Raw genomic sequence first — 143563 nt, 5'->3', positions numbered from 1 at the left:
ACTGCGCTAGTATTTTGGTTATTAGCATGTTTTTTGCAATCACACGTGCCTTATCTTCCTTTATTCAGGTTTACTTGTACACTCGGTGGGAAAAGAAGAAGCTAAATTCAGTCAGCTTGCTGCAGAAACATTTTAAAAATGTGTTAATGCTAGTTTAAGTTAAGAACGAAATTCCACCAAGAAAAGAAACCAGTATTCATGTAGAAAATCTGTATTAATGAATCTTAATTTACAAAGTCGGTAGATTATTTATGAAACAGCCTAGAATAGCAGCAAGATTCACTGACTTCTACACTTTTTTTCTCAGCTCTGACACATGTTTTTCTTCAACAGTTTACATGGGGTCATGGTTTGATCATCTTAATGAGTATTCCGCAGCACGGAACCAACTGAACATCCATTTTGTGCAGTATGAGAACCTGTTGAAGGTTGGTGACATTCTTTTATCTATTGCAACAACTAATAGTCAACAAAGCAGCATTTAATAAGTTTATAAAAGTCCTAACCATGCACGTGTTTGTCAGAAAGATTTTGACAGATTTACAGCTCTTGAATGTGTCCTTCAGATTTTGGATTCAGGTCATTCTGCGTTATAAATGCAGCAAAATAATGACATGAAATTATTCTCAAACATCTGCAACTGACAGGACCTCAGAGGGGAAGTTGTGAAGCTTTGTGCTTTACTTGGACAAGACTTGACAGACGAAGCAATCGATCGTGTTGTGGAGATGTCCACCTTCAAAAACATGAAGACCAACCCCAATGCAAACTATATGGAATTAATTGAAAGAGAACGCTACAAGAAGGAAACCATGCGCAAAGGTTTGTTTCCAAAGTGATGTTGCATTGGTTAAACACTTTATTTACATTATATACACAGAGAAAACATGTATTCTTATTGTTTTCTGTGTTTATGAACAGGGGTGGCAGGTGACTGGAAGAATCACTTCACAGTGGCCCAGAATCAGCGTTTTGACAAAGTCTTCAAAGAAAAGATGAAGAACTTTCCTCTGACCTGCATCTGGGAGATGAGTCAGTAGCTGCTCTCCAATTCAGCTCAGCTCTTTACTGCAGAGATTGATTTTCTCCCTCAGTGATCCACACTGCAACTGCTTTTCACCAGCACCAGCACTTCCACTTCTGCTGTCACAGAAAAGTTCAAGTTTATCTTTCAAAATCGTTCCGCGAACATAACCATTATATACACATGGTCTTTGTGGTGATTTTATTCCTCTTGTCTAGCCAGGGCTTTGATGAGCTGTCAATAAATCCACCGGAAACAAGAGTTGTTGTGACTTGTTTCTTCAATTGCACGGTCAACCATGAAGTTCAGCTCTGGGACAGTCTTGTGCCTCACTGGGCCAGTATTGTCAATTTCTTGACTGCGTGAAGACATACAGCCCACATAACTTATTTTTTTAACAGCAAGGCCCTTTGAGAGCGTCCGTGGCTGAACCATATTTAACCTTTCTGTGTCAGACCACCCGCCAGTGGCTGGGCCCCTAGCGGCCCATTCACCACCTCAGTTGCACCGACAAGCTAGCTGAATATGATATAGAGCCGGGCCACAGACAAACCACTCGATTTATTCCCCACGAAACCCAAACATCTTTTGAAGATGCGTTGTGCACTGCTTGACAAAGGCTCTGTTGGCCACAATGTCACAGCAGCAGTATAAATAACCTTCAGTTTGAGATGGTGGGTTTTATGTAGAGAACATGCACTCACTGCTCTTCCCATGATAAAAAAAAAGCACTTTTCCCAGGTTATGTCACACACAGGGGGTCTGGCTGAGTGAACCGGGGGAAGCAGAAGCTCTATCAATGATTTTATATAATATCTGATGGTTAAAATGGGAGAGTCAGAGTCACACAATAAGCATTTAGAGAAAGACTTGGAGAAGATATATTAACAAGAGAGAACCTACAGGACTCATGGTGGAGTAAGTAAAATCACAGGAATGTTATAATATCAAAGTCTTTATTATTGCAGTGCTGCATCGCACCTACAGATGAAGAAGTCAAGTCAGATTTATTTATATAGCACATTAAAAACAACAGGAGCTGAACTGAAGTGCCTTTTAATCACGATAAAGGAAAAACAAGTTGCAAACAGTGCTAGAGAAAAATGCTGGAAAAGGTACAGAAAATAAAATAAACCAAAATAATGACATTATTATTATTATTATTATTATTATTATTCTTTATACAGCACCTTTGAAAACACAGCTACAAAATTAAAAAAGAAAAATTCAAACGCAAACAAAAAGACACAATTTGAAGCTCACACAGTATTAGAGCACAGATACAGAAATAAAAACATAAAAAGTAAAAACAAGATTAAATAAAACATGATAACTCATTGAAATGAGCTGTGAGATCAACAATTGAAATTCCAAAACCTTTTGGGTAAAGCTGGCTCTCTATGACACAGGGAAGCTTTTAAAACAAATAATTGCATTTTAATCTAAAGCGATGAAGATGACAGAATTTACTTTTAATTTTTTTCTCTCATATCTATTGACCGTCAGTACTGAGAGCTTCAGAACATGTTCAGCTCCATGAGGCTCCAGCAAAAACACACAGGCTAAAGTTCTGCTGCATTACAACATCATGCAAAATGTCAAATGCATATAAGTGCACCCTCCTCATGGATTACTTTGCAGAGTGAAAATCTGTGAGCGGTGCTAAACCTTTAAACACATTAATCTATTACTAACTGGATTTCATGGTCCCACCGGTGCCTTCAACAACACACCCCCAGCAGTGCAGCCACCTGTGCAGCTTTAATGCAGGACTGTTTTTTAAGCTGCTGACCTCACAGTGAAACACTCTGGTTCTGCCACCATTAGCATCACAGCTAAGAAGGCACAAAAGTTAAATATTGCAACTTTGCATTGGTGGAGCCAGAGCACCATGTGGCAGTCAGCTCTTTCGACAGATGTGTTAAGTTAAGTTGGTCGGTGTATGCAGATTCAAACGTTGGTAAACCCACTGCTAGAGGAGCTTGCCTTTCTGGTTTTCCCTCTGTTGTCACAAATGCCCCAGAAACTGAGGCGCTCTCTCTCCTTGCCGTCTTGCCAGATTTGCACGTTCACCATATCATGTTTAAATAACTGCTGATAAAAACATGCAGCTTTGACCCGGAGTGAATGCTGATTGAATCAAATTGCAGACAAAAGCTGTGTGTTTAGTTTTGGTGTTAGTGGGTAATTTGAGTGGAAAAGAGATTTAATTTGCTGCTGATTAATGCATCAAGCTGCAGAGGAAGAAGCTCTTGTTAAAAATAATCAGCTCATTGTTGATTTTACCCTTTTTTGGTGCAACAATAAGAAAAAATAGAATATATTGGCAGACCTCTCCTTTAAATGTTTGCACAGAGAAAAGAAGTGTGTCATCAGTGATCCACGGCTCTTGTGGTCCAATTTTCCAGTTTGGTCTTAATTCATCAGTCGCCTCTGCCTCTGTCTGTTTTCACACTCTGAATCCTTCTTCTTCACTGTGTTGCCTTGTCATGACCTTTGACCCTCAGCGCTCTGAGATGAGCAGGGGTCTGCTGGACAATCCCAGTGGGTTAATAATTACTCTGAGTTCACACTGAAGGAAGCCTGACCCCAAGCACGGCACAGCAAGGCGTGAGCGGCCCACGGTACGGCTGATAAATGAACGACAGATACCGCAGCTTCCCCCCTGTTTGTGTGTGTTTAAATAGAAGAGCATGGAGAGCGGGCAACATACCTTCAAAGTGTTCCCGTCAGTGGGAATGTCGTTTGAAGAGAAGGCACTTTGTGAAGTACTTTAAAGGTATTACCTCTGTGCAGCTATACGTGTTCTATCTGTGTCCCAAAGAACAAGACCAACATACTGGTCTTCAGAGGTAAAATGCTACTTGATTAATCACCAGAGTGCATGTAAAGCCTCTTTTTTCACCGGTCACAAAACCCACTAACAACCACTAACTTGCTCTATTCTGCAATTTGAATGGATACAATTGGCATTCACGCAAACGATTCTGCAGTAGACAGGTTTTTACAGGCTATGGCTCAGAAGGAAGGCGCTTCTTATTTTTCTTTATTTTGGAAGTCTAGATGCTGACGCTGCATTTTTTCTAATGCAATGTGTTTGACGTGCATTGAACATCCTGGTGTTGCCATGGAAATAGCCATGAACGTTTGGGTAATTGCATCTTGGGAACAACATGCAACTGAGATTGTTTTTCTGTGTATTGTACAAAATGAAACACTGCAATGGCAAGACAGCGAACACCAATCATGACGCCCCAGAATAAAAACACAAAAAACTTCTCTACAGGGAATGGAAGGTTACATGTGTTTAAAAAACTTGTGTAAGAGATATGAGGTAAAGTTGTGGCGTGTTTAAAAGACACTCTTAATGACCACATGATAATTGTTAAACAGAATTGTGTGAAGAATATTGCTTCAAAGAGGTTTTTATGCAGCATTCATTAGAAATGAATGATTTCATAATTTTATTTACTTATTGTGTCGAGAAAATTCAGCTGCTTAAAAAACATCCATTCTGAGGAAAAGCTGCAGCACTGGCAGAGGTCAAGCTCATCTAATAGTTCAGACTGTGTAAACATATTTAAACTTTCAATTCCAGCAGGAGTGGTGGATGCAGCTCAATCTGTCCAAGTTTAATAGGGTGGCTTTGTAATGTTTCTGTTTGCAAATGCATCAGAAATAAAAAATTAACTATCACAACTGTGAATAATGAATGAACGGATGTTCTGCTTCCTTCTCATCTTTAGTAGCAGCAGCTACCAGAATTACTGAGGTGGAATGTTTCCTCGTGTGTTACTCAGTGCATAAGACAACACTCACCATTTCATTTCTTTTTATTTCCTCTCGTGCATGACAATGTGATCTTTGAGAAAAATATTATGATTTTCAAACAGGAACAGATTTATCCTAAGTGCTTTTTCAATCATGGCTCAGGGAAAACAAGTTTAGATATAAAGAAAAGACAGAAAATTAAGGCTAAAAGCAAGATTAAAAAGGTTTAAATTAAATAAAAGATAAGCGATAGTGGGGCAAGACCTGTTGTGTAATATGAGACTGTATCAATGGGGGAATGTGGCTCTGGATTTTTTCTGACAGAACTGACCCTGGTGAAATTGGGCCGATGATTTAAATTTCCTTTGGTGCTTTGTGTTATAAGGCAGAGACGATACAGCAGAGACATAAAGAGATAAAGTACAACAGAGACAAGCGAGAAAGTCCAGCAGAGAGAAAATGACAGAGCGATGCAGAAGCAGCGAGACAGAGGCCGTGGCTTTTCTCAGAGATGAACATTAATAATACGAGCCGCCACAATAGAAGCACTGAGATCAGAGAGATCACCTCCATTGTGCCGCCATCTCCTACTGACACCAAACGCTCTGGTGAAGGAAGAATAAGAAGAATAGAGGAGCATAACCTGGCCGCTCACCATGCCCCTCTTTTTAAAATACATAATGGCCTATGGTCCTCTGCTATGGCTTTTAAGTGCATGTTGTGTTGAGACGTGATGTGCAGAGACGCAGAGGTAAATGTGTCAGCTGGAAGTCTGTGCTGACTTATGGTGGGATTCCGCTCGAGTTCTTGTGCTGTTGCAGAGTTGAAACACATCGTCAAGAATTCCCTGCAGCTCCAGGGAGTTTATTTTAACTGGTGGATTGACTTTTGTTGACACCTCCATCAAGAAATTCATGTTTGGCATTTTCCCCCTTTTTTACCACAAATTTTTGTGAGAAAATTTGAAAAAAATTCGAGGGATCTTTCTCTGTGAGTAGCATTTCAATGTGTTGTGTTGTGGATAATTAAAATGCATGTTCAACCTAACTGTAAATGACAATACAAACAATAAGACCTAGAATGGCACTCAGTAGAGCACATACCTCCACCGAGGTATCGAACATCCCCTGAAATTCAGTGAAACTGCTCCAAATTTTCATACTCTCATATTAATTAGTTCCATAAATTTTGTTTTAATCAAGATCCATGAATTATTCCCTGTAAAAACTGTGAAAATGAAGAAAGTGATTAAAAAAACTGTGCTTCCTGATCCAGATCTGCACCACAATTGAACGATTCTTTCTTGAACAATGTTCCACCCTTCCAGTGTTGTGGTGATCCAGCCAGTCGTTTTGTTTAGTCTTCAGTTCAATTTCAATTCCATTTTATTTGTGTACCGCCAAATCACAACATACATTATCTCAAGGCACTTTACATAGAAGGCGAAGACCTTAATCTTATTCACAAAGAACATACAAACCAACAAACAAAAGAAACTTGACTTGAAACTCTTTAAATTTGAAGGACTCAAATGTTTTATTTGTCTTGTACAGAACATAATCTGCTAAATAAACATAATTACTGTAGCTGTAGCGAAGCAGAGATTCAAATTTAGATACTCAAATAAAGCGCAAGTATGTAAATAACAGTTAATAAGTACAGTGATTGAGTAAATATACCAAATGAATGTACAGATAAGCATTGGCCAAAACCCTCGGTACCACTAACTAAATGTGACACATAAATCAACAAAGTAGTGCAAACTGATTAACACTAATATCTGTACATGTTTGCTTTTCACACTGTCTGAGGAGACATACAGTTCAAGAGGCTCTGTGAGGCCCTGAGGGCAGCAGAATATCAGGAGTGAGAGGTGGACCAGCGTCGATAGAGCAGAGGTTCAGTGAGTGACCAGGGGAATCTCTCTGGTCATTAATCATAGGACTGGACAGCCGCAGACATGTCACTCCGAGGTGGACAGGTCTGGGCCACTGGACCGCAGCATGTCCTTGACCTTATCTTTGATTTTATCCACTTTATTTCAGCTATGCCTTTGTTTACTCATCTCTGTTTCTTGATTATTTCTCATTGTTTCACATGATTCATGCATGAAACATAATGAGTGTAAGTTTGGATTGATTGATTGATTAAGTGCTGAAAGATGACAGCTCTTTCTTTCGCTGATACGACCCCGTGTAGCAGAGGCCAGTGTCCCAATTTAGCTTTTCAGTTGTTACTTGCCCCGAAATCAGTGTGAGCCCCAAAGCAATGTTGTTCTGAGATTGGGTCATGACCTGAAAGTGGGTCAGGTGGGAAGATTATTATGGATTATTTTAGAGGAGTTGCTATAGAAAGCCGCAATATTGCATTGTTTTTATTGTCAAAAGATATACAGATGTTGGAAAAGAACCAAAAAAAAGATAAAGCAAAGAACCCAATACTGACCAGGGAGATTGGGGTTTAAAAATTGCAGGAACTTTTTGTCCCATTTCCAATTTCTGTATTTCTGCATATTTTTTCCATCTGTGTTTCCTCTTCTGTTGCTTCCTAACTTTCAGGAGCGTTTATTCAAAGCCTGATGGACCTACAGGCCGCCACACTCCAAGTGTTAAACTCAGCCTTCCGCCACTTTGGCAAATAAAGAAGATGAATGTGTACAAATCTGAAAGCAAACAGCCGAGATTGTCAGCACCACGGGAACGTGATAGGGGCCAAATGAATGATGATGTCGCTTAGCTGGCTGACAGATCACTTAGCGGGCTGGAGGAGGCTGCCTTCACATTTTTCCTCCCGTCTCCTCTTCCTCTTCCTCTTCCTCTCCTGGGACGGAGGTTTCATCCAGAGCCATTTTTCAGCCAATTTATTTTTTGATGTGGTCTAACCTGGGGCATCTCCCACTGGGGGAGGCTTTATGTGGTGATTAATGACGGGTATTTAGCCCAGGTACCTGGGGGAGCTGTAGCCCATCTGCACAACACTGACAGGTACAGCACTGCACTCCAGGAGCAGACAGGACAGGACAGGCCTGCAGCAGACTGGAGAGTGGCAGACAGGTGTGATCAGTGTCACTGTGCCACCACCAACCACTGCTGCATTTACTTTATTTCTGTTGCCAAGTGGTCGCTGCCTTGTTTAACCATCTTCAAATAAAACTTTACAGATTCGAGGTTTCGGAATCTGTTTCCTCTGATGTGTTTTAGATATTTGAGAGTTTCCTCTTCATACTTCCAGACCATCACAGAGGAAGAGAACACGCTGGCTGAGGCCGGATGATTTAGACATCTATTATACGCTTGAACAGCCCTGTCTTCTTCACTCCATCATAGACCATCCCTCAGCAGAACCGGCCCAGATGCCAGAAGGACCCTAATGAGATTAGGCTGCGGACAGGTTGGTGGCCAGTAGCTGTCACAACTGTTCTGTGTATGTGTGGAGAGATTTATGTGTGTGTGTGAGTGTGTGTGTGTGTGTGTGTTTGCATGGAAGGGACAGTTGTGTGAGTTTGCGTTGGTGAATGTATTGTATGTGTTACACAAGTCTGTGTGAGTGAGTGTGCACACGCTGCCACAGTGATGGTGATTAATGAGCGAGATAATCCATAGTCTCGTTCTGTCAGTGATAGACACATCAGCAGACCCCCAGAGCCTGATGAACAGACTGTGCAGCTCCATCAGTCACAACACACACACACACACACACACACACACACACACACACACACACACACACACACACACACACACACACACACACACACACAGAGGGAAACACAAATAAGGAAGAGCAACTGCTGTCGACTTTGTGACAGACTCCTGGTTATATTCCAGTTTATCACAGGATCAGATAAAATTTGATTATTCCGAGATAATTGATGATTCGTTTTCGACGGCCAGATTTACTTTTCCTCTAAATCATTAATTGTCCTCGGTAGACGTACACCTCAACACTAAGGGCTAAGACCATGGTAATACAATGCTAACGATCGGCCGTCCATAAAGAAGCAGTCTGCCTGCACAATGCTCGAAACCCTGTGGCCCCAGACTCCTTTGAAGCACACTGAGATCAAAAAGCAATGCTCCATGGAGCACAGACTAGGTGAGGAGTATGGGCAGAACAAGAGACGAATGGTTGGAAGCGAGGAGGGAGGGACGAGGGACAATGCCTGCAGGACAGGGCCGCTGACTTCCGAAGATAAAATCATATTTCGAGGGCAGGCGTCCAAAACACCCCGTCTGCCTCCGTCTCCCCTCCTGCCTCCCCTCCTTTCTTCTCTGAATATGGACAATGACTGTTTGCATTTACAGAACCATAAATCAGAGGTGCCCATTGCCACAGAGCAGCTGGCACGTTTGCCAATAATTATAATTATTAATCATGCTGATTTCACGGTCTTCAGCAGGACGGCGGGAGACTGCGAGGGACAGGGTGCGGCTGGCGCCTCCGGGACCGCAAGGCAGGCTGGGAAGGAAAGGGTGGCCTGCCGAGGAGAGGGGGAGAAGGAGGGAGGAGGAAGAGTAGCAGGAATGGACAATCGGTAGAGAGCAGGAGCAAAAAGTTGGACTGAACTCAAACTATATGGTGTTAGATGAAAACAACAGAATCATATGTTCAGCAAAATGCCTCAAAGCGACAGATGTTAACATTCACATGACAAAGGCCTCTAACGGAGGAATTGTGATTTGGAGGAATTAAGGTGACATGAAAGTGACAACGTTTCAAGACGGATTTGGATGTATGAGTTTAAAATGGAATTCCTGTATTTTTCAACATGGGGCCTGTATTTATAAATGTGTGTGTGTAAATAAACAATCTTATTTATCTTTTGGAATCGGTCAATCTAGTCAATCACCTCCGTTGGCAGCCGAGACACGACAGCAGTGGCTACAGTGTTATCTAATGGGGCAACTGCGACGATCCATGGGATGTGTAGTAAAAGTACTTTTATTCCCCAACAAAAGACTAAGACTGTTATTTCTGGGTCTTTGTCATTGTTCACATCAGAAATAGATTTATTAAATAAAATGTATTTATGGAAAAAAATCACTTCTAGTCGACATTTCACAGACTTGTCGCTGTTGCCCCGATTCCAAAAGTCTTTGTAGGAACTATTAATTTCCACAAAAATACTGGAACTACCCTTTAACATGGGACATTGCTGTTGATTCACTTTTTCTAATTAATCGTCAATATGTCGTTTCGATGCAATCGTTGCCTCATGTAGTTGAGGTTATTACTGTAAAAATAAAAAACCTTTACAAGTCGCTTATTATAACACAAGTAACGTTTCCCAAAAACATGTCGAAGTATTTTTTATGCCCACATGTCACCAGGACTTAAATGTAGAGTTTGTCATCATAAAATATTGCCAGTGATGGATTGTGGTTTTGGATCATGATCGTGGTGGCAGCTGATCAGGGATTATGATTACAACAAGACTGCTTGTTGTTTTTTCTAGAGGATGTCACACCTTGTTAAGCCAAATGAGAAAAATTGTGATTCGCGAATGGGATTTACGAATACAATTTGATTGATTGATGATTGATTTATTAAACCGAACAGGTGATCTGTAAAAGTTTGACAGGGATAAATGATGGTCGCTGTCACATGTGGAGTTGCTTCTACGCAGGAAGTTAAATTAAATGACAAAAATCCCTATTTGCACCATTTTGAATGGCAATGGAATAACTGGATTTTAGGGAACTTGTGGATAAACTACTTCTGTAGTTGTCATTGGACTCAGTCCTCATATCAATGTGTGGTCCGACAGTAACGGAGGACGCATTAATCTAATTTCATTTGGAGGACTCTGTGTTTTAGAAACAGTTTTGTTTCTCCCACAACTCTCGTCTTCCTTTTATTTTCTTCATCGTGCAGGAATATAAAGCTTCAGGTGATCATCTCAAACGTTGGGCCCCTGGAGGACTTGTTGTTTAACTACTCACATTCACTCCCAACAGCTGTTGCTGGCTCCCTCCTACTCAGGCCCTCTGCTAACCAGCTGCCTCACAGAGCCCAGTAAAGCACAGTGAGGAACTGCCAGCTTGTGTCATCTGCCTTTCACTTCTACAATTCTGTAAATACGAGGACAACTGTATAATTAGAAATTTAACTAGTGGAATATCCTGTTTTCCTTGTTAAAATGTGTGTTTCTTGGGAAGCTGGCCACATGTGTGTGTTTCTGAACTTACGAACATATGCTCTCCGGTGGGTCTTTGTCTGCATGTGTTTATTGTGTTACTGTATGTATTCTTACATGTACAGAACATGTTATCACGCTGGACAGATGGGAGCTGCATGGGTGTGATTATCAGAGACTTGCTCCCTTGTCGCCCTGGATGCCAGCTCATACCCAACAAATACCTTGAGACCTGCAGGGTCCAGCTCTGGTCAACACATGTCTGTGCTGGCACCAACACACACTGAACAGATGTGTTATTCAAATCCGGGGACCAATCACAGCTCAGACAAATGCAGAGGAGTCGCTGCTGTCTGGGTAAACTCCTCAGGGCACATGTTAAGTCTGTGGAAACCAAACACATTTAAATCCTCTTCACTTCTGTGTAAGTAAATATGAACAGTTAAGAACTCATGCTGATGGGACTTGAGCTGTCACCTTACAGTGGAGGGATGTCATGTTTACTTTGTTACAGTACCTAAGTACATTTTTCACAAATCTGTACTAAGTAGATTTATTTATTTTGAGTAGATTTATTTTACAAGACATTCTCTATATTTAAACAAATCCTCATCAAATGGGTCACTGTAATTTACAGACAGATGCATGTATTCATACATGGAAGTATATGAGTATTATTATTGTCATCAAAATTTCTCTCTTTTCTTAAAACCATTTTTTGTTATGACACATTAACTCCATTATAATAAGATTGGGCGAATGGTTAACACCGTCCAACATTAAAAGACCCCTCATGACCATTAGTTACTAATTAGCAGAGCAATATCATGGTACAGTAAGAGACGTGTGTTTGGATTTTATTTGGTAAAAACTCGATCTCACATCTACCATTTGATTTCAATCCTTCTCTTTATGAATCGCCGACAAATTCTGTTTTACTTGCGGCTTCACTGACGATAAAGATGCTCTATCGCTGTTTCACGGTGACTTTGAGACATCTGTGCTTTTCAGTCGGGGGGTTCCACTTTATGTGAGGGAGCTAGTTAGCCTATCGTGTTGTCCTCCACTGTATCAACATTGTGATCAGGTTTTCAAGAGTTTCATGTTTAATGTAAAGGAACAAATGTCTCAAATCGCTAATGTTGAAGATGTGGCCTTCATTTTAGCTGCTTAAAGCTGGTTAGATGTGACGATTTTATATAATTTTACATTATATTTTTATATAATGATTTAGTTTATACGTTTATAAAGTTCTTTTTGAGCTCAGTATGCAAAAAGATAAATGTTAATATCAGTTTGAGTCTAAATTGTTTTGGTCTGATTGTATGTCGACAGTATTTAATCTCCTTCTCCACAGGAGGTGGCAAAATTGACAGCAGGTTTGACGGATGACCTCCAGTCGACTCTCCTTCTCCATCACCTCCCCTCTCCATCCTTCCTTCTCCTCCTCTCTCCGTCCCTCTCCTCCAGCGCTCCTTATCCCCTCCACGCATAACATAGCATCCCCTGGGCAGGCCCGGACAGGGGGCCGGTCTGGGAGGCCAGATCCAAAAACAAAGCTCTCTCTGCCATTCGAATGTGCTCCCCCCTGGGGCTGCCGTCCTCCAGGGAGAGTGCTCTCTGCTGGGCCGGGGCTGTTAATAAGCTGCTAATGAGGAAACAGACCCCTATTCTCTGCTAACATCAAGACAGATGGACACACACGACATGTTTGTTTTAAACTTTCAACTGATGTGACAGATTAGAGGGAAGACAGGCTCTGATTGGTCTGGTTGGCTAGATTTGGAGACATGTGCCATTATCTTTCATAAAGGTAAGATAAGAAATAGAAGAGGTATAATTGCACAGTTGGTAAATGCGAGCAGGTCTCTCTGCATTTTCTCTCCTTTATTTCATTGCCTTACGTTACACAATACAGTTCCAGGGTGAGAATTTGTCCTTAAGATTTCCTCAGCATCGTGTTTTAACTCATCACACAATGAACGACGGCCTGGAAAAACTAGAAAAGCCAATATTATGTATAATTAGTGTTCTGACTTGGAAATAGTTTTATATGTGAAATTGTGTGCTGTCATACTCATGTATTTTTGTTGGCAAAGATCATAAATTCTGATTAAAATCTCTAGAGCTAAACTAAAGAAATAGAAATAAACTAGGACGGCACATACATCCGCCAAGGCCCATTAGTCCCTTTGGGAAACTACATTTAAATCTGCTGTAGGTCCAAGTTTTTATGTTGTTCCGCACCAAATTGCTCATAAATCCCTAAACATTCGTGTTTTCTTTCTCAACACTTGTACAGTGTATTTTGTACAGGGGAATGGGTGAAAATGTTAAAAACAATCTTGCAAAGTCAAAGAAAGTGAGTGGAAGTTTTTGCATAATCCTGCAAACAAGCAAACAGCAGGAGTGAAAGTAATCATGTAATTTTGCAAGAAATGAGAAGTTCATTTAAAAGGATTTCAGGATGTATTTACAGTCATCTGTAGGGTCTGTCGCTGTTGCTTATGAAAACCGTAGCAGGCATCAACAAAGGTTAACAGCAAAAGTAAAGGAGTGAGTGTATAGAGGGAGATAGAAGGTGGTTACAGTCTCAGTAAACCAGTAATGAGTCCATTGATAATTGTTTGTTTCCACATATGTCACTTTCTCCTCTCCTCTGCAGCCCCCTCTCTCTCAGCTTGTCGGAGGAAGTGGCATGCTGTAAACTCTGCAGGCCAGATGTGATCCAAAGACTCAACTGATGGTATTAAGGACAGCAACAGGACGAGGAAGTGTGCCTTTTCAAACCCTGCATTGTCTGCTCAGGTCCATCCGTGCAACAGGAGGACTGACAGGAGGTCCACACTCAAGTGCCACACTCGCACTGAAAGCCCATCCTCGCTGTGTCTCGACGGGAGGCCCATGCAGTGCTGACTGTGCCAGGCAGGCAGCCTGGCTGTGTCGAGCGGCGGGAGGCATGACAGTCAGGTATTGATATGGATTTCTCTCCAGTGGGCCCCAGCAGAGAGCCAGGGGACCGGTAATGGGCCCCTAACGGGATGACCAGCCCGTGGACGGCCCCCTCTCCGACCCCCCAGCACTTGTGGAGAAGGGGAGATGATAACAGATGGAGGGGAGAAAATGCGCTCTTCCTGTTTGACGGACAGACAGAGAAAGGTGGGGATACTCCACAGAGGGTGGGTAGGAGTGAGTGACAGCTCTTGGTGGGGCATCAGAAAGTGACATTGCTCTTGATGTATTTGCTCCATCTCTCTCTCTCATACCTCTTTCACACAAACAAACCCGATAAAACCAACTAAAAAAAGGTGAAGAGTGCTTTCATATTGCCAGGAGACGAGTTTTCCTTTGCTATTGTTTGTTTCCGTGTTGGACGTCATGGATGCACTGAAAGCTCTCTCACCTCGCTGTCAAATTGTCAAATTAGAGTGAGTTCTTCCAGAATCTCGTTCCCATCACTGATGATTGGAGCCGGAGCCTAAAACACACGGCAACTGCAGAGTTACCTGGGAGTAAATGCCGATTGGATCCATTCCCAATGCAGAGAGAGGCCAGATGTTAGCGGATGCTAGTGGATGTTTTGAGTGGAAAAGGAGCTTCAGTGGCTCTCTAGACTCTCTTTTTTGCAGCTGTTTAGATGGTTTAAAATTGGTCATGGAAATGTTTCACAAGTTAGAGTTAATATTTATCATACAGTTTGGAGTTTGTATTTTTAATTGCACGTGTTCACATCCAGACTCTCTGAATCCAGATATCCAAAATGAAGTAAGCCTTCCAGACCTCTTCTCTGGAGGCTTCCGTCTTCTTTGTTCAACACACCTGAATCTCAGTTTTGACAACAATAAGAACGTATCACTAAAAAGATCAAGAAGTCTTTTAAACGATCTGAATCTTCCTCTGCATACTGGGACAAACTAACTTTCTCTTTGGCTTCGGAAATCCCCCTCTTGCACACTATTTCTCGGTACAAATTGTGGCTCATGTCACTGGAACTCTTGGAGAAACTGTGATGAAGTGTGGTGTGCTATGCCCGACTGCAACAGGGTGGTGGATAACTTGGCATTTCTCCCTGGTGGAAGTTAGTGTCATGGTTACCAGCTGCTAGGTTGTGGTGCAGCATCCAGTGGCTATTAGCACAACATCTGCTGCTGCTGACATTTCCAATACAGCAAATCAGAGCGCTGCTGCTTTTATGACATCATGTAGCTCAGAGAAAGATGGCTGCACAAAGAGTCCTTCACTCTTTCTCTAACAGTGAAGAAATGTGTGTGTCTTTAAGTGGTGACACACACGTAGAAGACAGAGGAATATTGTCAAGAGAGTTTGTGGTGATAAGAGCTGACGCCGGTGTCTGTGTGTTGAAAAGAAAATCATCTCTGCAGCGGAGTTAATATGTCATTTCCTGCCTCTGCCTGCTGCACCCGGCTGCTCGGCTATAGAGACAAATGTTCAACGTGATTGTTTTTTTTATTTCTTTATATATTGTATTTTCTCTACTGTTTATTTTCTTTATTATTTATTCTGCTGATTAACAAATTCATTGCTGCATTGCTGTCACTCTTCATCAGTCAACTTCTTCAGTTTTTTCGGAATTTGTCGCAACAACTGATTCTGGATTCTTGAGGGAGTACTCACACTGAAATATTTGAAGTAACATCACCATAGTGTACATGAGCCTAGTTAGTTTTCTCAGATTTCTATACGCCTGTGACAGGAGTCCGACTGGTACTGGATGTCTAATGACCAGATTTGTAAATGTCTTTGTGTCCTGTCTTGTTTGAGTTGATGATTTTATTGTAGAGAACTTTGCTGTGATAAAAATCCTTTGAACTATCCTGTAGTCAAGCATGAAATGACTCAGTGGTAGCAGAAGGGTTCCTCTCTCTCTCACACACACACACAAACACACACACACACACAGACGCAATTTTAATGGCTTCAATTTTTGTTGCTGAAAATCAAACTAAACTGAACCATAAATATAAGGTTTAGGAACATGTATGATTTTCAGGATCATTTTTATCCTATGTGTACCACACACACACACACACACACACACACACACACACACACACACACAAACACATCCCCCCCGGCATATCACTGTGTCCTGTCTGATTGGGTGAGGTCTCAGGGGAGTCATTCAATACAAAGCGTTAACATCTGCCAGACATTACTGAGCCAGAGCAGTTGTGATTTGTCCATATGATGACTCTGGCCCATACAGACATTGTTTGTGATGGTGTGTGTGTGTGTGTGTGTGTGTGTGTGTGTGTGTGTGTGTGTGTGTGTGTGTGTGTGTGTGTGTGTGTGCTGGGCTGCCCACTGCTGCTGTCACTTCTGGTTTCACACCCATGATAATGCCTGTTTATAATTAGAACTGTGCTTTCCTTGTGTAATTCCGTCTCATGCCGCTGAGACGTGAAAGCGCTGCTGCTGGTGTGCACTGACCATCATGGTGAGATCAGATATTTGAGAGGAAACAGTCTGTGATTCAGCTTCAGGGTTCTGTGCTTCTGCCGATCTTTACTTTCCGTGGCTCAATCACTGCAGGTCACTTTTACAGTTTCACAAAGAAAACTGCAGCCAGTATCACTACTATCAGTCCTCACAGGCAGGTTCAGAGCGGACACTGCACCAGTTCCTTTAAATCCACTTCATCAAACAGATTTTCTTGATTTACTGAAGTCAACTTCCAAAAAGTCCCAAGTTAAATACTTTGTTTTGTTGATATATTTCTTAACTTATAAAAATCAACATGCTGGAGAGATGCTAACTGAGGGAATATTGGAAACTCAAACGTTATCATCAGGTTTTTGTGTTAGGTCTGTATTGTTTGTTGTTTGTGTGTGTTAGCTTATTTGTATTTTATGCATTCATGTATAATATTAAACGTCTCCCGGTGTGTTTTTATTGGATACTAAAATGTGAAGCTTCCCTCAGAGAGACAATAACATGAAGTGACATAAAGTAAAGTGAGACTGTTTTTATTAAGATTATGGAGATACATGTAACACACACACACACAAACACACACACACACACAGTTCTCTGAGGTGATATAAATGTGTGTCTCTGTCTTTGCTCTCTCCACCATTAACCACCCCGTCCAGAGCGTCGGAACATGTCGACGCATTATTACATGTTTGTTTGTTCTCCAACAAGCTGTCTGGGTGTTGTTAACGTGGATATTGATCAAAATCACCAACTGTGACGGAGTCCGCCTGGCAGCGCCATCAATGAGGTCCGATCGTGCCAGCTGAATCCAGGCCAGAGGGAGGAGGCTAATGTCTGCTTTAACATCACCGCCAGCTCACAGGAAGGGTTAGGTAGCGGACTAACGCCTGGTTCAAGAGCGCTGCCAGATCACATGCTCAGAGACAAACCTGAGGAAATGTAATGAAAAGGTTTGAATCCACAGAGGGAGCTGAAAGGTGACTGAGTTTCTTTGTCAGAGATGTTTCCGTCGGATCAATCTGGCCAGTCGAAGAGAAGTGACATCTGGACAGAGTGAGGGAGAGCGAAGAGGTGTAATATATACGTTACTTCTGCTGCCAACTGATGGATGATAAAGGTTAGACTAGCTGCAGGGTGTATCTGTGGGCTCATGCCAAGCCACGTACCTCAAGTTGGAGGGGTGTAATGTCTGTGTTTTCACTGCTGCTAACAGAGCTGTTGGTGATATTCCCCAGGGCCTGTTTTAATCCATCGTTTCCAGTTACAAAAGAAAAGAAAGCTCAGGAAAAACATTTACTTTTAAAGTCTCCTTTTGGTTTGTATGCAAGACTATTTGCAATTGAAAGGAATTATGTAGTTATAACTGTCACATATATTTCAGTTTGACTGTCGCTAGTGGTGGAGAACACAAATCTGCTCCTGTTCAAAATCAGTTCTATTTAAAATCCATCCATCAAATCCTTAATACCACAAATAAACACATGTATCTGTTGTTAAGTGTTTATAACACTAACAAAATAAAGCCTCCATCAACAGTGCAGCTTCACTCTTCATACATATTATTTATTTATATGAGATCAATCAATTAATCTTTGAGTCCAGGTCCAAATTGGAAGAAAATCCATAAAGACAGACTTGCATATGATTTTCAAGATGACAAAAACATGTTTCGAGAGGCCACTGTGACCTTTGACCTTTGACCACCCAATCCCTATCATTTAATCTGTAAATCGAACTGAAGAGTTTTGCCAAATTTGAAAAAAACCCTCTTGATGAGATAAGTCATAACATATCTCAGCCTCTTTTCTCAACGTACCGTGGTGGTTGGTTTTATGATGCTAATACACTGCAGGATGACCTGATATAAAAAATAAGCCTCCTTCCTTCTGTTATTTGAGGGCACATCAACATATATCATCAGTTTATCCTCTGTTTGAATGTATCCACAGTGAAAGAGTATTCACCGCAGACAAAAGGAAAGTGAAGTCTGTCTGCTGTCATGACAAACAACGACTAAAATCATTTAAAGGACGTCATGTTGCCATCAAAGCTAAAAAAAACTTGGTCCTCATTCAAACTCCCTTTTTTTCCACAACTTTTTTTCTTGTTTTTGTTTCCACACAAGAAATACTATCAAACATATTTCACTTTTGGATCGGACCGTACAAAGACGTGGTCTGATCTCTCTATTTAGTGTTGTCTGTTCTTGGCTTCAGTCGCGGCTCGCTCTCCTCGCGACCATGTTTCACTTTGTCGCCCGACTCCTCCTGCTGAGAGGGGACTGTGACCCAGCACTGTGCCAGGCCCGAGGCTGGCACGCTCACAGAATCCACTCGCCATCTCTTATATTTAAGAAAACTTCATCGTCTTTCTGCTCTGTTTTCCCTCCGTCGCCACGCTGAGGGATCTGTTCCTCATGGGCAGATTTAAAGCATGTGGCAGCCAGAGATTTAGAGAGATATATTTCTCCTTTTAACATCTGCTCCCCTGGCCTGCTCGACTCTCTCCAGAAGGCCACTGCACACACAGCCACGCAAACACACATATACGTATATATATATATATCAACAGGCACACACACACACACACACTCTGGTTCATCCATGGTTGACAATGAAGGACAGTTGGTTTTGAGCAGTGTCAGGACAGTTAGACTCTCACGGGGAGTCTCCAAACTGCAGGCGACTGGCACACAGACAAACACTCAGAGAGCACATTTATGGCCAAACACTGAACGCCATCTGTCAGTCACTGTAGGACACACACACACACACACACACACTGGGGCACACTGTCTGGCTGAATCTGTCTTTATAGCACAAAATTCACACCAAAATTGGCTTGTGTGTGTATGATTCAAAGCGAGTGTGTGTGTACGATTCAAAGTGAGAGTGTGTGTGTGTGTGTTTGCACATGTATGTCGTCTTGTGCATGTTTTGAATGTGTGTACACACAGCATGTCTACTTTTCTGTTTGTCTTTTCTTTATGTTTCAGGCTCATAATTAATAACACTGACAATGGTCAAATCACTGAAGGAAGATATTATTAAATATATAATTAAGATATCATGAACAAACACTATTAAGTATCAAATGTGAAAGTACTACTCATGAACCACATAATAATATTACATCTAAAATACTTTGAATTGCCTGAGCCCGAGGAGAGGTTTTCAAATGTCTTGTTTTGTTCGACCACGAGTCAAAATCCCAAAGTTACAATCATGAAAAAAAGTACAAACATTTACATTTTTATTTTTCACTTTTCCTATTTTTCACATGTTAAGAAATGTATGTGTGAAGAACAGCTACTTTCTGGTGTTTTTGCAGATGAGAGCTCGATCTGAATCTTGGGTTGTGGATAACAGCAGATTAAATTAACTTCGTCCATTTCCACTGCCTCATAATAACAGATGATACAAGCAGCCTGAAACAATAACGCACATGGATGTCGTTCTACAGCCCCATCCTCTCACTTCCCGCGACCCGACGTGGACAAAGGAAAGTGTCAACACCACCTCTCTAACTGCACAATTAACATGCAAATGAGCCCAGTGGCTAATGGCGATGGCAGAGCGCTCTTATGATGGAAATATGCTTTCTGTTTTGGCAGTATGGGTTAAACATTAGTCTGTGGAATCAGCTGAGGACGGGAGGGCAGAGGGCCCCGAGGCTTCCCTGAGGGCGCACACACACAGAGAGAGAGCGGTAAAGAGAGGTAGACTCCGAGAGGGAATGGCCCCTGCACCTGCTTCACTGACTATGACTATTACACACACACACACACACACACAGAGCATGACCAGGCGGTTATAATCAGCCTCGTTCAGGCTGTCAGCCCGGTCAATAACTTATCCCCTCAACTGCTTTTGTTCTAGCAGCAGCTCGACTGATGCGGCCGCTGCCCCTTATTCAACTGAAATTTATTTTCAATTGCTGCCCTCAGGCACCGGCCCGCAGCAGCTCGCTGACCGAGCGAGTAAACAAACCAGCAGACCACTTCACACACACACACACACACACATGACTCTTCTCACTGAATGCACAACATCTGCGATTGCCAAATGACATGTTTATTCAAACTCTGGAGTTATAAAAGGCTTCAATGCTACGACTGTTTGTACATATCAGACTAAAGAGCCTTGTATTTGCAGCTTTGTGAAGCTTCATGTCAGTGATGGAGCTGGCGGGCGTCTGTTATTGTGTTTTAATTAAAACAACTTTATTGCAGATTTTGGTGGATGTGTTCCGGAAAAGGCCGCTAAGTCACAGAGGCCACAGAACGAGGCTGACAGCTTTTGTTGGCTTGTTAGCATCAGTGCGTGAGACTGAAAGAAGGGTCTGTTAGTGTGTGTGTGTGTGAAGGGGGTTGACAAAGTGGTGTCAAACTTCGAGTGGCTCCCAGTAACAGGTGTGTGCTCTGTAAAGGACCAGTCGTTCGTCAAGCTTCATGAAAAGAGGAGCCGATGGCCACGAGTCCATTCAACCATCACTGAGCAGCCTGCAAAACAAAATGGGATTGAAAACAAGATTTGAACGCAGGATTTACGGATTCACATATTTCTGTTGTCAATGTTGTTGTGAGCATTTTTCAGTTTAGGTCTAGTTTGTTCTTTTTCACCTAGTTTGCATTGCCTCATTTTTTTGGCCTTGGTTGACAGTAGAGTCAGCGGGAGATGAACTAAATCCACCACATGTTTGTTTTATACTGAGCCTCCTTTTCTCTATGGCAGTATTCACAGGATGCAAGGTTGAGTTGGAAAGATAGATTGACAACAACTCTGTAAGAGGACATTTGGACTTTGTTGGAGACAGATAGCGAAGACACAATATGTGAAGACCAATGGTATGTGGCCATTGCAACTTGGTGATTGGAGCCAATATTTAGTGATGCTAATGCAACTGTAAACTTGTACTTATATAATAACTTGGATAAATACTTAAGACATCATCCATCATCATAAAAAAAATTTCACTCACATGTTTCATTTATATTTGATGAGAACACAACTCTCTATTAAACTCGAATAGTTTTTAAATCCTTCCTGTTGAACCATGAGATAGAAATTTGATGTTGTGGCATATCATCTCATTTTGTGAGGAGGTCCCACACACTAAAGGGAAAACAATATGGAAAACTTTAGTTACAAAACAAACAAAAGAAGTGACAATAGTATAATATAAACAAGAGGAAAATAATTTGACAAATAAATAAAGAATGAAGGAAATACAGGAGCTCATGAACATCGTGGCATCAATAGACTTCTGAAAACAAGCAATTTGTTTTCAGATGAAGAAATGAAACATTTTCGAATAAACTAAATAATGGCAGATATTTAAAGGTATTCCAATCAGAGGTGCTCACAAGTTTGTATTGGCTCATTTCTTCATCAGTTAACTCATGATTTATTATATTTTGAGGTTTTGCTGCTTGTTGCTGGTGTTTACAGAGCAGAATATGTGGGAGGATTCACTTGTTATAACACAAAAATCATATATTTCTGCATCTCTAGGTGTTCACAGCTCTGCCTCTTTTTGTTTTCTTCATTCAATAATTTCATCTTCAGCATATTCTGTTTTTGATACATCACTATCATGTCCTCCTTACAACTTTTTGACTTTCCCGGCTTTAATGAAAAGGAAGAATTTGGACCTCAGTCAGTGGGAAAGTCATGTATATAATGAAGATACATTTAAATCATTGCAATTATGAAAATAAACTCAAAAATCTCTTTATTGTTTGCAAGTAGAACTTTCTCATATTTCCTGCAGGCCTAGGTTTCCTCATCCCCAGCTCGAAGATGTACACATCCAGCATTGGGCAGCGATTTACATTCATCTCTTTAACGTGCAACTTGCCACGATTTGCATTTGTCTTGTTTGTGCTATTTACATGTGCATGACTGTTTTTTTTTTTTTTTTTGTGGCTTACTCACAAATGATCTCCCTCCATGAATGTAACAGAGCCTGATGCCAGCAGCAGCAGCAGCAGCAGCAGCAGTTGTCTCTGCTTTGCTCGGCTCCTAATTAGCTAGAATTAAGAAGTATTTCTCGGCCCATTGAAGAGTCCATTTCCTTTGAAACCAGAGCATAATAAACCTTAAGTAATTACCCCAACTCATGACTATTAACTCGCAAACCGCCAGCTTCCCTTGACAACATCCTCCTCAGTGTTGTGTGGTTAAAAGGCCATTGCATCTACCCAGCTATTTACATCCCATCTGGCAGCCTGCGAGGGACAGACAGGCCACGCTCATTCCCAAAGACAAAAAGAAAAAGAAGAAATGTAAAATGCACTCTTTCACTCTTTCTAAACTTTACCACAGAACTTGTGTTTTCCTCCCTCAGAATAAGTTACAAAAGAGGCTTCTCCTGCTTTTCTCTTTCTGTCTTTTCTCTATTTGATTTTAATCCATGCACTCATTTGCATGTGGCGAGGCCTGGGAGGGGAGGGTGGGGTGGGGGGTGGGGGGTTCTGAATGTATAATCTTCTGCATTTAGGAGTCTGTAATCCCGACGCCTCTCTGTGATGTGATTTTCTCCTCTCGGTCCCCCATGAACAATTAACTTGTAATCTGCACAAACATACATTCTGTCGCTGCAGAGATGAGACGGGGAAACACCCGAGGGACGCGGCGGACAAACTGTTCTGCGCGCCCCCAAAGCGGATCACTTTCTTTTCCAGGGAACAATTCAACTGGGCTTCGTTAAATCTGCTGCAGCCTCTCATTCCATCCTCATTTCTGCCTGTTTTCTCAACGCGAGGCTCTGCCATGCTCGGAAATGTTGAATAAATGTTTGTCTCACCATGTAACTCATCAGATCCGGTCATGTACTGTGCAACACCAAACACGTTGGTGCGTAAAACAAAGAGAAAAATCAAATGTTCAGCTTATATAATAAATATTATAATACCCGTTTGAAAGTGTCTTAAAGTGGTAGATTGCTTTGCAGTTGCAGAAAATCTGCTTTTCTCAATTCTTCATTTATATTATATTCATTTCAATCACTGAAGTGCTGCTACACTTACATATTCTAATATTGTCTATATACACACGTAATAATAATGTATTATATGAGTATATATGTAATATGTTATAGGAAATTGACCTGCAGCTTCATGCTTTTTTAAATCTTTTTCAAAGTTGTATTTACATTGTTAATTTCAATCACTAAAATGCTGCTTTACTCATATATACCCATATAGTCTATATACAAACACGAAAAGGTAATAACTGTATGAGACTGTATGAGTACAGCTGCATGCTTCAGGCTATTCTCAATTATTTTAGATTTGGGTTTAAATTATTTTTTATTTCCTCACAGTGCTGCTGTTTACTCTAATATACTCATAATAGTCAATATCACAGAAGTAATAATAATCAGTCCAAGGAATTAAACAAAAAGGAAATCAAAATTTTTTTCTATGATCAGAATATTTTACTAATTTCATATTTCATATAAATTTCCTCTGTTGTTTTATTTTTTTGGTCTTCGTTTATTTCTAATACGAAAAAAGGCAAATCAGTGACCAGAGGAAACATATGAAGTCTGTTACCACACCAAGGCCGTGCTTGAGTTTGAATTATTACTCAACAAATATATTTAAATATATATATTTAAATATATATATTTAAATATATATAGAAAATATAAAGAGAGAGAAATATGTACGTGCTAAAAAGAGATTAAGAGGGATGACTTTACGTTAATCTGAAAATCAACTTAGTTTTTATTGTGGGAATATGAACAATTAATGTACACCCATGTAAAAATAGTTAAATAAATAGTAGCCTGTAATGATAAATAGTCTTAGTAAAATTCTAAACTAGACTTCAAGAAGTGTAAAGCAGATTTAATAAAGTTTTTAATGAACCGAGAGCAAAGAAGGGACAGTGGATATGATCGATAATTTCAGTTTTATTGAAATTTCATCCAGGGACGCTGGGCGATAATAAATATTTCATCAGTTCATCATCAACAATGTACAAAAATAAAGACACGGGGTCTCTGGGCATGACAAATTCAGTTCAGCAAAAAACAACCATGCTGTGACGAGCATGCAAAAATAAAAAAGATCAAATGAAAAACTGTGAATCACAAAGGACAGAAACAATAACAACTGAATCTAAAAATTAGATTTTAAAACAAATTGTGGCAGAATCACTGAGCCAGACACACAGATGTCGTTATTTTTCATGTAGAACTCAAGTTTAAAATCCTTGGTACAAGGCACAGAGAGTTTTCTTCGTTTTCACAAAATGACGCCTGATACAAAGAAATATAAAACAAATCAACTTGCTCATGCAGCCTCCGTCACTTTCACATTGTGCTGTGAGACAAACACAGGAGGGTCGTGGCATCTCGTTGCATGACACAGAACTTTTTCTTTTTACCTTAAACTGGCAAAACCATCAGTCTTTATAAGGGTCCTTGTTACAAGGTAGAAAATAACATTCTTTCTCATACGCCAAACAAGAAAACAGACTTTACACAACAGCATGCAGCAGTGAGGCCAAACCCCATCATGCCCTGATTCTCTATTTACAAACACCATCAGTCTGTGCGTCACACACCCCCGCATCATTTCATCCCATCCTTTCCCTCCCCCGTGAGTCTCGTGAGGCCGGTGGAGGTGATGGGGATGTGTGTGGGAGGGGGCACCTGGCAGATGGTGCAGGGACACGGCAGCCCGGCCCAGTGCTGGAAGCCGGGGCCCAGCTGCAGGGCCGGGGGCGCAGCCGGGGAGCCCTTCATCAGGGCGTGTGGCGCACGGATGGACGCGAGCCCCGGGAGCCCGCCCGACAGAGAGGAAGACGTGGAGGAAGACAGCGCGCTTCCGAGGAGAGGGTGCACATGGTGCGCGGCGGCTGCGGCGGCAGCGGCGGCGGCTGCAGCGGCCGGGCCCCCGGAGTGTCCACCGGCGCCGGTGCCGCAGTGGAAGGCCGAGTGCTGGCCGCCGTAAATCTCCCCCACCAGCCGCTTCATCTCGTCCAGGGAGCTGTTGAGCATCAGGATGTAGTTCCTGGCGAGAAGCAGCGTGGCGATCTTGGACAACTTCCTCACCGAGGGCCCGTGCGCGTAGGGCATCACCTCTCGCAGGCCGTCCATGGCCAGGTTGAGGTCGTGCATGCGCTTGCGCTCCCGGCCGTTGATCTTGAGCCGCAGTTCGAACATCTCCTCCTCGGTGACTTGTTTCTTCAGCTTGTACTTGTTGCTGCTGCTACTGCTGCTGCTGCTGCTGCTGCTGCTGCTCTCCACGGACACTAACTTGGCGTCTCCGGAGCGCAGGTGCTCGGACAGCTTCTGCGTGGAGGAGGACACAGAGGAGCCGACGTGGTGGTGGTGGTGGTGGTGGTGGAGCGGGTGGAGGTCTCGGAGAAACATGCCGTCCATGTCGGGGGAAGAGGCTCTGCTGCTGGGGCTGGAGTCTGAATTCATTTTATGGGTTCTCTTCCGAGGTTGTTGGGTAGGAGGTCGCTGCTGGCTTCCTCCCTCTCTCTCTCTCTCTCTCTCCCTCCCTCTCTTTCACTTTCACTCTCTTCTTTAACTCTCTCTTTCTGGAGTCCTCTGGTCACCTGGTGTTGTCTGTGTCCCGTCTGTGCCACGCTTCTGTCCTTGTTATCACAGGAGAGACAACTTCTCTGCGTCTCTCTCCCTCGGTGTGTCTGTATCTCTGCGGTGAGGAGGATACTGATAGAGGCTATTTATACATGCGGCCAGACAAAAGCCCCTTTCCTATTCATAACGCCTAGTTAGGAGGATGACGTGCCCGCTGGAAAGGGGGCGGTGTGCTTTGACTGTCCCGGTGACTGCGGTGCGCAACCATTCACTGCCATTGTCAGGACTCTGTTGGGGGGGCACAGCTTCTCATCTTCTCTTCTCTCCTCTTCTCTCATCTTCTCTCCTCTCTTCTCCTCTTCTCGTCTCTCCTCTTCTCTTCGCTTCTCTTCTCTTCTCTCCTCTTCTTGCTCTTTTTGGACAAACGTGTTATTTTTCCCCAAATCCCTTCATTTATTTAAATGTTCTAAAATTCACACACGTTGTGCAAGTTTTTTTAATTCTCCTACAGTTTCTATTTTATGTCAGAATCAACAAAATCAAGTGAAAACTGTCCTGTCTGATGAAACCTGCAACTTTTACGCACAGAATCAATTAATAATAACGTGATTTCACATAAACATTATCTAATGCACCACTTTACTTCAACAGCCTCTTCTCTTTTCTTGTCTTCTCTTCTCCTCTTCTCACATCTTCTCTCTTTCTTTTCTCTCCTCTCTTCTCTTCTGATCTTCTTGGGAGAAGAAATTGTTTCGTGCAAGTTGGCGCCGTTTTTCATTTTGCAGAAGCAATCATAAAAAACTGCATGTTGTGCGTTTTTGGTGGACCTGCATGCGCACTGCGAATTTTACGCACAGAATCAATTATAAAACCATTGCGGAAAATATTTTAATTTGAACTTGTTCTGATCTTTCATGTACAAAAAAAATATTGCTCTCCAGCTCTTTGCTCTTTGGTGACAGTCCAACCTGTCACCAGAAGCGGTTCGGCCGGTGGTTGCCTGAGGGGATGAGGAGGAATGGGAAGGGAAATTACTTTCCCATTCAGCGGCTCCTGCTGCAGCGGGGGTTCAGGGCCTCCGCTGGGACAGAGGTACCATGCCCGCTCCGACACTCGGCACTCTGCTGGCCATATGGCAGCATGTGGGCGTCAGAGTTTACCCAGATACCTCCTGTCTGGACCCTCGTAAAACTTCCATCACTTCCACCTGATACTGAGGACATTATGATCATGCTTATTATAATACTAATTATTATTATTATTAGAAAACCATAAGTAGTTTTATAATATATATAAATAACACTTTTATTAGAATAAAACACACTAGGCAAATGCTATTATTATTCTTATTATTAATATTATTATTCCTTATTAATAACACCAACATTTGAAAGTTATTTAATTTGAGACAAACTCAAATAATTACAAATTAAAAATTAATTCACACACATGAAAACAATCTTAAATACAAAACAAGGAGTTTTAGAAATGTCAAACTACACTTAGAGATAATTATAAACTACACAAATTAAAGTAGGCACACATGCTGTATTTTCAAAATGATACAGTGGTAAGGATTTATTAAATACTGACATAAATTTAGAGACATTTATTCATGATAAAACATATTTTATTGGTTTAAGCAAACAGTCAGGCCTCTATAAGTTGAGACACTAAATTGAGTCAGTATTGTGTATATTGAGCTGCTGAGAGCGTCTCTCCAGTCTGAAGAGTCTCCTCCAGATCTGTTTTGTGGAGGTGGAGTGGAGGAACGGGCCTCCAACAATAACATGTGGAAGTAGCTGAAGCACTCTTCCTTTGACCACCACCTCGGCATCCCTCCATCCATCCATCTGTCTGTCCATCCGTCCACCCGTCGAACTGTACTACCCACCCACCCACCCACCCAGCTCTCCATCCAGCCATCCAGCCAGCACTTCAAACCTGGATAATAAAGTCTGTCTCAGACTCTGCTCGGTGCTCGATCCTCCTCCAATGAGATCCCCCTGGTAGAACAGTAAAAATGTGTATTCACGGCCTCATTGTTGGCTCAGCAAAAGAGCCCTTCTCATAAAGGTGCTGCCAATGCAAAGAAAAGCGCTGGTCGGCTTTGCTCTCTCTTGGTGGCATTTGAAAGTGTAAAGCTTTGAATACCAATTGCTTGAACTGGACATATGTGAATCCGCTGTAAGCCTACTAATCCTGTCTCCAAGTGTTTCTTTGTGTGCGGGGCAGCCTCGCACACCCAAGAGAAAGTGTTCCTAATCCGGCCAATGTGGAGAAATGTGTGAATGAGAGGGACAGAGGAGAGCTCAGAGGAGGTGTGTGTGTGTGTGAGTGTGTGTGTGTGTGTGTGTGTGTGTGTGTGTGTGTCAGGCATCAAATTGTGCAGGAACATGGGTTTGAATGGATTCCTTTTGCTTTATTTATGTATTTTGGTGTTTTTCACAAGTGTGTGTGTGTGTGTGTCTGTGTGTGTGTGTGTGTGTGTGTGTCCATCGGAGGCCCCTAGCTTCACACCACCAGGACACTGGTCTAAATGGAGGCAGTTATTCACCGTTCCCCACACTACTGTCGCAGCAGGTCGCCCCTAATGTGCTCTTTTCACTGCATAAGCTCTCCGCTCTCCTTTCATTCCTCTGTTCGTATCTTTTTTATCTCTCACCCTCTCTCTTGCTCTCTCGCTCTCTGCCTCTCTAACCCTTCTTCTCCCCAGTTTCTGGCTCCGTTTCCTTCTTCTCTTGCCACCACCTCTTTTTATCTAAAGTAGCCCTCTCAGATCGTTTTCTTTTTCATGGGCAGCAAAAGAACAGTTACACACTAAAAATCACAGGGAATCGATCCTGTGACTGATCTGCACATTTGTTTGGTATAACAAGGAATTCGAGGCAGTCTTAAGGTGTTTCGAACAAATCTGGGTAAATAATCCAGAAGTATATTGAAACATCAGGTCAAAACTCCCATTGGTGCTGAAATCAATGTCATTGAATTATCCTTATTAGATGGTTTGGACCTTATTTATTAAAAAAAAATCTCAAACACATACAGAACTGATTCGCACCAGATTTGTTGGAGGGATGGTTCCTGGGCCTGGGAAGAACCAATTGAATTTTGATTTAATCTTTTTCACTTTTTAAATTTGTTTTATGACAAATAAATTATTTATCAGACCACTCGTTTTTTTCTTTTCTTTTTCTACCATAAGATCGACAGGCAATTGTGTGTGGGATCGTTGGAGGTATACTTTCTGAGTGCCACTTGGTTCAGGCTCGATACTGTTATTTTGCTTTATGCTACAGGGAAGTGGAGATTTTCTTGGTTGTATGTGAAAACTGGTCTTCTTGTGTTGTAACCAAGGTCTCATTAGTTTGTTATTACATCATGAAGAAAACTAAACTATAACTTGAGCTGTTGCAGCTTCTTCATTTTACTGAATCCGATATTAAGATTCAATATAGATGCACGATTGTCCAATAAAAACCACTGTCCCAGACAATTGCAATATAAAAAGTTCACCCAGGGGCCAATGAACCAGACTTACTCCTAAAATTCGCACTCAACTTGCACACACTCCGACTCTTCAGAGTCCAAATTTAAACTGTGTAATTTCTCACTTTTTAAAGAATTAAAGTTACTAATATAAACCTTTCCTTCAGAACGATTCTCTGGACTGAAAAAACATCAGTGACAGTGTTCAAGGAGTTGCTTCAATGATCTCCTGGAGTTTCATGTTTTCAGTGTCGCAAACAGCGGATTTCAAACCCGTCTCAGCAGCAGACAAACATTCAGTGGAGTAGCATCAGTCTGTGGGTTGGATAAGTGGTTGACCACAGTGAACAGCAGGTAATCTTATGCCTGCGGAAGTTACTCTGCTCTTTTACGATGCTGCTGCTCTCCTGACACTTCAGCGCTGAGGCTAACAACACACTCTCTGACTTGTGTGTTAAAGATTTAAACAGACACATGCCTCCAGCCACCTGGGATGTAAAGGAGCATTTAAGAAAAAACGTTTTTCTTCTTTTATTAAATAATGTTTTACTCCAAAATGTGATTTCACTTGTATTGGTATTGTTGAATTGTTCAAAGTTTCTAATCAATCTTTTTTCAATTTTTTCTCTCAGTCTGTTACAGAATAACAGGATTTAAAAGCGTCCGTACTAAGATTTAAATCAGAGTCCCCTCTCGGTGTCACTCTCCTGGGTGGGCCGGGTCACCATATCCCCTCTAATGATCTCCTGGCAGTAAACAGTGAATGGAGGCGTCCCAGGAGCAGCGTGATGACAGTAGTCGGCTGCAGCGTCTGTCTCACTATCACTGACACAGGCGGTGTCGGCCGAACGACTCCGAGCTGAAAGGAGCACGATGCTTGACAGGAGACAATAGACACTCACAGGGAGACACAAGGTCAAGGTCACAGCCGAAGCCGAAGCCATTAAAGTGTAAAAAACATTATCTGTGTGTGGAATCTGCAGAATAAAAGGTGAGATTCAGTCCAAAACACAAAATTTAAATTATAAACTTGTGTCATGATGGTCAGACTCGATCACACCCGGTTATTTGTGTGAACTACACTGAGGACAAAGGTTTATGTTGACATCTAAAGCTTCACCTATGACGTTACTTTGCAGAAATGCAGAAATATCGCTGCAGACGTGGTTTTGTTTGCAGCACATCAACACCAGCATCCGCTCATATCACAAATATCTCTCAGATCTCATCTTTCTTACGTGTGTGGCTCCTTCTTTTTCACCCTGAGATATTTGTTTTCTTTTTAGTTTTTCCAGTTTTGCATTTGTCACATAATAGAAGTGTCATTACTGCGCCAACTTGCACGTAGTGAATTCTGCTGACAACATCTTTTTGTTTTCCCACACGAGCTCATCTGGACACTAACTGGAGTCTTTCCTGGCAGGAAGACGTCCAGATAATGTCCAAAGCAACTGGATTTCTGCAGGTCAGATGTATGTTGCTGTTCATTGAAATGTGGACAAGTGAACTTACAGCCAAAGACTAATTGTATGTTATAAAAGAATAATTACAAATGAGTAATTTCTTCATTCGTTTTCACTTTTAAATGATTTAGAAATGATGGAAAATGTTTTTTAATGTCTGTCTACTTGATGTTAAGTTAAAATGTTTATAATATAAACTTTTTTAAATCTTCATTTTGGGACTACATGAAATATTAACGTGAGTTTTTTATTCTTTATTTCACTGAAAGAATAAAATCCAGGAAGTTTTACCGAAGCACTGATGTGCTGTATATTAGACCAAATGAGTGCATTACTGTTGATCTGTTCTCCTTTTATTTCAGCATCAAATACATCATCAAGCTGCAGTTTGAAGTTTCACAAAAAGATTTTGAAAAAGACTGATGCATTCAAACGGCAGATGGAAGACAGCAACACGATTATCGAGATCTCAGAGAGAAGTCGAGTAAAAACCCTCTGGCCTCCATCAAAAGTATTTCTGAGATTTATCTTTGTAAGATAAGTGAAATATTTGAAAAGTAAACAATTTGCTGCACCTCTCGGAAATTTCTGTAACTTTTAAAAGCCTGATTCTTTTCCTTCTTATCTTATGTGTGGATTCTATATCAATAAGATTTCTGTCTTTCTCATTCTTGTTTTGAGAAAAGTAAACAAACCTTCAAATTACAGCAAGCCTTTAATTAAGGAGACGATCAAACGATTAAAAGCTCGTTAATTACAGACCTCACAGCCATCACCGCCAACATGAATATTGAGGTCCTAATTAATATTTGTGAGGCTGTTTTATTCTTGGAAGACATTGGCGTTAATTAGCCAAAAACAAGTCAAATTAACATTTCAGTAATGAAGAAACATACCTTCATGTTCTCATTTCTCTCTGTCTGAACACAATCACATTCAAATTTGGCAGCTCAAAGCTTTCTGGAGCATGTTGATGATGAGTTTCATCAAACAGAAGCAATGAAGTTTTCTGTCGTGCATTTTTCATCCCGATGCACAAGGTGTGTATCTCCTGATTGTTTTTCTGAAAAGAGGGATATTTACTGATGTGAGAAAAATCACAATTTATTTTGAATCCTTGTTTTCTGAAATCAAGATATAAGGTCAGATCTCACACTGAAACATCGCTTCAGCTCAAATTATTTAGTGCACATAATATATGTTTTAAGCAAAGGTTTGACATATTGTGGGAGGTAATTTGCTTTAAGTTAGATGAATGAGTGTGAATATATGGAGCCTTGAGTCCTGCAGCCGCCCTTTGCTGCATCTCTTCCCTGCTCTCTCTCTCTCTGTCCCCCTTTCACACACTGTGCCATCAATAAAGGAAGGAATATGTTTGTCCAGCAGCAGAAGCTGCTTCTTGATCCCTGGATGCAGCTTATTAGAGTCAGTGTCAAGTCCCGGAGGTGCTGTGATTGGTCTTCTACGTGCTATCCTCTTGGCTGATGCCAATACTCTCTTCCACATACACATTTCTTTGTGTGCAGACATGAATGAAACAGTAAAGTCTCCAGGAAATCATCTTCTTTGGAGCCTCAAAAACAAGTTTTAACGGCATAACTCAATTTAGAAAAATCACTTTTGAAAATAATAAGTAGTTACTTTTAAGTTGTTATTACTTGTTGTAAGTTGGAAGATTTTGTTACTTCCGGGCAGAGACAGGTCAGTCATTTCTCTATTTCCTATTTGTTATGCTAAGCTAAGCTAAATGACATTTATCAGACACATCAAACCTCTCACAAGAGTATTTGCTTTAACCTTTATAATCGTCACATCCAGTATCATCGTCACCTCGGTCATCAGTCATCCTCCTCCTCCTCATTAGACTCACCCAGACACAGGCACACAAAGACACACACAGACACACACACACACACAGTTACACACACCACCAGCACTTAACCAGCCTCCAGCCCGGCCCACCAGCTTTTGCAACAAGGTTCTCCTTTTAACTGTCCCTTTCAGCGCAGGACAATCGGACACCTCCCATCGCCTCCTTTCAGGCCGCAGCCCCAGCCTCGCCTCCTCTCCTCCCCATTCTGCTCCCTGTGTCACTTTGTGTCCGCTTCTTCCCCTCGCAATGGGTGCACATGCCCAGAAAATGAAGCCGGGGTCTCTGCAAGCGGCGAATAAAAGCAAGTATGTTTGTGTGTTTGAGAGAAAGAGGGAGCGAGGGAGGGAGATTAACATGTCGGATTTACGCTGGTGTGATGGGGTGAGGGGGGGTGAGGGGTCAGGTGTAAGGGAGGAAAGTTCGGATCAGGTCTGGCACATGCGTGTGTGTGTGTGTGTGTGTGTGTTTCACTGACAAGTGTCTATCTAAATCTCTATGTAACAAGATAATTACACACTCTGGGTTGTAACATGCACATTCACATATACAACACCCTCATGCAAAACCAGCATCACTGTAAGAATGTGGAACTGCAGACACACACAGAAAAGTACACACACACTCCATTAGTGCATGTGAGGCTGCAGAGAATGAGGCCTGTTAGAGAGATTATCACATCATTAAGTGCTAATGAAAAACCAATTCAGACAGCTCTCCTCCTGAGAGAGAAGAGAGGAGACAAGAAGAGACGAGAAGAGAAGAGTAAAGAAGCGAGCATTGTAAAGTACATTTCCATTCAAATATCGTGCAATTTTTTTACAAACTTCTCTTTAAAATCAACATAAGAAAACAATTCAATCCACTTAATCACACTAACATGAGGATGTTGGTGCATTTAGATAAACATCTGGTGGAACCATCAATAAGTCTGTCGTCTTTCACAGCAGCTTTCAGACATGCACTGAAGAACACACATTTTCCTGAAATTTTCCAGAGGGGCTGCTCGTGAGAACAAAAATGTTTTAGTCACTTGCAGTGGACATTTTCCTTAACTTTTGCCGGAATCTGTACATCATGTCCCGCCTCCTGCTGCTCTACCCAGGCGCCGCCCCTCCCCTGAATGTTCGGGAAATGTTCCTGTTGTCGTTGTCGTCCTGCTGTTTTCTATATATTTGAAACACGCAAGTTCATGTCTGAAAACATCTCATGCAAGTCACTAAAATCTCCCATATTTACTATTATTATGATGCTTGATGCCTGCACTCACATACTCGCCTTGTAACAATGTGGTCGTCCAGGCTCTGTGGCACAGAGACAGCAGCGTAGTTACCGTTTCTTCTTCTCAAAGCTGAATCCAGAGTTTTGTCTCTGCGGCTGGAAGGATTGATCGTCTCTGAAATGAATCATCTGCATATTCCGATGCTCTGAGAGAAAGTTTATGGGCACAAGAGCGAAAGAGACAGAGTGAGTGAAGAAACAACTTCATCAAACACATCATCTGTCCTGTGACTCTGGGCCTCGTGACATCAGTTTGCTCCCGTGTGCAGCAGCTTCATATTTATGTGTCTGCTCGTGCACACTCTCCTGTACGTGTGTGAAGGCACGTGTGGCGCGTGTGGGTTTTGTTCTGCATGCAGCAATATAAAACACCACACCAGCACAGGCCACATTTTTCAAGTTTGTTTGACGCATTTAAAATGCTAATAACCAGTTTATTATGTGCTACATCAAATGCAAATGCTTTGTTTTACTGCCGTGAAGTTGGGCCGACGTTAGCATTTGCATATCTTATGTCTGTCTCCTTAGCATGCATGGAGGAACTGGGTAGCGGGCAAACTCACAATAAATAACATTAACAGGCGCATTAGATAAACAAGCGCCAATGATGCTGCTATTAGGGAATGCAGAGCCAGAGCCTGCTTAAACGTAGGTGTTTGACACAGCAGCATATGGTGTGCAAATTCCCCCAAATCAACCGAACGCCAACATTATCTGGAAGTGTCAGGGAGAGCAGACGGATTGAAAAAACATTGCTTTAACAGCAGACGCTTTACGATGTCGAGAAAACGCTGCAGAGGAATTTGCCTCTTTAAGACCAACTGGTGGCCGGTGCTTCTTTTTTGTGTGTGTGTGTGAGAGAGAGAGCGAGAGAGCGAGAGAGGCAGCAGTTAAGACCATAGTTCAAACTCTAATTGTAAATGAGAAAGTTTGTCTCCTTTAATGTTTGGTTCACTTAAAGTCTTAATCACCTTCAGGCTCCATTCACAAAGCCACTAAACTTTGAAGTAAACGATTCATAAAGAAAGTCATATATTCTCGTTACACCGTCTCCGACTGTTGTGGCAGTGATACGTTATGAATACGAGATGAAACACATGACACTTTGAGGCACTTGGTTTTGTCACCTGTTTGTTTACAGTGTCTGTGTGATGTGGCAGGTTGACAGGTGTCTCATACACTGATGGAAAACTTTGGCACACACAAAACAAAACAAAAGCTGACCAACCAACACACAAAAAATAAACAACCTACCAACCAACCAACCCAACTGAACAACCAACTAACCTACGGGCCAACCGACCAACGGAACAACCAACCAACCAACCAACTGAACAACCAACCAACCAACCAACCCACCAGCCAATCAACCAACCAACCAACTGAACAACCAACCAACCAACCAACCAACCAACCAGCCAATCAACCAACCAACCAACCAACCAACCAACCAGCCAATCAACCAACCAACCAACCCACCAGCCAATCAACCAACCAACCAACCAACCAGCCAATCAACCAACCGAACAACCCAACTCCAACTGTGGCTTAATTTTTGTTGGTGAATTTAAAAGTTGCCAATAACATCGGAAAAAAATTGAAAGTTTAAAAAGCAGAAAATTGGCTTTATGACTTAATGTTTTCCTTTAGTTTTTGAATCAAAGTATGAAACATGGTCGACAGATGTTATAAAAAAAAAAACATAATTCACAGGTTCTTGTTTGGTTTGTGCAGAATTAACTTGTTGGTTTATATAAGATAGAAAAAAAGTCTTATTCTCTGTTGTGTTTCTCGTGCCTATGTGTAATTATAACTGTGCTGGTGTTGTCTCCCTTTGACCCAACATTGTCCTCTCTGTCCCTCAGACCTCGTCTCCTCAGGTCTCTGTTAACAGGCCACTCGTGAGATGTCCGCCTTCACTTGTTCCTTCATTTGTAGTCACTGTACACCCGCGCACTCCGGATGAGTGTCAGCGACATACCACAAACAAATGCTGGAGTGTAGATGCTAATGCTCTCTTTTTGTCATTCTCTCCTCCCTCCTTCCACCCTGCCCGGTAATCTCTCCTCCTCTCTCCTGCTCTCGCTCCGACTGTCTCCCTGCTAATCCGCTCCACAGCCGTGAAAACTCTCCATGAGGGAGAGATGACCCGTTGTAATGGGTGGAGGCAACCACCCACGCACACAGCCGTGGAGGGTCCACACACACACACACACACACACACACACACACACACACACACACACACACACACACACACACACATTGGATTGCCCAAATAGAATGTACGTAGCTGGGAACATGATTAAAACCTGCGTTATAACAATGAGACTCTACTCCGACGACAACAATTACTTGATTCATTCATTGGTCAACTGACAGAAAATTAATCAGCACTTGATGATCAATTAATTGTTGATTAAATAGTCAAGCTGCTGATACGTGTTGATTTTTCTGCTCTTTTACATGGATGTGAATTGAAAGTCTTTGGGTTTTGCACATTTGGTCAAAGGAGACATTTTGACGACAACGCTTTAGGTTCCGAAAATGGAAAATTAATCACAGATAAATCAGTGATGAAAATAAAAATTACCAACATCTGTTTATCTGTGTGTTTGATTTTCACTTCATCACTTTTTCTAACATTGCGAGACAGGACGCTTTTCGTAATTTTATATTAAGCAGGTGGGTTTGTGTGTACACAGTTTGGAGGTTTGAACTCTGCTGAGAGCGACAATGAAACTAATCCTTTAAAGACAAAGGTTTTATTTTTAACAATCCAAAGGTCTGGGAATGGACAGAATCCGATTAAAGGCAAGGTTAGCATGTTTCTGTATTTATGAGTAACTGAGGTCTCACTGGACAAGTCTCTAAAATGCGGGACAGACATCTCCGTGTATGACAGCAGCTGTTCTGGTGAGCTGAGTGTGTGCAGGTGTCGAGCTCTCACTGGTCTCGTTCGGCCATTTTCCTCGAGGCCCTTGGACTCCTTTTTTATTAGACGGCTAAAAGGACCTAACGATGTTCGCCAGTTGAGTTCATATTCCAGACATCACATCGTTTTACAGCACGGCATTTCCACCTCTTAATTCTGACAGTTTTGACTTTAATGAAATTGCCATTGGATCCATATAATGAGGAGCATTTCCTGAGGTTATGTTTGAGTCTGCGTTTGTTTGTTTGTCTCGTTGTGAGTTAGCAAGATTACGCAAAAAGGACTGGATGCATCACCATGAAAATTGAAGGAAGGATGCAGTTTTTGTCAGGGAAGACCCATCAAATGATAAGACAATCAACAATAATGTTCAAGAAAGTGGAACAAAATCCTGGATCTTGCTGAAAAAACTATCATGCATGTTAAAGGGACTGATATTTATGAATGTGTGCAATTTGGTGCAGATGCAAACAACAATCTGGATCTAGTTAATTTGATTTCAAAGGGGACTGTTGGGCCTCGGCAGAGGGACGTGCTCTCTGAGTCCACCTCGAGCTGCTTGTAAATTCAGCCATGTGTGAATAAAAGAAATAATGAGCTGTTTTCATGGCAAAGACTTGTTTTTAACATCACGGTCAAACTTAAATGTGGAAAATCCCCAAAAATACAAAGTTCAGTTTTGTTGAGAGGGACCTTCTGCGCAGGGACACACTCCCTGCAACCAACACACACACACACAAACACACACACACAGGCTAGCCACATAGCCATGCTACAGGAACATTGCCTCTACACCAGCTCCTCTGGTCCTGCTGCAACAGATGGCCCGACAGGTCCCTGGAAAGGCCTGCAAGGTGGAGGGAGGGAGGTTTGCGGGGGGGTTGGCATCCTCTTAGGAGGACTGACGGGGGGTGTTGGATGGATGAGGGAGGGAGGAGACATATGTCCACAGCCCTGGCCCCTGCCGACGGACCGTCTCTGCCGGCTGCCTGGCTCTGTGTCACAAACACACACACACATGCTGGTACTTCTGGCTTTGTGAGGACAACCTGTATCCTAACCTGGTGAAAAGTCAAACCCCAACTCTTCACCTGATTCAAACCCGAAACACTTCAGAGGACATAAAATTGACTTGCATTGATTTCCTGGAGACTGACTGTTACCTTAACCAACTTGTCTGACCCTAACCTGTCCCAGTGTCCCCCGTAACACTCATTCAGCCCTAACCTAACGTGAATATATGTCTTCACTTAAAAAATGAAATGATTTACTTATTGGGGACTTGGATTTTGTCCCCAAAAGGACGACACACACATTCTACTTCTATCTTAGTGAGGACACTTATTGCCATAATGCATGTGCCAGCCCCTTCCTTACTCTAACCGTAACCATCACTATTACATGCCTAACCCATACCTTAATTCTAACCCTAAACTCAAAACCAAGTCTTAACCCTCAAACACGTCTTTGAAAAATGTCCTCACTCCGTAAAATCTATGCTCAAAATGGTCCTCACACATATATAAGTACAAGTACACACACACTCACACACACCATAACTCATTTTCTCACTAGGATGAAGCTGACTCACTATACACACACACACACACAGACACAGACACACTAAACCTGGCAGATCACTGCAGTAGGCGACTGCTCCTCTCCCTCTCCATCTGCACCTAAAAGACCCATGTGCCCCAACAATGAGGTGACCATGTCACCGCCTGAGCCGAAGCAGAGGGATGGAGAGAGAGAGAGCGAGAAAAAAGATGCAAGGAGAGGGGGGAGAGAACGGAGGGAGGGGAGAGGGAGGACACATTAACAAGCTATAATCTCAACTGCCTTATCCATAATGCATTGTGTGGGCCAATTTACATGGTGCTGGTCCCTCTGGGAGAAAGGAGATCATCCATCACATTACTTTATTAGCTCCCTCACACTCTCTCCCTCACAGATGTGCACACACACACACACACACACACACACACACACACACACACACACACACACACACACACACACCATTATTTGTCTCTGCCTCCCCTTCTTTCTCTCCCTCTGTTTTGTGGGCCTGTTCTGTCATGGTTGTTGTTTCAAACTGCTGCTGCCTCTATAAAACAACTCCAACACCCGAGTCGTGTTGTGCAGCCTGAGATGAGCAGGGGAGGGATTCGGAAAAAAAAAAGAAAAGAAAAAACAATAGTTTACTTTGAAAAATGAGACAGCCTCTGGTTTCACTGTGAGTCATGAAAGAGTTTAGAGTCGGAGGATTTAGGTAAATGTCAGGAATCTGATGCAGGGCTTGGTTTTCTGAAGCTAAATGTTCTTATAAATAAATCTCTTATCTGTAAATCCACAAAATTATAATTAATCCCTGGAGAGTTTCCTTATATTAAGATGAAACCCAAGAATTTCTCCATCCTTAAAAATAAATATATAAATATGACTAATTCAGATCAGTAATATCAGAATCAAAAACTTAATTTGAATATAGGGGTAAATATGTTCTCTAAGACTCTATCAACAGTATTTACAAGAAAACCTTCAAACTTTTAGGATAAAGTATGAATTGAACTGTAAATACAAAACGATCATAACAATTATCTGCACATTTACATTTTCCGTTGTTCTCGAAGTCACTTTAAATCACGAGTTGTTTTTACTGCAGGTTCCAGTTAAATTTAATTGAACTGCACTTTTAAAAGACTTCATCTGAACATCAGTGTGTGAACAATTTAGATACAGACAGAGATTAACAGTCATTAATGGACAGTTGTGAATAGAGTGAAGTGTTTTGATTTGATGTCTTAGTTTTACACACAATTATATATGAAAATATATAAAATTACATAAAATGATTCAATGTTTATTTTGTTTATCCAGCAGCTTGGTTAATGTTTCTTAGTGTCAAAAGTGCAACTTCATTTCTATGATAAAGTAAATCTTTAGAATTAATTATAAGAATAAGAATCTTATTTCATAGCGCCTTTATGGACACCTTACACTATATCATAAAAACACACGAATAAGTAAAACCAAGTGTTAGATTCAGATTAGGAGACACAAACACAAATCAGAATATTTAAAAAGTAAAATTAAGAGACAATTAAAACCAGGTTATGCGGCATCGAAAAGTACAACATGAACACAAGAGTGACTACAAGTTAAACCAAAGGTTAAAATCTTTATAAAACTTGTGGAATCATAACACACACACACACACACACACACAGAGAGAGAGAGAGAGAGAGAGAGAGAGAGAGAGAGAGAGAGATACTTTCCAGTAAATAGACACTTAGACAGAGTAAAATACACTAAATTGTTTATGTATTCCTGGACTCAGATCACACACAAACACACACACACTGCAGATCTATCATGCAGCCGTGCACCCTGTGAATAAAAAGAGCTGTAATTGCAATCATATATGTGGCGCTGCAGCACTGTGCGCCATACCGTACCATTAGTATCACAAATAAGTAATAATTTGCTAATGACAACATTATGTTGAGTCAGTTTAGGGGCAATTAAAGTGAGTGATATTTACATATGCCTAATGAATCACCGAGCGTGGCAGTTCGGGCGGACTCTAATGAATATTCATCCAGGCAGTTCTCCCCCGCGCGCCGCAGTTTATAAACTGAATTATGGCTGATTTGCCCTTTTAAAAAATGAACACGGGCGCATCTCCCACAAGGAGGCGGCGAACAATAACGTCTGATTATAAAAATGCTTTAGTGCGTAACTGCCGGTGGAGAGACGGCGGCAGCGTGGTTGCAGACCCACATGGAGGAGAGACCACCTGAAATCAATCCACTTCAACCCTCCACCTCTTTACACTCAGTATTTGCACTGAACATGTCATTGATTTATTCGCACTGGAGGGAGTTTGTCTTTAAATGATCAGGTCACGGTTCTTCTCACCAACCTGTACATGGGTCCGACCCTCCCAGCCCGGCTGCACCACCACCACCACCGGTGATTACTCCGGGTATCATCCCCGGTGAGTGGGCCCTGACCCTCTCAGGTGCGGGATCAACAGGCGGCATCAGTTCGTATTCACAGTGCGTGAAAGCGACACGTTTATCATGCAAATAAGCAGCTCTTTACAGCAGGTGTCAGCGAACACTCATCGTGCGTAAAACGTGCGTAAAAAGACGACGAGCGTCTTCACACTAGAGTCCAGTCACTGATGACTCACATGCAATCACAGATACATTTGGTTTTAACCTGATTAATATCCTACATCCTGATGACAAATCCATTGGAAATTCAATAAAAATAAAAATCTAAATATTAAAATTACCAAATTAGCCTCCACCATCAGACTAACCCAACATTTTATAGGCTAAGATTATGTGAATCTTTTATTATTCATTCATTCATTCATGTTGTATGTGTCTGATCCATGTGACAAATCAAGTACTGACAATTATTATTGAATTCACAAGACATAAAGCTCAGTAAATCATTTATTTCTGTTTTAAACAACACAGCCAATGACACTAATATAATTTCTTTTACACAAATAAATATCAGGTCAAACTTAACATTGTACCTCTGTCATTAAAACATTCCTTTCAAGCTGTTAAAGTGCTGAGTGTCATGTATGTAGAAGTATGTAGAATGTAGCTCGCTTTAAAATCATGACAGGAAAGTACCTCAGTCTCCTTCACCTCAGTTTGAGTCGATGCTTTCACTCGGATGTATCTGCTGCCACCGTGTGGTTCAATGTTCAAACACAACACAAGTGACAGGTTTCTTTAGAATGACGTTTGTATATAGAGGTAAACCTTCAGCACAGGGACTCAGAGGTCAGAGGTCAGAGGTCAGCTGACCAGAGCTGGGAGGGAGTCATGCTGCACTGATGTCCAAATCACCTCCATCCATCTTTAATCACACTGAGGGTTATAAGTGAATCCTTCTGTTTATCACTGTTGATCAGTGCTGGAGTGAAAACTGAGCCTCACTGACAGTTTTAATCTGTAAATAAATTTTTACTCTTATGTTTCAAACAGTTGCACCCATCATCTACACCTCTGATCGTCTAATGGTCGTACGTACGCGTCGTATACATTGGGTGAGAGAGGCGGGCGACCCACATTAGAGTCTTCAATTAGTCTAACCTCGACCTGCATATCTGTGGACTGTCAGAGGAAGTACCTGCAGAAATCCAGATTCACTCCTGATCCGGATAATATCTCTCGGATTGATCAAGTCTCATGCTCCTTATTCCTCCTGAGGTTTAGGGTTTAGGATGAACTATGTTTTTTTGTTTTTAATTAATGTAGCAATCTTCAAATAAGATATATGTTATATTCAGTCTCTTTTGGGACACGAAGCTCACATTAGAGAGGGAAAACAAGGGAATGAAAAGGACAAATGCCCGACTTGTAAACACTTGTTTTGGGGATTGTTCCATCAATTCAGCATAAACATCATTTGGAAACAAAGGACCCTCCAGCTGGAGGAGGCTGGCAGACTGTTCCGGTCCCTCAGAGGCTCTCTCATTAGTTGACAGTTTGTTTTTACATGCTGATAAACAGCTGTGCAAAGTTCTCACTCACGGAAATTATGATAAAAGCTTTCGGACGAGAAAACTAATCTCAGTTTCTGTCCTCGGAATTCAACCAGGAAATAACTTTTAGAAAACATAAAACAGTCTAAACTAAATAACAGGATGATTTGAAAAACAGTTTCTGCTGGTTCATTGCATCAGTCACTTTGTTTCCTCTCTCACAAAGTTCTATGTTGCAGATTTCTATATTTTTCCGCTTGAAAAAAACGTACTGATCAGCCCGATTTCAAAGGGAACACAATGTGTAAAGTAATGGAAACTTCACCTTCTATTCTAAAAGGATAAATTGATTAATTTTGAATCGTGAATCTTAAGTGTGGACTTTTTAAAATTGAATTCAAACAGCCTGTAAATGAAGAGAGCTCTTGATTCCTGGTCTGTAACAGTCTCTTCGTCCTCCTGTTGTTCCCACCAGCACCTCTCATAAGTAACCTGGTGTCAGTACACAAAGCTGACATATATGACGGATGCTGCTGGTAGTTTTGGCAGGTGGAGGTCAGGGAATGGCAGCACACCGTCACTGTCTATGTGCGTCTGGACCGTGTAGGCTTTGACCACTGCCCCCCACTCCAGCACCGAGCTGTGGACGATCCCCAGTCGGGCCTGTTCATGATACGCAGCTCCCAGCTCTCTGCCCAGGAAGATGTCTTGGATCTGGGGTGTGGACAAATCCAGGGAATCTCTCCTCCTGTCTGCGATCAGGTCCAGGAATGTGTCCCTGTCCCGGTTGTATCTATTTGTGTCCAGGTGAGCACTGTTGTCTCCGTCTGCGTCACTGTTTGAGTCTGTGTTTGCATCCGGAAGGTGGTGAAGCTGCTGCAGGTTCACCACCGTCAGCCTCTCCAGGTGCTGCACAGCGAAATGTCCCTCTAGGGGAGAAGAGGACATCCCTCTGGATCCCCCGGCACCACAGTGGATCAGAGTCAGGTGCCTCACCTCTGAGTTGTTGAGCAGACGTGCCGTGTTCAATGGCGACGTGAACCAGACGGTCAAATGTCTCATTCGGAAAACAGGAGAGGAGTGGGACTGCGGGTGGTGCAGCGTGGACAGCTGGATGTCCTTGCATCTGCAGTCAGTCAGTGAGGAGATGCTGCAGGGCTGCGGGTCCTGGCTGCAGGAGTAGTAGAAAAAGCTGTTGTGGGTCACGTAAGCCAGACGCAGGTCAGAGCGCTGCAGGGCCAGAGACACACACAGCAGCACACAGAGGAGAGGAGCAGGAGGGCTGAAGGCTGCCATCACTGCTGCAGGAGGACAGGCTCAGGCTGCATGTTGACTGGTGTTCATGAAGGGACGTGTCCAGGTGTTCAGGTGCTGTGCAAACCTGAGCCTGTAGAAAAGACATACTGGACACAAAAAAAGTAAAGAATCAAACACTCAGCCATCAAATGCCTTTAACTTTCACCACACTGCAATTTCCTCAAGATCAGGTTTTGGAAACCTTGTCACCGGTGAACTGAGAACTGACAGTTTGAGATGTTGAAACCCGAGTTTTGAAAGTTTGAATCTCTATTCAGAAACTTTGTGGACGTACATCTGCACTGTCACTGTCTGTTATTTCAAAATGTAGTTTAAAATACCCTTGTTTTAGATGTTGCCACATATTTACCAGCATGCAAATCACATGATATCCTGAAAACTGAAAAAACAGTTTCTGGAGGCCGGAGCATTTCCTCCTGACTTATTGTTTAAGCTCTTCAGAAGTTAAATCCAATCACATGACAAACACAAAGTAATGTTTGCATGGAACAAGTGTCTGATCCAGATCTGATGTGTTTTCACAGCTTCCTGCAGAGCCATGAATGGATTTACAGTTTTTTAACATATAAACATACGTGTGATTCTGCCCACAGCCTGTAAAATGACTTTATCTGCACAGTGAGTGAAATTTCCCTTTAAATGGTGCATCTGAATTTCCCCTCCACCTCAGTTCACTGGATTCCAAGAGTGACTGTTGTAATTTTCTCTTTTGGAAGCACACTTTTCATCACCCGGTCTCAGCTACATGTAATTCACCACATGATTTACAGCGGCAACCTTTCCCTGGGCCCGAGGGAGCGGGAGTGAATTTGTTCCATTTTCCCGTGTGTCGTCGTACATCGAATAATATTCTTGACATTTTTGTGGTAAAAGTCCAGCCGCAGTTTTAAATCCACCATGACAGGAGGGGGGGGGGGGATAACTGTATGAAAACGAAACAGCCGAGGTCATGCAAGTAAAAAGCAGCCGTCTCAGGGTTCAGGTCAGCTTTCACACAGGAGACTGTTGGTGTTGGATGTTGGAGTGAAATGTGAGTGAGTGCTTTCTAACCACGACATGAAGAGCAGGGATGTGGACGCTCTGTGATGGGTGTGTTCCTGCTCCACACTGATTTCCACTTTGAGACCACATTGACACACACACACACACACACACACACACACACACACACACACACACACACACACACACACACACAGACACACAGATACACACACATATTTAGAAAATTATAAGTGAGGAGATTCTTTTTAGATTCCAGAGAAAACATTGTTTGGAAATCTTGGCGTTTTCCAAAGGTCAGGGTAGATTTTCTGGTTTGGCAGTAATATCAGAGCAGAAACTCGACTCGGCCACCACATTCTTCCTTTCGTCTTGACTGACATGAAACAGAATAGAATAATCCTCGACAGTATGTTTAGCATCTCTTATTCCTCCTAAGTGAGAAAATTCCTTTCAGTTTACATTACACAATCAAATGTTCTCTTTCTGTTTCTTTCACCCGTCTTTAATGCTCTATGATATTAACACCGGGTCAAATATTTGAATGAATGGATTTCGATGCATCTCGCTCATGATTACATGCTGATATATTTTGTATCTTTGGAACCTCTGCTTCAATTTTGTGGCTTTGAACAATGTTTGGCTGAACATCGTACTTGAAACTCTACTTTCTGACCGTTCAGTGACTCGGGGAGGTTCACGGAGCATCCAGGGTTCTTTACCCTTCTGTGTGTTGCTTTCTTGCTTAGAAAGAAAAGTTAGCATTTGAAGAATTGCTAGATTAACACTTCATTTATTAAACTATTAATTAAAACAAGGGATTCAACCCAGAAGATCTGATGACAGTAGTCAGAGCCTGCATTTGGATATTCTGTATTTTCTAACAGTCAACAAATTCTGTGAAAAACCCAAATATCAAGAAACCTAACTGAGCCACACATCAACACATTTCTACAATATTATCTTTTAGGTTAAAGCAACATCACAGTCCCCAACACATTCACCGTTTATTGCAGTTTTACTATCGTTTGCTTAAATCAACAGCTCATGTTGTCTTCAATGATTGAAGCTTTTAAAGAAAAGAAACTGGCCTATTTTTTAATATACGCGTCTGGAATACGAACGAATACTTTGGGGGCTGAGTGCCACAGATTACTGGGGAAGCCAGATTGTAACACTTTGCTGGTTTGGTTTTTCTCAAGGATTCATGGACGATTTCCAGTTCAGAAACACTCCTGCTCCCAGGAGCTTTATAATAGCACAGCGATATGATCGGGGTATAGTGGGGATTTTCTCTCAATGTCAGTAAGAAAATGTTTCCCACATGTTGAACTATTCCATTTTGTAATTGTTTTCTTTAATCATGATCTCTCCTCATTCAGTCACGCTACTCAGAGCGAATGAACTTATCCTCGAACACAAACTCTCGACCGTGCAGAGACACAGCAGAAGTTTCCGTTACAGGTGAAGACATGAAGCAAATGTATCCGAGCAGCAAAAAGAGAAGAAGAGATCAACCGTTAATATTTTGGTTTAGTTTATAAAAGAAGATTCTGTAAACAAAAATTGTATATAAGAACAATTTTGAGATATTTTCAGGCTACTTTTTTTTACTTGAGTTGATATTTTATCTCCATTTTTTACTTGGATAACTTTAGTTACTAGTTACTTTTCAGATTAAGATTAATAATAAAGACTTAACTGATCCAAGGAGATGATGATTTAAAAAAATGAAATATAACTTAACAAGTTAGAATACACTAAACCTCCCACCAGCATTTAAAGTAGGTACAATTGAATATACCTTTATGTTAAATGGGCCTCTCTGAATAATGAATAGTTTTAGTACTTTAATGCACTTGTACAGAGTGTTTTTAAACTGTGGTGTTGTTACTTTTACTTAAAGATCTGAATAAAGGATCATGTTGTTACTGCATCCGTGTGCTGAACAGGTTCTTTTGACAGATCAAATTCTAGTTTTACTGTCACGCATTCTTTCCACAGTCCAGTTCACGGAAATGTTTGAGGATGGACAGAAAGAGTGAGCGTCCGGGTTCAGTGTTCCTCAGTTTGTTTTTCCTCTCTGGCCTCAAAACTGTTCACTCCACCTCTGCTTTTGTCCAAAAATGTGAGTCGCAGTCCCGCGGGACAGAAGCATCTCTCTCTTTCTCTGTGAAAACGTTCAGACTTTCCACTCGGCAACATAAAAATGAAGGAGTGTCTGACCACATATCTGGGCTTGTTATGAATCACTCACTCGGCCTTCAAGTGACTCAACCCTCAGTCATGGCTACAGAATAGTTTCTGTGGGTCGGGGGAGAAGTTTGCCTCATTAAAACTCTAAACTCTCTAAAGTTCCAGTGAATTGAAAGCACTCACCATTTCTCTTCTCATGTAGTTCCCGGAGAAAACTCATCTGAGGCCAACGACAGCACGACTTGTGACATCCTACTGTGAAATAAAGAATCCGTCAGCTGAACCTCCAGCATCATGAACAGTTAAAGTTCTTCACTGTGACACATCTTACAGATTTTCATCTTTGTGAGAATGTTTCTATTACATAACATACTCAGGAACGCACCAGCTATGAAATGAAATATGAGCACATGCACCAGACTTGACTTTCTGCTCCTTTCACGGTCAATAAGAGTTAACTACAGGACACAAACCCACATTTCTATTCGCTGTTACAGTAAAACTAAGTGGTTCTTAGTGTCAGTTAGTTTGTGTAACTCACCTCAGTCCGCTGCTGAAGAGATGATATTCCTAATGCGTCAGACTGAGACTGGGATGGGGAGGAAAAAAAATCCCACATCACATCCAGCTGACGTCAGGATGGAGGAAGTATGCCACAGAGGAAGTTGTAAAGTCCCAGTCTGGGATACGGTCGGATTTAAAGCTTCTAAACCGAGAAGACCAGAAACAACCAGGATCCCACAGATAGTCTGTTGTTCTATTTGAATTATGTTACACCCATAGAGGACCAGCTTCATATTATTCTGTAATAAAATGTTGTGTGTTCCTGTTCATGGTCACAACACAGCCATAGGTATATTGTAAAACCATATTCTGTAGATTCATCTATGGAAGATACATTTACCAGAATAACAGGGTTAAACTACTTTTTACTAATTTATCTACCAGTAAAGTTATCAAGCAGTCTAATCCTAAAAATCAACGTCTTCCCCAGATTTTGTTTTGTTGATAAAAAGTTTTGTCTCATTTTTATTTAACAATAATACTATAACTATAATTATAGTTTTATGATGATGATGATGATGATGATGATGATGATGATGATGATGATGAAGATTATTATTATTATTAAAAAATACAATAAAAATAATTAAATAAAGTTATTATCTGAGCATAGGCCAGCAGGACTCCCCTTTAATGAAATATTTACGATTACTATGAAAGTAATAATAATAATAATAATGATGATAATAATGATAATAATAATAATAATAATGACAATGATAATAATAATAATAATAATAATAATAATAATAATGATAATGATAATAATAATAATAATAATAATAATAATAATAATAATAATAGTAAAATAAATAAATAGTATACACCACAGAAATGGAAAAGGCAAAAACAAAAAACACACAGAAATATCTGTAACCTACACAATAAACAAGAAAACAATCAACCTGCAGACAGACAATGTGCAAAAAAGTACTGAGGATAAACGAGTGGCATGATGTAAAAAGTATTGTAATGTAAAGTGACCATAATATAAGTAATATTGCAAAAGTAAGTGACCGTGACATAAATACTATGGTAAGGTAAGTGTATCCATGATGATATAAATAATATTGTACATTATTATTATTATTATTATTATTATTATTATTATTATTATTATTATTATTATACAACTACAACAGCAAATTCCTGCTACTACTAATGTGATAATCTAACAATCTGACAAACTCAGGACACTGTAGGAGTGAGGTTTTTCCACAGGGGGGCAGTAATGCAGCGCCTCGGATGCAAACCAACGTTGGGTTAAACCTCCAAAGAAGAAGAGGTAGCGCTGGGCTGTCCGACGTTCAGTGAAGGCAGCACTAGTCCTGCGGAGTCAGGAGCGGCTCCTCTTCGGCTCCTGTTGTTTTCTCCTCCTCGATGAAACCTCTGCTCCGCCTGCCTCCAGGAGCTGTTTGACGTCAACGCGAAGCAAAGAGCCGATCGTCGGGTTTGAAGCTGAGGATGACTTCGATCAAGCTTCTTCCCGTTTTCCACTTTTTCCTGTGGATCCCTGTCGCGTGGTGCGTCGGTGAGTTATCGGTCCTCGCGAGCTAACGCATCTGTTACAGCTAATGAATCAAAAGGAGCGTGTGTCAGGGGTGATTTATAAAATGACGGTTGTCTGAGGACACTGAGCAGGAGAGAGGAAGAGGAGCTGCTCCTCCTTATCCTCCTCACCATCATCATCATCATCATCGTTACCGGGAAACACCCACGAATCCCTGTTAGCCGCAGGCCGCTAGCTGCTGGCTAACAGAGATTCGGTGTTGTTTTCACTTCTCACGCTCACATGTGAGAATGACCGTGACTCTGGCTCACGTCATGTTGCTCCCCGGTGTGAATCCGCCTCAGTCTGCAGGATGTCGTGTTTCTGCCTCTAACAGCTTCAGCTCCTCAGCTGTTTCAGAGATACGGTTCATGTAGTTCACCCAGAAACGAAGAATCACTCATTATCTCCTCGGCACTATGCAGGTGGAAGGGTGGCTGAGGTGTTTGAGTCCACAGAACACTTCTGGAGTTCCAGGGGCAAACAGCCTTGAGGCCAAATCCAACACAATCAAAAGTAAATGTCCTCAAAGGTGAACTGCCTCCATGTTGCCCCTGTGGTGTCTCCAGGTGTCCTCGTCCTCGAAGCAGCGTAATTTACACTGTGTGTTTATTGCCTGAATGTTTGTCGTGATCCACGTTCATGTTCAGACACTTCCCCCCCACGCCTCCTTCGTTCACAGTGGTGAGTGGTTAATGAGTGGATTTTTATTTTGGGGTGAACTATCCCTTTGTTGACTTGTCTGAGGTGACTGACAGGACACATCATGGAAAACCTGCTGCTGTCGGACGGGCACTGAACTCGACGTCGAGAGTCGGCAGACCCCTAGCTCTAGTGAAAACTCCGGAGAATGTCCGAACGAGCCCTCGTGTTGAAAACAGCAGGAGATGCTCCCGAGGACTGACGGCCGGCGAGTGGCCGTGTTGACGGAGTTTCTAAAGCTGTTTTCAGACATGAATACTGGAAAATGTCCACAGAATTGGATCCGGACTTTCTCCGGAGTTTGCCCTTTACTATGGTCGCAGTGGGAGATTCTCCACTCAGACACGTTCACAACAACACAGAAATCTCCGGAGCGTTCAGGCGAGGGGTGAATACCACGGAGAATCTCCTGCTGTCGGCTCCTCTGGACTTTGTGCATCTTTTTACCAGGGGCCCTGGGGTAGAGCCTCTCACATGGACATCTGCGCTCGCACGTACACTCTGGAGAATGTCCGGGGAACACGGAGTTCAGTGCATGAGTGTCTGAAAGCAGCTGTGATGTCTTCCTATCAGGAAATCATGTAAATGACCATAAAGGGACGAAGAACAACCACAAAGAAACTGTTTTTTTTATTTTTTGCCCTTATTTTTTTAAGTTTTTCGCCAGCTTGCTTTTAGTCTGTTATTTTTTAATTGTTGGTATCTTTGTTTGATTGTTAAACACCTTTGGTTGCACTTGTTTGTATCTGCACTGAATAAGCTCAGGATACCTGTCCCCACACTCTGTGTTTCTGAGCATGTAAACAGTTATACTTAAACTTGACAGGAGAGCAGGTGTAAGACGAGATCTTTGACCCCAGAATATTATTTTAACCAGAACAAACAGCCGTGAACCACTAAGCTCACATGTGACTGATTGCTTGAAGACAGTTTTTTTGGATTTCCTCTTTGTAGTTTTCAGTATTACTCAAGAGCCTTCAGTTGCACAATCCACAGCACGTACATGTCCAGTTATTGAAACCCTGCTGAATACACAATACCTTTCACAACAGTACTTTGGAAATGTATATTCTGGGATATAAATGCTTAGATCAGAAGAGCTTTTAGTCTTTCAGTCTGTGGCACTTTGCTTGAATTGACATATAAAAATCACAAACAGGAACCAAGACTGGGGCGTTGCAGTGGGAGTGATTGTGCAGCAGCCAAGAGGATGTCTAGACAATACTTTAATTGTCTGAGGGTTATAACACTAACGTATTGCAGTTGGTGAATAATGAAAATTAAAAAAATATAGATGGAGAAGTCTCATGTAAAACATCTCTCAGGAAATAACTATGAGATGACAAATCACCAGACGTTTAACATTTATTCGTCTTGAGATTACAATGTTCCACAGAACGCATACCTCAGATAACTTTGCTCTGGCATTACAAACATACGAACAAACAGCTCCTCTAGTGAGGGAGGACGTTGTGTGTATCAAAAGGTTTTCTTGCTCACAGATCTGAGGGCAGCAGAATTGTGCTGTTGGTCCCTGGGGGGGCAGAACTGGCTCTTCATGGGGAAGTGCAAATACCTGGAAAAAATGTAAGCACTGACCAAAGCATCATGAAACAATGAGTTTTAGACACTGTGAATTTCCTGCAGGAAGGTCCTCAGACTCTGCAGAGTGAGATTGCCAAGCAATTCCACCAAGACACGTGGAATTTCTCCTCCACCCCTCCAGCTCTCACTGTGTCTTAAATTTCAGTTCACATATACTGTAGTTGAGGTGACACAGTCAGTGCATCTTCACCGCAGCAGAGGTCATGTGTCGTTTCTCCACACTTGAAGTCAAATTTGTGAGCAGAACTGAAAAGTCACTCAGAAGGTTCCGCTCTCTGCCTGCTGCTAACGGTCGTTGTGGATCCGTCCACATGGGAAAAGATACATCAACTAGAGTAAAGCTGATTAAAACCCCCTCTTCCTTCCCCTGCACTCCTCTGTCTCAGCCTGCTTATGTTGCAGACTTCCGTCTCAGGTCTCACTGCCAGATAAGAGATAACATCGCTCCAGTGAGCACAGACTCACAGCTCGCATCTGTGTGCAGAGGCTTTTTATCTTCTCAGTTGGTCTGCAGGTTTCAGTTTGAGACTGTCAGTCTGCTCACGAGCCTGAGTCTCTGAGTCGTGTCAGATCTCACGGAGCACGTGAGAGAATACATGAGTGTGTGCGTTGTTCAGCAGTTCTTTTACTTCTTAGGAGGTAATCCCCTGACAAACTGATTTGTGATGAGCCACTGTGTATTATATTCCAGTACTACTACTGGGGCTTTCCTATAACTGGCACTTTCACTTTTATCTTTGATATATTTATTTATTATATAGTTATATATTATGCCATCAAAGCGTTTGTAGAAAAACAACAAGCAACGTACTGAAGAGTCTACCTGCTTAAGAGAAAATTAATGTGTGTGTGTAATAAAATAAAAATATTCATTAACAGAGCTCAAAGTACAACAGTAACATCCGTTTACATTATTGCATGAGTGTTACTGATCCAATGATTCACAACTGGTTGATTGTAGTTATGTCTTCCTCCAAATCTGTCAATTTAAATATTGTTTTGATGCACGTGTTGTGCATTATTACTATCTGCAAAATGTTCCTCTCTGTAAAATCGTATTTATAAAATCTTTCGTAGATTTACTTATAATAATAAGAGTAAGAATATTCAGTGCGACTTTTTATTCTTATTTTGGGCTCCCTAAAATCTCAACCTGCTACAATATAAAATGAATGTAGACGTAAGTTTGTGGTTGAGAGTGTGAGTCTGTGTGTCTCGAGCCAGCGTGGTGACAGCCCTCAGAAACCAACTTTACTGTTGTGGTTATCACTTCTTTACGGTAAACATGTAACCATCTGCTTCACACTTCTCACCTCACAGTTTGAGGATGTGTATTATCACGTGCATGTACGTTGATGTTTGTTCACAGAGGAAATGAAACAAAAATGCGTGGGCAACGTTTTGGTTTCTGTTTTTATTTCATGTAATGAATGTGAAGGTGTGTTCAGTGAAGCCCCTGAACGTTTCACTGGAGCCGTTTTGTTGTCCTTTTTAACGAAGTTTGAAAATGACACACAATGTGCACTTTTACATCTTTAAAAAACGTACTGAGTTATTAACCTTATTGTGTGAGGCCTGCCTTTCTCCATCAATCTTAATGCTAGGTTCCAAAGAAAAAAGTCAAAACCCGTGGATGAATCAGTGAAGTGTGGACATTATCAGAAATGCACCAGCTTCTAAGGAAAGACAACGGACTTGTGTAAACACGCACAGACGTCAGTAATAGTACGCAGAAGTAACCAGTGAGTCATCAGACCTGCTGTTCAAGTCTCAAGTCTAATGCTGCTTCATTTAAAGTCAACTGATGTCAGTGATGTAAGGATCTGATTGTTGTGCTCTGTTTTTACTTCTTTGGATTTGAGGAACTTTGGGTGTAGGCCGTCAGGAAGTCTGTTTTGGAGTTCAGTGCCAAGAGACAGTTTCCATCCACTCCACCTGGTTTGCAGAAATTTCTATGTGAATTCACTTTGTCTGTAAAGAATCCAGACTAGAAAACATGGTGTACACATGGTGTACACATGGAGTAAACATGGTGTAAACATGGTGTAAACATGGTGTAAACATGGTGTACGTTGAGCTCAACACACCAGTATATTCTACATCAGTTTTCATGCAGTGCCCTCTAGTGGGGAGTTTGGGGCATTGAATAAGCCTAATAATACAGTTCAGTGGAAATGGAGCTCCACCTACAGTCTAATATTAAACCCAGGGTTTTGGTTTGGTATCAGGATTGATGACTCAAAATGTCTGTGGGCTGACATCTTTGTCTCTGTCTCCACAGTGGAGCCGCCGACCAAAGTGACCCTGCATTGCCACAATCTGCAAAACACCCTGGAGTGGAGTTACGGCCGCTTCTTGCCAGGCCTCAGATTCAGAGTCGATATCCGGCCATATGAAGGGTGAGATATAGTCACGTTCATCTCTTTCTATTAATTACCTGTCAAATATCTTGTGTTTCCCATTTTACTATATATATTTTGTGGATGATCTCTGCTTTAAAATGTGTGAACATAAATAAACATTATGCACCTCATGATAATTTACGCCGCACGGTATTGTCTGTATTTTAAAGCATTGATCCACATAAAGTGTATAGTTGTGTTCACAACAAAATACAACCTTTGTTGTGTAAGTAAGTCAATTAGTGTTCAACATCATATTCCTGGAGAACAATTTATAGTCGCAGCTGAACCAGAGACGTGCTTTGCTTGTGACACATGTGCTTGATTAGAGCTTGAATTCTTATTATTGTCATCTTACGGTTAAAGATGATTTGGAGAAAAGAGAAGATCATTTTATATCAGCTCACTCATCTCTTATTGTTTTTAACAATTCTGAAGTGATTCCACAAATCCTGTTCAGGTCGATGTTTGCAATTGTTTCTGGAAACATAAAAGATATTTGACCAGATTTTATGAAGCATTTATAAACGCGTGTAGCAGTAAACTACTGCAGACAAATGATTATATTATCATTTTCAGTCCTCAGTGTTTGTCAGAATGTACATATGCATAAATCAGTATTATTTTTTTTATATAAGCCGGCCTGGTCATCTTTACTCCTTCAGCTTGTGACAAAGACTTTCTGTGACAGATTTGATGTCTCAGTATCCAAAGCGTTTCTCATTTTCCTCATCGTTGTCTCTCCAGCTTGCCCACTCAGCTGTGGGTCGACCCACCTGCTCTCCAGGCCAACTTGTCATCTTTCTCTGATCCTAGCAACGCGTATCTTGTGTTGGTAACTGCCGTGGTTGGTCAGAATGAGTCGGCCGCTGATGAGGAAATCACTTTCAGCTACTTTCACGGCTCTAGTTCATCTCAGAAATGTGAGTAGTGATGTCAGCATGCCCACATCTTCCTGATGAATTCACAGATAAGGTTGAGGGTTCTTTATTGCATTTGCTCTGCTGCAGACAACAACACAAGATAATTGTGATGTCACTCCTTGAGGTTTAGAAACCACTATAAAAATGTGAGCTTGGATTTTGGGGGGGACAATGTAGATTCTGATATTTGAGAGTAAAACATTTTCGATGCAGATTCGTCAGTCAATATATAATGTGTATTAAAAAATAATAGCTGATTCCTAAGATGTTGTATCATCGAGGCTTGAAAACAAACAGACCCACAGATAATGACTGAGAGTGAATCTAAACATCACTGTGTCACATATAATGACAGAAACACTCGCTGCTGTTACTCTAAACGTGATGATGTTGGTTCCCAGGTTCTGTGGACCTCCCACCAGTTAACATCGTGGCCCAACCAGACGACAATGTCTTGTTCCACTTCATGCATCCCTGGCTGTGGTACCACCCCACGGAGCCCAACAGCCCGAATTCAAAACTGAGAAAGAAGAAAAGCTCCGGCAGAAATGATCTTCCTGTGTTTAAATACAGCGTTGTGGTCGTCGGCCAGGTCAGAATAAAACATTTGAAATTTGTTGTCGCATAATAGTATTTATTAGTGGAAGTAAACAGCTCTGATATCTCATCATATACCTTTTGTAACAGGCTCGTCAGCATCATTTCCACTGTGGGAAGAGTGAGTGTAAGCAGGAGATTCCAGTGGAGGCGTCGCAGGAGAAACACTGTCTGAGCATCACAGGAGAGCTGGAGAAAATGGCCGTTGAATCCACAGAGTTGCACTGCACCATGCCGTCGATCCCAGTGCCACCTGACCAGAACAGTTGAGTAATATTTTATCAGGGGTCCCACCATGACATTGTGTGGATTTTTTTATATTATGAATGAATTTTATCACCAATATTTTGGCGGTTTTGACTCAAAAATGTAAAACTTGTACTAATACACAGTAATTAATACCATATGTTTTTATTTGTATGTCTAAATAACATGAATCTGGTCCTATTTCGCTGAAGTACTCGGATTAGTGCTCTATGCACGCTGGGGATCTGCTGGTCAGACTTGCAAAAAAAGCATAAAAACATAAAAATATTTACGGTCTAACAATAATTAATTTAAATGCAAAGGCAGCTGAGGCAAATTAATTCTTGTAACTGTTGTACTGTGAGTAGGAAACTGTGTCTGCTGCCAGACAGAGGCCGAGTAAACCCAGTGCATGTGTCTGTCTTCAAATGTAATCATTCTTCCATTTATTTTTTCCAGATTACATTGTCTACATCATCGTCAGTGTGTTGGGAGTCTGTGTTGTTGTATTTGTCGTCTTCTTGGTTTACAAAAAGAAGACCTGGCCAAAGATTGTGATTCCAGGCTCTATGGTAGGTTATCTCTACCACTTCAGGTTTTATATGATGATTCTCATTTGAATTCATATTATTCTGAACTGTTCTTTTCCCACTTTTCCTCGTTGTTTCGTGAAGTCAATCAAAAGACCCATGCAGGGGTCCATGGCGGTCGTTCCGGAGCAGGTTGTTGTGTTAAGAGTGGAGCCGTCCTCTCCCACACCTCTACTGTCCAACGAAGAAGAGCCCATGTTCACGCCCTCTGCTCCCACCATTGACTCTCCTGTCCTACGTCTGCGAGCTGTCCTGAAAAACGCTGAAGATGAGCCTGATGAGGAGGAGCCCCTGAGTGATGAAGGACAGGGGTACTTGAGAGGCGGCAGCCTGGATGAAGATGAGCCACAGGACAACATTGAGGCCCAGCATGGCTACGAGAAGCGTCCAGTGTTGGTAAAGATGGGGTCAGATGAGCTGGTGGAGGCCTATCGCTCCTGAAGGTGATGCTGGTATCCTCCGAACAGGTTGACTGTGGCTCTTGCCTGTAATGATCCAACAGTTAACAAGTTACAAAGGAGTTATGGCTACAGAAGGTTCAGTCGATGTCCTCATCAAATGTGAAAAAGAATCCTTTTGAAAATCAGTTAAACATTGTCTTAGTATTCTGCCTTAGTAATGACTGATTAACAAAAAGTGAATTTGATCATTTACCAGAATATCAGCAGTGAAGACACACTGCTCATCTGTTTATTACCCCGTCTCAGATATTAGTGATTCACTTTGCTGCTCTCACAAACTGCGCGTGTCTGATTGTACGACATAGTGAGAAAGCATCTTATTCATTATATGTGGGAGTTAGATAAATGACGCATTAAAGCTGATGCCAAAAAACGATTTTCATCAAACTCTTTGGAGGCATGTTTAAATGTGCTTCCCTAATCTTAATTTCAAATGCAGACTGATGTTAGAGGATCTTTGGTAAACATCACATTGTGCTCCTGCCTCAAAGTATCTTGTTATTTCGTGATGTTGTGTACACCAGTTTTATTTATTTAACACTTGGGTGTTTTAGCGCTGCGTCGATGAAAACAACAGCCATAGATCTTTTCTTTGTAATTTCTAATTCACTGCCCCACTCCTGGAAACATGAGAGCAGAAAACAGGAAATGAAAAATTATTGCACTAGAACTGTTCCAACTGGAGCAGAGTTGTTGTCTTAAAGTGCCCAGTTGATCGAATGCCTTCACGTTATGTGCCATTGTCATGTGACAGTCAAAAGCCTAATCAATGATGCGTCTGTCCTAAGCACAAGTGAACAATGTTCACTTTATAATACTCAGAGGCTCTTTGACATTAAATCCATTGAATCGATACATTTTAAAGGTCAGACTTTGGATCTATTTCCGTCTGTGTTGCCAGGATGAAAAGAAAAATACTTTTAATACATCAAATATCTTTTAACGAGGTTAGTCATTGGTTGATAATAAGCCCGTGACGATACTGTGTCAGTGACTTATAAGAAAAGTGTAAATTAAGATAAACAGCAAACGATAAAGGATTTATTAACCATTCCATAAACATAATATCCTACTACATCTATACCATCTGTTGCATGAACACAAGCATTAACATTTTCATTACTAGTAGAGCTGAGTCTAAATCCTGTCTTCACTGTGGAAAGATAAAGTATATCCTGTAAATGCATTTGCACTTCATTGTTTTTTCAATATGATTCAAATGCTTTATTTTACTATGAAGATGCACCTTAAAGTTTCAAGTAAGTTTTATTTTTTTATACATTTTATTCTGTGACTGTGTTTGAGTCAAAGAAAATTAAGATAAATGGGCAGGTCACGAAAGAAATGTGATGAAGATTTGATTGATTTTTAATACGGAGCTGTTCAGGTGCGTCCTCGTCCTCACCTGTTGCTCCATCAGGAGAAGAAGGGAAAAATGAATAATAAGTTTGTAAAAAGCATAAATCAAACATTCAAATTATCTCTAGAAGCATTTACAGTATTTATAATTTAAAAATGCGTGGATCCATTTCTGTTTGAGTTTCTTTCACTTCGTCTGGCTGTATGAGACCCAGACTGACCTGTTGATGCAGAGATCAGGGCTCACTGGGGTCGGGGGGCCTCATCTGGTGTTCCTGAAGAAACGAGTAGTTGGTTTAGTGACGGTTTTGAGCTTCAGAATAATTTTCATTTCATCATTCCCTGATGGTCCTGTTCGATGAATAAGAATCCTCAACGTTACTGCATCTCAAACCTTTCAAGTTCCCTGTCACTGTATATGCAGAATGTGTTTTTATAATAATTCTGTTTTTTTTTGTGTGTGTGTAAGATTTGCAGACGATTCTACTGATCAGTTTGAATGATTGTCTGGGTCAAATGTTTGAGTTTTATTTTGTTAAGCAAATCGTTGGCCTTTCTGTTGCAAACTGCTGGATTTATCCTTTTTATGTAGCATACATTACTTCATTAAAAACAAATTCTCTCTACCTTTTCCTGTTTGTGTCCTGTTCTGTGAAGTTCATCCAGCTCAAATTATCATATGTTCTGTTCACTGAGTTACTGTATGTAATGAGAAATGCAGCCGATGCAGGAAGGGAAGTTGGTATTTCAGTGTTGACGGCAGCCAATTTAGAACCGGGTTGTTACTACAGGACTGACGGACTATTTAAATCACAGCATCACATTGTTTCGCTCAGTGTTACTATTTAAGGGAAGAAGCACACGTGTGACATTTTAGCTATTTCCTCTAAAACCATTAATCTGAGCGACGAGGGAGACCTCCTTTGTTTCTGTGTTTTTGCACAAGTGTGTGTGTGTGTGGGAGACCTTATTGTTACCAGTAACAGTTGATAACTGACCTCACTATCCGGTGTTGATCCTCCGCTGATGTTCGGTGATAAAAATAAGTCACGTTCTAGATGAAATGTATTTCAACTGTAATGATGTAACGTGAATTTTAAGTTGCATAGTCAGGTTTTAGGTTAATATTCTGGATCAATATGAATATAAAGACGCCAGCTACTGGAAATACTAATAAATGAAAAATGAAGTGACAATAGACAGATAAGATGATAAACGACATACAGTGTTTATTTTGAGCTTTTCCACTCAAAGTGCTTTTCAGTAAAGTGTATTTCCATTCACACACATTCATTCAGTTCATCTATGGGCAGGACTTTTTCTTTGAGGGATAATTTGAGGTTCAGCGTCTTGCCCAAGGAGACTTCGGCATGATGATGGGGAAGATTGGGATCAAACCGCCGACCTTGTGGTTAGAGGCCTCCTGTCTCTCTCTCTTTCTCTCTTGCACTGTCACTGGTCATTATGAAACACATTTCCTGAAACCGCTGTTTCCAATAAAGAGTTTGAATAGCAGATAGTTGTCACTGGTTACGGTAACAAGTGTGTATAAACGTGAACCTGAAGCGGGACAGTAACTCTCAGTGACGTGAAAAGGAACAAGAAATATAACAAAGTGCATTCATTGAGGAAACACATCAGTCAAATCCAAATAAGAATGAAAACCATAGATTATTTTGATGTCAATGGGATTTGTGGTTTTATACAAAACCAATTGTTGAATTGGTTTTGTATAAAAACCAATTCAACAATTTTTTAGTCCGAAACCAAGAAACTTTAACCTTTTTTTTTTCCAATCACAGAACTTTTTAGAAACATGCATGAGAAAGAAAAATGCAGTTCATACTGGAGATGATGTTGCATTAGTGGATTTCAAATTGAAGAAATAATAGTAACCAAAATAACTTCTCACGTTGAGGGAGGAATAGTCACGTCTTGTCTCGGTTGTTTTCATGTATGTGACTGTCAGTATCAGGATCTAAGACTCCTTCACTGCCGGGAAAAAAAAATCTTTGTTTGAATGTTGGGTCAGTGAACGCATCATGAGGTGTTGGAGTCTGTTTATGTCTGCACAGACTGGAACATGTGTAAAGTGATCCGCCTGTGACGAAAGCTGTCATGGGTAAAATGTACTTCTGTAAAGGAAAATGTGTAATGAGCATTAGTGGATGTAACGTGGCCTCAGTGTGTAGGTTGTGTAAGTAATGTCATAAAAAAAAAGGGGGAAGTTGAAGTCTGGTTAAAGGCCGAGGTGCCGGGGGGCAGCATCAGTCCAGTGTGGCTCAGTGTGCGTGTTCACCAACATCTACATCATGACTCTTCTGCTGCTCGGAGCCGTGCTGCTGGGAAACCTGGGAGTCTGTGTCGCTGCACAAGGTAAAACTTTATTTCTGTTTTTGTGAATTATTTCCACACAAATGCAAGATTGTCATTCAACAACAGATTTAACAGATGTGTTCAAGTGAAGAAGAGGAGAACCTGAAACTTTACTTGCTTGAGAGTGAACAACATGATAAAAACAGTCTTTACGAAACATCACTCATCTTAAAGACAGAATATAACACCCCAAATAAACTGTGTGTATTTTCATGTGGACGGAATAGTTTTATTTATCTTGTGCATATTGTTGATGTGTTTTTACAAATACAGATAATACAAATATAGATAAATGAATGGATGAATAAATGTAGAAATACATAAATAACCTTCAACAAACTGCATTTATGTAAATATGTATTTCTGTATAATTAGTCTACAGTATGTATATGGTCTTTTTTGTCTTTATTCACTTTTGATTTGGGAAGTTTTGGTCCTTTGACATTTATTCTGTTAACATTATCTTCCCTCATTTGTATTTGCTTTTTGATTTTCCTCATGTTAGTGATTGATGATTCTATCTGCTCATAAACCACGACAGGAAATAATCAATCACTTCCTTTTTTCCAGTGATGCTCGCTCCACCTGCTCAGGTGATGTTTGACTCCGTGGACTATAAAAACATTCTACACTGGACTCCGCCCACCAACAAGACCTCACTGCTGTACTACATCCAGTGGAAGATGTGAGACATCACACACACACACACACACACACACACACACACACACACATGAAACAGATAAACTTCAGTGGACACCTAGTGGCTGTTAATGTCACCTCTGACTTTCAACCCCCCCCACCCTCTGTGTTTGTGTCTGCCCCTCCTCCCCTCAGTTACGGGGAGCCTCAGTGGTTGGACGTGGGCGGTTGTCAGGGGATCCAGAAGCCTGAGTGTGACCTCAGTGACGTGACCTCTGACCCCAGAGAGTGGTACTACGCCAGAGTTCACGCCTCCTCTCTGCCCTCCAACAAATCAGCCTGGGCCCTCTCCCCCAGATTCAGCCCCCGCTGGGACAGTGAGTGTTTACACATCCTCCTCCTCCTCCTCCTCCTCTTCCTCATCTTGTTCCTCCCCCTCCCCCCTTGACATCTTGTCCTATGATTTCAGGCTTCAAATTGTAATTTTCTATTATACATCAAATTATTTTGTTTCAAAAATAGTTTATCAGTAAATATTTGTTTCTGTTCGTCATTCTTTCATCACCTTGATTTTGTGTTTCATTAAAAATAAATAAACTTGATCCTTCTTTCTGCAGCTAAACTCAGCCGACCCGTCCTGCGGCTGAGCGTCACAGAGGAAGGGATTGTGGTTCGTGTGAAGTTGCCCCGACCGCTGGTCCGGAAGATGCACCGCAGTCTGCTCTACAACATCTTCCTCATACACACCAGTGGGAAGGAGGTACACACACACACACACACACACACAATGTGCACACGAGAGGTAACAAGCACACAATCAACTGTACATCATCACTAAATGTTTGATGTGGATATGTTCCATGTCTCCTTCTCTCTCTCTCTCTGTAGGAGGTGTTTGAGATGAACTGCTGTTCTGAGACACTGACTCTGAAGAAGCTGAAACACAAAACAAAGTACTGCCTCCAGGCCCAGATCGAGATCCCCTTGCAGGGCAAGAGCAGCGACCGTGGCTCCCGTAAATGTGTCACTGTGCTCTGAACACACACAGGTAGGAAGACACGCACGCACACACACACACACACACATGAATTTAAATCAGAATGAGAAATACTTTGCTGAAATTGGGTTTTGTTACCAGACCAGAAACTTGGTCAAACAAATTTATACATATAAATAAAAAGCAGATTAAAAAAAACACCATGTAAAAATAAGTTGTGGAGGTGAGGGGGCTGGGCAAGCACCTTCACCTGTACACATGGTCTCTTGCCACAGCCTTATTATCTACCACACACATGAGCTAAAATCAACCACACAGAAACTTGGCTTCTCAGCTCAGACTCTCCCCCATGTGTCTCTGTTTTCAGTTCTGGGTCCCTCAGTCCTTGTCTCCCTGCTCAGCCGCTGCCTTTTAAACCTGACGATCAATCAGCTAACAGCTCTCACCTGCACTGATTAACCCTCTGGTGCAGGTGCTCCCCCAACCCCCATCCTCTGAGACAGTGGTGAAAATGTCAGGAGAAAGTGAAAAATAAATTCCTCTTTGTTTGGATCTGTGCCTAAATTGAATTGCGTCTTTCTTGGCCCATGTCCCATCCGTGTGTGTGTGTGTGTGTGTGTGTCTGCACTCAGACGAGTTGGACAGTATCGTTAGAGAGTGAAAGGTGACCTCTCTCAGGTGTAACAAAAGACTAACCAATGGGAAGTCAAGTATCAGCTGTCATGTAACAAAGGCCCGCGGCGGTTTGGACAGAAAGAGGGAGGGAGAATGAAACTCCTGGAGGAGAAATCTTTTCTCCACGACTATAATTACCTCTGCTCACCCCACCCTCGCCACTATTTTTAGATCTGCGCACACAGACGTGTAGAATAGTGTAACAGTTATTCCTTTTGTGCGCCTGATGAATCTTCTCCCATCTCTGTCTCCTTCTCCCCCTTTGTCTCTTTTTCCTGCAGACGAACGACACAGTGGATGAGCGGACTCGTCATCTGTCAGTTTCAAACATCCAGCGCTACCTCGACGGCTGCAGCCCCAAAAATCAGTGCAGATGAAAGTGATGCACTTTTTCACTCATAGCATTAAAGGTCTGTGGAGGTTAAAGGTCATGGTCCAATCACCAGCTCTTTCCACCTCCAGTTAAATGTCAACTAATGTTTAGCCTTTTTATTTGATTCATTATTATCATCATTATTTTTCTTACATTTTGATTTGTTTCCTGTGAACAGAGGGAAGTTTCATTCGTAGTTTCTCAAACACTGTGACCATGATTTGTTAAGTGCAGCCATGTTAAACCGGGTTTGTATCTAATCCATCCTCGAGGATCGATGGATGTGAGCTGAGCTTTTAGCCGAGCACTTTCTTCAGAATTGAAAAACTGTCACTTTACTGTGAAGAAGTGAGTCGATTAGTCTGTGAATGTGAAATCTGTGCCAAAAGTGCTTGTTGCATGTGCTGCTTTACAAATAAAAACCAGTTTCTCTTCACACTGGCTCGTTATTTCTCAGAAAAGAAAAACATCACACTCCACAACAGCATTGATTTAGACTTTATTCAAAATGTTGACAAACTTGATCAGGCATGAAATAGCCAATACTGTAGTGATAAGAACAGTTCACTGAAACACGTAGTCAGAACCCTGACACCTGTTCAGAGACATAACAGGAAGTGTTGCACTTAACAGGAAGTCACATGATTTGATCAGACGGTGATGATGGGTTTCAGCAGAAGCTCTGTAACTGCACCTCTGAGGTCGAGTGTGACGTTTTCATAAGGAGAACCTTTCTTTGTAAGGTCTCCTCTCTAGCAGCTAGTTCATTTAGTGGTTTTGGTCCTGAAGACAGAGACGCCTCAGTGCCGGTACAGTGGAATTTGGTCCCGTAGCCAGAAACCTGAATGCACCGTATGGATTTCTGCTTTCACAGATATTAGCGCTGCAGTTTTTCAACATCAGTGGAATGTTTTGTTTGGGTTCGTCAAGTTGATTTTTACTGTAACAGACAAAACCCTTTTTGTTCGCCACCAGTCGAGAAAAGTTTCTGACTGGACGACAAACTGCAGACTTCGGAGTGAAACAGTATTTAAAGGGGGAATGTAGAGTACCAGTGCATTATGGTTTTTACGGATACCCTTCATTCTTTAAAAAGTAAGCGGGTAAATCCAGATATCTCGACTTGTAAACTGCACCTGATTATTCGTAAGGCCTTTACAGTGATGGACCTTGTTTTTTAAAGTCTGTTGCCACAAAGTACAGAAACTTCACATTCTACATCATCATAAGATGCCTCAGTGATATACACATCAGGAATCACATTTATATTTACACCATTCAGGAATTCATATCTTCATGTTACTGAGCCCTTGTTTTGTCCTTCAAAGGTAGAACAGGTTTTCTTAACAGACGAGTAAGACAGAGATAAAAAAGCTGAGGGGGGGGGGGGGGTAGAATCGTCACCCATTTAAGGATGGGTTCATTTGTTCACACTTTAAAAAAAAGAGAAAGCCCGGGAGTGACCATGGAAGAAGGTACAGTAAATATTCTGCATAGTAAGAACGCCATATCGTCAAATTCACAGAGGTCGGGAAAAACAACTTCTGATGAGCCAAATAAACAGGCTCTAAGTTTACAGTACCATAATGACAGTTAAAATGTCTTCAAATGAATTCTGAAATTTCATCCTTTAAATCCAGACTTTCCTGAGCTTGACTAAAACAATACATTTTCTTACATAGGGAGACTGTTTAGCTAATGTAATAAAATAAGTAGAAACAGAAATAAAAGGCAAAAACTTGACTCAGCTTTATGTCAAACTCAGTGATTAAGCCTTTAACATGAATAACGGCAATGGGGGCACCATCGTAAATGAGTGACGAAGTCAAATTTGACGACCTGTTTGCATATATTACAAAATCGCGTTCACATGATCATAAAGAAGAAGACATGAATTTTAGATTTTGACGTTCTTCAGTACATTTTACTGTGTTTACAGTACAATCTGCCATTTTGTGCATCAAAATAAAAATGGTCTTCTGTGTGACCACTCCCGGGCTCTGTGCTAATCCATCCACATCTTAAAGCGGATATCATGCTGTCACTACAGCTCCAGCCAATCAGCTGTCACGCAGGGATTACTTTATAAATTCAGTAATTCCTGACATCAACATTCATGGCTGACATGTCATCGTACCCTCTGCCAGCCCCCTGAAGCAGAGCGTGTATATGAAATATTAACCCAAAAAAACCTTTCTATAAATACTCTTACAAAAGTCAATATTAGCTACGCATGACCACAACAGTCATTTAAGGTTTAATGGAAACTTTGAAGTGAAAAAATTCCAAATCAGCTTTGAAGGACTTCCAGTGTTTTTCTCCCTGCTTCTCTAAAATCTTCGAGGAGGAAACATCCCTGCTACGATCCAGCACGTTACTCACAGAACAGCATATATGCAATACAAAACAACTGTCAGCATTAGGCTGATAATGGATAAAAAGAAATATTTACAAACAAGTCATATGATTTTTTTTTTTGTTCAACATTTTAAGGGTACACGCATGCAATATTCTCAAGTCAAAAAAAAAAATCTAAAAGCGTGATCGCACAACTTTGAAACTGACATGGAATGTACATCCTGCTGGTTGCTAAGGTAAGGTCAAGTCTTTTCATATTAAATTACCTATAAAAATATATATATAAATAAAAAGGTGAGGGTACTGTGTTGAAAAAGCTGCAGCAGCGGTCAACGTTTAGCTGCACCGACAGAACGAGAGAGGAAGACAAAGACGAAGGAGGAGAGAGAAATGAGCTAATGAAGGTGGCAGTCGAGCTGCTTGTCCAGCTCTGGAACGTTCCGCTCAGGTTTCAGGTGTGTGTGTGATGTTGAATGAGACACAGCGGTGTGTAAGGCCTTTCTCACACTGAGATACGGGCGCACAGTCTAGAACTCCTGTGACACATATGTCCTCTACAAGCTGTGTCTTAATTCAGGGGCCGCATCCTTCGGAGGCTGCATTTGAAGATCTATCGTATCTCAGCAGTGCGACTACGCTGTCCCGATTCAACAGCTCTTTCAAATACGACCGACAGATGCCTCCTTCCATTTCCTGAGCAACGAAGGAACAAACAGGTGAATCCTTCTCGGGCCAGCCAAGCTAATGAAGCTAACAAGCTTGTGGCTGAACTGCAGCAGCTCAAAGTAGCTAACGATGCATTGCTAAGAGCGTGTTGAGCAAAGAACGCAACTAAAAAATCCTCCATAGATCAAACATTTCACTTCAGCCTTCCTAGACAGAATCCTCCAAAGGATGCGACCCCTGAATTGAGTCACAGCCTAAGACTTGGTTGCACTCTTGAACACTGACATCACTATGTTCTAGACCTAAGACAAAGCTTGGTTCTAAGTTATAGAATGTTTTTCTTTTTTTAAAGGCAGCCTGGTTCTAAACCCTCCAGGAGTTCTAGGCCAAAATTCTGCATGTTCTGGAACTACGACCACAGCAGATCACTTCTTCTAAGAGAGGAACTCCTTCTCCAGCTCGAAGACGGAGGCCCGTGCCGGGGAACTCTGAATGCGGCAGAGCGGCACGGTGCAGTCTCGTTTCTGGCCCTCTGTGTCCATGTCCAGCAGGGAGCAGCCCATCCCCACCTCCGATGACAGCACCATGTTTAGGTTTTGTACCGTCTTCTCTCCGGAGTAGTGGCCCAGGGAGTAGCTCTTGTTGCGTCCTCGCAGCAGGGCCCAGGCGTGGGGTTTGGCCCGGAAAGAGACCGGTCGCTGTCTGGAGAACACCTCCCTGCCGGAGGGCTTCTCTGGAGCTCCCTCCTTCTCTTTCTCCTGCTTCTTCTGTGGGGTGGGGGGAGGCAGAGTGGGTGGACCATTGGCTGCAAACAGACAGAGGAGATATATTTTTAACACGTACAGCAAATATTTTTAAAACCACATTCACTTTCTTACTCATCACCCCCCATGTTGTGTATGACTCACTGTTGTGGTTGTTGTATTTCTTTCTGCGTAGCCGTGTCCCTGTATTATGGTTGCTCGGCTCTGGCGGCTGACTTTGGGTTTGCACTGGCTTCTGTGTTTTAGCTGCAGTCTTGTTAGCCTGTCCGTCTGTAGCTGCTGGGCCGGCATTTAACGGTTCTGTGTGATGATTAACGGTCACTAGCTCAACTTTTCCAGGGCTCGAGTCTGACACCTGCACCTCAGACTGCAGGAGACACTTGGTGGAGTTGCATTCCATGATGGCTGACATGGAGATGAGATTAACAGGTTGGGGGGAGGTGTGGTTTGACGTAACCTCGTCTTTGCGGGTGCGACCGCTTGGCGGTGAGGTGCTGCGTCGGAACCGTGTGGCACGCTGAAACAGGCCCTCCTTCTTCTTCTTCTCTTTCTCCTCGCGTTGGGGCTCACAATCCTCACCAGGCGATGAGTTTTTGAGAGCCTCCCTGATGTCATAGCCGAGCACGACTGACGCCAGCAACGAGCCGCAGCCGTACAACACAGAGTCAGTCTTGCGGCGAGCTGACGTCCGCTTTAAACTGTTGGTCGGGGTGAGCTGCGGGGTGGTGGAAGAAGATGAGGTGGATGTGGTGGTATAGGGGTCATCTTGGGTTTCTGCAGGGCCACTCTGACCGGCTGCCCCGACCCCAGAGTCTCCAGGCCCACAATGCCCCCCGGGGCTCTGAGGCTGCTGCTCGTCCCTCCACAGAGGTAGATCGATGTACACCTGGTTGGGGAACTTGAGCTGCTTTGGTTTGGAGCTGCTGTCGGGACAATCCTGGGTGAACGCCTCATCTTTACCAGCTCCTGCTGATAACGCAGAACAAGAAATTATAGATGAAATGAAAAACTCTTGGGTTAAAATTGCATAGATATCGATGCATCTGTGAAAGACTCATATCAGCTGATTTTTATCGGCAATCTGCCCTTTGACAACAAATAACTGTATTGTGTCTGAGTGACTAACCTGAAGGGAAACTAAAGGACAGTGAGACCCATTTTAAATCATACAAGTACCAAGTACTCAAAAAACCCATTGAACAATACATTATTATAAATTGTCATCACTTGCCTTAGGACACAAAAATTACTCAAATATCAAACAATCACAATCTCACCTTGTTCTGCAAACAGGGCAGCGAGAGGGACAGACTTCTGGGACTTCACCAGGCTGGTGGACCAGGGGTTGCTGCCATCTGACAGAGGACGCACTCTGAAAACAACAAGCAGGTTCAGAGGATTTGTTATAGTTCAGCCTTGGTTTGGAGATAAAGGTTAACGAATGACGGTAAAAGTCAGAGTTAGGCAGCAAGTTCTGATGGTAAAGATTTAAGCAGATGTTGAGAAGTTGTGAAAACATGTTGATATGTATTTTTAAGATCACTCTGATGATTTCTGATCATTCAGAGGGATTCGGTAGCAGTATCTGAATCTTCAACTGTAGACTAAAATACAACATATATTTGTGGCGTATTTATATATGCTGTTTATGTTGTAGAGACGAGTCAAAAAATAACTGCGAGACGTAAGGATGTGGTTTTGTTGTTTTAGAACAGAAACCACAATGTGGTCTACCTGTATGTCTGTGTGTTTGTGTGTGTGTGTGTGTGTGTGTGTGTGTGTGTGTGTGTGTGTGTGTGTGTGTGTGTAAAGTCTACCTCTCAGCAGCAGCCGGCCTTTCTTTGCTCTGTATTGAACTGGGGCCCCAGGTTCTTCCTTTCTTCTTGATTCCCTTCTTCACGTCATCAAACTCTTCTGGCCTGTAGAGGGTGCTGCGGCCCCATGTACGGTTACTCTCATCCTGGGTGACTGTGACACACAGAGCAGAAGTGTTACCACAGACTCAAACATCCGAGACAGGTTTTTCATTCAAATATCACTGATGTCTGCACATAAAAAACCCAAACAGCCATTGTTATAAAAGCTTCTGACATGTGTGAGTTAGTTTTGGTAAAGTTGCTATGAAGATGAGAGAAAGCGAAAGGTAGAATCCACCACACACGTAGGAGCAACAAACCAGAACCAAAACTGCCATAACTAGGACGAGAATTACAAGTATATATATTTTAAAAAAGCCAATCATTGAATTCAAGATAAACATTAGACAATTAAAATATGAATGGCAGACTGGCCCACGTCTGTGGCATAAACCTCATCAGAAACCTGTAAGACAATTTTTAACAGTAAAAAAAAAACAACAGAGTCTTGTTATAATTCACAAATGAGGAAACCCAACCAACACGTACAATCCCCACTGATGGGAAGCTGTCAGGCAAGAAACCCCTCCAATTGTCACAGTTTGCCAAACACCACAATCTGTTAACCACAGAGTCCACGCCCACCCAGCATGTGGGGAACAATCGCTTGCCTTTGCGCTCGAGCTCAGAGTAGACTGTGAGCTCGCTGGTCAGATCAACATCCTGTTGGTAAACATATAAATTGTCCCTCCGCATGTAAGACGTCACTGAGAAAGGAAACATACAAGTTACCTCCCACCAACCTGAGCATTATTCTGTGTAAATATGTAAATGTGGATTATATACAAGCTTACAAATCTCTGTCTTGGACAGTGAAGACCATCCAATCAATCCATCAACTCAAAGAAACTGTTCAGAACAATTAACCACATTGCAACAAACTTTTCTAGTAACTAACCTTAAATCATTTTTTGAACCCCGTTTTTATAGACTTTAACTCCCCTCTGAATTTAAGTTTTTGCAGAATTTTGATTCATATCAAGCACCTCCATTCTGGCCTGCATTGCAAATCCAGTAACATCAAGCAACAGCCTGTGCCCTCTGTCTGAAAGTCACAATCTACACATGCCCAAGAGGAATTTGTTCCAGTTATTGCAGGGGCGTTGATGCGTGACTAACAATATTATCAAACTGTTCAAACAACTGGCTGACTTGCTTGTGGCTCCGGAGCTTTTGTTCACACAGCTCTTGTCTTTGTGAATGATGCTGTGCTCATGTCTGCAGCTCCCATGGTATTCTCTGTGATTTGATGTACTTTCTTCAGAATCATTTTAATTTTCCACACTGATTTGAAAAGGTTGCAGGTTGTAATCCGACATCACGCTAAAGAAAACCTGAGAAAAGAAATTCAGTAAACTTACGCTGAATCGCTCGTAGCCGAGGGATGAGTGTGGGACTGCTGGGAGGGGAGGAGCTGGTGCTATGAAGGCTCCTCCTCTTGTCCATAGAAGGCGATGCCTGCACAGTGATCTTATGCTGGAAATCTGCAAAATGTAACATGGACATAAAGAAAGGGCGACACAGTCACAAACCCAGTCACAACTGGATTGTTAAATTATTAATCAATTAAACTAATACTAGAGGAATCAACAGGTTTTGTCATTGATTTATTCATTTTGTTGTAAATATAAATGTGTGAATTTGCTTTTTGTAACATTTTATGTATCGAAGACAGCAATACACTCTTCATTCTGAATAAGACTTGAATGGATTTGTGGTGTTGCATAGTCGTATGCATGGCATAAGCTCTTGTTGATATTACTGTTAAAGATGTTACAGGAAGGACTAGAAAACCTTTAAAAAAGTGCAGACCATTTATCAAAATTTGTACATTTTTCCCATACAGGGTCTAAATCATTTTGTACACAGCTAGAGGGCTGTAGCTCTAAGTGTAGCTTTTGCTAATTCATGCAACGAGAAAATGCTATTTGCTGTCATTTGTCTGTAATGTCTGTCATTTCCAAAAATGTAAAATGCAAACACAAGACATAGGTTCAGTCTGTTCCCTGACCTGAGGGCAGGCTGATGCGGTTTCCATCCTTCAGTTTGAGGCGAGAACGTTTGAATTTGCCCTTCCTCTTCTTCACGTTGGGCTTGTCTTTGTTGAGCTGGAATATGAGGATGTTGAGCTCCCTCTCCAGCACGTTGATCTCCCTCTCGGCCAGCTGCTGCTCCCGACGCTTCAGCAGCTCCTCCTGAGACTTCTGCTGGAGGGCAGCTCGTGTCAGCTCCTCTTCCCGGGAACGTAGCTCCTGGAGGATGAAGACACATATTGTATCCTTTTTCTTTTTTAAAGATAATTTTGGACATTACATCTTAATAGATGGGACAGAATATAAATGTGTTAGAGGGAGAGAGAGCGACAAAGAAATGCAGCTGCATTAGCTGCTATTAACATAACACACCCAAATCTGTGGCAAAACTGTTGGTAGCTGGGTTTGCCCTTTTCACGAAGAGTATTCCTCTAAATGTCTGACCTGGTCATGTAAGACACTATTTGATTTTAAGACAGTGGTAGAAAAACATTATTACTGTATTTCAAGAGAAAAGCTCTGTGTGTGTCAGCTGCATATTAAAATGTTATAACTGTACAACTCTGTGTAAGGTTGTGTATTTTCAGGCAAAACAGTCTTGTCTCCTCCCATAGCTTATTCTTTCTTCATTCTCTCTGTTTTCACTTTAATTGCTCTTAGGTGAGTAATAATAATCCTTACTGGATGACTTCCATAAAGCAGCTTTACCTTTAAGCCCCTTCAGCCACCCACCTAGACACAGATTACTGTGGGATGTTAACAGGAAATCTGCTGAGGTACTGGCTAATTCTACAATTTGCAATGGAAATTTTTTTCCCCACTTGATTTATGAAAGCTTTGTATAAAGGTTATAATGACATTATGATTTATTGAGGGGATGTAGATTATGCAATTTAAGTGTTTAAGAGATTTATCTGTATGATTGTAAGATACATATTACAAAAGACATGAATAATGTGAACTAGAACAAAGCAGAATGCACACACCCGTATTACAAAATTTACAAATAATACACACAAGGCACAAATTAAATCTCTTTAAACAACACCAGCACCTGAAGGGATTTCAGATTCCATGTACACTCAGTTCAACGTTCGTTGACCTGGGTCTGTGTGCTGATCCCGCTGTTTCTCAAAGCACTAATTAACCCCCCTTTGTAAGCCAGCGACAGGAGACTTATACAGGAAGCAGATTAAGGTCTTAACAAGGGGAAGTACACTAAAGCACGTCAGCATTAAAGACTTGTTTTGTTAAATGCGCTATTAGCTTGTCCACTGAAAGTAACCAATTAAACTTATTAGTCTGAAAAAGCTGTCCCGAGTGATCCAGGAGAGTTTGACTGAACAGCAGATGAGTTCACATGTATTGAGAGTAGTACAAGGAGGATAAGAGGCCAGAAACATACACTGTTCAGCAACTTTGCTTTCAACTTCACGAAACTGAAAAGAGGAAGGAGGATATAACGCACATGCTGTGGTGTATGGTGTGATGTATGTTTGAATTGTGTATCACTCCCCTACCTTTTCTTTGGTCCTGAGCTCATCGAACATCTCCTGGATCTCCACACGCCAGTCGTCCTGCATGCTGTGAAAGGAATCCTGAGGCATGGTGGCCATCACCGCCTCCTCGATCGCCGACAGCTGCTCCAGGATGCAGGAGAAGGAGGGACGTACATGGGGGTCCTGGTCCCAACACTCTGGACACATATTGCAATGCATTGATGGATATAGTGACAAACATTCAAAAGCGTACATATGTGGTACTTGCCCAAAATAAACTACTTAGCAATCGATACTACCATGACAGTACAGTAAACTTAAGATGTGTAAGTGATAATATTATCCACATATAATCAAGTGTTGAAAAATACGAAAATATTTCAACCTCTCTGTGATTTGATCATATGGTAAAGGCCAAATATATTACAATAGCACAGAATTTAAAAACTAATTGTTTTCATGATGACATGTTTTCCTACATCCTGTACTCCTGCCTGTTAATTTACCTTCCATGAGCTTGGCGAAGGGTTCGGGGCAGGTGGAGGGGATTGGTAGAGTTAACTTGTTGACTGCCACGCCGTAAGCTACAGCCAGGCCGTCTATCCCTCGGTACGGTACCTCCCCTGTTAACAGCTCCCACAGCAAGACTCCGTATCTGTTGGATGACATCCACAGAAAGGAATACTTAACAAAGGTATGAGAAAAAATGCCAAACAAATGAGAGAAGTAGATATTTCTTGGGTACATGTGTGTTTTTTGTCATACCCCCAGACGTCACTGCCTTTGGAGAACAGAGATGACTTGATGACCTCGGGGGCCATCCAGGAGTAGGTGCCTGCAGCTGACATTTTTGTGGTTTTGTGCCACTCCCTGGCCAGGCCAAAATCTGTGATCTTCAAGGTCTTCCTCCCGATATCGTCATTCTCGATCGTTTCAAGTAATAAAACTGAAAGGAGAGAAAGGAAGGGTTCATATCATAAAGGGGGATCATAAAAGCCTGCGATTTGGAGGTGAGGCAAGATAAATAAACATATGTGGGGGAAAGGACATTACGAGTGATGAGGGATTGAGAGAATAGGACGAGTGGAAAGACAGGATTGGGATGAAAGAGACAGGCGAGAGGGGGGAGGAAGAGAAAGGAGAAAGACGAGTGAAAGGGAAACACAAAGAGTGGGAGACAGAGAAAAAGACAACCGTGCAGGTGAGGAGATGATAGTTGATATTCAACAGGGCCAACAGCAGGTAATTTATTACTGAAGAAACAGAAGGCTGACAGTGCCACAAAGCACCTGTCCTCAGGTCCTAAAACTGTTAAACACATTAAAGACGGCCGGAACCCTCCAAACCTCTCAGTAACACTACACCTGTCCTGAGAGTCTCCACAGAGGAGACACTACCAGATGAAGTGTAAAGTCAAGAACCTCTACAATAATCATGTGCTGAATGAGACAAGAAAATATCTCACATGCACATACATTTTTCTGACTGGGTCTCAAAAGTCCTCCAACCTGGGAAGCTGGAAGTAGGGTTGGTTATTGATTGTTATTGTAGTTGATGATACATTTTCTGTTGACCACTTCAGCAGAACTAAAATGTAGAAAACCAAAATGAAAAATTAAGAAATCTTATTTAAAAAAAAGCTTAAGGATGAAGTAAAGGCCAACAAAAATGGATTTAAAAAGCCTCTGCCAAGGCCCAACAATCTCCTTATGAAACCAGTGGGTTTTATTTGAAATAGATATCAGTCCCCTAAACAAGCCTGTTTTTTTTCATCAAGATCCACAATTCTTTTCTTAGAAATTGGTGAAAATGTAAAATAAAAACACCCAAATGGACAGGAGTGAAAACTTGACCTCCTTGGCAGACATAATGAGCAAAAAAACTAAACCAATGACAGTAAACACAATGTTTCTGCTTATCTCTATATAATGAATACACACAGGGGTCAACACAGGACATGAGAACATTTTAGCTTAGTAGCAACAGTAGTAACTTTTCAAGTTAATCTCTATGAGCCGGCACACAAGCTGCAAAATACTCTTGTTTACTGTCTACAACACGAAGCGGCCTTTTCCGTTAAGTGGTTCATCAAACGCCAAAACAAACGCTTTGATCCTTTTATACTCTTGGTATTATTTTCAACATGCATTCGCCTCTGCCAAGATCTCCTCACATTACAAACTGTCCCATTTCATTATTTACATGCAGTCTTTGCACTGCGGGTCAGTTTGAACATGTCCTCCCATCAGCTGCGTTGTTTCTACACGAATCCTGCAGAGAAACTACAGCCTGAGAAGGTGATTTGACGGCGACACTAAAGTGTAACAGTTTACAAATCAAGGCAAACAGCTGGGATTAAAAAATACAAGCCCGAGTGCAGTGTTGACATGTACACTCATAATATTCCCATGGGAAAAAAAAGGATGTAACGATAAAGACACATAGTTTCTTCACCTACTGTTTCACTTATGATTATTTTATCACAGCTCTCAATGGAGGCCCTGTTATGTGTGTGTGCAAGTGATACTTGAAAGAAGGAGCTGAACTGTGTGTGTGTTTTTGTATAACACACTGTCCCTGGACTTGCACCTCCACAGCTGTACCAAAACAAATCCTGACAAAACACACACACAAGCACACAAACCTCTTAGGCAATTATCAACCACAGTAACATGCACATGGACTTGTACTAATATTCTAACTATCTGAGACACGTGGAAGTGTTGACTTACAATATGCATACTGATCTTCAATCCCAGTCAAAAACATATTGTGGTAAACAAATGTTTCATGGGTAAATGCAATGTACAGAAAGATGTAGGACGGGTGGAGACAGATTGAGAGGTAGAAAAAATAGGTTTAGAAACCATCACATGTAAAACTCAAAAGATTCCACAGTTAAAAACTGCATCATTCTTCTGTGCACAGTAAATAAGGCTTTCCTACTGTTTAAGAGATGTTAATGTACTCTGTAGAGGCTAATATGCATTTAAATTGTATTATTTCAGACATGCTGCTAGTCTGCAAATAACAAAGTGATTATGCAACTGTAGCTGAAAAAAATACTCCATTAATTTGTTAATTTACGAGCAGACAAATTATAATTTATGTTGAGTTATGTTTGTTACTATTTCCTGGCATTTAACACACCGAACAAGGAATCAGTTGATGAGAAAAATACTTAATCAAATCAATTCTTAATAATCAAGCAATTAAACAACACAAGCAGTATAATTGTATAACTAATACTCTATGTTGCCTCACTACACTGTGCTGACATTGACAAGTTATGCCTCAGAGATAGGTTACTCCCATTAGAATAATTATCATGCTTTCCATACTGGACGCATTAGTATATGATCTACATTTAGATTAATTTATGGATCGGTTACACATAAAGCCCTTTGGCTAAATTCACACTAAACATTCAGCTTCTACTGCAAACTACTGCAACTATCACAAAGTTAAAACAGGAAACATGAATACAAATACTGCGATTACTGTGAAAAACTGGATATTTTGGGGCATTTTCTTTAGATTGAGCAAAGATATACCAGGCAATGTTTAAGATTTTGACTTTGCTTTTAAAGGCCTTTTTAAATCTCATCAAATGATTTCAAGCTGTATTTTAATCATAGTGTGACTCCTATGGGTCTCCACTAATAACAAGGGTATTGGTGCCATTACTCGCCTCGGGCACAGAGGGGATCCTCTACCCATGCTGCAACAATAGGAATTCCATTACAAACAGGTTTCACTAGACCGATGATATACTCCTACTTCCTGTTGTCAAGTCCTCTCTCAGTGATTCCATAGATTCCTCCCAGCAGGCTCTGTAGGTTTATAATGACTTATGATGGCTTAGTTACACAACCGAGGAGAACAGTGGTTTTGGGATAAACCCGTCTGTGTTGATTGGCCTATAGAATATCATGCCACATATTTTCTTTGTAGCTCCATGATACTTCAGTGTCAGCCCTCTAGAAATTTCTGATAAAAGACCTAGCTCCTGTCTACATGACTCCATGCTGACGTTATGCTGCAAAAAAACCCAAAACCTTTACACCCCAGTAAGCCATTTTGTCTGGATATTCTTGCAGCCGCTGTGGTAACACAAATGTACGACAAAGCCACTGATGATTAACCTGCGATTTCTGTCAGTCTAAGTTTTCCATTCACTGGCTATTGCAGGATCTGCACACCCAGACGATTTGAGGTGCGAGGATTGTCTTCTTTCTTACGTTATGTGAGATTTTGTTAATCTGGCCCCGATCAAATTTGTTTTTACTGGATGTTATTGTTGTCTTTCCAAATTTTTTGGCCAATAATTGGTCTACCTCAGATTTGAAAAAAAAAAGGTTTAATGCCACTACCATCACCTTAAGAAGCAAAAACCAGCCTTTAAAATTAAAATAAATAATAGTTTGATATTGATTGTGATAAAATATGAACATTTCTATCCTGGAATAATATTGAGCCATATTGCCCAGCACTACCGTAGAACTTTAGACAGATGCTTTCCCACCAGTCTCATTTAACTGCAAGATAACAGATGCAATTAGAGGATTATAGTTAAGAGGGGAATGATTGAAGTCAGGACTCACTGACTAATACTTCACCAGTTCACCAGAGCCCTTCACCTCTCTTCTAAAGAAATGTTCATTTCAGCAGATATTCAAGGAGAAACTACATTTTTACTTTACATACAATATGTTGAATTGAATGAGCAGAGAGACATGCTCTGGCTCCGCTCTTTAGGGTCGTCCTAAAAGTCAAGCCCCAGGCCAGACCCCACCCTGTACTGGAAAGATAAATCCAGAGCTTGTGTTAGGGTGAAGTATAAAGTTAGTACAGCTGATGTTCAGAGTCAGGCAGTGGCTAGTCGCTAGTCTTCACTATTATTTTTCTCCTTCAGACAAGTCCTGTTAGGATAAGATGTTTGACAAAAGAAGGTGGAGTAACGGTTACCTAATTATTACTTATGTATCTCATGATTTTAATCCAGCATTAACGGGCCATGTCAGTATATTTTAAGAACCACACATGCAAAACGTACTCTAAGGTTACAGTTAACATTTGGAAACTGAGTTTGATGACATATTTGGATCATTTCCATGTGCGAGCCTCCTAACTTCTCGTTTCTTTACTCTTACACCCAAAGGATAGTAAATATAAATATAGCAGCACCATGTTCACTAATATTTAAGAAGTGGGCCAATGCTTGTGTCAGCTATAAAGACCCTGTTGACAGTAAACTATAGTTAACAAATGCAATAAACACAGCTGTGTGTGTAGCCTATCATTATGTAATTATTACTGTTGGATTACTACATTTGCCAGCTGCATAAGCAGCAAGTGTTGTTATTGAACCTGTTTGGTGTGATGACAATATTTAAATGGATCGGGTACTCTCATTCACAATCTGTTCTTCCGTTCTAAAAAGGTTATAACTCAGACTTTTATTTTTTTTTCACGCTTCTGCTGCTTTTTCTCACTATATTTTCTTCCTCTTTTGAAAAGAAATGTTTTGAAGAGGGACAACAGTGCGATGCAACTGGAGATGGACATGTCTCCAGGGCAGACCCCACCCTTCGTCCAAACCCCATTTAATTCCCCTTTCCAACAGTGGGTCTTCAGGCAGACCCATCTTTCATGGTGGAACAGTGGGAAGATCAGAAGCAGAGCTGCTGCCTTCAAAGCAGGTCCCACGCTTCTTCCCATAGCTCTCTCCCCCTCAAGGTAAAAAAAAAAAAAAAAACACTTTTGGGGTAACTTTAGAGACACATTACTCCCTATTCTGTAGACCTGATTTAACACAGACATTTCACAAAAAGTTTTGGAAGATACAGCACAGATGGAGCAGCCTTCAGAAAGATTCTGCAGACTTGGAATAGTCCTAAACTAGGGTTTTACATGGAACTTATCATTTGTGTGTTCAGTACTTTCACTTTATTACAAGTAATTTGGCTACATCTATACCTATAGTATTTCTTGCATCTGATACAACTAAGAATAGAGGTGTTGAAGCAGCACTTACGAGCACAGTTTGTAAACAACCACAAAGCCAGTTAATTTTTATACTGCTGTTGTGATGTCAACAATCTGACACAACTTTTAAAAACTTCTAATATGGTATACTGATCTAATAGAGGGATTTTCAGTATTATCCTATTCAATCTAGGCTGTGACAAAGCGCTGATGCAACACGGTTACTGTAAAAATTCAGAGAGGAGCCTCCTAACTTGACCTGGCAGTATTTTCATAATTGTGCCAACAGACGCATGAGGGCTTCCTGTAGTAAGCAGAAACAAGGCTGCTAAACATTCCCCGACTATAGTCTGTTGAAATGAGAGTGCCCCCAGGCATTCTGGTTGATGGGAAAAGGATCAGGGCTAATGGCAGGCTAAATCCATCTATCATGGTCATGTCCTTTCAGGCCACTTTCTTCTCGTCTATCCTCTTCCTCCTCTGGTTTGTGTCAGTTAAAACTTGGATTAAACCATAACTAGGCTAATTCACGTGATAAATAAAGTTTGAGGTGCACAGCTAGCAGCTTCTGCTGCACTAGTAACTATCAATGTGCTCGGGAGCTACGGGGGGATTGGTTGATTCGGAAGGCAGCCCTTCTCAGCTGTGGGCCCTTTTCCTTTTCACCCTGCCCCGCAACAATAGGTGCAGTCAGGGAGAGGTCATAAAAAACACAGTGAAAGCATCTCCACTCCTCCTCTCTCCCCTCTGCCCATTCTCTCCACAGAGAAAAGACAGGCAGTAACTGTCTGTGTGTCACCAGGGGTATTTGTGGGAAGCTGGGGAAAGAGTTGCCTTGCAACACCTAGTAAAGCTTTGGTAACTTTTCCTCTTCAGAGTCTACTTATCCCAGAAGTGGAGCAAGACAACAAAAAAATTAACAGAGGGGGAAGAAGTGATCCTCTTGAGGGAAACTTATTCTGAGTTGCATCAAGCTGAACTGCTCTCTCCTGGGGTGAACTCGTTATGACCTAGTAATGAAAAAATGGGCTTTAAGAGGAGTTCCCACAGAGGTAGAGTAGTTCACAAGGAAACCACAAACCCCAAAACAATAGTAACAGACTAGAGAACTAAGACCGACCAGTTTTTTGATACCTAAAATCGCAACAGTTAAAAGTGCAATAGGAGCAAATTAATGACTGAATGTTTAAATTCAACCACATTACAGGATTATATTATATACATTTTGCGGATGATGTTTTTTCCAAAGCGACTTACACGAAGCGTATTTGTCAGTTTCATCAGTTGATTATGACTAAGACAAGGGTTGATACTAGCAAATTATTTGCCATTTACTTTCTTCATTAACCTTTAAGTGCATAAATATCTGTAAAAATATCCAACAATGCAAATGGATGTTCAATTGCTATCTGCACATTTCCCAAGTTGGAGCAACTACTGGGTTATAACAGTGTCATTCATTGTCATCCTCTTTCTAAACTTTCATTTGACACATGTTGCCCCCTCTTATTATTATTGCTCATTTGTATTTATATTGGTTCAGTGGCATAAAAAGGTTGATGGGTGTGTGGAAGAACAGACAGGAAGAGGGAGGGGTCCACCGGGACAGTATGATGAAGTCTAACAATAGCTTAAGATTGATGGGAGAATGCTGTTGCACACGCTCCAAACAGAACTCCATCAGTTTCAGTGGCGTTCAAGCGCACATTCCTGGCATACTATCTCTAGCACGGAGATGTGAAACTCCAAAGTTAATGTGGGTTATGCGCCAAGCTGGCTCAGGGCCAGGTTTCAGTGTGATTTCTTACTCTTAGCTCCTGCTTTATGAATATTACCACTCCTGGGGAGAACGTTTAATTCAAAGCTGTGAAATGGGAATGAGTGAAGGGTCAAAGAGGGGGTGGAAAGAATTACAAAAACAAATCAGTAACATTATCCACAGCAAATCTCTCTACTATAAATTTATCAAACAAGTATTGTCTATCAAGTCTGATATAAAGGAAGATAGAAGTCATTTAAAAACATTTTGTCGTGCTGATGTGATGACAAGTGACATCTTTCATGATAATGAACAGGGGGAAATATGGTTTATTCCCAGCTTGTTGTAAACATGAACCATGGACATGCATCTACTCTCTAGAAAATGTAAATGCATTTAAAATATTAATATATGAACGTGCAGAGAAATTTACAGCATTACTATAGTCACTTTTACTACCATCTTTCAAACACACTATCGGGCTGCAGCTACACTGAGAGTAACTTATGAGCAGAATCAGCACTTTGTAGGATTTGTTCTGCTCTGGAAGTTTCTAGATTATTAAAACGAAAAAGTAACTCCAACATTACCCTTTAAAGTTTGAAAATGGAGCCGGCCAAAAAGCAGACATGAAAAATAATAAGGAGCATGGGGGGAGCAGAAAGGAACAAGTGAAGCAAGGTAAGTAAGGAGAAAAATAACGAAGTGGGAAGAAAACCCCCTCAGTTTGCGGCTATAAAAGAGTACTGCTGCTCTCTGGGAGATTAAATATGAACGGAACAAAACAAAACGAGGGCTTTGAGACCCTCCGAGTCCTAGCCATTCTTCTGGCCACAGTAGCCTAGCAACCGCTGCTTGACCAGTCCATTGTGCAAACGTATGTTAAGCTTTTATCCCTCATTAGCAACATTCCTCCCTGCAGGCTGGGATTTTACAGATTAGGTTGAAATACACAAAAGAGAGAGGACAAATCTTGCTGACTTCCAACATATTACTTTACAGGCTAATCATTGATCAAATAGCTGTATGTTTGTCTGCGTGGAGCATGTGTACACTGAAAGTTGGTAAATGACATGCTGAGGAGTTGAGTGAAGGTGGAGGAGTTTGGGTGTTTTTCTGCCACTCAAAACATATGTACCTGTTTATTTCCTGGTTCATCCTGAGAGGTAAGAAAAACACAACCTGACTGAATATAAACTAGAAAAAAGAAGGGATACAACCACAGACACTGTGCTCAGTGAATATTTTAAAAAGTGACAGATTGCTGAATAACAACCACTTATCACAATATATCCATTTTCTTTTTTACCCCCTGTGTAGATAATTCTCTCTCTCCCTTTATCATTTCAAACTGACCATCGCACGCATGCCAAGACAAACAGACAACAGGCCAGAACTAGCAGATGCAACAACTTCTGTACGCTGCATTATTCTAGGTTTTTCACTGGGAGAACAACCCAACACACCACAGGGTGCCATTTGTGTGTAGGAGAGTCTTTTGTGAACTCAGTGCCCTGGTTCAAAGCAAACACATGCAGCTTCTTTCATACTCTTCATTTAGATAAGACCATATATTGACCACAGATGGTCAGACTTCTGACCCTCACACTATGAACTACTTACAACAACGAACAGTAATGTTGGAGTGCTATTTTTTTTGCCAATGTTTTCTGCTTAGTGGTTGCACTGGAAGAGATTATTTATTAAATTTGCTCACGGCTCAAGACTTGCCAGTTTTGCACATTGTGAGGTGACTCTCTCTCCTAAGTTTAAATAGCTCCTCTTTGTTAAAAGCTTATTGTGTATCTTGGTCACAGTGAAGTGGCAGGACAAACACATCCACTTGTTTTAGCAGCACCGCCTGTGTCTGTTCGGGGGAGTTTGTTTGTGTATGTTCACCAAACATCCGATTAGCTCAAACAGTCTAAACAGCAGTTAAATCCCTTCTCTCCATCTGCCCTTTAATTAACACAAATCTTCATCTTCTATCAGACACTACTTTCAGGGTTGGGTTCTTCGAAACTGTTCAGGACACGGTGGGACCATTGGGCATCGTACACATGAAATGTGGTATTTCTGTCAGTTTAGTTCAAAAACAAATGTAGCCAGAATCAATGACTGATTGTCCACATTCGAAATTATGTGATAATATGGAAAAACTACTTATTGTGAGAAAATATGTTTACTACACATAATGTAGTAAACATATTTTACTAATATTTTAGTTTTGTGTGAATATAGGGGGATTAGTTAGAGGATCTTTGGTCATAATTAGACCGTCCCATGTGTTTAAATGTGTAACTACAATCAAATTTACAGGATGATGTTTGCAGCATTTAAATGTAAATGTATTTATAACTTCTAGGTAAATGAATGGGCTTTTGATGGTCAATCCACAGTAGACCCCCTAAATCATTTTCAAATCCAATAAAATGTCTTCATCTGGTGATCATGGAGGGTCTGGTCTGTGTACATTTCACATGTTCTGTCTTTACATTCACACATTGACTCTCACAGCTGGAGATAAACAGACATCGGTGTGCTAGAGCTGCTCCTCACATGGCCCCAGGTTGATAAAACTGCTCACAAAGGGAGAAATGGTGTTTGGAGTCATATTACACACATAAACACACCTAAGTGGAACAGGGGTAGCCTGTGACTCAACGATGCCTGTCCATTCATCATTCAGTCCTGGGAATCTAAACATTGTTGGTCTGTTGTCAGTTACCATTCCGCAGAGGAATTAATGCAAATGTTGGCCATCGCTACTAAATCAAGTTCAACTACCCGACCCTGCAAAGTTATTGAGAAACACAAAAGTTAGACTTGCACATTTCCAAAAGTCCAATTCATCCAGTTTGTTTCGCAAAACATCAACAACTGAAGCAGTTGTGAAACCTTGCAAATATATATTAATTCCCTGCTGAATAAAGCATTATTCCAAAGTCTGACATCCATCTGACTTCTTTTCCTCCCTATGACCTCTGGTGTTAGCTCTGGTTGGCCTGACAGTGTGGGCTGAGTGTGTTTGATTATGTGTTTGGTAAATCACTGACTTTATTTGAACAACATTTCAGCTTGGGGCGAAGAAGGGGCTGGGAAGGTGGGAGTGTGTGAGTGTGTGAGTGTGTGTGTGTTAAAGGACTTGGGGGTGAGAGCAGGGGGGAGGGGGGAGGGAGCCCAGCTGAGCAAACTCAGACTTTATTTCACATCCTCCTGATGGCATCCCCCACCACTTCATGCAACTGCAAACTACACTCTCTAAGTCCATCCTGAGCAGAGGGCACTGCTCTACCTGCCATGTTGTGAAATATATGTGGATATCGAGGTTAGTGCAACTTCTGTATAGACTGTAATAAAAAAAAACTGTTAATAACATAATAACAACATAAAATAATTAAATAATAAAGCTGACACTTTCCAATCCATAATACTGCTTTACACAATCACTGTATGTGAGTCAGGTTGACATGTGGAGATGCTGACTGGAACTGTCTGGTGGGGGGATAAGACTTACAGAAACTAAAGGAGGCTGTGGAGTTATTAAAACTGAACACAAACTAAAGGAGGATCATGTGCAACAGGTGCAATCACATTAGGACTTCCTCCAGAAGTTGTTCATCTACATTTCTCAAGCTCATAAACACACACACACACACTTGAATCATTGCTTACTGTTGCTGGACTTCAGGTCACGGTGGATTATGGGTACCACGGCCTCCTCGTGGAGATAGTGCATCCCGCGTGCGATCTGCACGGCCCAGTTGACCAGGATGTGTGGAGGGATGCGCCTTCCGGTCAGCACCCGGTTCAGTGTCCCGCCTCGGGCATACTCCATAACCAGACACAGGTTCGGCTCCTCCAGACACACTCCCTCCAGTTTGATAATGTTGGGGTGCTGCAACATGGAGAAAAGCTTCGCCTCCTGTTTAACACTGCCGGAGGTGGCTGTTATGTCCTCGTCCGGGTCTTGCCGAGCCGCCTTCACGGCAACCTCCTGATCCTTCCATGTGCCCCGGTAAACTTTGCCAAATCCACCCACGCCAATGATCTCCTCTAGTACCAGTTCACTGAATGGAATCTGGACGGGCGAGCTCGGGACTCGCTCCCGTGTCCCCACCGATCCACTCGAAGCAGGGAGACGGTAAATAGCGGGCTGATATGTGACATAGTTCGAGGGGAAGATCCCGACCCGGTGGTTGATTTTACCCGTCCACCACCCCTCGTCCCCGGAGATCGCTGCGTCCTTGGACAGGACCTCCACCACGTCCCCTCGCCGGAGGCTGAGCTCGTCCTCGCCGCTTCCCTCGTAGTCGTACGCGGCTGTCCAAAGGGACCGGGTCGGGCAGAGCGGGGCAGAGTGAGCCCACGCCCGGACTGTGGGTGAATCTGTCCAGGCATGCTCCCCGGTCTCACCGCCGCCCGGCCGCCCTTCACCGTTTGGGAAAGCGGCCTGCGAGACATCCATTTCTCGGTGGCCGTAGCGGCACCATAGGGTGCAGAGCTTTTAGATCAAAAAAAAAAAATGAAAACTTTAAAACGCTAAGAGGTAACTTTTTGAAATCCTCATGCCGTCACATGTACGAGGCTGAGAGGAGAGGGGAAGTCCCAGCGCAGCCCACGGCAGAGTCACACTGTGTCCAAAGTCCTGTGGGAGACAGCGTCTACAGCCCTGCATCCACGTCGCCACTCCGGTAGAAGTGTGAGGGTCAATGACTAGCTAGCGGGGCTGCTGGCTACGGTTAGCCGGGGTAGCTTTTGGCTAATGTTACCACTGACGGTCATAAAACACTGGAACTCACTAAACGACTTCTTCAAACTCTAAATATGTCAGCGACGAAAGTAAATGAGTTTAACAACATCGTCTTCGTGTGCTTCAGGCTATGAACAGGCTAAAGTTAGCTCTCTGCGGATGGGGCTAAGTTACTGTTATCGCAGGTGCCGCAGGAGGTGCACCTGCACCGCACTGACCCAGGAAAAGTGAGCCTCCGAGGGGCAGCTCACTCTGTCAAAGCTTCCCGGAAATCTCGCCTGACAAACGAATCCCGAGGCGAGAAGTTCACCTTGTCGCCTGTGAACTTTTAACAAAACAGAATCCAAACTTTTGGCTAGTGGGTTAGCTTAGCATCGGACAGCCCGTTGACTACTGCGGCAGCTGGAAAAGTTGCTCCTCAGCTCGGTTACAACAAGTTTGTGTCTCCGTCGCTGAAGTGTGGAACGGCCGGGGGGGTGAGAGCTCACAGAGCGAAGCTAACATGCTGCATTTCAACACGACAAAACGGGGATAAGAAAAAAAAAAAAAAACCCCGCGAGTGGAAAAAACAAATTCCGTCAACCTCAATCAAAACAACCCCCCAGTCCCGGAGGATCGGACCCAGCAGAGGATGATCTGCTGCGGGACGATGCCGCTGCGCTCCGGGCCGGCGCCGCTGCTCCCTGATTGGACGGCCCGGTGTCACGTGACCGCGCTGTCAGCGGGGTCGGGTGTTTGTGGGGGTGGGGGCGGTGAAGGGAGGAGCCACCGGAGGAATGTGTGTGTGTGTGTTTGTGTGAGTTTTGAGTGTGTGCAGATATATATGTATGAGTGGACACACACAAACACACACACATTACTTCTTTCAAAACAACAGCCATGTGAAGCAGACATTGGATTGATAGTATTTACAACCAACAAATATACTACTACTCTATTATCCTAATACTACTGCAGCAAATACTACTAGTGTAACACATTTTATTGAACGTATTTAAAGCCAGCAAACAGAAATACTACTACAACTATACTACAAGATAAAGTAATCAGTTCATTCATAAGTATGTGAATATGTAATTGCATAAAATGTGTGAATGAGTAGCTTCCATTTGGGAGCTGTTTACCTATATAAGTATGAGGATACAACTGATGTGGTAGCTTATTTATTATGCTAGTATTGTATACATACACAGTATTGTCATAGTAGTGCTAGTATTATAATAATAATAATACAAATAATAATAATAAATACTTTATTTGTATAGCACTTTTCAATGCTTTACAACAAAGAGCATGAAATGCTCAATCAGAATGAAATAATAACAAAGGTGCAGAAAATAAAAGCAAAAGACATCATATGATAAAAGCTTTTTTATAAAGATGTGTCTTAAGATGTGAGATAGACTACTATACCATACTATACCATACATACCTTTACTATACTGTACTCCTACCATACCATACTACATACACTATATTATGCTATACTATACTATACTATACTACACTATACTATACAATACTATACTAATGTAGCTACTATTATTAGAAAAAAATAAAATAAGAATCAAGGTACAAGAAAATGTATTCCTATTCCAGTAGCTCTCCATACACGTGCACATACAGAGTACTTGTATAAAAGACAGTTCATCCAAAGACAGAGCACGTGTATCCTATATGCACATTACTAAATAGCATATAAAGGCTATGTGTCATTTTCAACATTTGCACACATAAAGGTCTTATGTGCAAAATGTCTTGATTCTCCTGCAAAACGTTTGTGCGCAGAGAAACGCTCAAGGTGGGAATCACATAATAGGAGAGGATGGATGGATGGGGGTGGAGGTGGGGGAGGATAGGGAGGAGTGTGAGGGGAGGCGGTCAGAGCTGCGCATCTGTGCAGGGAGGAGAGAGAGAGAGACGAACAGGACAAGATGAGGACCGAGGCGGCAGCAGCAACAGCAGCGATGGACGGATCGACTTGGGACTGGAGGAAGGCAGACAGCATCGAGGGAGACCGATGAGGCGAGAGAGAGAGGGCTCGGGAGTCGCGCTGCATCAGCCCAACATGGAGGCGTAGCGACTGTGGCATGCGTTAGAGGAGACCATCTCATTGTAGCCGAGCAGCAGCATCAGCACCAGCATCATCATCCGTCCCTCCAGCCTGAGCCTGAGCGGAGAGGAGGAGGAGAGGGGAGCAGCAGAGATGGGCTCCCAGGTCGTGCAGACCCTGCGCCAGGGAGTCTGGGCATCTCTGACTGGGGGCTGGTACCACGAGCCAGACCAGAACAAATTCAACAACTCGTGCCACCTCTATCTGTGGATATTCCTCCTGATGCTGCCCCTGTCTCTACATCTGGTGAGTTTTCAAATCAGGGGGAACATGACGTCCGAGGCCGCGGAGGGGGTGTGAGGTGCGCACGGTGCGTGTAGGTGATGTTATTTTTTTCCTGCGACGGTGATTCTCCCTTTGGACAAAAACGCAGCTCCTCTCACTGTGCCATCCCCCATTGTCTGGTTGCATCCTGGGAAGCAGAGAGGCTGGAGAAAACGGCGCTGTCGCAGTGTTTCTGCCTTCATGCAGTGTCGGAACGCATGGCTGCCCTTGGATGAGGCGGAGGAAACTGTGCCTCACTAACGTGTTCATGTCACGGCCTTTGAAATGGGTGCAACACCGGCCACCACACTCCGCGTCATGATGGCCTGATTGTGGAGCTTCTATCTGCGATTTGTTAATAGATACATGAGGATATGAAGGAAAAAACATATGTGCTTCAAAATAATATAACCACTCCTGGATTTGTATCTTCCTGCACTCTTCTGATTTTACACTTCAAGTTTAAGTCCTTTTTTGAGGGACATCTTCACTGACCTATGTTCACCCCTGTGCTCACTGTGTCATGAAGTAGCAGGAATAAAGGGAGGAGTTGCAGCCTCATTCATGAAATTCATGAAAATTGCAAGACTCAGGGAAATCACAGGTCTCATCTAACTCTTAAAACATGGCAACAACAGCCATGTACATCCCTGAAGTAGATCAACTCAATGGACTGATCTCCTAATGCACATCACCTAAAGTCTTTCTGTATTGTGTGCCTCTCAATACTGGGCTAAGGAATCAAATTCTCCTGTTTTATAGATTCCTTTTTTTTTGTCTCCAGAGGGAAGTTAGCCTTCAGCAATAATCTCAGGGCATGATCCACACACCAACACAACAAATAAACATCAACAGAAAGTTAAGACCACACTAAAGACGAGGCAGTCAACACATTCCTGAAGTACATTTCCGTGCCCTCGCAGTTATTATTATCTTTAAATGTGTGAATTTTACACCCAGTGACAGTAAAAAGAAAAAAAACGGGTCAAGCGTAAATTCATGTTGATCCATACCTGCAGATATACTCACAGTCGTTGACAAGAACCTGTATTTGTCCTTCTTCAGTCTAAAAACCTTGTGATTCTCCTCATGGTTAAATAATAAAAATACTGCAATACAAATAGTGCAGCAGGACAATAAATATAGTAAATTTGTTCCTGCAAGCATCAAGAAGTGTCCATATCTGACACTGCAGGAACTGAATCCAGACCGGTGTGTACCAGCATGATGCAGATGCTCTGTCTTTCATCCTCCTGTTCCTTGCTATGGGCCATCCCTCCCCTGGGGATCAATAAACGTCATTAATCCGCTAAGTAATCAAATTAGATCTCGTGGTTCGCAGAGCCTGTAATATACTCGGGGAGACAGAGTGGCTGTGTGAGTGAAAAAGCTTTGCCTTTTGCAGAATTTCACTTCCATACAATTAGAGGAGAAGGAGAGACAGTTCCTTCAGGAGCAGAGTGATGCAGCTAGAAGCGCTGAATCAAACAGATGTTGATTTGGATATAATGAAGCTCATCTCCTCTCCTCTTTCCTTGTTGCAGGCCCTGCCCCCCACCACCATGGCGCTGAGCATCTACTGCACCTCCATCACTGTCTTCTTCGTCCTCATCAAGCTGGCCAACTACCGGCTGCACCTGATGTTCGACGAGGGCGAGGCGGTGGTCCGCAGCAGCCTCTCCGACCTCAGCAAGGCCCAGGAGAAGAAGAGCAACGCCTCGGACTCCTGCTTGCCCGCCAGCATCAGGTAAACCCCACACATATGATTCTAAAACACAGGAACAGTCTCTAGTTGGTGAATCTGTCATCCTCATCAAGACTACAGATTTCGTTTCAAGTTTATGAATATATTAGAGAGAGATTCTGTATATTTACTTTCAACAAATTAGCATTTTTGCTCATTGATTCTTAAGCGGCTCCCCTGCCAGAACAAAATCCAGGCCAGAGGGCTGAATAGAACAAAATTATTTGCATGAAATTAGACATTTAGGCCTGAGACTTTCAGAATAATGCCTCAAATACTAAGTGCAGTATAACCTGTACTTGACATCCTTTCATTATTATGTTAATGTCACTTTCTCCCTTTGTATGACTTTTTCTCTCAGTCCTCTCTGTCTTTGAAATCTGATTGCAATCTTAAACGACTGTATCTTAGGGAAACTGTCTCTTGCCACTTCATTTCAAAGTCAATGAGGATGCTAATGAGGGGAGGTCAGTGTCGGCCACTCTGACACACTAGAGCTGGACAGAGACTGAAAAAAGAAATTCCATCACTGAAAAAGAAACTCTTTCTATTCATTCCTGAATATTAGTGGAAGTACTTGTGCAGAGATGAAAGAGTGAATCTAGACACATGTGTTTTAAGTATAAAAAAACACTCCCCATCATTCTGTCTCTTGTCTTTGCCCAACAGGAAGAGCAGCACAGTTCCCGATAGTGTTGCCATGACGATGTTGGCGCGTAAGCGTACCAGTCCGGTGATCCAGGTGACGGTGAAACAGACAGAAACCGACCCAGGACTTATCGGTGTGGTGAGTGACGGACGCTCGCCTTTATGAACATACAATACAGAAAACCTATAGACCTCATTTTAATCGTGTGTTTGTGAATCCTCCTCCACGCAGGACTGTTCAAAGTCAGACGAGGGGAAGACCATGGAAGGTGACAATGATCTTTCTCTCAGTTTGAATAAGATTCAGATGATTAAGCTGAATAAATGAGAAGACAAACTGTGATTTTAGCTTATATCCAATCAATAGTCCGCTTTCAGAGAGACAGCTTGATTCATTCTTTGAACAAATTCAATTCTTGAAATAAGAATCTATTTCGTGGCTGAACCCCTGCAGGAAACTTTCTGGGGAAAAACATTTACTATACATGTAAAATTCACTGGGAAAACTTACTGTGGCATAAAACCAGACCACAGTGCAGATCTGAGTTAAGATGCTGTGGCTTCTTAATGTGGTGGACTCAGTATTTCTGCTAATTGACCACTTAAGCTCAGGTCAATTTCCTCGGACAAATGAATCAGCGTATTTCCAACAGATTTTTAACAGTTAACTTCTGAAGCATAAAACAAGCGTGTTATTATTTTATGTTTAACTTGCACTCGGCCAGTCTAAAACTATAAACACTACAGACCAGTCTAAAACGTCTCTGTGCAACTGACCCCTGGTCTCAACACATCTTAACATCCGTGGATTTTGGACAGAGGTTTTAGACAGCGCTCTTTCCCACCATCATTAGAGCAATAACAGTGGGACTATATTTTTGAAGAATAGCGTTCAGCAAATACAGTTCAGAGACGTTGCAGAGGAAACTGAGGCTGTTTTGGCTGCTCAGGTCAAGTCTTCTCCCCATTTGTATTTCAAACGCTGGATTGCATCTGGCTGGTATTTACGACTTGCAGATAAATGCTGCAAATGAATAAACCATGAGGTAATTCTTTTTTATCACTGTCTAAAAATATCTGTATCCTACTTAAAATGACACTGACACTGTGATCAGAGAAGTAAGCCCTGTTCCTCTTCTTTAATGCACTGATGTTGATGTACAACTTCCTTTTCTGCATCACTATTTATATAAATGCACAGAACAAGCAGCAAGTTAGTTGCATGCACCCAAAAAGACCCTGACTACTTCTAGTAAATGTATGACCTAATGTACTGGTGAATATTCACAGCGAAATCAGCTGAACAAAAGTGCAAATACTGCTGTACAAAATATAGTGTGAAGTTTTTGTGTTGTCACTGCAGCCAAAAAACATTTCAAAGACAAGACCTTTAGGATTAGAGCCATGTCATTATTAATCTTACACGTCTAAATCTATTATTCTTTAATTTCAGAACAGGGTGAGAGTACTGCAGAGGGGAAGCCAGTGGAGGCCGGACTGCATCCAAGCCCAGAGCTTTCTCCAGATGACCTCTCCAGCCCCAACCCCGACCAGGCTGCTCCACTGCTGCAGGCCCAGCAGAGGCCCCCGTCCCGTGCTGGGAGAGAAGAGATGCGGTCTATATCTGCCAGCGGGACGATGGGGAAAATGGATGCAGAGTTGGCTGAAAACGAAGCTGTGAAAGAAGGAGTGGACGTTCAGAGCACTTTGATGGAGAGCGACAGAGAGCAGGGGCGAACAGCAGAAAAGGCGCTGGAGCAGGAGAGAATAGAGGAGAAAGACTGTAAAGATAAAGAGACTGCAGACAGGGAAACAGCCGATGAAGGTCTGCCTCCCTCGAAGGGAAGTGAAGAAGAAAGCGAGGAGGAGAGCGATGGACAAAAAGAGACCTCTGATGACAACAATAACTCACTGGAGACGCCCAAGGACAGTCAGGAGGATTTCATTGACGTTCCAGAAACTCCAGTACAGGTAGATTTTGCAGATGTAGAAGCTGAGTTTGATGTACTCAGAAATTTGGAACATGTGACTCTCATGCTTCCAAAAAATGGTGACTGTATTTGACGTAATATGATTACTTTCCTAATCCTTGGTAAAACTCTCTGTCCCTCTCTTGTGTTGTCCGTCAGGATGAGCCACTGGAGGAGACGTACTGTTCTGATGAGATCGAAGTGGTTCTCGTGGACTCCTCTGTCCCCGGGCAGGCGTCCACCCACCTGGACGACAGCGACACAGTCAAGATCATCATCACCATGAGCTGTGACCCTCAGACTGCGGCTCAGCTGGAGGAGAGTGTCAAGCAGAGCATTCTGGAGAATGCACAGGTAAGACGAAGTTTGGGTTTTCACTTTAATGTTCTCAGTGAAGCACCTTTCACCACCTGACATGGGGTGCTGCAGCATGATTAGGCATTGGGACGCTAAGGGACAGTGATTGTCACATGTTTCTGTTTGTCCTCCAGGCTCAGAAGGATGCAGGAGAATGTCACATCAAGATCCCTGTCATCACCTTCGACTCCCCCGAGGAAGAGAGGCAGGAGGGGGAAGAGGGAGAGGAAGCGGCGGGCTCAGAGGACGACCCCACCCCGAAACAGCAGCAGACGACGAGTCAAAGTGAAGAGTTTCACCTTTGCAAGGAGACAACCAGCTCAGAGTCGACCACACTGGAATGTCCAGATCCAGACCAGGAACACCTCAGCCTGCAGGTGACGACGGACAGCTCGCCGAGCGCACAGCTGACAAACGATAACAGCTCGTCAGGGATCGATGTCCACTCCCACCGGGATGACACAGACCCTCTGGACGCTAACGTGGATTCACAAGGGTTCTTGCGTCTACCGCCAGCTGTGGGCCGCTACGGGCCCGGTGGCAGGACTCACATTCGAGGGCTGAGCATGGACAGTGGGAAAGATGCCGTGCTGCTTTCAGACCCCTCACACAACACAGTATGTTGGCAGTTTATCTTCTTCTATTTCTGTACCTTTCTTCTAGTTATCTCTATCCATCTGTCCATGCATACATAAAAACACTTGTCTCCGTATCAGACCACCATGACCAGTTCCAAGTCAGATCTGGAAGCTAAGGAGGGTCAGATTCCCAATGAGTCCAACTTCTTGGAGTTTGTTTCCTTGTTGGGGTCCCTCAGCACCCGAGGGTGCGGGGTCAGTTCACAGGAGGAGCAGGACGAGGGGCTGGAACACAAGCAGGAAGCGGAAGCTGCGAAGGAAGGTGAATCACAGTGAGATGGTTTGTTCCTTCAGCTCCACCTCCTTTATCTATGTGTGACAGGTGAACGCCGACACAGGCGACAGGGAGCTGTCAGTCAAAGACAGACTGAACACAAGCTCACATTCATGAGAAGAGGTCACATCAGGCAGCAGAAGGGGAAACAATGGAGAGAGTATGGGTGTGTAGGGTTTATAAAAGTTTAATGCAGATTTTAAGATAAGTCCATGGACAAGTGCAACGTCGCCACTGGTTTGTGAAGCTCAAGCTAATTATTACCTCAGAAGCAGTGGAGCAACAATAACATTCATTTGGAGTTTTGTTTCAGGCCGTTCAATGAATACAAACGTTTTTATTCTACTTTTCTCTCTGTCGGCTCCTGAGGCAGAATATTTTCTTTTTTTCTTCTTGGGATACTTTTGGGCAGTTCAACTTTATTGATAGGACAGTCCCTGTGAAATGAGGAGAGAATTATCTCCGCTTATATCCTCAAAAAACATTTCCACTTGGTCTGTTTTCAGAGAATCTGAGTACGACCTCCAGAGACGATGATACGATAGCGGAGACCAACACGGAAAACAAATCACAGAGGCCCAAACCCCCCACCAGCCTGCCTACTGACACACTGCAGGCTATACCCCACACACACATACCAATAGTCTCCCCTGACAGGTACGTACAAACTTTTAGATTCAAGCATTCAGCATCACAGTTCTCGACTAATTAATGTTTTCTATCTCCAGTCCACAGACAGACAGAGAGAAGGATCCGGACTATGACTCCCTGCCCTCACAAACGTCTCAGTCTGAGAGCTCCATGCTGCAGGTCATCTGCAGACCAGAGGCCACCAACAAAGAGGAGGCCTACACCTTCCACACCGTCCACAGTAAGCAGCAAAAGTAACAACATTACAACTTCCCTTCAGTTCCTGGAAATGTGATGAGATTTTTCTGCAGGAGACAAATAAACTGAGATGAGTCACATGTCGTGAGAAAGAACAATGGGCTGCTGTAAATGAACCCAGTCATTGTGCTCGGATCGTCTGATGATATTTTGATCTTTTGCACAAATACACAGTTTGTGTGGGAGGCAGTGCCAGCAGCTGATGCTGTTCCTTTTGAAACAGCTCAGAAAGCCTGCAGAGTAAAATACATTTTTCTGGACTGGCTCCAAGATGTTCAGCTGTGCAGTCATTGTTCCGTCTCCGGTGTCTGTCTATCATTCTATATAAATCTCAACACACAAGTTATTGAATATAATTTATACAAATTTTGTGTGTATGTGCTTGTTTCAGGAGACAGGCCTCGTAAGCTGTACGCAGAGAGAGCCCTCAACCTGCCGCTGGGAGCCGAGCTCATCACCGGCAACATGTGGTACTGCTGTCAGATCTTTATTTGACTTTCTTTTCCTCCCTGTCTTCATCTCCTCTACTCACTTCATCCTGTTACCTCTGTGTTTGTGTGTCTACAGTGACCTGCTGTCGACGTCCTCTAACTCGGAGTGTCAGGACGGCCTGGCGGGAGGTCACACCGACTGCCCTTTCCAGCGACGCATCATCCCTGCACACAGGCTCCGGCCACGGAGGACGCACCCTGAGATCTTCCAGGTGTTTGTCTACTTTCACTATTTCTTCTCTTTTATTCTGCAGGCAAACAACATCCATTATGTACTGAGCATGATTTGTAAGACAGCCATGCAGGTTGTATATGCATGGTGTCCAAAGTTTTTCCAAGGTTGTTATTTAAAGGTACCCTGAGGGATTCTGACAAGTAGTTCTGCAGAGCAATGCTTTTTTCATGGTGTTGTTTGTATCCCATGTATTCACACAAGGACTCACAAGACATCCACAGATGATTCTTGTGCTATTGTACTAACTATGTAGCAATGGATACACACAAGCAGTGTTGGTATAATGTAGCTGGATCAACAAAGAGACGCTGCTGAATCGTTAATGCAACACTTACACACTGTGCGTGTTTGTTCTTTCTACCTATAATGATCCTGACCGTGTTTTTAATGTCAGAAATGTTGATGTAAAATTGTAGATCTACAATAAAACATCAGACTCTTTTTTGGTGAAGCTGAATTCATGCAGATATGTGTGTGTATAAATAATTTGTGCCTGTGTGTGTGTGTGTGTGTGTGTGTGTGTGCGCAGGAAGAGGACTCTTTGGATGAGACATCAGAGACTTCTACTCAGGAGAAACCCACCAGGAAGATTTATTACAAACTTGAGCTGTTTCCTGGGAAGTGGCTGAACATTTTATACGACAGACTCACACTGGTCGCTCTTTTGGACAGGTAACACACAAAACACCTGGCTCTCTCTCTCTGTGAAATAATTAATAAAACCTCCTCATTATTTTACACCAGGTCATGTCCTTGTTGTTGGTTTGAATTCTCTTGTATTCCAAACAAATGTTATGACACTCACTGGAGTTTTATTGTCGGTTCCAATTTAAAACAATTGGGCTCAAAAATGCCTTTTGAACATATTATTGCACCATCCAATGTATTAGTAGTGCCTTGTGTGTATTTCATTCCTTATTGATCATTTGGTCTTTTTTCTTTTTAGTTTAATCACCTGCAGAACAATAACTTAAATACTTACATATTATTTTTGTTCAGAAACCAGGATGTTATAGAGAATCTCGTCGCCATCTTCATGGCCTTCCTGGTTTCCTTCCTCGGTTTTGTGCTTCTCAACCACGGTTGCTTCAAAGACTTCTGGGTCTTCCAGTTTTGCCTGGTCATCGCCAGCTGCCAGTATTCCCTACTGAAGGTAAATATAAATATTAAGAAGTCTCGATATGTGACTGTGCCATGGTGACCTAATGTAGATGACAAGAAAAACTGACCTCAGACCTGCCAGATCACGTCTGCTTCCTCTGTAAGGGTTTTAACTTTGGCTGTTCTGTTTCGCAGAGCGTTCAACCAGACGCAGCTTCACCAACACACGTGAGTTTGTTACTTAATCTGAGAAGACATATAACATATGAATGAAAAATTTAACAGGTAAAAAAAAAAATCACATTAGGTTGTGTAATAAAACTTAATATGTCTTAAATGTTTGTTTAGTTTCAAGTTGTGAATTCTGTTACTCTTCCATGATGCATGTTGTATTGTCAGTGTTCCACTTTCAATTTCAAGACACTTCAACCTAATATGTGTGTGTTGTATCTTATGCCTGAGCTGACAGTCAGACTGTCCTAACATCCTAAATTGTGTGTGTCCGTGTGTGTGTGTGTCTGTGTGTCTCCCCAGGGTCACAACCAGCTGGTGGCCTACAGCCGAGCGGCCTACTTCTGTATTTTCTGTGCTCTGATCTGGCTGCTGGAGCAGCTGCTGAGGAGGAAGGACCTGCCCGTGTCCAGCCTGTACGGGGTCACCATCGTGTGCCACGACGCACTGCGCTTCTTACGAGACCTGTTAGTGGGTAGGGAGGAAAATACCAGACAGCCCTGCAGCTGCTGCTACACAGCACCTCTTTTATTTGTTGCTGTATATTATTCATTTTATTACTTTTTGAAAAGAAAAATGGTCCTTTATGGAAATGTCTTTTGTTTTATGCACTGAACAGGTTTTACCTACTGCTTCCCAATCACCTTCCTGGTCGGCCTCTTCCCTCAGATCAACACCTTCACCATCTACCTGCTGGAGCAGATTGACATGCATTTCTTTGGAGGGACAGGTTCCTAAAACTTTTTCTAATCTCCATTTTGAATCTTCTGTTTTTCGCGTGTGCATCCACAGCTCTGGTTTGATGTGTGTGTAATCTGTGTCATATGATACCGACTGCAGGTATTTTCATCCTCACTCTGATTTGTGTGTCTCAGCTGCTACGAGTCTCATCTCTGCGATCTACAGCATCCTGCGCAGTCTGATCGCTCTGTCTCTGCTCTACGGCTTCTGCTTTGGAGCGCTCAAGGTAGAAATGAACAAAAAATACAGAAGAAAAAAGAAAACAAGAAAAGGACGTTTTAAAATGTTAACGTGTTTGTGTGTGTGTGTGGTTACAGGAGCCTTGGGATGAGCAGCACACTCCAGCTCTGTTCTCTGCTTTCTGTGGCCTTTTGGTCGTCTTTTCCTACCACCTCAGCCGACAGAGCAGCGACCCCTCCGTACTACTGTGAGTGTGTGAGTGTGTGTGTGTGTGTGTGTGTGTGTGTTTGCATGCACTTTCACTTCATTATAGTCCTAAGAAAAAGATTAGAGTGGAATTCATCTCCATGAGGAAATAATGGAAGATTTATTATGTATTGATGATACTCTACTTTAATACCATCTTGTGATGTTAAATTATTCAAATATAATGAGATTCACCAAGTTTAAATTGTAATGTAAAATTTCCATGCTGTGAAAAGCTGATTAAATATGTCAAACTACTCTGTTGTTTCTTAAATCATGTGAAATGTTAATATTATTATCACACATAAATTCATTCACATGTTTTTCTTGGAAGGAAATCATTTCATCAAAATATTCCTTTTTTTCATAGATAACACTCTCCTTATTCTTTAATCACAGATCTCTGATCAAGTCAAAGGTGATGCCTGCTCTGGTGGAGAGTGAGGAAGAGGAGGAGGAATCTACCGACATCAAAGACCCACTGCCGGAGAAGATGCAGAACTCTATGGTAACTACGGATCAATATAAATGGATCAAACGAGTATTTGTTTCATCAGTGATGTAGTTAGCAGGAAATAATGAGTTTCTAAACCTACACTCACACTGCACCTGAGCTGTGGTGTTGAGACTTAAGCTCGTGTTTGCTGTCGATCAATGTGAACGATTACAGGGAATTATGCCTCAGAGAAAACAGGCCTCCTGCTGCCTCTTACAGTATTAATGTGTAATCTGAAACTGCTAACTCTTCTCAAGCTGCTGCATCTTTGAAGGCTCAGACGGATTAAACAAAAATAATCACACACCTAAATGAGTCTGACAAACAAAATGAGTTTTCATTGAGTTTGGATTATTAATGATCGCAGTTCTTCCTCCCTCTTGTGTCCTTCAGAAGGAGATTCTGCTGTCGGACGTGGTCGTGTGCTCTGTTGCCTACATCCTAACCTTCGCCATAACTGCCAGCACTGTGTTTCTGTCTCTCAAGGTGAGAATATCTTCTGTCCTCTCTTTCTATCCGCTGCCTTTTACGTTTAACCAACACCCCTTCTTGTATCCAGCCCTTTGTGACCATCGTGCTTTACGCTCTGGCGGGGACGGTGGGGTTCGTCACCCACTACCTCATCCCCCAGCTGAGGAAGCATCACCCTTGGCTGTGGATCTCCCACCCGGTCCTCAAGACGAAGGAGTACCACCAGTTTGAACCCAGAGGTCAGGCCATGTGTTTATAGACATGAACTCCTGAACTCAGACATTCTGAATCTGCCCCGTAATCCACATCTGCACCAAACTTCTTCTCAGACCAGGGCCCCTTCCCCCCACCCGGTTTGCTGGAAATCGGTTTTGCGGTTTCACTAATCTATTGTGTCACGTCTTTCTTCTCTCTTGTGTTACAGAGGATGCCGTGTTGATGTGGTTTGAGCGACTGTACGTGGGGCTCCTGTGCTTTGAGAAGTACGTGGTGTACCCCGCCATCGTGCTGAGCGCCCTCACTAACGACGGCTTCGCCCTCAGTCACCGCAAGAAGCTGGGAATCCAGTGAGTGCGGACACAAACACGCAGCATCATCAGAGTGCGTGTGGTGAACCAGCTGCTAAACCTGTCGTCTGATCTCTTACCTGTGCCGCCTCCAGCTGTGACGTTCTCCTGACGACGGTGGCCGGACTCAAACTCCTGCGTTCGTCCTTCTGCGACCCCAGCTTCCAGTTCCTCACTCTGCTCTTCACGCTCGTCTTTTTCCAATTCGACTGCCCACACGCCTCCGAGAGCTTCCTGCTGGACTTCTTCATCATGTCCATTGTTTTCCACAAGGTGAGAGAGAGATTGTAGACACATCCAGAAATACGCACAGCTGGAGATTTGTAAAAATAACCTCAGTGATGCATCAAGGTTTCTTTTCTTTCCAAGTTGACATCTTTGTCTTTAGCTTCTCTTCTTCACCTGTTCATCAACATGCCCATTTGCTGTTCTTGCCGTTTTCACTCGGACATTACCCAGAGTTCTTACTCATGAGGCTGGCAGAAGAAACTTTAGAGAAAGTCTGCACAGCTCCTCCAGATCATTTCAGGAGAATATCTGGCGTTCAGTGCACGTCTGGAAGCAGCTTTAATACTGTCCCTCTGCTGAACTCAGAGAGGACCGACTGAGTATTTGTGTTTCTCTCCAGATGCGTGAGCTGTTGCTGAAGCTCCACTTCATCCTGGTTTACATCGCTCCCTGGCAGATCGCCTGGGGCAGCGCTTTCCATGCCTTCGCTCAGCCGTTTGCAGTGCCTCGTATCCTGTTCTAAGATGTGTGAGTGTGTGTGTGTCAGCACCTGCTTTTCTTTCCTTGACTGGCGTGTGTGTGTTCAGACTCCGCCATGCTGCTGCTCCAGACGCTGCTCACCACCGTCTTCTACACTCCACTGGCTCCTTTCCTGGGCAGCGCCATCTTCATTTCCTCATATCCTCGGCCAATAAAGTTCTGGGAGCGGAACTACAAGTAAGGCCGAAACAGAGAGCTTTGTCTGGACTTAAGAATCTGCACCCTTAATCACAATTGCACCATCCTGCTCACTATCACAGCAAACATATATTAATCCACAGCAGAAAATAGATCTCAATGAATGCAGCACTTCCTCCTGTTTTAATATTGTTTTCTCAAAACTACAGTTCTGGGAAATTGTTCATTCCTTATCAAAGTTGCATGTTACATTTGTGATCTGTTTTTAAAAGGTTTGTGTTCCGAGTAAGAACCAGTTGAAATGAGTCCACAGAGATGGTGGGGGGGTGAAGAGAGGCAGACTAAACACAGTGTTATAGAATATTGTCGAGTTGCTATGATCTCACCAAAAAGATGGATTTGAAAATAAACTTGTAAGTAGATTTTTGTCACCAGAATCAATATTTACCAGCTCAGATCTCATCCTTTTGAGCTGAGTGAGGCGGATAAGCAGACACACACAACACGCCCTCCCCCGAGCTCGCTCTCTCTCTTTGTCTCTGTCTCACTCACACTCTCTCTAACCCCTCTGTTCCCTCTAACTTATTGATGTGAGAGACAGTGTGTACTTCAGTCCAAAAATACTCCTGCAGCTTTATCGTGCCGACTCCAGTGATTTGACAAGAAGTCGCCTGCGATTATATTTAGACCATGTTGCTATTTAATCTGAAATGTATTAGATTAAAAGCACTGTGGTGCACGGACAACAGAAAGGCAGATGTTTTATTCGAGGGCTCTGAACAAGATGCACTATAACATATTTAAAAGGACTGCACTGTTTAAAAATTTTTGGGCCAAATGGCAAAAGAGACGTGTGGGCTTTGCATTGAAGGAACCCCCACCAGCATTTTATTTAACCTCTTTCACATGAGAAAGACTCGGGTTTGTCACCACAGCGTTCATGGTAGCCTTTGACATATTCTTGTTTCTTTGTCTCCCATTTCTTGCAGCACAAAGCGTATCGACAACTCCAACAGCAGACTGGTGTCCCAGGTGGATAAAGAGACGGGTTTGTTCTTTTTAAAAGTCACATCAACAACTACAGCTGCATTATTATGCCCCTCAGCACAAAAGGTTCAAATGAACTTTTAGTAGTTTAGATAGAATGAGCATATGAAGGAATCAGTCAAACTTTATTTAATTATTTTGCTCTACCTTCTAGTTTGTCCACATCCTTGTCACCTGTTCATCTGTCTGACCGTTCACTTTCCCCCCGTCCCTCTCCTGCAGGCTGCGATGACAACAACCTAAACTCCATATTTTATGAGTATCTGACACGCTCGCTGCAGCAGTCACTTTGCGGTGACCTCATGTTGGGCCGATGGGGCAACTACAGCGCCGGAGACTGTTTCATTCTGGCGTCTGACTACCTCAACGCCCTGGTCCACCTGATCGAGATCGGCAATGGCTTGGTCACTTTCCAGCTGAGGGGTCTGGAGTTCAGAGGTACAGTTTGACTCAACCACACTTCCTACAGCTTCCATTATCTCTCTCCCTCTATTAACTGAAGACAAAATAAACTTGGTTACCTCCATCTCTTGCCATCCCAGGTACATACTGCCAGCAGCGAGAGGTGGAGGCCATCACGGAGGGCGTGGAGGAGGACGATGCGTGCTGCTGCTGCGAGCCGGGTCACCTGCCGCACACGCTGTCATGCAACGCTGCTTTCAACCTGCGCTGGCTGGCCTGGGAGGTGATGGCCACCAAGTACCTGCTGGAGGGTTACAGCATCAGCGAGAACAACGCCGCCACTATGCTGCAGGTGTACGACCTCCGAAAGCTGCTCATCACCTACTACCTGAAGGTACCTCAAACTGAAACACCCGGGAAAGAAGAGTACATTAACAAAAGTACATGTACACAGCTTTTCTGTGATTGATGAGTGTTGGGAATGTAATTATAGCGCATACTAACATATTGCAAGCTGGGCTGGGCAACAAATCACAGTTATAGATCCAATTCAGCTTTGCTTCATCAAACTACATAATATGAGAACATACAAATTTACTGCAGATTAAAATGTTCAGCTTCTCGTGTAATATCCTGAAAACTGTTGGTTTGCAGATCAACATATATACTAATACCCTCACAGCTGCTAGCTACGTGTTTTCAAACCGCACTGTCCTTGTTTTGATCGGCTGTGTTTAGTGTTAAAGCTCAGATTTTATCTCTGGCGTCGGGGAGAACCTTGTGCAGCTTTAATAATGCATCAGCTTCAGATGTATCCAGTTTCCCTCTCTCCAGTGCCACTTGTCTGAACACACTTAAATATTCGCCTCCCAAAAGGTTAAAGAGCTTCACTGGCACAAAGACAAATATCTAATGCATTAATCATAATTGGAAATGGCAGCTTTCCACTAGTGATTCCAGACTCAGCAACTAAAACACACATGTACAAGAGCACATTTATTTCTCCTTTACGTTTATCTGATGTTCCTTCTCCTCCTCCTCCTCCTCCTCGTCCTCCTCTCAGAGTATCATCTACTACCTGGTCCACTCCCCCAAACTCGCCACCTGGCTCAAGGACGCCAGCATCCAGGAGGCGCTGCAGTCCTACACCAAGTGGCACCACATAGAGCGTGACCCTCAGGTCTTCAGCGTGAAGATCGATGAAGACTACGTACACTGCCTGCAGGGGGTGACGCGCGCCAGCTTCTGCAACGTCTACCTGGAGTGGATCCAGTACTGTGCCGGGAAGATGGACACGGTACGTCACTTAGAGATGGGACTTGAATTAATAACATGAATCATTTAGTCCTTTTAGTCCAGTGTCATATAAGGCAAAAAACACAAAAAACCCATCACATTAAAGTGAATTTATGACATTCCTAGTATGTTGTTCAAATTCAGCTGCCCCAGTTTCATTCATTCAGTGATGTGAATGAGTCAAAGGAAAGCAAAACAGTTCAAATTTGCACGTATCACACGTGACACGATCCCTTTAATCCTTTTCTCATAAAAACTCCAACATTTATCACTGTAAATGCATCATGAGGAGAATCTCTACTTATCTTCACGTCTATCTTGTGTGTCTCTGTGTTTGTGTCCAGCCTGTGGACTGCGATGAAGACTCTCCTCTGGTGACGCTGTCGTACGCTCTCTCCGTCCTGGGGAGGAGATCCCTCGGCACCGCGTCACACAACATGTCCAACAGGTAGAGAAACACACATCATGGATCAATAAATCACCTGCGATCACCCTCTGAACTGAGATGTGAGGGAAGATCACGCTGACGACGCTCAGAAGACATTTTTAAACTAGAATGTCACTCGGTGGAGCACTTAGGTTGGCCGAGGCCCAACAGTCTTTTAACTACAACAAGCCGTGTAGCTAAGGTTACATTATGTTGGTGATAGTTACAGGTCTTGTTGTGCAGAGAGGCAGGTAAGATAACCGAAGGATTTACTGCTGTATGTTCACTCTCGCTGTTTCAGGTGAAAAGTAAATTGTATGTTTTGGATTTCTTGTATTTCCAGCTATATTTTTTGTAGGATCTGTTTTTCTAATGTATATATTAAGTGCATTTTGTGTATTTATGAAGACGTTTTTGACCATGATCATGTATCTATTGAAAACTATTGTGATTTTCAAGCTTCACGGAGTAACTGATTAATTAAACAGGAAAAATATAACACGGAGCATTTACAGTTAATTCACCAGAACGTAATGTAGCATTTAATGTTAGTCACCTTTATTCATATGAATGCAAAGAATATATATTGCTGAAAGAAACAGGAGTGAACTCAGCTGAAATACAGTAGATACTATAGTGCAGTTAGACATATACACCAGAAGGGGGCGTCAACATCAAATCTTTAAACATCCATAACATAGAGTCAGATACTGTCACTGCACTTATATTTCATAATCTCTCTCTCTCTCTCTACAAAGTCTGGAGTCCTTCCTGTACGGGTTCAACACCCTGTTTAAAGGCGACTTCCGCATCGCCACCAAAGACGAGTGGGTTTTCGCTGACCTTGACCTCCTGCAGAAGGTTGTGGCTCCCGCTGTCAGAATGAGCCTCAAACTGCATCAGGTAAAGTTCACTGTGGTTTCTTAAACTAAACTAATTCTACTCACTGGTTTGATTCCTGGTTCTTCCCATGTGGAGTTTGCATGCTCTCCGGTGTCTGCGTGGTTTTCCTGGAGTTCTCCTGCTTCCCCCCACAGTCCATGTCAGCATATCAGCTGGAATTGCCTCTAGATGATGGATGGATCTTCATGTTTGCCAGAGAAGATCTTTTTCTAAAGTCTTATTACATTCTACCCTGCTCCCATCATGCCTTTCTTCCCCCTCCAGGATCACTTCACCTGCCTGGAGGAGACAGAGGAGGTGTCTATCTTGTACGAAGCCATCACAAACTACCGCAGCAGCCTGGTCATCTGCCACGAGAGCGACCCCGCTTGGCGCAAGGCGGTGCTGTCCAGCCGCGACACGCTGCTCACGCTGAGACACATGATCGATGACGGCACGGACGAGTACAAGATCATCATGCTGTACAAACGCCACCTCAGCTTCAAGGTCATCAAGGTACAAGAGCTGAGGTCATCGGGGAGGAGGCAGAGAGGTTTCAGGCCGTAAGGTCTGTTCAGCCAAGCACATGATAAAGTGCTGTTTAGTTCCAGGACATTTATCACCTCTTTTAATTTCCAATTCAATGGCTTTCACAGAATTGTGATTTTCATGCCGCATCATAAGCTGTTGCGGAGATCAGGCGATGCCACTACAATTATAATTTCTGCCCGTGGAGGAAAGTAAAACTTTTAAAAAGTGAGTCTCTTGCACAAGCTTCTGAATAATCTCATCTCTTCTTCTCTCTGCAGATCAACAAGGAGTGTGTGCGAGGTCTGTGGGCGGGCCAGCAGCAAGAGTTGGTGTTTTTGCGGAACCGAAACCCCGAACGTGGCAGCATACAGAACTCAAAGCAGGCACTGAGGAACATGGTCAACTCGTCCTGCGACCAGCCGCTGGGATATCCCATGTACGCATCAGTCACAGATATGGGAGGAGCGTTGTTTACCCCTGTTGTCCCTTTCCTTGTGTCTGATATATATATATATATTTTTAGGTATGTGTCACCACTGACGACATCATACGCCGGAACACACCGTACGCTCCGCAGCATCGGAGGAGGGGCTTTGAGTCTGGACGCCATTCGCTCCTGGCTCTGCTCTAAATGGTTACGGTCAGTTCTTTACTTCCTGCTTCAGGTTCAACCCCCTCTAAAAGCTTTCTTTTTTTAAACTAAACTAAACATTCATCATATGATAAATATAGAAAACAAAAAACAACACTCTCATCTTTTTAAAAAAACATGTGGTTCAGTCTGTTGGGTAAAAAAGAAGGCGAGTAACAGAAAGGTCATGAGTTCAGTTCCCAGAATGCTTGGGTAAGAGGCTCGGTTTGATTTATTTAGAACTCACACTGAAAGTAAAACACTCACATGCTTCTTACAATCATCTATCCCTCAGTTTCAGCTCAGGGATATTCTGCAGTGTTTTTCTTGTGTCTCTCAAATGAAGTCTGAAATAAACAAAAATGAAATATGATTTCAGGGAGTGAGTGAAAATATTAACGTGGCCTCATAAGAAATCCACTGGACTTATTTACAGAGGGATTAAATACAAAAATACTGGAATGGTGAGAATCCATTTGATCCATATGATTTTTAAGCTTTGGTCTCAACCAGGATAAGAAATGATTATTATCTCTGCGAGGGAGCTCATGTTAGCAGGATTACTACTACTGTATGTATTGAAACCTGGTGGAAGGATGTTTTATGTGTGAGGGGAGGAGACTAAAAATGTTGGTACTGATCTGAATCAGGGAGCAGATCCTAGAATTATTTTTTTTCACTTTCCTTTACATTGCTGTGACAAGATGTGGTGTTTTCCCACATTTTTGTGAATTTCCAAAGACATCATACAGAGATATTTGTGAAGAACATCTAAGATTTAAGGGGATCTGTGGTTGGAGTTATGAGTTCTGTATCAGATGACTGCTCAAAAGAAAAGAAAAGTCAAGCTGATGAAGTGATCTTTCTGTTTTCTGAGCCGTCGTTCCTGGTATTTTGTGTAAATCACTCTGAACGAGGTTCAACCCGCAGTGTAAAGCTCCGTAAAGGTCCTAAAGGATGAGTGAATGCTTCTCTGTGGATTTACACACATCGACTTGGTGGAAGTTGGTGCTGCTGAGAGACGTCTCGGCCTATTTAATGTAGTTTTAAATACATATACAAGGACGGTGGGAGTGCGGAGTGGGAGCGCGGCCAAATCCTTCCACTTTCTGCTGCTGCAGATTTCCCTCCTTGTGCCTCCACATCCTTCCATCGCTTTTGTTTTTCCTATCCCTCTGTTACACATTACAGCATAATTTATTGTATAGGCTCTGCATTAACCTCTGCAGGTCAGCTAATGTGTTTGTGACGGTGTGACTCTCACTTAAGCTTCTTAGCGGCTGAGTTTTTCTTTTAGATTAGATTAGATTGTTAATCCTGTTTCATCGGCCTTCAGTTAAAGGTGTTGTCTTAATTTCACTAAGTAGCCAAGGAGAGAGCGCTCCCCCTCAGCCAGGGCACATTTAACTAATTTAAGAGGAAAAGTGCTCAAGTGTGTCACATATGCTCCTGAAGTTACGTAACACCTCTCTCCCTCTATGTGTGTGTGTGTGTGTGTGTGTGTGGTTAACCAGCTGGAATTCTCAAGGCCTGCTCAATTTTTCATGGCTCTTTGCCAGTTTGTGTCCCTTGCACTGATGTGGATATGAATAAATAAATCAGAGCTGTGTGTGTGTGTGTGTGTGTGTGTGTGTTCCGCAGGGTGCGCAAGGACAACCTGACCAGCTGCAACAGCGGCGTGAACATGGAGGATGTGGACTGCGGCGCCGGTGGTTCTTCCTCGCTGAGTCAAAACCGCCCGTCCTCTGTTACATCCAACAGCCTGAGCCTCTACCAGCACAGAGCCAGGACGACACACAGCCACAGACATCACAACACAGGTACACACACGCACATTGATTAATTTTTTTTCGAGGACAATTAATCGATGATGAAATATTTGCTGATTCTTTTAGATCAACTCATTGTTTCAGCTCTGCTTTGATGATTAAAGTGTGTATTTCTGTGTGTGTGTGTCTCTGCAGCCAGGAGGGAGTACCGCAGTCGATCAGTGCAGCCTCACAGTCAACGTCCCCCTGTCACTAGCCAATCGGGGCCCATCCTGGACTCAGGCTCCACCCACGGGCTCGTCCAACGTCTGTCCAACAGTCAGCTGTCCTTCAACACGTCCATAGCCTCTATATTCTCCCAGGTAGACACCTACACCCACACACACACAATGTTAATGTGTCTTTACTTTAGAGAATAAAGCATTAAGATGACCTCTCTCCGGTCAGGTCCCTCGTCTCTCAGGAGCAGGTGGGATCAGCTCGCAGCTCCAGGCGGCGCAGCATCAGCAGCGCTCCAGCCAGGTATGAACTTCTGACTTACAAATACACACTTTCTGGTGGTTAACACACAACAACACATACAACTCAGACTTCAACACTGACAACTAAGAGCAAAGAGACCTGCTGTTTCTGTCCTCATTTAAAAAAAGCAGAAACATTTTAATAACTCATAGCAAACACAAACTAGCATCTCACAGAACGGTTGTCTATTCAACTTCCCCCAGGTCTCCTCGTCTTCGTCCACTCTCAGCCTGCTGTTTGGGAAGCAGAGTTTCTCCAGCGGCCTGGTTATCTCCGGACTGTCTGCTGCTGAAGGCGGAAACACCACTGACACGCAGTCCTCGTCCAGCGTCAACATCGCCCTGGGGCCCTCGCACAGGTCCAGCAGCAGGGCCACACAGGTAGGAAACAGTCCCTGCCACGTGGTACACAGTCTTTTCCTGTTCCCTCGCTGCAGCTACTTAAGTCAGTGGGTGTTTTTATGGAGCATCTTTTCTCAGACCCGGTTCTGTGGACTCCCTGACATTTCCATGTCCCATCTGTTAACATGGAAGATGCTGGGTTAATGACCAACATTGCAGCCAGCCAGCAGGGGGCGTTCCAGATGTCTTTGCTTCACTTTTGGAAGCTGTCATGTCCACCATCTTTATACACAGTCATTGGTTTTGATGCGTCCATCCATTTTGCATTACAAGCCTTTTTATTTGTTTTGGGAGACAGAGATTCTCACTCTAATGTGTCTCTGCTATGTCTCTCTCTCTCTCTGTCTTTCTCAGTGGACATCAGAACAATACGAGAGTATAGACTTGAGCTATTCCAACACCGCCGTCGCAGTGAAAGAAGGCACGCAGTCAGGTGACCGAGGCTGCGGCCAGGGATTGGACGAGACCCAGGAGGACTCAGCATCTGCCTCAACAGCTCCGGAGGCAACGGATCAAAAGACTGTCTGAGAGAGAGAGAACACACACACACACACACACACACACATACACACGAGTGCCCAAACTTGTGCTCGTATACAGAGAGGACTGTATGAAAAATTACACACACACACACACACACACACACACACACACACACACACACACACACACACACAGACACACACACAGAGGATTGTATTAGAGAGCACTCATGCACACAAACCTGCCTCCTCTCCTGTCCTCAGCATGTGGTTCTCACCCTGTTGTCTGAATGTAAACAAGTCTGAAAACATGATCTTGGCTCCTGTTGATGAATTAAAGATGTTTTTGAATGATGCCGCCTCTTTCTACCTCTGGTCACCTCACCTGGTCATATGTGCGCTGGTATGATTCCCTCCTGTCACTTGGTTTTCTGGAAAAAAAGACATTGTGGAGCCTTCAGCAGAAGTGTTACTAACATTTCCATTCCTCAGTTTGTGTGGAAGGTTGTAGATTTGACTATAAAACAGTCTCAGCTTCTCACTTCCTGTGAACACGTCTGAAGAAACGTCTACAGTGTTTGACTGAATATACTTCTAATAGTTTTACACTGTGGATGACTCGGGGGGGAAAAAAACAAAATAACAGAACGATTTCAACATACATTACCAGAGATGAATAATGTGGAGAACGCCCTGAAAGGAAATTAAAAAAATTCAACTACAAATTTACTAAATTAGTTAAATATTATTCCACGATGATCTCATGCACTGTGAATAAAATTGATTAACTGATTGATAGCATGGTGGTGCCACAGGAAAAGTTTGTTCAAAAATATTTTACCAATCAAGTTAATATTGACTTTTTTTTTGTTGATTAGAGGAAAGAGAAAAGTCTGGTTATCACAACAAGAAGCAGGAGTCATCTCTGGGAATCAAAAAATACTGAGGAAATATGGAAACTGTTAAACTGTAGAGTTATAAAGCTCAAAAGTGAAAAAAACTGTAGAGAACCTCCAGTCAAAGAAAGACACAGTCAACATTTGGCAAAAATCTATTAATTATTTATTGTAAGTCATTACATTTAGATTTCTTTCTCTAGCAGCACTATTTAAATTACAGATATTCAAGGGCAGTTACCGTAGATTGGAGTTTTCTCGTAATGCAGGATGTCATCGTGTAAACAAAGACAGAGACTGAGCCGTAGATAAAATGTAGAACAATTGAACTCACTGTTAACGTGAAGTTAAAGGCTGATGAACAAAGTTTTTTTTGTGTCTTTTGAGATCAAATCAAAGTAAAAAAAAAAAAAAAAATCAAAGACAAATGAACTTTCTGTTGGAATAAATTAAAACAGTATAAAAAAAACAGTGAACAGCTTCTTTTCTTACACAGTTGGATCTGACATGGTTGAGAATCCACATCAGTGACAATGCAAAATGTTCAATGTACGTTTACAAAGGTCTGTCACACGTCTGCGAAGTAGATTATTTTGAATGTGGTCGATTCAGAGAAATCACATAAACCTGTGGCAGCGATAACGTGACAAATAACAAAATGTGTTTCATAAGGAACATTTTCAGAACATGTGATCTTATTCTCCAACAACTCCTCTGACCCCTTCACATAGAAGCAAAATGTTGATTATAATTTTTGGCACATTACATCGTTGAACTGACAGATGCATTGATCACTGTGTCAGGTAAATGTTACCTTCTTTTTCCTGTGATGTAAAAATTGTATGTAGCTCAATTATTGTTTTTAAAGGAATAGACATTTGGTAAATACGTTCATTCACTCAAAATCAACACCACATCTGTGATTCATGAAGCTGGAGCAAGCAGACGGTCAGAAGGTCCGACACATTACCCCACAACAAAAGCACAAATTGTTGCTTTTACATTTTCTTGTACACTTTTTTGGTTTTATATGCTTTAAACAGGATTATAATACATGGTCTTTAAAAGTGGACTATGCCAGGAGAGCTAGTGTGAGCTCGCTGGTCCTAGCTTCATAGAGTACAGACATGAGAGCGGCATCAAACAGAAGGGAAAGTCCGTATTTTCCAAAACGTCAAACTCTTCACCTCACCATCTAAACCACAGTATCACACAGTTTGTGTAACTTTATCGACCAAAACGAGTTCACATTTTCTAAACTAGACAATCGTTTTTAGACTCTTGAGTTCTACTGTCCTCAGTGAAAACGATAAGCTTAAGTCTGTTTTGTGCCGTCGTGCAGAGGATTGCCAAAATAACTAAATGTTTCTCACAATGCACAAATTCCCATTCGCTCAGTGGTGTTAACTTTGTATCGGCTCTGTCGAGAAGTACAGATTCACAGCCCTGTAAGACGTGGCTAGATGAGACGAGTCCCTCCTGCGCTACGCTACAACATGGGCTAATGAGATAATAAAAGTCCTTTCAATGCTACAATTAGGGGAATTCCTGCATCTTGGGGAGATTTGGACACAAGGACCGATGGTCAGTTTTCTTTGATAAAATTCAAAGTCACGAGAAAAAGCGATCAGATCCTTGCGGGCAGCACGGCCCTGCAGGTTTTCGGGACACAGCGCTCTGAGATGTTGAAGGAAGTTGCACAGGAGTTTGCTCTCCCTGGCTCAGCTGACATTCTTCCATCTCAGCATCTTAAACCTGAACACTAGAAGTCACATCTGCCTCATATCTCAAGATAAGGTTCTGCGAGAGGAGTCAATGTCCCCCAAAAGACGCCTTTTTGACCTTTAGTGGCCACCAGGGGGAAATTAAACCGGCCTCGATGGAAATAAAAGTCGGGATCTCAGCCATCATCCAAGTTTGTTTAGCAGCTAGTGAAAAGTTGAGCTTGACAAAATCCTTGAAGAAAAAGCTCACTGCACTAGCACTGACCTGATAAAAGTTGCTCTGCAGTTCATGCATGTGGAAATAACCAACCATCTATATTTGTAAATACAAAGAGGGTCCTTCAGTCATTCTGATGAATCATGAGACACTCAAAACAACAAGTACTCATAACCTTCAATATTAGTGAAACATACTAGAAGAAAAATATGAACCTCTCAAAAGAGTTTCTGATATTTTTAATAGTCTGCATACTGCAGTACTTGAATACATACTCATACAGTATTGTTTATAGCAAATAACTGAATTATTTCATTTATTTAGCAAAAAGCATGCTGAATAGAAAAAAAGTTCACTTTTTTTTTGTTGCCTAAAGTGACAGAAAAATTCTTTTTTATATTTTCACCTGCGGATCATCTCTCAACGACTTGTGATCTATCTACAAAGGCGTGACACAACCAAAGAGGCTTAGGCATCTAAATCAATAAAGAGAAAAGTGATTGCCTAAAAACTGTTGAGAGCCAACTTCAACCAGTACCTGCACAAACATGATCTCTTTCCCAAAGTAGCACAAACACCTCAGGAAGAGGTACGAAAGAGACGGTGTGAGGGCGTCAGTGTTCACGTAGGAGGATCGAACATCAGAGCCATTTTTGCTGTCAAGTGGGGGCGTCTAGGCTCCGACTTAAATTAACAGTGTTGCAAGTGTGATGTTCCAGACGGAGGGAGTGAGAGCCCGAGAGAGAGAGAGAAGGTGAGACACACAGCGAGACAGAAAGAGAAATTGAGGTCTGATGTGAAGTTTAAAGAGGCACCAATTCAACACACAAACTCAGGTCAGGCTTCAAACCAACGTCAGCGGATAAACCTGTCTGCCCTTGGCCACAAGATACGCTGTGAGGAATTGTGGGAAAAATATACGTACAACATCAACTCTTGTATTCTTTTTTCTATTTCAGTTCAGGAGCTAAATTTTCTGTAAAAATAATGAATAAAAAAATAGTGGAATTAATGGTCCTCTAGCAACTTTTTTGACTCATTTGGCATTTATGGAATATTTGATTTAAAAAAATGAAACTTCTGCTGATGTGTTGGCATCAACGCTACTGTAATCACACAGTGAGAGTCTGGATGTGGCTACAAAAACAACGAGAAGAACAGGGAACAAAGTTGCTGCTGTTTGCTGATGACATGTTGCCGTTCTTCTCTTATTTAAAGTTCACAACAGCTGTGCAGTGTCCAGTGACGAAAAGATAATCACCGAAAAATTGAAAAGAAAAAAAAAAAAAATGTCATGGTAAGTGGAATGTTTTTGATTTTATTAATGAATTACTGGTTATAAAACGGGACTATGGACAGTGCACATCTCAAAGGCAGATACCAACAATATCTCAGCTTGTTTCCAGGTTTGCTCAACTCAGCCCTTCAAAGTGAGACCATGTAACTTTCGCATGAAGAAATAACAGAGTCCAACTCTTTTGCAGTGAAATCAGTTAAACGTAGCCCGTGTCATTACACTCAGTTGTGTCGGCGTTGCAGCCGGTTTGGTTTGGTCACCGGCTTCTTTTAGCAAAGGTTACACAGTCTTGCTTTTCAAATGACCAAGTGTTACAGTGAAAAATGACATGGACAAGTACTGGGTGACCCGAAATACCTTATTTAGATCACAGGCTGGGGCTGAATAACAATGTTTGTCACAGACAGTCATGATGTGTTTGCTCCTTGAATAAATAAAGTCTTTCACCCCTCAGTTAGGAAACACTGCACAGGATCAGCTACTCGTGTTGTAGCCCGAGTAATGAAAGTCTTTCCTGACAGTCAGCTCGTCAACTTTTCAGTCAGTCTCTTAAAATCCCGTCATCCACATCATCTTACCAAGACTCCAGCACACAGTCACTTAATGTCAGACAACAACACATTTATTTGTATTCAGCAAGGTTTCTTTTTTTTTATCATCACGAAGGCATATACTATGTTCTCTGTATATTACTTGTTTTATATATATTTATATATATATAATATTTATATAGAAACAAAAATAAGCGTACATTTTTGCTGAGTAAGATTGAAGAATATCAGCAAAGGGCAATGTAAACCATGGTCCATCTAAAACAGGTGAAAGGTGCGGTAGCTCGCCCTTTCCCAACTCGCCCACAGTAACAGATTTGCATAGGCAAAAATGGGATTAGCCCTTAGACAGTGGATTCCTGAATACTTTATAGAGATGCAAAATCTATTTCAGCTCAACACAATTAAAAACAAACATACATACAAACAAAAAAATAATGTTGACTAGGCCACGCTCTCTTTAACCCCTCTGGTCATATACATAGTCATTTTTCTGTGCACATTTTGTTTACAGTGTTAGGCTTCAAGTAGATGTAAAAACAACTTGTACATTGACAACTAGATGTGAAATAAATTAACCAACATGAGAGGTAGTGAAAAGCCTACAGAGACGTTTGTTGTTTTTTTTTTTTTTTATACAAAGGAAAAAAATAAAAACGTGTCAGTAAGGCCAAAGCTTCGCAAACCTCTTCCATCCCATCAGGACTCTTCAGCTCTCAATCTTATTATTATTTTTTTAAGTCAACAAAACCAACAGCCACGTTTCCAGAAACCCACTCGACTGGAACCCATGGAAATTTAAAGACAAAACTCTAAACTCAGCGATGACACATCACTTCACATCATCATCGTTGCTTGTAAAATCCACATTTGAAATTCAGTTATTAAAAATAAACAACCGTGGACTTTTCCCCCAACCATGTAAAAGTCACAATAACTTAAGAGGAAGGATGTAAGCAGGGAAGCTGGGTTTCCTGCTGCGTCCGTCCTCCCTCTCAAACACTCCCGGTTCTCGTGACATGTCCATTAGCACTGGGCAGCAACGGTTCCAGCCTGAAACCTGCTGACCCCTCTGCTGGACACTTAGCTCCCAACTATTATGAGTATTTTATTAAGGTACACGCATCTCACAATTTATAAATGTAAACTTGGTTTAATTGCACCATGAGTTCATTTTCTGGTTCTTGGTGAAACATTCTCATGTTAATTACTGTAAAGACTCAGTGACAAGGAAACAGAGCTGAACTGTGCAGAGGAGAAATCTGTCTGCAAGAAGAGCTTTCTACTGACAAACGTACAGTTAGTCCAAATACAAACGTCTAAAACGCTCATGTTACCTGCAAATTAAAACTTGCTCCAGGGACTAAATGTAAAATTTGATCCTTTCGATTCAGAATTTGTTATCGACTGTATTCTTCTGCTGCCGATCAACTGGGCGCATGCATGCACAGCTCTCTTCAATAAAGCAGCTAAGCAGTATCAATCAAGCCCTTATGGATATTAATGTAGAGTGAAATGTGAGTACTGTATTGCCAAAGGTTAAATATTGTATATTTTCAATCAATAAAGAACATCGCAAAACTGTTAATGATTATTGGTTTAGACAATTTGACCGATTTATAACTAAAACTTTGCGACAGAAAGTTTTTTTTGGGAAATATGTTAGCTTGGTTTTGAACTGACAGATTCATCAATAGTATAAGTATGAGAATAAATGGAGGAAAACTCAAAATCCCATAATTCCATGGACCGTACACTCCTCAAAACGGATGTATATTTCTCATGTTGTTTTATTAATTTAGTTATTTGTTTTCGCTAACTAAACTTTCTTGAATAATTCATCATGAAGCTTTTTTAGTATCAGGTTCACAAGGTTTTAACAACAGCAATTTACAAGATGATTCAAAACCAACCTAACATATTAGGACACAGCCTCAAATAGACCATAACCTATTACCGTTAACTACTAAACATCCAATTACACTTCAATCGTCTTCAATCGACATCCTGCATCGTCTAATGTTAAACTGAATTTAGATCAAACTTGGCACGTGAACTTCAGGTAGTTACAGGTGGTGGCAGCACGGATGCCTACGTTTATCAGTGAGGAGTGGCACTGTTTCATTGACACTTTTAAAGACTGCACTAACCACCGAACCGAGACGGTTGTCCATCGCGTGGCGTGAAGAAAACACTTGGAGGCCCAGTTAATTTAAAAAAATAGCATATACTGCACTCATGCACTTTCTACTGCACGTCCACAGGCCAGAAACAAAGTTCATGTTCAAATGTTCACATCATCAAAAAACTAAATGTCCTTTTATATAATAAAAATGTTAATGGGACATTTGGCAAGACCCCCTTAAAGTTTTTTTTTTTCTATTTTTTTTTTCTGTTAAGTGTGTAATTTTTCCTTACACACACACACACACACTCACACACACACATTAGCCGTTATCATCGCATGCTGTCAAAGTCAGATTAGAAAAAACAAACCGGAGTGTGTGTGTGTGAGGGCTGGCAGTGAGATGGGCCATTAGCATGGCCAGCACAAGCATGCTAACTGCTTGCCTACAGCATGCTGACACCTAGTTAGCCTTCTGGGGGGAAAAAAAAGGCTAGCATGTTAGCATTGTTACACCAACCTTTTTCATTAGCTCTGGTAACGAAACAAATCAGAAGTGTCTCACACGGGCAGCAGCTAACTGAAGGAGAACCGTTCACTTCATCTGCTGGACGATCGGACGAGCACCGCAACGAGCGAGACCCTACAGTCTGGTGACGAGTCACACCTGATGTCTCTTCACAGCATCTTTGACATCGTGTTTGGCACCTGGTTCTCGTTTCTGCACTGAGATATTGGACGTTCAACTTCGAAGGAGTGTCATATTACCAAAAGCTTCTAAAGCTAGAGCCTTACAGACAAAGGCCGGGGCTCGATGACCCTTTTTAATCACATCGGTGCCTGCTGCATCTGCTTGTTTTCCAAAATCCTCAATTCAAGGTGAAATGCTAGAGAGTAAAACCCTTTTCTTCTGCTCATGAATTTCAAGATGCAAATGACTTTTTTGGAGTTAATGTGTTTTTTTAATTTTATTTTATCCAGGGGTGGGGTATCTTCCACCCCCACATTGGGCACCTGTGCTTGTCAGGCTGTGATGGTCTGAGGTGGAGGGAGGAAGGGGGAGGGAAAAAAGGATGGGAGGTAGGGATCGTTGGACAAACTGTGGTTGCTTTCCAGCAAAACTCCAGCAGCGCTTGTGCTGCCTTTTTCTCACATGTAAAGGCATTGTGATTTTCTCAGTGAAGAGATTGTTTTTGTCTAAAGTTCATGAGTAGTAATAACACATGTAGCTGCCCAACCACAATTCTAGCCCTTACTTCTCCCAGTTAAAGAATCCTAAAGAAGGAAAGTGCCTGGACGGACAGATAAATGGATGGACGGATGGATGGACGGACGGATGGATGGGTAGGTGCTTTTGCTGCTGCCTCTGCTGCAGAAGCCATTAAATCTCCTCATCAACAAAACAGCAGTAAGCTTAAAATGGGCAGAAGTGTACTTCCCTTCACTGAACAAAAACAACCAGGCAGAGACAGGTCCCTGTCTTAATACATCTCAATATTCAAAAACAGTTGCAGTCCGCGGCTTACATCGTCAAGCTACTGTCGAGAGAGAGAGTTTCATGCAGAGCCAGTGCTTCTACTGGTTAAATGGGCAGAAACTCCGACTCTCCAGATCCCACCAACAACTAGGTGTCATGTTTGGATAGAACAGAAAAATTTAAAACAAGACAAAAATCAAACATGTCTGAGGAATGGGGCAGAGTTAGAAAAAACACAATAAAACATGAGAGAGAATGAGTAAAGAGAGAGAACTTTAGAAGTGAGGGTAGAAAGCATGAGGTCTAAATATTACAGTACAGGAACAGTTGGCTTGTCCTTTTTCATCTCTCTCTCTTTTTCTGTCCCCGCTGCCTGAGGAGTCCTCGTCCACAGGTGAGCGACGGCTGGCCAACGGGTCGGCCGTTTCAACCCACGTGGGTTGGCCAGCGTCAACCGAAACAAACAGCACAAACTGCGAAACAATCACTGGCCAGCATTAAAGGTCTTAAATTGACCGATAACCAACCAGCAAAGGCCGACCTGGCTCCAGTGAGGAACTGGATATAAATTGCTTAAAAAATATAAATAAAAAAACAACCAGCTATCTTGGATGTCATTCAGTCTTTTCAATCAAAAAAGGGAGAGATTTTTTCCAAACCCGACTTCTGGCACCATAGTAGTATTTGAAGTTTAAGTAGTAGTCTCGTTGGTGTACGATGGCAATGAGGGAGGAGTGGGGAGGGTCTAGGGGTCGAGGCAGGTGCGCCTCCTGCTGGCCAGGAGGTCTCTGTAAACGGAGGAGTTGAGGAAACGGGGAAAGGAGTCGCGATGCATCAGGGTGTAGATCTGGAGCTGGGCCTCCTCGTAGATCAGGTTGCTGGGCTCAGCCAGACTCTGGTTTATTCCTTCTCTGACCCGTGAGTCCAGACTCACCTGAGATCAGAAAAACAAAGTCAGTTCATCAATAATTCATAACTATCATGTAACTAACTTCTCATAACACAGACAACGTTTGACCAGATAATGGTGCTACATGGAAAGTGATGACATCACCAAAGTGATCAGGATTCGTCCTCTGGGGATCATGAAAGACTGCACCAAGTTAAAATAACTTGATTTTGTTGGGTGCTTAATTTCTGAAGAATTAACACACAGTCAGTCTGTACCTCTTTGGGTGATAATATGGACACATAGTCTTCGTATATAATCCTGGCCTTCTCATCCACCACGGAGGGATTCGTCTCCTTCTTCAGTTCCTCACAGGCCAACCAGAAGAGCAGGTTGTCCTCGCTGTACTCCGAGCGCAGGAACTCCCGGAAGATCTCCCGGCCCTCCAACGAGCGCAGCATCATCTCGAAGCTCCGTGCCCACGACAGCAGCTCCTCCAGACTGGGGCATCTAAAGATGAAGACATCCATGAGTGTGAGACTGACAGAGGAACACAAACACAATAATACTCACACAAACACGCAAGACTTGACTTACTGTTCGTCTGCAGCTTCAATACTATCCATCTTGGTGCAGGTCTGTCGTTCACTCCTCTCCATCCTGTCTTCATTCCTGGATTAGAGACAATACACGATTGGACAAATTAAATGGATAAATAACTATCGTCTTCATCCTTTGTTACCAGTTAAGGACCAGTTACCGCATGAATATGAATCAATATCAATAACTATCACAATATTTCCTTTACTTTTTTGTTCCTGAGTGAGTTTAAAAATAAATCTGAGGTTGATCAACTGTGTTATACCTCCTCACTGTGATAGCACAATGCATTAGCAAAATATATTGAACTTTTCTTATTTTGCAATAAATTTAGGCATTGTTTTACTGCTCATTCGTAACTGTCACAATGTTATGGTGTTAAATAGTGAACATTAGAACATCACAGTGAAGTTGACCTTTGACCTCATTGATATAAATTGTCTTTATTAAATTCTATTACACATTTGTGTGTAATTTTGTCCCAAATAGCAAATGTATTTCTTAGTTTAAAGAAAGTGTTAGTGAGTCTTGTATCTCTCCGCTCAACAATTTTTAAGTAATTGATTAGTTAAATAAAAACAATCCTTAGTCTTTGGTCCCGTAAATCATCAAGTTTCAGTTTAACACTTGAATTTAAGAAAAATCTTCACGTGATTTGGATTTGGTCGATCAAACAAAACAGATGAAAACGTGACCTTGGAGATTTTTCAGAAATTGTAACGTCAATTTTTGCAGTTATTGGACATTTTGTCGACCAAGCGATAAATCAACTGATAAATATAATAGGCACAATAATCCATGATGAAAGCATCTGTAAAGTTCCAGATCTCCGTTAACTTCACTCTGAAGCTCCAGTGTGATCTTTGAACCGACAAAACTAATCTCCAGTAAACGTTGCTGCATATTCAAAGTAAGCAAAACAATAAAGCTTCAGTGAAAGTCTTTATGTAAACTCTGGAAACACACACGGTAGCCTCTCTGTCTATCGCAGCTCAGTCACACTTGCTGAGTCCACAATGCAACACACACTGAGCTGTCTATTTTTGTCCCACCGTGGAAGATCTTTCCTTCCTCTTGCTGTCTCTTGTCAAAGTCCCCATTGTGCGGCAGTAATAGGCTAAGCTAGCCACAGCCCCCCGGCGCCCTCACAATACAGCTAAATATACAGGCTGTTCTTCACAGCTGTTTTGCATGTGATCGGTGGATGGAAATAGAAGGCACCCCAACCAGATAAGGGCCTTGTGTGAGGGTGGCTGAGGATGAGCTGGAGTGTGTAGCACTTTCATACACACTCACCCTCAGTCTCTACAACTTCACCACAGCGGCAGGCGAGATCTGCTGCGATTCACGCACTCTCACAGATCTCTACCACTGCACCGGGCATGATAGTGAAAAGAAAGTGACACAGGGAGCATGCAGTGATTTATATGTAGCTCGCACAAAGGTTCCAGCTGTGCAACATGCGCTGCGAAGGCAAGTAACCCCCCCCCCCCAGCCTTCACTCTAAAATAAATAAACATACAGGGGGCCGAAGACGATTTTCCAGGCGCGTTGCGGAGGTGCCGACACCAGCGAGTGATTGGAAAACACACAGCGGAGTCACAAAGCACTCACCACGGGCCCAGTCCACAAGCTGCCACCACTTCAGATGAAGTGGTGTGAAAGAAGCAGCACATTCACCATTCACTGCCCGAACACAATGTTTCATTCACTCCTCTCTCCGGGCGAGGTTGCAGCCACAGTGAGGCAGCTGTAGCAGCCGTTGCTGGTTTTGGTGCCTTGCTCAGGGACAACATGTTGCAGCAGGTCTCTGTGCGAGTCTCTGACCTACTGTGCGATCTCCAAGCATTCAAACACTGACATGATTTACTAGTGTGAGCACTCCAGTTTGAGATTGTAGGGGAGGTTGGGAGCTTAAAGCTGGAACTAATGAGAATTACCTCCACCAAGGAGGTTATGATTTCATCTGCATTTATTCGTAGCAGGATTACTGATTACGTTGGTCGGATTTCCACCAAACTTGGTGGAAGGGTGCGGTATGAGTCAGGGAAGAACCAACTCATTTTAGATCCGGATCAGGGGGTGGATCAAGGAGCTGTTTTCCCTTTTTTTTAAACATATTTTCTGTTAGTTGAGCTACAGACAACTTCCAAACTGAAAGCTCTGGTTCCAAGAAACTGAGCCAATGCATTATACCTCATCAACTGCATTATGCCAAAAAATAATTGAACTTTAGATGAATGTCACAGGGCTTGTGTCCCTTAGAATTTAATTGCACACTAAAGGAGGACCACCCTTAAACTACAGAACGTGGGTTTTTACTGCATAGAGAATTGCGGTGGAAACCCAATATAATGATCACGGATATAGTGATCAACTGTTTATATGGATTACATTGGGAGCAAAATGGTATAATGTTTGCAATTGAGTCTTTTCATACTTTTGAACTGTTCAAAAGTTAGTTTTTTGTCATTTTCTGTATAAATGACAGTAAGTCAACTCTGAAAACTGTAAATATGTGGGTTGGTTTGTCGAAGGGTTGGATGAGGCCCCAGCTCGTTGTCACTCTAAAGCCTGGGTTGATTTTTTAAGAAGCTCGACACCAGTGTAATATCACAGGATTAAAGACAGGAGCAACTGTTTGTTGTTTCAGGCACTGGGGGTAAAACTAACACTGTTTTCAGTTTCCAGTGGCGCTCCCCCGCTTCAGCACAACAACTGTACAGAAAAAGTATAAAAGAATCAAAAATGAAGAAAAACAAATAACCCATAAAGTCAACTGACTCCCTAATAATATAATAAAATTAAATAATACTTGGGGAATGTCTCTTTAATTCAAACATTGCTTTCAAACTAAAGTCACTGTCTCTTAAAAAAAAACAGATGAGGCCAAGCCACAGTTACAGCCTTGACTGACCTTGGTTTTGTCGAGCTTTTCATTGAGTGGTTATAAGGTTATTAACAATTACCACTTGAACTTAAAACTAAATGTGATATTATCAAGTTTTCACAGGCAACACAAAATCCAAAATTAACAACAGATTGCAGTTACAAACTCTGATCTGGGGCCAAATTATGAGATACGATTTTCTTAAAAAATAAACTAGTTTTAACAGCATCAAAGAGTGACGCAACAAAAAACCTGATCTGAGGTCAGTCGTTTAGTTTTCACCATTATTTAAGATGCATTATAAAAGTAGTAGAATTTTGTAGAGGTACAGTTTATTATAGGATAGCAGAGGATAGTGCAGTATAGTATTGTTGAGTAATATAATATAGTATAGTGAATTATAGAATATAATATATGTAGTCTGTTATAGTTTAGTAATTATAGAGCAGCATAGTTTAAAATAGTATAGCATAGTATAGGAGAATACAGTGCGTTGTACAAAGTGTGGTATAATATAATATGATATATTTTGGCATAGCACAGTAAAGTACAGGACAGGATAGAGTTGTATAGCAAAGTGTAGTACATTATAGTGTAATGTAGCATAGTATGGAGTATTTCAGTATAGTTTGCTATAGTCTGGAATAGTACAGTACGTTATAGTACATAAGTATTGTGCAATACAGTATGGCACATATTAGTATGGTATAGCATTAAAGTACAGTATAGTATGATATAGTAGAGTATAGTATAGTAAAGTACAGGATGATATTTTCTTACCAGAGACACTTGCAGCAGCCGCACCAGCAGAGGCAGCAGGTGTTGGGTCGGGGCTGTCCAGGGGCCTGTGGGGGGGCCTCGATATGAGCCGCCTGCCTTTTTCTCATCTCCACTCCGCTCACACTCCGGGGCTTCACAACCGATACAGGTAGAGAACAAACACAGTTAAATACACTTCACATTACCAATAATACAACAGAGAGTTCATTAGAGAGTGGAAAATACCAGAAACTATGTGTGTCCGTCTGTGTGAGAGCGAGAGCACTCGAGCAGAAGAGAGGATTCCCTCCCTCGTACGCTTGCTGGCATTGAGCCAAGTCTTTCACTCTGCTTTGACTGACGCTACACATACATTTCAGTGGGAACAGAGCAACGGAGCAACACACTACACATCACGTTCACGGAGAGACGTGTCCAATAAATGCAAATTCTCACTCACACAAACTCAAAATTAAATTATAATAATTAAATACAGTTGATGGTTTAATTTTCACTTAGTTGACTAAGCGATTTACAGCTATAAAACCTTTTTCATTTAGTTTTTAGCAAAGAAAGAATTCTTATAAAAAGTTCACTTGTCATCAAGTGATGGAAACATTACACCCGGGTGAACGTGCTAATTTCTTCTTCATTATTTTTGACAGTCTTGCTGCGGACGCTGCAACTTTGCCTGTGTGACGTTACGATGCTCACTGAACATTCACACAACATTCGGTAAATTGCCAAAACCATTTAGATTTTTACATCTTGGGAACAACAGCGAGCTTCTCGGTTTTCAACGCATTCCTGACTTTGAACATGACTCGCCAGAGAAAAACCAGGTTTACCCACGTTAAAGAAGATGCATTGACCTGCTTATTTCAGAGTAAATGTGAACTGTATGTGTAAAAAATATGCCTAATCAAATTAATCCAAGGGACATACATGACAGTAACATTTTGTAGGGGGCAAAATAACTGAGACCCTCTGAACTAGACTACACAGCTTCCTTCCAGTTGGTCCAAAAGCCAACATTAACGTTATTAAACAGTGTAAAGAAGAGAAGAGAAGTCACGACAGAACTAGTTCATCTGTTGTGACCAATCAATGAGCACCTCCAATTAACAGTTGGCAGATAATTTTAATTTCGCTGATGGATTCTGTGAAAAATGAACCAATTAACTCCAGTCTTGTAGTCGAGGAATCAAAGTTACAGTTAATGAAACACTTTGCTTACCTGCAACATCATGGCTCAAATTAAACTCCTCATTAAACACTAACAAAATCCAAGTAACTGCGGTTCAGAAGCAACAGATGAGCCCACTCTCGTCTTTCTGGCTCCCTCTGCTCTGCGTACAGACAGTTTTACTGCGATGATGATACATTGCCGGTAAGGTTGAAAGAAGACCTGCGTGATATGCAAATGTTTTTGCCTGATGGGTGGAGTGGCCATCAGATATTCCGCAAACAGGCAGCGTATGTGGAAAAAAACAGGCAGCGGGATGCAAACGAAGGTGAGGGTTCTGCTTTGTTCTAAATGGAGAGAGGGACACCGCAATGATCACATCATGCAAATATGGAGTGGAAATACAAATGTGATAAGAGGGAAGAAATAACAGAGAAAGATAGGATCTGTAATATGAGCAGCAAGTATTCTGATGACCATATTTTACATTTGATTAATTCAGAAAGCGTAAACTTTAACTAGCAAAATGCAGCACACGCCATATGTTCAGACAGTCACCCAGTTCATTGAGGCCTCCGCCTTGCTTCAGCAACAGGTTATTCCCCAAGGGAATGGGCCGCAAGAGTCTGTTAAAGTAAATGTCGATTTCACAAAGTAATCCCTGACGAATGATGACACCATCTGCATTTAGATTGGATCCCTGTAAACTCACTTTAGCTGATTTCAGTCGTGCAGTAATCTCTGCATAGTCTCCTGACATTCCGCGGAGGGGCTGTATGAGAGAACGAGAATGGCCGAGGCCAGGCTCCGGACTTTCTCCAGAGTTTCTCCTACAAGCCTCCGAGTACCAACTCCGGATAATGTGCTAAAGAGCCCATGTGAGAAAACAGCAAGAAATTCTCTGGAGGATTCACCGCAAGACATATGGAGTGTTCTACCCACAGAACTGAAAAAAACTAAAACAATACAAATATCTCAAGATGAACAAGAGGTGTCATATACATAGAAGATGCGACGTCTATGTGATTTAAACAAAAACACATGATCCTGCAATGGAAATTCATACGTCACATTCTGCCGCTACATGCTGCGCCGCCGCTCTTCTCAATGCTCTGGAGAATTAACATTGCTGTGAATACGTCGGACTGTAGAATCTCCTGCTGAATTCTACAGAAGTGAAAGGCAAACTCTAAATCTGGACCCCATTGTGCCGACATTCTCCGGAGTTCATGTCTGAAAACAGCCTTTTAAATATGCGACTTTTACAGCACAAAGGAAATGTGTGTCTGCTACTGCACAACTAAAACCACAGAGAGGACAGAGCTTCTGGCTGTCTGTAATTTTCCCAAGGTAGTGAAAAATGTCGAACGGTGGAAGAACTGGAGTAACTTGAGGAATCACACTCCTTCAAGTGTCCTTAATATGTTATATAAATACAACAGGGTCATCATTTATAACTGTTGTTTATTGTGGAGTATGAATAATTCATTAGATGTCCCCTGTGAGAACACACTGTGGTGCTCTTGTTTTAAACCTTTCAACACATAAAGCTCTGATGTCTTTACTGTGAGGCTTTACATACTGCAGGGCAGCTGTGAGCCTGACTTATCATCACTGATCAATGGAAATCTATATAGATCAAACGATCGCCTGAACAGAAGATGAACCGACCGTGGTACAAACATCCACCGCCCTGATTTGATTCTATTTTTTTTAAACTCAGAAGGTCAAAGAAGTAAAAATACCGCTTTGTTAATTATTCATACTTTTTAAACATAGTTTTGTCAATTTTTAGAAGGTGAATTTTTTTATTTTAAGTTACAGTACAACTTTACCCTCATAATATTACCACATGATACTGTGACTTTATTCTCGTAGTACTACGACTTACAACAGTCAGCAGAGTGCAATTAAGCAGTAATGGCTTTAAAAAAAGGTGGGGGGTGTACTACAATTATACTGGAACTGATTAATTAGGCTTAAGACAGAAGTTAATGTTTTTACTGTGATGGTTTTTAAACAATATGAGACAATTTACACCTCATTGAGGAAAATACATAACAGCTCCTTATAAACCTTTCTTTTCCGTCTGAGTGCAACAACCAACTTGGAGATATTATGTCTCCTCCCCTTCTGACAATATAAACAGTTACAGTCATTCTAGACAGAGGTCAAACTTACCATGAATTACTGAGTTTCTAAAAACAGGTCAGACAGAGCAATCATGGCGTGAGGTAATAGGTTGCTGGACGATAGCAGGCTGGTTGACGGAGAGACTGAGTGGCTGACTGTCTGGGCGTCGGTTTGGCGGACACACTGGCTGTTTGGCTCGCTGGAGGTGCGGGGCAATGAAGGAGGTTCTTTGCACCACAGAGAAGAGAAGTTACTGGTCTCACCATCCCTGACCGACGGGCACGGAAAGGGACACGAAAGCTGAGGCGAAGCACGAATAACTTCCTCTCCTTGTTTCCTTATTTCACGTGCTCCGTTTGTTTCGCTGGATGTCGGATCCTAGGCTTCCTCGGATGTCGGGGAAAGGGTCATTTATGGACTTGAGAGTAGATGGACCAATTAAAGTACAGCATCTGAAAAAGACACAAAGCAAAAAACCACAGGTTTTTACAGTAAAGAAAAGGAAATAAAAATAAATAGAGTGGAAACATAGCCACTTCATTGATTAATACATTCACCTTTTAGTCATCAGTTACAGAGTACAGTTATTTCTACATGGTTTCCTGCTCGTCAAAAATTGAGGATGTGGTTGTTTTCCACAAAAACTCTTCAGGTTTTGTTGAAGAAAAGCGGATCAATATGCTCTAGAAAACTGAAACGTAAATGTTTTTTGCAGTTTTCTTACATATATGTATAATCAATTAACCCAAGTAATGATTGATAGATTCATCGATACTGAAAACAATCTTTTGTTGCGGCCACATATTGTTTCTAAGCTAGCTAAAAGATATCCTTCACTTTTCTGTACTGCAACTTCTTACGTATTGGTCAATATACTGTACAAGCTGATACTGACAGCAGTTTATCTTCTAAATTAAAGATCTGTAAAGAAGGATTTTGTGTCGCTGTGTGCAAAGATAAAGCTTTTGTGTTGCACTGCCTTTGCCCAGGAGGACGACAGCAGCAGAGTAACTTTGGTAACAAGCCTCTTAAAAAGAGAAGTGAATTATGGAAGTGTTTGGGCGCAGCATCCTTAAGATGCCTGTCTGAATTATGTCTGAAGCTGAAATAAATACTTCACTTATCCATCTGTCAAATGAGAAATCAATTCACAATTAATCGTTAAAGAAATGGTTCAAGCAAAAATGCCAAAGACAATAATCAACTGATTTATCGACAATGAAAGCAATCGTTATCTGTAGACTGAGCCAGAGAAGAGTTTAGACAGTTCTCCATCAACAGGCAATTATATCATTATAATAATGCTACTGGTGATTATAATGAAGGAGAATGCAGCTGAACCACTCAGAACAAATGGGATATAAGTTTTTATGCCTTTAGGGATCATTTAAACGTCGAAGACACTACAACTAGAGTTTTAACATTTTCAGTATTTAGTGCTGTGAACAGTGAGGCCTGATCGATTTATCTGAATCAGCTGATATGAGCCTTTCATGTGCATTTTGTTAACTTAATTCAAGTTCTATACATTTGGTTGTATTTGTGGTTAAACAAAAAAATATCAACCCTCCATTGTATTTCTTTGTCATAAGGGTCTGATAACAAAAAATCTTAGAAATCAATGACATTTTAAATACATTTTTCCCCCTAATATTGGCGTCGGCCTCCAAAAGTCCTTTTCAGCCGTGCTCTCGTCTTTAATACTGTGTAAATGTTTTGATCATTAAAGACCAAACGACATCAGACTCATTCTGCAGCATGAGATCAATCCTAAAAACATTCAGTCACAGTCATGAAGAAGCCAACATCCCTGACAGGAAGAACAAGGATGTGACCCACACAGAGTCCTGATCCCAACATCATGGGGTCAGTCTGGGATCACATGAAGAAGCAGAAGACACTGAAAACACAGAGGAACTGTGTCAAGTTGCTTGGAACAACTCAACTGCAAAGTAAGATGAAAATACACATGGGACGTATTCGTGTTTGCTCTAATGAATTTAAATAATTAGTAAAAAACAACCTATGTCATTGTTGCATGACTTTTAGAGCCTGAAACATCTGCAGGAGGAAAATGAATCTGAGGTGTGCAGACAAGGCAGCTGCTTTCCCACTGAGCTTCTCTGAGTGCAGCTGAATCAGGAAGTCACCCCGGATGTTAGTGGCCACACAACCTGGACTCCTCTGACCCAGCCCATCCGTGGGGGACGTGAGTGTGGCTGGCACAAGAGGAAAAGGGTTGAAATGGGTCACGATGAAGCGCAACGTGAGGAAGTTGGAGGGAGCTGTCGCAGCGCAGGATCTGCTGCAGCTGCCCGAAGGCCCCTGGATGTCTCCGGGTAAGAAGTAGTCAGGCTCACCGGACCCTGCTCCCCGTGCAACTAGCTCTGCTGGCTAACTGCTGCTGCTGCTGCTGCTGGGTGCACGGTTCCTCCTGCAGCTGTCCGAACCAGCAGCGAGCCCAGCGGCTGCAGGGGGCTCCGAGCCGCAGCGGGGGGAAGAGGAGATCCCCCTCCAGGTGACACCACGGAGAGTGGAGGGGAGGGAGGGAGAGCAGCACGGTGCTCACTGTCGCACCGAATTTTTTTTTTTTTCTGCCTCCAGTAATCAAACACCACCCACTTTCTTCGTGCTAGCTTTAGCCGACAGATCCGCTATCTCTCGCAGCGAGAGGAGGCGGCGGCAGCTGAGCAGCAGCAGCAGCAGCAGCTAGCACCGTGCTAACGTCAGCTAGCAATTCCGTGTGGAGCATTAGCGCAGAAGAATCAGCATCTTACCGCTTCGCGCCGGGCTGTCAGTGTCCGAGGACGACGGGAGCGAGAACGCGACGTCCCGGTGTCTATTCAGCGACATCGCAAACGGGAATCCCGCGGAGTAATGTCCATCGCCGCCGTTTTTCCTGCCATCCGCCCCACTTCAGCACCGAACGCCGCCGAGCCCCTGGATGCACTGCGCAGGCGCGCTGCCGCCGCCGCTGCTCTGTGGCTGCAGCTCGGTGAGATGCACCGCTGAGGCTCCACACACACACACACACGCGCGCACACACACACACACACACACACACACACACACACACTTATGCACACTAATACACACACACACACACACACACACTCAAATATTCATCCATATTCACCGAAACTCTAAATCTATACAGAGAATCATAATACGTTTTTATTAAACTTACAAAGAATGAAAATGCTTCTACAAACTCACACACAAACTCCTGTAGAGTCACAAAACAGCAGATTTTATCACAAATTAAAAAAAAATGTTGCAGGAAATCGTGTCACTTTTGTTTGAAGAATGTTATAGTGAAATATGTTGCATTGCTCTGAACATACAGTATGTCCTATACTGCTGCTGTTAATCTGCTTAATCTGATATTTGAAATATGGAAATGCAACAATCTGTATATTGCATGATGACAAAATATAAAAGTGTTAGCCTCTCTGCACAATAAGTTGCTGTTGATGAGCATGTGTATTATTTGTTTTTATAGTGGATGAAGAAATCTTATGTGTTCCCGGTATTAACACAGGGGGGCACCAAAACTCTGCTCTCTCTCTTTCTCTCTTGCTCTCTCTCTCTTTCTTTCTTTCTTTCTTGTTATCTCTCTCTCTCACACACACGCACGCACACGCACACACACACACACACGCACACACACACACACACACACACACACACACAATCGTGTCTGCATGACATCAGAGGACTTACATTGATTTACTGGAGACTTTCTCTAATCTTAAACTCAACCTAAACCCAACAAGTCTTCACATAATAATTTAAATTCAGCGATTTACGTTATGAAGACTTAATGTTTGTGCCCATGAGGAAAACAAGTCCCTATGATGTGACTGTGTAAACAGATATAGGTCCCCACAACATTGCTAATACCTGGACACACACACACACACACACACACACACACACAGCTGTTCTACTACTTAACTTTATGTGAAATCAAATAAAAATGTCATTGTCACAGCTACAGGGACAAGAAGTGGCTTTTAGTTAGACACCTTTTTTCCCATCAGTACCTGGTCACGTGCGTGAAGAAGATTTACAAATAATTTCAGCCGGCACCTGTCCACACAAACTAAAAGGACAGAAGTGATCGGTGGTTGGAAATTGCACTGGAATGGGAATATTTGATGAATTGATTTACTGTCAGGTCATACTCCATCTTTATTCATCTGACAGTTTTAGACATGAGGCTCTGGGACTCTCCAATGCGAGGATGATAAGAAGGTCAGGAGAGAAAATCCAGCGTGTGTATGTTTGTGTTCTTTGACACTGTTGGCACATTAATGGGGTTTTGAAGAGGCTTGGAGCGGCCGTGCTTTTCTTTGTGAGGATTTTGCTGATTTGCATTTGAAAAAGTCAAGAGCAGTACACAGCCGAATATACTCTGCTTCATTGTGGCTCTCAAACACGAAGCAGCAGGTCCTTAATAAGACAAAACAAGTGTGTGTGTGTCTGTGTGTGAGGCATTAACAAAGTGCATCCAACTATTGTGATTTCACAGTTCTTTCCCTACTTTTTCAGTTGAGAAGTATTGTTTTCTTTCCCCTGTTGGCTGATTGAACAATAGATCATAAACCCCACCTCCTCCATGTTAACAGATTGAACAAGAGCCAAACTAAAAAGTCAAAGTACACGTCAAATATCTTTTACTCAAACATGCAAAATATCCAGTAGCTGTCAAGACAGACCGACATTGTAATCTCATGGGCCACGAGCAATGCACAGAACGACATTGTGGCAGTTGACCATGCCACGGGGCTCCCACCACAGCAGCCAGAGACAAACCAGTCAGGTTTCAGCATGATTTTATTAAACAAACATAAACTTATAAAACCTAAACTTAACAGGTAGCTTTGCAGCTCAGTGTCTCATGTTCTGTCTCTGTGAGCCTCAGTCATGTGTCTCTGTGCATGTGTCTCTGTGCTTGTGTCCTCTTGAGGCAGCTGAGGTGCCGCCTTTTAAACCTGAGGATCAATCAGCTAACAGCTATCACCTGCTCTGATTGATCCTCGGTGCAGGTGAAGGTGCTCTCCCAGCCCCCTCACCTCCACAGACAAGCATCCCTCCAATCACAACTTCACCTACAAAACCCTGATGTCTTTGCTCCAGAATGTGTCTGTGGGTTTATCTTTCACCCACTGGTCATTGGGTTTGTGTAGTTAACCAAACCAAGCTTAGACAGCCTTCTGGGGCTGTTCCGTCTGTGTGTGCACGCATACGTGAGTGCATGAGGGCCAACAAGATACAGACAGGGGCCTGGAAGAAAGAGGCTGAAAGACGGATGGATGAACAGTAAGGTTCAGGTGCACACAGGCGGTCGAAGCCTGCGGTCAAACTGACGACACCTGTCTGCTTTTCTGAAAGTCTCACAGAGAAATCACGAGGGCCGGCTACACATGTACGAGAACCTAACGGGTCGAGCAAATCAATCGCTTCTGAAAACCTCAAGTATGTGTTGTGCTCTGCGTGCTTTCACCCGAAGCCACTTTGGGAAAAGCAATGATTTTACTTGGCTGAGTACGAGTCTACAAACAAAATAAAAGGGCAATTGAGTTAAATCAGATCACGCAGTACACAAATCAAATTGTAACACACATTTTTAAAGATGAAAATCCTTATTACAATGTCTAAAAGTGTCTCAACCTATGATTTTGTTCACTTGTGTACTTACATTATCCAAAGTGTTTCTAAAAATGTTCAGAGAAATCCACAATTTTACTCAAGGTCACACTTTGCCCGTGATTTCGCCAGTCTCTGCTTCAACTTCTGTGTAATGAAGGAAAAACACACTCGACAGTTAACCAGTTATTCAGTGTCTGTGAGAGCTCAACGCACTGTAAATTATGAAAACACATGCATGTAGAAAAAACACGTGCATATTAAGAAAACAACTTTGACCACACATCTACTGCAAAAAGTCACAAATGCAAATTGCAAAAACGACAATGAAAATGTTTCCAGGTGACCCAAAACAGTGATGAGCCTGGCTGCGGTTCAACGCTTTGTGAAGTTTCATCACCACTGAAAAGTAGCAGACTACAATAACTTCCAAAGTGGTCTGATTTTGTTTTGTGCTATTTGGACCATTTTCGTCATTTACCATCATGCCACTTTGGGTTCACATCCAGATTTCAGCTTGCCTAGCGCACCAGATGTTTTCCAAAATCAGTTTGGGGATATATAGGCCACTTTGTCTGTTTTACAAATGGCTCACATTAATTTTGTCATCCAAGGCCAGGGGTGTCCGACGTGGCTCGAATCCGTACACTATCTGGATTTAATTCTGTTTTGTGTGGTATTCTACATTCCAACAGACACAGTGAATCATATCTTAGAGTGACAGGTACAATGTATGTTGTGCTTGTGCTCATCTGTGCTTAATTATTACCTGTAAATTTCCTAGGCGACATGGAAAAGCAATTTCTTATCGATTTATGGCATTTCTGTGTCTTTAATATGGACAAATGGGGGTTGGGGTAAAGCAATAATATGGTTCCTGGTAGGGATCTTATCTTAGTGAGACGACGTGACAGCTCAGAAATGGCACTTTCACATGATTTCACCAGCGCCTCCCTCTGAATCTGTTTCGTGCTGCTGTCCTGAGGCCCGACTGTCAAAGTTGATTTGTCATGAGGGCGCCAGACCACAGGAACAATGGGTTACTAGCAAGTGCATTACTAATTTGACTTATGTAACTTTCATGTTAATAAAGTTTGGAATTATAGTTTGATAAATATTCTGCGGCACAGGTAATCATGCTGTGAATTAATATAATGCACATTTAATTGGACTGTGCTGTTGTTTACTTGCAGAAGCAGAAATGGATGACGAAGAGCACTTCTTCCTCTTTCTGTCACAAACAGAAGCCAGCTCCCCTGTTCCAAGAGATTAGACCCCGAGGTCGATCCAAGCCGAACCATTAGAATAACTTACGACTTTCAAAGGTATTATTAATGGCAGGCGGTCATAAGAATATATTACTGCTCCTCATCATTCTCTTAAATCTCAGGAATGGGTTTGGGCCATAGCCATATTTTAGTATTATAAATATAACAGTAAGAACGTCAGTCAAGCATTACTGGTATTACTTCTTGCTTTCAGCCAAAACAAGCATTAAAGCAAACTCTAAGTCATGTCCACTCTGCCTAAAATGAATTGATGCTTGAATGTGATTCATTCAAGGGGGGGTGAACTGTTCAGGCTTATAATTAATGTGGAAGATTTCACTATTTAACTTGTGAACTAATGATAGCATGGTGGCGCAGTGGTTAGCACAGTCGACTCAGAGCAGCCAGGTTCTTGGTTTGAATCCTGGCACAGTCTGATGACCTGTAGATCGGTTTGAGGTTAATTGGAAACTTTTAATTATTGTGCGTGAATTTTTGTCGACAGACATGCAGATGTCAAAGCAGCCTGGGACCATATTCAGTTCAGTACAGTTCACACACCAAACGCTGATGCTACTGTGCTGCTCTCAAATTCTTATTCCAGATGATTTATTGAAATAAAACTTTCAAAGCAAACTTTTTTTCCCCTCCTTGTAGTTACAACCCTTGCCAGTAGAGGATGCTGCCATCCCCACTACTTCTCCCTCCGCTGTCCTCAGGTCGTGTACGGTTGGAAACCTGTGTTTCTGTTTTGACTGGATCATGAAACATGTGGAAGAAGCTGTGGCTGAGGATAAAGACCATCAATTACATTCTGCTTAAAAAACAGGAATTTATTACCGACCAATTACTTATGTCAAAACTGACCTGAGGTACGATACAGATCACGTTATAAAAGGTTGAAGACAAAATCAGATCATTGTCTTCTCTGAAAAGTTTACGTATCGATCATGGGAGAGTTTTCAGTTGACATTAGTAACGTACGACCGCAAAGGATGTTGCTCTCATCACATGTCAGTGAAATGTCAAAACATGTCTTCTTCACAGCATCAGCCAACAAACACACATATGCAAGCACATTATCTTTCTCTCTCTCTCTCTCTCTCTTTCTCTCTCTGTCAAACCTCCTTAAAATGAAATTAAATAATTCATCGTCATCGTTGCGGAGCTTCACTGAATTCATCAATCATTGAGTCTGCCAAGAGACACAGGAAAAAATATTCACCAGCAGATTTCCAAGTCAATGAGGGTTTCCATCTGCTGATTTGGAAGATAATTGTTTTAGTTAAACTTTTCTCTCATTAATCTCCCCACATGCAAAATGTCAGATATGGTGATTTCTAGCTATTTCAGTTTTGGTAAAAAAAAAAAAAAAAAAATAAAGATGCTTTCCTTCTGAGCTCCGTCGAACATGCAGATGTCCTCACAGACACAAAGGGCTGACCTGCCTGACCTTAAACACATTTCACAGAAATCTCCCATTCAGAGGTAAAGAAAACGTTCCACCCTTCATGTTCATGCTAACTTCACTGCGTGGTTTGGTAACTCTGGAAACTTTGGGAAACTTAACAGTCATAGTCGCTTCACTTCTTTACCAGAGATTTCTACAGCTCTCATCCTGTATATGCTGCTTGGACCAAAGCGTTCGTCTCTGGTGTTTGAAGAATCGTTGACATAGATTTGATCGGCATCTCATGGCCCTGCAGGTTTGAGCCTTCGTAATATTTTCTAAAACGAAGGCTGTGTGTTAAATTCAATTATTCTAAAAACACATCTGCAGTTGTGTGGACATGGTGGTAAAAGGAGCTGTTGTTTTCTGTCTGGGTACAGTTTGTGAGAACTTTTAAAACTTACTCTTAATTAGACTCAAACAAATAAGGATGAAAAGCAATTACTAATATTTGATAACAGAACACAGCAACACGCAGGAATTAAATCCAGTGCTGCTGATTTTAATGACAATCATTTCCTCCTGACTTGTTTTATGTAGCCGTTGATAATAATTTTCTATTCCTACCATCATCTCAATGTTACAACCCATGACTCATAACTGTGCTGGTTTCCATGGCTACACTTGTGGCTGTCTCATCAACTGCAGAGTATACAACCTCTCTCCTTCCCTCTTCCTGTCCGTTACTCCTCGTCCTCCCACGCTAATTTTGTCCCGTATATCTTCCTCCTTTCTCCCGGTCCCCTCGTCCTCACTGGAAACCTCTGAAACTAATGACAGGCTCTTCAATAGGTTAATAAAAACTCAAATTGATAAGAACCTGAAGTGTTTTGTTGGATTCTTTCCTGCAGATTCAATTATGAAGCTGAAGTCTTCATACACCAAAGTACGTCATATGAAAGTCTTGAGTCTGCTGCCTATAGAGACAATGTCATAAAGACATGAACATGATTCAGACTTCCAGGTCAGAAAATGTCACCAAAGAAATATAAAACCATGACACAGATAAAGACTGTCCTCACTGTACATGGACATTGACATTAACATTAACAATCAGACCTTCACATGTTTTACCTTCGCTGTGCAGTTTTCAGTTGGGATTAAATCGTTACATTTAAGACTGAACCCCCAGTAAATTTGAGTAAAACTCTAAATAAGTGGTAAACACTCCACACATTTGTCTAATCTGCTTATTTGTCTCGCTTCATTCTTTTCATGAAAACAATACAAGCCATATATTACTTTGGAGGAGACTCAGCTTGGCAATTCTTTGGCTGGAACATGTTTGCATGTATCGCCTCTTCTCAATTACCACAGAGCAAGTCTCCGTGAACAGCATCCCCTCTCTAAAAAGCCTAATTAAAACTGAAGGGATGATCTTCCCCGTCTGCCCACTCATAGCAGAGGGAGGGCGAGACACGGAGAGCAGCAGCCGAGAAAAACCTCTCATGGCGATGGCTGTCGGTGGCGTGACGGAGTGAGAATCCACCGGGAGGCCGAGCCGTGGAGGGACCGAGTTGAAAGCTGCCATCGAGACCACTTCTGTATTCGCTGCACCAGCCTCTTCAAATCCTTACAATCTAATTAAGTTCTTCATGTGGGAAACAGCTTCTGCAGAGTAAGTTTCAAACAAGGAGATCAGGCCTAAAAATCCAAGGACCATTCAGTCACAACCACGCTCACATATCAGACCTTCACACTGATGCGACTGGGCTGCACACTCGAGTGTCCTCGCCTCAAGAAGCATTTAAAGCACAAGGGTTGGTCTGCATTCAAAGAACAAAACACAAAGATGGAATGATTTTCTTTATGATCAGGAGCTGATGGAGTTTTCTTCTCTTCCTGGACGAGCTGAGAACAAACAGACAGAATAAATGAATGGCTCAATAAGAGTCCTCTCTGTTGCTTCCTTAAAATGTCGGGGTCTCATACTTTCTTTTGACGAGGAGAAGATGAATACCAAAAAGTAAAAGCCCCGACATCGCTCAGCTAAATTTCTGTTGCTGATGTTGACAGGTTCAAGAAATATTCTTTAAAATTGAAAGTGAAAATAAATTGTGCAAAAGAAAAATGTTTAATGTGCAAAGGCCTTTAAGTGGTGGTTTGCCTGGCAACCTAATTACGATGCATTGTGGTTACTGTGAAATAGATGCAGATCATAAAATTTGAATTAATCTTCTTAAAAGAATTGAATTTAAAAGAATAAATAACTATGGGTTTAAAAGAGATTAAGTGTTGCTTAAATATGTAAACTTGATAGATTGTTGTTTGAGCATATCATACTCCTATAGTTACCGATAAAACTTTTAACTGGAAAACCAGAAAATTTAAATTAATTTATCATTTATTAAAGACTTCATTAACTGCACCATGGATGGATTATTCAAAATGTCAGTTCTTACACTTTATTAATGAGTACACACATTTTAATGGCAGCCTGAGCATGTTAAATCAAAATGTGTCTTAAACTAAACCTCTCAACTCCGTAGTATCTTCGTTCTCAGGGGAAGAAAAACTAACTGAACCTCTTAGTGAAATATTAATGCAAGATTTGTCTGAATTGAACTTAATGTATTTCTTCAGTAACTCGGGGAGGCGTCCTGTCCCACGGTGCATTTACATAAACACACACACCAGTCGTATCTATTTGCATCATTCTTTTGATATTTTGATGTCGTGATCCATGTAGTCAAGTCGTGTCCAAAGTAATTTATTATTTTTTGGTATCATTTGATAAAAAGAGCCTTGTTGTGCTCCGATAAATCTGAACTAATAGAACTAAAAGATCTGTTCTCTCTGCCGGCTGCACAGCCATAAATCAGACAGGCACTTTCTGAAGTCCAGGACCATAAGTCAGAGCCTCGGCATAAACAATGTCTGGGTTTGTTGGTTTCTTCACTTTCTTGTGGCTTCAGTGACCAACATAAGTCATATTTAGACAATTCTCCATCATACACTTTGAGATATTAAATAATAAACAATGAAAATATACCAAACTATAAGAAACATTTTGAATCTTGTTTTCCAGCAGCAGAGAAACAGACGACAGTGACATAACAGAATAATTGGATAACAAAAAAAACAAGACTCCAGCAGCAGCAGCAGACAAAGGACAAACAATCGCTGACAGATTGAAGTGTTTTCTTGGTAACTGGTCTATCAATATCATATTATGTTCAGTTTGAGTTACTGTTGCATCAATGCTGTAATTCAATTGAACTCTAGACTGAACAAGATTCACAGGGTTTAAAAGTGAGTTCATATCAACACTTGTTAAACTCGGAATTTATAACAATTTTATTGTTGCTTGTGGATTTATTGAATAAAGACTAAAAAAGAAAAAGACGTGTGTATGTCCTGTCAAAAAAAGTCTAAAATTGTATAATTACTTAATTTTAAGGGTTGAAAAGTCTTAAATACGTTAAAATGTTACATGGTAGCTCTTAAATACATTTGGTTCGGTCTTTATTATGTTATTATGTTAACGCTCATTTAAAAATATACTTATATTGAGAAATATTTAGGTTGGATGCATAATTTACTTTGTGTATTGCAGTTCTTATAAATATTCACAAACTACAACTACAAACAAAATCAACATGGAACTGATAACCTGGTGTTTTGAGGATTATTCTCTACATGCTGACTTCACCTTATCTTCAATTATAGAGAAGTGCAAGTTATTCTACGATTCGGATATTCCTTCCTATCTGGACATGGGTTTTAAATTTCATTTATTTTGGTCTTAAAAGCTCTTAAAATGCTCCTAAAATCAAACCTGTTGAAAACTGCAGAAACCCATATGTACAGACAGATGTTTTTTCATAATTCATCCAAACCCCTTCTTAAATACAAAACATTATCTATTTTGATACCTGGTGGTGGCGCTAGATGAGTCTGGATAACCAGAGTTGTCGAGCCATTTCTTCTTCGACCAGCCATCAGTATTACTGTGCCGCCAGCGTTGCTAAAAAAGTCAAGTGATTAAGGAAAATGTTACTGTGACCTAAAATGTATCTGTAATCTTCGAAAACACAGAAGACGACCGGCTCTAAATGTCACATGAAGCAACAGACCCAAGAGACCAGCAGAAAAATTCAACCCAGATTAAATTGTTCGAGAAAGAAGTACAGAGCACAATACTGAGGTAATGAGAAAGAAGGAATTACATTTTAGTCCTCATATTAGAAAACCACTATGCGTCCTTGGTGGAGCACATCTAGATTCAGTTCCTGTGATGAGGTATGAAGTGGACTCGTACACTTGGATGTGTGGCCTTCACACTGATGTTTTTAATTCAAGGCTTCGGGCAACGCTTCGGCTCATGGCTCTTACTGCATGTGTCTCCATCAAGGGTCTCACACTAAATCTACCTTTTCAACCTTTTTTGGCCTTTTCAACATAAATCATGACAAATATAAACCGTGCAAGCTGGTGGTTGTATTCTGAAATGTCGGCCAAATATTTTTTGGGTCTGTCCTTTTTTTTGAAAATATAACATCTACTGCTGCAGGGACACAGGAATCTGGTTTTAATCACGTCTGATTTTCACAAATCTCACTTCATGTCTCTTATACACCCGTATAAGTGGGGTGAAGTGTTACGTCTGACCTGGATATTCTTGAATCAGGACATGAAGCACCTTATGTCCAGGATGTTATTGCTGTAATTTGTTTCAGGGATCGTGGTGCTTCAAAGGAGGAAGTGTAATGTGTAGTCACTGATCAATTTCAAGCGCACAAAAATTAAACCGACCTGCACATCCTCAGCGGCACTGTTTTGCATGAGCAGGCAAAAAAACATGTTGATAAAAGATCAGCAATAACAGAAGCAGGAGACGAGAACAGAGGTGTTTATTATTGTGTGTGTGTGTGTGTGTGTGTGTACGCTCGTCAATAAAATGAGTCAGCATTCTTTGGGGTTTATTACCTGCATCTCTTCAGACTGGCTGCATAGGTGATTACAGAAGACTCCCTAAAGCTGTTTCCTTGGAACACGGAGAGTGTGTCTGTGCGTTCATGCGTGTGTATGTGTGTACTGACATATCTACAGGGTTGTTGTCTGTCTGTGATTAGACACCATTGCCAGGAAAATCTTTGTAACCGCTCACAGAAACATCCGTCTTTTTCACTTTTCTATTACCCCCCCTCCCTCCCCTTTCGCTCACCCCTCTCTCACCGTGTTGTTTTCCACCTGACAACTGTAGCTGATGCTTCAGTCACTGATTTGAACAAAATGCCACAGCGGTGAAAAGCATTGCACTGTTTTACTGCAGAGACCCTCCAGGCTCCTCATCTGTTCTCCTCCCTGAAGTCTCCATGTTGTCGGGGCCCTGTGTCCCCTGACAGCTGCCCTTACACTGGCTCCGTATGTTTTCCACACAAATGCTTGTTTTCCTGCTGCACTCACGGCGACTTCAGTTGATAACAGTTCAACTGTTGGTACACCGCCTCACTCGCCATTTCACCCTCACCGACCAATCAAAATCAAGAAGGGGCAGTGTCAACAGTAGTGTGGGAGAAACTGATCCTGGCTGTCACAGATGACCCAGCAGTTTACGATCTAACATTGAAGAGGAACCATGATTGATGTTTGAGTGTCCACAGAAGTTACCTGGATGTCAGGTGACAGACGAAAACAAGCACAAGCAATGTTGTGATTTTGCAACCTAGCAACAATTTAGAGAAGTGCTCTGAAAACAGAGACTGCTTCCAATGCAAACACAGCTGCATGTGGACACAGGCCACGTGGGTCACAGTATCCAACCACTGCTCTGGACGTAATCCAGTGATTAAGTTTCTCACTCTAGCATCATTGAGGAAAGAATTGTTAAAGCCTTTTTATACCTAGTTTGTTTGATCCACACTTTTCTATGCTGTCTGGACCAAAATAAAACCAGACAATTTGACCAAAGTTTGGTTCGACAAAAAGACGTGCTCTCTGTCTGGATCAAACTGAATCATGGTTCCTTCGTTTGTGAATGTGAAGTGAAGCGGTTCATCCATTTTCTCTATTCAGATATAAGAGTTATCTTTCTATGCACAAAAACATGCAACACGTCCGTCTACAAACCAATAAGTGTATCGGTAGATGCAGCCCACAGAGATGATGACGACAGGACATACACACGTCACACACAATTCTGTAGTGCACTCCCTAAATTATAATGTGAAGCCAAAACTAACTGGATCAAATGTAAACAATGTGAGTGCAGCAGGGCATTGTGGGTGATAACAGAATGACAAAAGGCCATTCTCAAGTCCCTGCAGCAAGAAAACTACCAAGAGGAATGAAAGGTAGAAAGTAATAAGAGCCAGAAGAAGAAGTGCGAGAAGAGGAAATTGACTTCTCTAACTGGTGGAAATAAAAACCAGGATTTCAATCAAACAATCAGGAAAACTCTCTGAGAATATATTTATGAACAGGACACCGCTGTGTGTGTGTGAGTGTGTGGAGGTTGCACTCCATAAAATGCACATGTGCAAAACGTATCGCCAGAAATCAAACTCAATTATAGAAGAAGGAGATTGCAGCATGTTGTTTCCATGGATACACAATCACAAAACTCAAAAGCAAGGTTGTTGACGTCTATCAGTGCTTCCCTCTGTGCAAGGTTTTTAGTTCAGAGAGACAATACTATCATCACAGAGAGACAGAGGAGAGGAATAACTGTGTGTGAATACTAGAAGAGGATTTTGCATGAATCCAGTAACATGTCTTGAACTGTGTTTACATTTGCTATATGAAGAGGAAATGGTTTCTATAAATTTTAATCCCAGGAATCATATATTTCTATAATCATAACATTCTTTAAATAACAATGTGTTAAATGACAATGTTTAAATAAAGGTTGCTGTGATGAATCTACAGAGCTTCAAACTAATGTTTCCTCAGCTTGGTTGATATTTTGCTGTGTGTGGACTGGAGTGGGTGTGGCATTGTTTGTATTGCTTGTGTACACACATACACACACTGCTATCATGAATAATCAGATTAATAAATATCTGTCACCCTGCCATGTGACGATAATTAGTCCAAACTAAAAAGGAGCTGCAGGGGTGAGTCTGCAGACGAGATCGGCCGGGTCTGAAATGTCAAGACACTTAATGAAATGGCAGAGTCACGGAGACACTGAGTGAGTGAATGAATAATAGTGACAGTCATTTTAAAGGTTAACATGTCTAATACACGGATTTGTGTAAGTTTTGCAGCTGAGTGGCTCCTTCATTCCCCGCCTGCATTGTCCTGTGTGACGATAATCAACAACAGTGCACTGGAGTTTTATTAAATTCAGTATAAAATAGGTCTTTGTGCAGCAGCAGGAAAGGCAGATGTGAGTGATAATAACATTAATGATGCCTCTGTTGTGCTTTGGTGTCGGCCAGAGTCTGACAGCGAGCCAGCATTCACTCAACCGGACCATCATTCACTCTCCTGTATTACTGACACCTGGCTTCTCCCACTGCGACGTTTGAAGGATGGAACACAGCCGAGCAGTTTGTGAAGCTCATGAATGTCCAGCTTTGGTCCAACAACAAGTCCAACGCAAACAAATCTCATCAGACAAAATGAACTGCTGGGCTTTCAACCACAGACTGTAGATACAGATGGATGACATGACAGCAAACAAAAATCATCTGTACCAACTGGTGGCTGGCTGCGGTATGGGTCATAAACCCCACCTACTCCATGGTAGCAGATGGGACACGGTTCAAACTAAAAGGATAAAGTACAAGTAAAATTAATTTTTCCTGGTATTTTAGGCGTTCAAATGTAAATTTTCTGGTAACATGAGTCTGTCGGGACCCAATAAACACGGTTCAGTCACATTAGCTGTCACTACATGTGCCTCGTATCAGGAGAACATTGGGTTAGTGTTAGCGTTCGTAAACAAAAAACAGAAGGTAAATAGTTTTCTCTTGGGCTCAGACTGGTTCTGACAGAAAGTAACTGGGCCCGGGTTGCACTCTACTCCACACCACAATCATTGTGCAGATTCTGGCTCCACTTAACAATGCAATCAGCATATTTTGGCTTAATTTGTGTGCAAAGAGAGGAAGTGGAGGTGTGTCGTCCATTTTAATTAACAGTCTTTGGATGTCTACGCTACAAGCTCGTAACTCGAAAAAATTTCCAGGATCAGCTTTGTGTTCCTTTTATATCCTTTTTATAAAGCTCTTCTATGAACATTACTTCGCCCTATTGTTGCACACAAACACTTCACGGACAATAGTAAAACAGTCATTTGCTTCTTAACAAAGCTTTCCTCCGTGTTTTATTCACATCACAAACTGACACATTCAAAAAGAAAATTCACTGGATGACATTTGTCTTTGTCTGTACAGTCAGACTGATTAATATGCACCATGCATCTGTGGGCACAGCTACACTGCACCAGTACCAGAAGCACAGGAAGTTAACCCAGCATAATTGGTGACAGTGCATGGATGTGAAGTGAAGGTAAATAGCAGGTGCCTCATTATAACCTCTCTGGAAAACTGCAAATTATGTCTTTGGCTCTCGGGCTGCATCAACTAAAAAGAAACCTTGTCATGGTGGTGGAAATGCAGGCTTGTGTGGTGCACGGGCAAGAGAAACACATTTTCTGTGCCTTGATGCAAATGCTGAGGCTGTGTTTGGACCCTGTGTGGAAAAATGTAAGTTGTTAAATGGAGCCGTTGTTCAGGTTTACCCGGTATCCATGTAAACTGCTGTGGTCAAACCATTGGTTGATATAAAGCTGCTCCCTGCTCTACAGGGTGAGTCACAATCGGCCGCTGTGAACTACAATAGGCTTTCAACGTTATTTACCAAAGATACTTCTTAATGATCCTGTTGCCATGACGATTATACGTCAGTCATTGTTATTGTCCACAAGGCCTTTCTCCCCTCCATCAGTCATAATGTTTTCATCTGTTTGCACTGTGGACTGAGTGTATCCTGTCGATGTTGTGACGTTGACTGTGTTTGTCGTATTGTGTAAGTAAATTACATGATAAAAGAAAAAGGAGCACAGGGATATCAAATCCTGTCAATGGAAGAAAGTAAAAGTTCTGCAAAGTTAAAAAGGCCCATGTCCGCAGCAAATGGAGCTCCTCTCCCCCAGAGAAAACACAGAAGCTCCTTAGAGAGATAGAAGCTAAAACCAAGAGTTTCAGACAAAGGCTGGAAACAGGAGCTGCAACTATAGTTCAGTTCATTTTTGTGTTTTCTGAACATTATAGAGCATCTAAAATAATAACACAAATTACAATTATGAACCTGAATATGACAATAATATGTTTCCTTTAAGGTGTGAAGAAATAGCAAATATCCAATAATAATGATAAACTTTATTTATCATGCACTTTTTAAAACTAGCCACAAACAATTACATACAAATAAATCCGTTATGTGAAAACATAAAGGGAAATATTCACAGTTCAAACAAATCATCAGATCATTGGAGTTATGGTCATTTCCTGGAATAGATCAAGCTTGGATTAGATTGACTGCTGGAAACAAAATCTACACCAACCTGGCTGGTTGATAACGACCCCTCAGCTGTTTCCACTCTCACATGATCGATCCCCTGCTTATTAAGAGAGAACATCTACCACCTGCTCCTGTTAGATCCTGTCTGACAACTCACACAAGAAATTACACGAAGAACCAAGTTTCACAAACCCAGCAAAAAAACAAACAATGAAAGCTCAACCTAACATTGATGTTCTTTACGTTCAATTTCATCACGTGAGGTTCAATCTTGTCGATGTGGGTGAATGATCATGTGACGAGCCGGAGCCTCTTGACAGTTTAGTTATGCAGAGCTCATGAATTAATAAAACATTGCCCCTCACCCAAAATCAATGGACCCTCTCCTCACCACGGTTCTCTGCATTTCTGCAGCTCATGAGCCCCAAACAGAGGCAGAAGGAGCATTTCTTTGATGGATAGATGAGTTTGATAATGTAACAACGGCTTTGGTGTCATGGTGTCATGGTGTCATGGTGCAGCAATATACAAAAACCAAGGTAAATAAAAAATTCTGTTGAAAACTTCAACAAAGGACCAAAATACAGACCACAGGTTCAGGTGAAAAACCAAATGTCTTAATTCGGGCCAAGATCAATACACTGAAAGTCAAAGGTTCTTCAATAATCAATAAACAATCAGATATGGAACAAGTATGATTTCTGAATATACTGATATGAACTGACAAAGGAAAACACAGAGTCTACCTACACAGGGATAATGAGACACAGGTGAAACACATGAGGAACATGTGCAGACGATCGCAAGGGCAGGAAATAAAGCAAAAGACTCATCACTCTACTCTACAATCTCTCTCCAAAACTTATGTGCATGTCTTTGAGCCCTCTCTGTGTGTGTGGGGTTGTGGGTTTGAACTGCATGTGTAAAATGAGTGTAAAAAGAATTTCCCCGGACCAAAACTGTTCCTGCAAACCTGTCAGAGGTTCATTAAACATTGAGAATGATCTCATACAATGATACAACAACATTGTAAATGATGAAATAATGAGTCAGTAGCAGCATAAAAACATTTGGTGATGAACCTTGCTATCAACCGTTTCCCTGGCTCATGCAACATCCTTTCACTAAGTTTTGTGGAAATCTGTTGTTTTTGTGTAATCTTGCTGACAAACTGCCAGCGGTGAACCCATCACCTCCTGGGCAGAGGT

General features: G+C 42.0%; 8 protein-coding genes and 1 long non-coding RNA gene across 14 annotated transcripts in view; 4 read left to right on the top strand and 5 right to left on the bottom strand.

Moving 5' to 3' along the window:
* Positions 1-1285, top strand: part of LOC109629857 (amine sulfotransferase-like) — a 4002-nt gene extending 2717 nt beyond the window's left edge. Inside the window, exons 5-7 of the mRNA XM_069539036.1 lie at positions 334-428; positions 648-822; positions 922-1285. Coding sequence (XP_069395137.1) covers positions 334-428; positions 648-822; positions 922-1040 — 389 coding nt within the window. The 3' untranslated portion in view covers positions 1041-1285. The remainder of the gene's footprint in view (positions 1-333; positions 429-647; positions 823-921) is intronic.
* Positions 1286-24288: 23003 nt separating this feature from the next.
* olig3 (oligodendrocyte transcription factor 3) lies at positions 24289-26084 on the bottom strand. The gene has a single exon (XM_020089827.2). It carries the CDS (start codon positions 25827-25829, stop codon positions 24972-24974), a length of 858 nt encoding a protein of 285 aa, XP_019945386.1. The 5' UTR covers positions 25830-26084; the 3' UTR covers positions 24289-24971.
* Positions 26085-41446: 15362 nt separating this feature from the next.
* Positions 41447-48698, bottom strand: LOC109631786 (uncharacterized). Its single transcript, XM_020090759.2, has 3 exons — positions 47562-48698; positions 47204-47275; positions 41447-43908 (listed from the first exon to the last, which is right to left on the bottom strand). Exon 3 carries the CDS (start codon positions 43799-43801, stop codon positions 43004-43006), a length of 798 nt encoding a protein of 265 aa, XP_019946318.1. The 5' UTR covers positions 43802-43908; positions 47204-47275; positions 47562-48698; the 3' UTR covers positions 41447-43003.
* Positions 48699-48815: 117 nt separating this feature from the next.
* On the top strand, positions 48816-58644 carry LOC109630900 (growth differentiation factor 10b). Its single transcript, XM_020089402.2, has 7 exons — positions 48816-49115; positions 53722-53839; positions 54590-54765; positions 55167-55357; positions 55453-55627; positions 56068-56180; positions 56283-58644. The coding sequence occupies exons 1-7, from the start codon at positions 49049-49051 to the stop codon at positions 56637-56639; spliced, it is 1197 nt and encodes a 398-aa protein (XP_019944961.2). The 5' UTR covers positions 48816-49048; the 3' UTR covers positions 56640-58644.
* Positions 58645-60239: 1595 nt separating this feature from the next.
* Positions 60240-63517, top strand: il22ra2 (interleukin 22 receptor, alpha 2). 2 transcript variants are annotated; one of them, XM_069538422.1, is made up of 6 exons: positions 60240-60394; positions 60965-61079; positions 61232-61413; positions 61654-61796; positions 61925-62084; positions 62990-63517. In XM_069538422.1, the coding sequence occupies exons 1-5, from the start codon at positions 60331-60333 to the stop codon at positions 62072-62074; spliced, it is 654 nt and encodes a 217-aa protein (XP_069394523.1). In that variant the 5' UTR covers positions 60240-60330; the 3' UTR covers positions 62075-62084; positions 62990-63517. The 2 variants fall into 2 exon arrangements, with proteins under 2 accessions (XP_069394523.1, XP_019946850.1); XM_020091291.2 differs by having other exon boundaries at positions 62401-63517.
* Positions 63518-63567: 50 nt separating this feature from the next.
* map3k21 (mitogen-activated protein kinase kinase kinase 21) lies at positions 63568-85522 on the bottom strand. Of its 2 annotated transcripts, none has more exons than XM_069538421.1 (10): positions 83740-85522; positions 73083-73263; positions 72824-72972; positions 72339-72514; positions 70797-71037; positions 70147-70269; positions 68687-68837; positions 68147-68241; positions 67014-67835; positions 63568-66910 (listed from the first exon to the last, which is right to left on the bottom strand). In XM_069538421.1, exons 1-10 carry the CDS (start codon positions 84530-84532, stop codon positions 66540-66542), a joined length of 3102 nt encoding a protein of 1033 aa, XP_069394522.1. In that variant the 5' UTR covers positions 84533-85522; the 3' UTR covers positions 63568-66539. The 2 variants fall into 2 exon arrangements, with proteins under 2 accessions (XP_069394522.1, XP_069394521.1); XM_069538420.1 differs by having other exon boundaries at positions 67014-67838; positions 83740-85521.
* Positions 85523-86705: 1183 nt separating this feature from the next.
* On the top strand, positions 86706-113088 carry pcnx2 (pecanex 2). The gene is made up of 40 exons (XM_069538419.1): positions 86706-87176; positions 88739-88941; positions 89608-89725; positions 89819-89855; positions 91040-91557; positions 91716-91910; positions 92048-92530; positions 92630-92813; positions 93332-93482; positions 93554-93696; positions 94105-94183; positions 94281-94416; positions 94969-95111; positions 95439-95592; positions 95736-95768; positions 96075-96246; positions 96391-96501; positions 96647-96738; positions 96830-96939; positions 97338-97446; positions 97828-97920; positions 97994-98144; positions 98330-98471; positions 98567-98744; positions 99100-99208; positions 99287-99416; positions 100367-100425; positions 100647-100862; positions 100967-101220; positions 101890-102123; positions 102467-102570; positions 103308-103452; positions 103717-103947; positions 104241-104398; positions 104486-104602; positions 106235-106413; positions 106558-106724; positions 106810-106884; positions 107088-107264; positions 107640-113088. Exons 1-40 carry the CDS (start codon positions 87024-87026, stop codon positions 107811-107813), a joined length of 6417 nt encoding a protein of 2138 aa, XP_069394520.1. The 5' UTR covers positions 86706-87023; the 3' UTR covers positions 107814-113088.
* LOC138413618 (uncharacterized) lies at positions 92664-99376 on the bottom strand. Of its 3 annotated transcripts, none has more exons than XR_011246012.1 (5): positions 98552-98691; positions 95669-95786; positions 95422-95586; positions 94259-94452; positions 92664-92801 (listed from the first exon to the last, which is right to left on the bottom strand). It is a non-coding gene; the product is annotated as an uncharacterized lncRNA (long non-coding RNA). The 3 variants fall into 3 exon arrangements; XR_011246013.1 differs by lacking the exons at positions 92664-92801; positions 98552-98691 and adding exons at positions 93623-93760; positions 99250-99376; XR_011246011.1 differs by lacking the exon at positions 92664-92801 and adding an exon at positions 93623-93760.
* On the bottom strand, positions 108813-127461 carry rgs17 (regulator of G protein signaling 17). 2 transcript variants are annotated; one of them, XM_020097036.2, is made up of 6 exons: positions 127289-127461; positions 124560-124963; positions 121214-121344; positions 117541-117615; positions 117222-117453; positions 108813-116988 (listed from the first exon to the last, which is right to left on the bottom strand). In XM_020097036.2, exons 2-6 carry the CDS (start codon positions 124560-124562, stop codon positions 116800-116802), a joined length of 630 nt encoding a protein of 209 aa, XP_019952595.1. In that variant the 5' UTR covers positions 124563-124963; positions 127289-127461; the 3' UTR covers positions 108813-116799. The 2 variants fall into 2 exon arrangements, with proteins under 2 accessions (XP_019952595.1, XP_069394524.1); XM_069538423.1 differs by lacking the exons at positions 124560-124963; positions 127289-127461 and adding an exon at positions 122430-124523.
* Between the last annotated feature and the right edge of the window lie 16102 nt (positions 127462-143563).

The sequence above is a fragment of the Paralichthys olivaceus genome, chromosome 14, assembly GCF_024713975.1.
Source record: "Paralichthys olivaceus isolate ysfri-2021 chromosome 14, ASM2471397v2, whole genome shotgun sequence".
NCBI lineage: Eukaryota > Metazoa > Chordata > Actinopteri > Pleuronectiformes > Paralichthyidae > Paralichthys > Paralichthys olivaceus.
This window is presented reverse-complemented; position numbering and strand designations above follow the sequence as displayed.

What these genes read in the sequence shown, in the direction of transcription:
- il22ra2 (XM_069538422.1), top strand. Translation starts at nt 60,331, where the DNA reads ATGACTCTTCTGCTGCTCGGAGCCGTGCTGCTGGGAAACCTGGGAGTC. An exon ending in AGTCTGTGTCGCTGCACAAG is followed by an intron (nt 60,395 to 60,964) that starts GTAAAACTTTAT and finishes CCTTTTTTCCAG; the next exon opens with TGATGCTCGCTCCACCTGCT. An exon ending in TACACACCAGTGGGAAGGAG is followed by an intron (nt 61,797 to 61,924) that starts GTACACACACAC and finishes CTCTCTCTGTAG; the next exon opens with GAGGTGTTTGAGATGAACTG.
- pcnx2 (XM_069538419.1), top strand. Translation starts at nt 87,024, where the DNA reads ATGGGCTCCCAGGTCGTGCAGACCCTGCGCCAGGGAGTCTGGGCATCT. An exon ending in CTCTGCTCTAAATGGTTACG is followed by an intron (nt 104,603 to 106,234) that starts GTCAGTTCTTTA and finishes TGTGTTCCGCAG; the next exon opens with GGTGCGCAAGGACAACCTGA. An exon ending in CCAGCAGCAGGGCCACACAG is followed by an intron (nt 107,265 to 107,639) that starts GTAGGAAACAGT and finishes TGTCTTTCTCAG; the next exon opens with TGGACATCAGAACAATACGA.
- map3k21 (XM_069538420.1), bottom strand. Translation starts at nt 84,532, where the DNA reads ATGGATGTCTCGCAGGCCGCTTTCCCAAACGGTGAAGGGCGGCCGGGC. An exon ending in AGCTCAGGACCAAAGAAAAG is followed by an intron (nt 71,038 to 72,338) that starts GTAGGGGAGTGA and finishes TTCATCCTCCAG; the next exon opens with GAGCTACGTTCCCGGGAAGA. An exon ending in AGGCCGGCTGCTGCTGAGAG is followed by an intron (nt 68,242 to 68,686) that starts GTAGACTTTACA and finishes TGTTGTTTTCAG; the next exon opens with AGTGCGTCCTCTGTCAGATG.
- LOC109630900 (XM_020089402.2), top strand. Translation starts at nt 49,049, where the DNA reads ATGACTTCGATCAAGCTTCTTCCCGTTTTCCACTTTTTCCTGTGGATC. An exon ending in CCCTGTCGCGTGGTGCGTCG is followed by an intron (nt 49,116 to 53,721) that starts GTGAGTTATCGG and finishes CTGTCTCCACAG; the next exon opens with TGGAGCCGCCGACCAAAGTG. An exon ending in AGTGCCACCTGACCAGAACA is followed by an intron (nt 55,628 to 56,067) that starts GTTGAGTAATAT and finishes TATTTTTTCCAG; the next exon opens with ATTACATTGTCTACATCATC.
- olig3 (XM_020089827.2), bottom strand. Translation starts at nt 25,829, where the DNA reads ATGAATTCAGACTCCAGCCCCAGCAGCAGAGCCTCTTCCCCCGACATG.
- LOC109631786 (XM_020090759.2), bottom strand. Translation starts at nt 43,801, where the DNA reads ATGGCAGCCTTCAGCCCTCCTGCTCCTCTCCTCTGTGTGCTGCTGTGT.
- rgs17 (XM_069538423.1), bottom strand. An exon ending in ATTGAAGCTGCAGACGAACA is followed by an intron (nt 117,454 to 117,540) that starts GTAAGTCAAGTC and finishes CTTCATCTTTAG; the next exon opens with ATGCCCCAGTCTGGAGGAGC. An exon ending in CCATATTATCACCCAAAGAG is followed by an intron (nt 116,989 to 117,221) that starts GTACAGACTGAC and finishes TTCTGATCTCAG; the next exon opens with GTGAGTCTGGACTCACGGGT.